This window comes from Suncus etruscus, chromosome 4 (assembly GCF_024139225.1).
Source record: "Suncus etruscus isolate mSunEtr1 chromosome 4, mSunEtr1.pri.cur, whole genome shotgun sequence".
Lineage (NCBI taxonomy): Eukaryota > Metazoa > Chordata > Mammalia > Eulipotyphla > Soricidae > Suncus > Suncus etruscus.
The window spans coordinates 30,674,169-30,791,271 of record NC_064851.1 but is presented as its reverse complement, the minus strand read 5'-3'; the positions used below and the strand labels follow the sequence as shown (position 1 = coordinate 30,791,271).

The window sequence follows — 117,103 nt, the reverse complement described above, 5'->3', positions numbered from 1 at the left end:
AACCCCTGAGCGTCACCGGGTGTGGCCCAAAAACCAAAAAAAAAAAAAAAAGACTCACTACTATTTGTCCCAGCTCCCAGCAGCGCTTCAAAAGCATACCAGATGTGGCCTTTGTGAACCCTAGTAGGTATGTCTTCTAAAATTAAAAAGAAAAATAAAGAAGTAAATCCTCCTTGTAGATTTATTACAAAATAATTGAGTTTGTTTTTAAACTTGTTCCTATTGGCTGAATATATGAAATGACCTAATAAAAATCTGTCATTCTATAATTAATCACAGAAAGGAAGAAACATAAGAAAAAGTTATAGTTTATATAAAAACTTAGAAGGCTTGAAGAGACTTGATAAAAGGCACTTGCCTAGAATGGAGCGATAGTACAGCAGATAAGGTGATTGCTTTGCATGCAGCTGACCCAGATTCAATCCCTGGCATCCCATATGTTCACCCAAGTACTACCAGGATTAATTCCTGAGTGCAGAGTCAGGGGTAAGCACTGACACTGCCAAGTGTGGCCCCAAAACCAAAAAAAAAAAAAAAAAAAAAAGGAAAAAAAAAAGAAAAGGCACTTACCTTTCATGTGTCCAACCTGGTTTAAATTGCCATTCTCATGAGAATCCAGAGGTGACTCCCAGTGATTCTAGGCCCTTGTGATTAGTGATAAGGTTCTGCAGTGCTGGGGTCACGAGAGCCATATCTGATAGAATTCTTGGGGGTCATGTTGTATAAGGGTTCTGACCAAATATGCAGCCTGACCTCTTTACTCTCCCATCCTGACCCTGAACAAATTACCAAGCAACTTTTAGAAGTAAATCTTTTGATGCTGTTCAAGAGTGAAATAATCTCTGAAACCAGACATTCTGGCTCCCTAACCCTTAGAAACTGTAGAATATAAGGTTAGTTGCATTAAATGGCCACATTTGGGGATAATTTGTGATGGAGTCATTGAAAACAAATGCCTCTTTATTGTTTTAGTTTTAGGGTCACACCCTGCTATATGCAGGATTTAATACTGACTCTGCACTCCACGATTACTTCTGTCAGGTTTAAGAGACCACATAGAATGCTAGGGATTGAAGTTGACTAGTGCAAGTTAAATGCCTTACCCACTGTTCTATCATTCCAGTTCAAAATACACTAAGTAACTTACTTTTTAAAATTCTCTAAGATTGAGATCAAGAGACAGTTCAAAGGACTAGAGTACTGTTTCACATATAGGGAATCCTGGGTTCTATGATTCTCAGTCCCACATAAGAACTGGTACCACTGTAATATGATATAGTCCCCTAACCCCCCAACATATGCACACACCAAAGAAGCTCTTGGGCTCATTCTCTCAGAATATTATAAAGAATTATTAGAGTCTAGAGGGCAGAGCAATAATACAGCAGGTAGGGTGTTTGCCTTGCACATAGCCAACACTGATTAATTCCTGGCAGCCCATATGGTCCCCATAGCCTGCCAGGAGTAATTTCTGAGCACAGAGCCAGGAGTAACCCCCAAGAACCAACAAGTCTGTCCCCCACAAAAATTTAGTAAAGTTCTGGAAGTGATATATTTCAAGTTCTTTCAAATGTCTTTATATTCTATTATTATTTCAAATAGCCAATTATAAAAGTTCTACAATTTTTATTATAAATGTACCTTGTGAAATGTTTTTGTGACACATAGATGGGATGGTTAAAAGCAAAATACTGAGGTAGTATTTGATGTATCAGTTGCTTTGCTATGGCTTTTATGTAAAGAATAAAGAGTGCTACAGAGAAAGGTTTTTTTTTTTTTTTTTTTTTTCTGTACTGGAATCTAGTCCTCTGCCCAAAAGATGAAGTTACTTAAGAGCTTTCACTGTTTTGGTGGAAAAGTGAGGGAAAAAAGGGCCTTAGCAGACACATGAGCTGTGCTGCCCGATCAAAAATGTCAATAAAGTAAGGAGAGAAAGATTAAAGGAGAAGTGGCAGAATAAATAAAATATTACGGGGGCCGATGAGGTGGTGCTAGAGGTAAGGTGTCTGCCTTGCAAGTGCTAGCCAAGGAAGGACCATGGTTCAATCCCCCGGTGTCCCATATGTTTGTTTTTAGGCCACACATAAGCCAAAGGCAATTTCTGGGCACTTAGCCAGGAGTAACCCCTGAGCATTAAATGGTGTGGCCCAAAAAAAACCCCAAAAAATAAATGAATAAAATAAAATAAAATATTACGAAATAGAGAAGAAACACTGTATTAAAAAAAAAAAAAAGCCAAGTCAAAAGCAGTGTAAGAACAGTAAAAAAGATAGTGTACAAACTAAGTTAATTATAAAGATTTCCAGCAAAGGTCCACAAATGATTTAATAATATGACACAGATTGCAACTTTGAAACATACATAAAAATTCAGAGAGGTGTTTCAAGTGCCAACGACAAAGTTCAGAAAGGAGGATCAAAGACACTGGGCTATGGCAAATGCCAGAAAAGAAACTGAGATATGGATCCATCTTTCCAGTCCATCCCTAACCTCCATATTCCACCTAAAATTCAACCCATGAATGTTTACTATTAAGTGACATACTTCAGCTAACATTTAGTGAATTAAAAATAGACTGAAATTTTAATGACCTATAACTGTAAAAATAGCATGCTATATATTCATCTGTATTATACATATACATTATTCTAAAATAAGCTTTTTTTTTTTTTTTTTTTTTTTTTTTTTTTTGGTTTTTGGGTCATACCCAGCAGCACTCAGGGGTTCCTCCTGTCTCTATGCTCAGAAATCGCTCCTGGCAGGCTTGGGGGACCATATGGGATGCTGGTATTCGAACCACTGTCCTTCTGCATGCCAGGCAAACGCCTTACCTCCATGCTATCTATTCGGCCCCTAAAATAAACTTTTATGAGTTGGAAAGTTAGTATTGTGGGAAAGCCATTTGCCTTGAATATGACTCACCCAGGTTCATTCCCTGATACCACATATGGCCCACCCACCCCCACACCTGCTAAAAATGATCCCAGAGTGCAGAGCCAGGAGTAAGCACTAAGCATAGCTGGGTGTGGCTCAAACAGGAAAAATAACACACAACAAAAACAAAGAACAAAACAAACTTTTAATTTTAAATCCTAAATCAAGAATACTATTTTTATATCCTAGTAAATTCTTTACACTATCATTTTTCTATAGTGAAATCCGTATAGCAGCCTTTTTTCTTGACTAAATGTTACCTGAACTCTTAATTCAAGTTTTTGTTTGTTTGGGGGCCACACACAGCCACATTCAGGGTTATTCTTGACTCTGTACTCAGAAATTACTCCTGTCAGGTTCAGGGGTACCATATGGGATCTAACCCAGGAAAGCTGCATGCAAGGCAAACGCTCTACCTGCTGTGTTATCACTCTGGCCCTAAACTCTTATTCAGAAGTGGGGAGAAAGAAGGAAGCCTGCATCTTTATTGCTATGATAAATTTATATGGTATAATAATATTATCAATGAAAAAATTAATTATAAATAATACTAGCACATTGAGATGATCAGAAATGGTTGGATTTGGGTTTTTTATTTTTGGTTATTTTCTGTTTTGGTTTCTCTTTTGGGAGTCTTGTTCCACACCCAGTGTGGGTCAAGGCTTATTCCTGGATCTGTACTCAGGGATCAATCCTACTAGTGGTGTTCACGGAACTATATGCAGTGCCAGCAACTGAATCAGAAAAGACCATGTACAAGACAAGCACTATAACTTCTGTACTACCTCTCAGTCACTAATCATAGTTGTTTTTATTTTCTTTCTGGTCTTTTGTTTTATAATAATTCTAAAGTTGTTTGTGCTGACTATGTCCATATATGTGGCATTATAGAAATTAAAAATTCCATAGCTGGGGCCAGAGTACAGTGGGCAGAATGCTTGCTTTGCACATGGCCAACCAGAATTTGATCTTTCAGCATCCCATATAGTCCCAGCCAGAAGTAATTCCTGAGTGCAGAGCCAGGAGTAAGCCCTGAGCATCATTGAGTGTGGGCCAAAAACAATAGGAAGAAAGGGAGGGAGGGAGGGAGGAAGAGAGGGAGGGAGGAAAGAAGGGAGGGGAGGGAGAGAGGGAGTGAGGAAGGGGGAAAGAGAGGAGTGAAGAAGAAGGGAGGGAGGGAAGAAGGAAGGAAAGCAAGAAAGGAGGGAAGGAAGGAGGGAGGGAGGAAAGAAGGAAGGAAGAAAAGATGGGAGGAAAGGAAGAAAGGGAGGAAAGAAGGAATAAAGGAAGAAAGGATGGGAGAGAAGAAAGAAAGGATGGGAGGGAAGAAAGAAAGGAAAGGAGGAAGGAAGGAAGGAAGGAAGGAAGGAAGGAAGGAAGGAAGGAAGGAAGGAAGGAAGGAAGGAAGGACAGAAGGAAGGAAGAAAGAAAGGAAGGAAGGAAAGAAGGAAAGAAGGAAGGAAGGAAGGAAAGAAGGAAGGAAGGGAGGGAGGAAAGAAGGAAGGAAGGACAGAAGGAAGGAAGAAAGAAAGGAAGGAAGGAAATTCTATAGCTTAGGGTCTGATAAGACAAGTCTGACCTTGCAAATATTTTTAAACAGTTATAAGCACTATAAAACATTCACTGCAGCATCAGAGAGAACACAAAATGTAAAGAATATGACAATCACATGCAAGATCCTATATGACAAGCACATGTATGATGCCGAGAACATGACCCTCTGAGCCACTGGGTATTATTACTCTAGTAGCCCCTGAATACCACCAAGAATGCCCCCAGCATGTGGCAGAATCATATATTCTTCAAAACATAATTATAAAATATATTCCAAAAAGCATCAGCATGGTCCATCACATTTTTATTTGGCAGTACTAGAAATACATCCATGATACAGAGTTGATTTTGGCTAAAGTGCTTTTTTTTTTCTGCTACTTAGTGTTTTACTTTTACATTAAGTGCAATCCTTACATTGAGAAAATAGACACATTTACTGATATCAGCCGAGAAAAGCTAACACATGGTTGCTCTCAATATAAAACAATAACATAATCACCAAAAAGAAGAATGTTCTTATTTCTATTAATAAAGGGTCATATACACAAATCCTTAAGTCTCCATACAGAGCTATTTCTAAATTTGATTAATCTAAGCAAAAATCCAAATGATTTTCATTCTTATTTCTGTAATTGAAATGTATATCGCAAATAATTTCCTAATGCATGATCCCATTAAAATAAAATATTTATAATCATAATAAAAAATCCTGATTATGAAAGATCAAAGAGAAGTATATGCGACTATATGGCATCCCTATTTCTTAAGTTTAAAGGGATGATAAATAAATTATTTTGTAATAATCACTTGTTAGGTGATTCAGTTATGTAGAAATTGTTATAAGGCAATAAAAAGGTTTTAAATATTTTTTATAGATTCAGTTAAGTCAACAAATTAATAAAATCACAGTACATGGTTGCAAATAAGGAATGTTATTGTGGAGAGAAAACTTGGAGTAGAATCGAATATGAAATAATGTGGCTTCTTTTTAAAAAGATATTTTGATATTTAATAAACATTCCTAACTATAGAGAAAAAAATTAGTTTTAAGTTTAGAACAAAAAGGTGAAAAAACCAAAATAGAAAAAATAAAAGAAATATAAATTACCTGAACATATTATCTTGTTTTTTTCCTCCCCAAAACGAAGAAGAAAAAAGCCATTTTCTTCAGATTCAGATAAGGCCTTCTTATATATAGTTTCCATCAAGAAGGAATAAGAAGATGCATGTGGCAGTAGCAATTACCTAACAATATAACTATAAGTGTGAAACAGGGTTTCTTCATTAAAGACTCTGGAATAGTTTAATAATTTAATTTTTAGCAGATTAACCAAATTCAAGGCTAAGTGAAAGAGTACTATGTCAAGGACTCTTACAAGAGAATAAGCAGAATAAAGCATTATAGAATCCAGAGTATAAACAGAAATATCTTAATAAAAAAATACAGGTTTCTGTGGTCAGAAACATTTTGGGGATGCTTCATTTTAAGGTGGGGTTGTCTCTTCTCATATAATATAGAGGGGTTTTTTTCTATACTTATTGCCCTAAAATTCTATTTGGTTTTTTTATCTCTTTGTCAAAAGCCACAAAGAGCCTCTTGTTAAAGCAGAAGCTACTCAACTGATCAGAAAACTAATCATATTCAAGCACTAACTTGGTGAACAAATCCCCTAATTATAGGCAAGTATCTTTTATTTTTGTTTGTTTAGTTTTGTTTTTGGATCACACCCAGCAGTGCTCAGGGGTTACTCCTAGCTCTGTGCTCAGAAATCATTCCTGGCAGGCTCAGGGGACCATATGGGATGCCAGGAATCTAACCAGGGTTCGTCTGGGGTTGGCCATGTGCAAGGCAAATGCCCTACCACTGTGCTATTGTTCTGGCCCCACAAGTATCTTTTTCTAAAAGTGAAATATAAAAAAGAAATAAAAACTCTTTCTGGAAAGCCATTTATCTTACCTAATGAAATAAATGCACCAGAGTTTTAGTAGCAGCATTATTAAATAGTGCAATTCTTCATAAAGATTTCAAACAATATCTTCAAATGAAAAAGTAATGAGGTTTCCTTACAGCTTTATTTATATATATATAAAAAAAAACCTAGCTTAAAATAGAGTCTTCCAAAATGGTAGAGTGATAACTAACTTGCTTATGTGACCATGGGAATGTATGTGTGTGCATATGAGGCCCACGGCACCTCAACAAAATGCAAAATTGCAAAATACAAATGATAACTAAAACAACACACAATGGAATTATTAGCTTTGAGACTTTGGCATAGGGAGAGCCCCCACACATGGTAATGCTCAGGGATCACTTCTGGCTCTGCACTCAGGCATTACTAGTAACTGGTTCACAGGACCATATGAGGTGCTGGAGACTGAACTTGCCCAACTCGCTGTATCATTCCAGCCCCTAGCTTTGGTACTTTTGGGGAGGGGCACACTGGCCAATGTTCAGCGGTTACTCCTGGCTCTGCACTCAGGAATCACTCCTGGCACACTCAGGGGACCATACAGAATTCAGGAGGATTGAACCTGAGTTGGGTTAGTGGAGGGCAAGCACCCTACCCACTGTACTATCGCTCTGGCCCCAGCTTTGATATTAACAATATTCTTTTATCATCCTGAATTAAGAATAGCCAATTGTGGGCCCGGAGAGATAGCACAGTGGCGTTTGCCTTGCAAGCAGCTAATCCAGGACCAAAGGTGGTTGGTTCGAATCCCGGTGTCCCATATGGTCCCCAATGCCTGCCAGGAGCTATTTCTGAGCAGACAGCCAGGAGTAACCCCTGAGCACTGCCGGGTGTGACCCAAAAACCAAAAAAAAAAAAAGAATAGCCAAGACTATATGTAAGAGGGCTGGAGCAGTGGCACAGCGGTAGGGCATTTGCCTTGCATGTGGCTGACCTAGGATGGACTGCGGTTCAATACCCCCGGCTTCCCATATGGTCCCCCAAGCCAGGAGTGATTTATGAGTGCAGAGCCAGGAGTAACCCCTGAGCATCACTGGGTATAACCCTCCCCTCCCCCCAAAAAAAAGAAAGACTCTATATAAGACTGGAGAGATAGCTCAACAGGTAGCTTTCCAAGCTGGAGGTTTAGGTTCAATTTTCAACACCATATGATCCTTGAAACATAGCCAGGAGCAATCCCCCAAGCATTCAGCTGGAGTATCCCCAAGTCCACCCAGATGTGCCCCTAAAAAAAATAAACAGAACAATAAAAAACAAAACAAAAAAAAAAAGGCAACAAAAAAGAATTTATGTAGTAAAAAAATCAAGAAACTATATACTCAAAATATAGCAAAACTTTGTGTTATTACTATAATCTATACATTATAGAACAGAATATATACACAACACATTTCTCTTATATCACATTTATAATATTTCATAAGTATGGTACAAAAATTTAAACTACAAATAGTTAAAGATCCCCTCCCCACACTTTTCATTTTCCATTAATTAGAACCTAGGCACTTTAATCTACACTTACTTTCTTTTAAAATATATTTTAATCCTTCTGAGCAACTCCTAAAAAGAATACATTTCTTTAGGAGAAAACTATAAATTTAATATTGAGCTAGTCACCCCAAATAAGTAGTATATGATTTAGAAACAAAATTAATATAACTGTGAAAATATCTAACATACTCTGCAGAACCTTACCCATAGGAACTACTTGTCCATATATTTATCATAAAGAATATGAAACAGTTCTATACTGTTAAAAATATTTTGCCCTATTTTTGAGAGAAAAAATATTTCCTTAAACCATCATCACCAAGATTCAAAGTATGAATACTTTAAAAACATGGGCATAATGTAACAAATTTCTGTGTGATAATTTCTTTATGAGAATAACTTTAAGTTAGGTTTGCAAAAATAAGAAATTATTTTACTATAGCAAAACTAATGCTTTTAGAAGTTGAAAGTCTCAAAATGATACAAGAAAAATTCACTTGTCTGTCCTAGTTAATAAATGCTATTTTAAACTATCAATATTCATTCAATAGAAAATGCTCTATTAATTTCTTTTTTAATATTTGGGCCGCACCTGGCTGTACTCAGGACTTACACCTGGCTCTGCATTCTGCTAAGAATGCAGGCTCTGGGAACCTTTGGGGTGCTGAAGATTGAACCTGGGTCAGCCACATGCAAAACAAGCACTTTACCTGCTGTACTATCACTCCAGCTCCTGAGAAAAATGCTCTAATCTATCAAGAATATAAATTTCTTTAGACTATTACAAACTATAATCATAAGTAATGTATTTTAGAAACGATAACAAATCTAATGTAAATTCATTACTTGTAAACTCATTGTCAATTCATTTAAATGTTTCATAATGATACTCAGCCATTACAGTATCTTTGATTCAAATACTTAAATAAATGCACAACTGATAAAGTAAGCTGTACTAAACCCCACTACTGCCTAAACTTGATTAAACAAATGAGCCACTACACTAAAGTACATTTCAAGCAAGGTTATGTTTGTTGACATGAGGAATAGTATATTCTTGCATGTGTGGGCCATGAAGATCATGACTAAAGTGTACATTTTCAAGTTGCGAAGCCATTTTTATAACAGCTTTTGAGAACAATACTGGACATTTCGGACAGTTTCAAGACAACAACTCAATGAACTCAAGTTTTGAATTCAATGCAGGAAATATTTCTACAAAATACACTTGGATGACTTAAAATTATTTCTTAAAGATTGTAAAAAGCCACTTTGGATGCACTACACAGGAATCCATTGACAAGACTTCTGTGTAAATGCAGTACATTCACACTATTCTTTACTAGATATTTTTCCTTCCCTGAGTCCATATTCACGGATTCTGTTGATTTTGTAATATATGTACAAAATCAATAGTTCTCTTATAATACTCCAGAGAAGACCCAACTTCTATAAATCCAATACTACTTATTGTACTTTGGCTTCCACCAGGCTGCTGGACATGACATGACCTTGACTACTTATACAACTACTTGTATGCCGCAGTGAATCAGCTCCAAAATAGGCCACTAAAAGCTCTGTGCGACGATTGAGTAACTGTAGGAGGTCCTCAGCCAAAGTCTCTATACTGGAATAGCGTACCTTCTCGAAGTCAAAAATGTCTTTGAGGAAGAAAACAACTTGATTCTAGAAAGTAAACACAAGAAAAATGGGCATTTAGTAGACCAACATTATAGTTAAGTCTAAAGAGTTATTATGCATCAAAAGCACTGAATTAAGAGTGAGGAAGACAGAGTTTCAAATTTTGTTGCAAAGCAACTCTAAAAAAGAATTATGCCTTTTATGTGTCTCATTTTCTTTCTTCTGTAAAATAATGAATAATACTCTTGAACTATAAGGCCAATTGATGATGAAACATTAATAACGATGAACATTGGGAAATGCCTGTAAACCCCAAAGCAATGCTGAAGTGTAAGGGACTATTACTAGTCCTATCCTAGTAACATTTTTTTATATTATTTCTAAGTATTGGCATTAGTTTAAGACAGAAGAATAAGCTCCTTATAATAACAGTGACTTAAGAGTGTTAAATGTGGATCCAGAGCAATAGTATGACAGATAGGGCCTTTGCTTTGCACACAGCTGACCTGGGTTTGATCTCTAGTCTCTTGTATGGTGCCCCAAGTCTGCCAGGAGTGATTCCTGAGCTCACAGCTAGGAGTAACTCTTGAGCACTGTTGGGTGTGTCCTCCAAACCAACAAAATAAATAAATATATACATCTATATTAGACACATGTGTGTTGCTAACCCACTTCTCATACTTGGCCCACATCTCCCTAACTGAGATTTTCTTCCTTTCCTACATTTATGCTAAGCCTGCTCTCTATTTTGAACACGTTACTTTCTCCCCTTCCTCAGAAAACCAAATAATTTTTATAATTTATAAATTATAATATATAAATTTATAATTTATAAAAAGTTTGGACATTTTTATAAATAAAATGAAAAAATACATGGGAATTAATATCGAGACAACAGAGATGAAAGTCAGAAGGACTGGTCCATGGTAGGAAGCTTGCCCCAAACAGCCAGGGAGTGCAGTTAAGGTAGAGAAGGGACCTCTATGACAACGATAGTTAGAAGTGATCACTCTGGACAAGAACTACGTGCTGAAAGGAGGTAAAGTGATATGTATGATACTCCTTTAGTAACATTTTTTCAAACCAGTGTCTAAAAGGGGGGATAAAGGGAAGAGAAAGATAAAGAAAGAGAAGAAAAATGTCTGACACAGAGGCAAGCAGAGGAGAAGGCAAGGGGGCAAGTGGGAGGGAGGTAAACTGGGGCCATTGATGGCAGAAAATGTGCTCTGTTGAAGAGTGTCATAATAACATGTATACAATACTGAGGTCACTGAAACAGTGAATGGCATATAATTTAATTCCCAAATAAAGCAGCAAATTCATATAAATCTGCTCCATAGGCATTTTAACACTTGATTCAGGTAACTTATAATTTCATCTTTAAGAAATATTCCTTTTTGTTTGTTTGTTTGTTTTTGGGTCGCACCCAGCAGCGCTCAAGGGTTACTCCTGGCTCTACGCTCAGAAATCGCTCCTGGCAGGCGTGGGTGACCATATGGGATCCTGAGATTCGAACCACTATCCTTCTGCATGCAAGGCAAACACCTTACCTCCATGCTATTTCTCCAGTCCCCAAGAAATATTCTTTTATCAAAAAAAATATTATTCACTTTTCACTTTAGAAAGCAAAGTTGGGGGGGGGGGCTGGGTGGTGGCGCTAGAGGTAAGGTGCCTGCCTTGCCTGCGCTAGCCTTGGACAGAATGCGATTCGATCCCCCGGCATCCCATATGTCCCCCAAGCCAGGAGCGACTTCTGGCGCATAGCCAGGAGTAACCCCTGAGCATCACTGGGTGTGGCCCAAAAACCAAAAAAAGAAAAGAAAGAAAGCAAAGTTGAATGATTTGACATACCTTAAAGAAGCAACATAAATCATAAAGAGAATTTCTTGGACCCAAAAAGCCCCAGGCCAGAATAGGGCTGATGTGCTCACAAATGGCATAAAAATGGGCAAAAAATCCATCTGGAATCTGTTTGGAAAGAAAGAAAAAAAGTTATTTTTATATTCTTGTTTAGCATCTGACATTACTATCCATCAAACAATCAGTTCTTTTTGAAGACAGACCAAAAGGGCCAATGATGAGCAGCCTAAAGAAAGTTCATAAACTTGGGGCCAGAGCAATGGTACAGCGGGTAGGGCATTGCCTTACAGTCAACCCAGGTTTGATAACCAGCATCCCATGTAGTTAGTCTTTATCAAGCACCACCAGGAGTGATCCCTGAGTACAGAGCCAGGTGTAACTCCTGAGTATGGCAAGTGTGGCATCCTCAATCCCCCTAAAATAAGTTCATAAACTTACAAGGAACTTGTAGACTCACAAAATTGACTTGTGTACATTTCATATCCTAGCCAATAGTCTGAAATGTGATGAGAAACTTCTGTTTCTTAAAGGCATTTCACCTCATTAAAAAAAGTTCCAGCAGTGTCGTAACCAAGAGTAGCAAGAATGTCATGGTACTCCTTAACAGTGTACTTTACAAAGAATCAAGGAGACTACCACTATTTTCGCTATTAAAAAGATTTATTCAATCACCTAATTATTAAAAGATTAAAATGGTTTTTAAATGACTGGAAACAAAAAGATGCTTACTAGAATTCTTTCAAAGAAACAATATTGATGAATCATTTTGTCTCTTATGAAATACCAGTATAGGGGCTGAAGAGATAATGCAGCAGGAAGAGATAACGCAGCACTTTCTTATCTTGAAAGTACCCAATCTGGGTTCAATTCCCAGGACCCCATATAGTCCACTGAGCCCTGCCAGGAGTGATCCGTAAGCACAGAGACACAAATAAAAACTGAGCATGGCCAGCTGTGGCCCAAACAAAACAAAACAGAAATGTTAATATAAGCAGGTATTACTTAGGAACTTTGCTCTTTAAATATGTTAACATTAGTAATGCTGCATTTTCCTTGTTAAATAATACTATGTCAGGGAGATAGCACAGATAATATAGGGGTTAGAGCACTGGCAAGATACTGGACCAAGGCACCACAAGGCCTGTTGAGCAGTGCCAGATATAGCCTGGGAGGTCCCTGAATGTCACTTAAAGCCCCAGAGACTTCAGCCTTTAATCCTAACACAACTGGGCTCAGAAACACTGTATCCTCATGCTCTACAAACCGTCCAACCAACCATTGCCAGAAGTGACCTCTGGGCATTCTCAACACTGCTTTGGAGATCTTTTAAAACAAAAAATAGAGACAAGATTTCTAATTTAGGGGCCGGAGAGATAGCATGGAGGTAAGGCGTTTGCCTTTCATGCAGGAGGTCATCGGTTCGAATCCCGGCGCCCCATATGGTCCCCTGTGCCTGCCAGGAGCAATTTCTGAGCCTGGAGCCAGGAATAACCCCTGAGCACTGCCAGGTGTGACCCAAAAACCAAAAAAAAAAAAAAAAAAAAAAAAAAAAGATTTCTAATTTAGCATTAATGGCAGACAGGTAAGCTCCTAAACTAGAAAGGAAAGGATTATTTTCTATTTTTTTTTTTTTTTTTTGGTTTTTGGGCCACACCCGGTAATGCTCAGGGGTTACTCCTGGCTATGTGCTCAGAAGTTGCTCCTGGCTTGGGGGACCATATGGGACACCGGGGGATCGAACCGCGGTCCATCCAAGGCTAGCACAGGCAAGGCAGGCACCTTACCTTTAGCGCCACCGCCCGGCCCCGATTATTTTCTATTTTATAGACCTAAGATGTCTTCTAAATCTCAACTTAAAAAATACAGGATATGGGGCCAGAGAGAGCACATCAGGTAGGGCATTTGAATGCAGTTGACCTGGATATGATCCCTGGCACCCCATTAGGTTCCGTGAGCCCACTAGGAGTGATCCCTGAGCAGAGATCCAGGAGTAAGCTCTGAGCACAGCTGGGTATGACTCAAAACCTAAGTAAGTAAATAAATGAAACAACAATAGGTATTTAGAATCAATTTAAACAAGAATTATTTTTTTAATTATAAAAATATATAATCTTCAAAATTATTTTTAACAAGCACTAGCTAAGAAACTGAAGATCTAAGGCAGTGGAAGAACATTCCATGCTCATGGATTGAAAGAATCAATATTAGCAAAATGGCCATCTTACCTCCCAAACTACTGTATAGATTCAATGAAATCCCTATCCAAATTCAGACAACATTCTTTTTTTTCCCCCAAATATTTACAGATTTTGTAGGGGGATTCCAACCTGGAATTCCACCCTCTTAAATAAAAAAGTGGATAGAAAAGAAGGGATTTAGAAACCTTTGTACAGTATCTACATCTTGGGCCCCCAGAGTAGGTAGAGGGCGATTGCTGCCACCAGAATGCCCACATTCACCATGAACACAGTGGGGATGAGATGTTCTGGGAGGAACTAGGAAGCCCCCAGGTCAGGGGTAAGATGGCAGCAGGGATTCTGGGTGTTATTCTGTTGGGAAGCCAAAGCTTCAGTTCAGGAAGCGCCGACAGTGCTTGGCACCATAGTCACAGGGCAGCTTGCTGCTGGCATCTTCGATGGGGAATTTGTAGTAATAAGTGAGCTCTTCACCATGCAGGATAAGACGCAGGGCGAAGATGACAATGTGCTTCTGGCCCTCCACATGGATGATGTGTGAAAAGCAGTTGGGCTCACATAAGTGGCTGATAAAGCAGGCAGCATTGCCCTGCATTGTAGCATCCACCACATCAAAGTCAGACAACATTCTTTAAGGATTTAGATTAGAACAATCAATTATAAAGTTTTGTGGAACCACAAAAGACTGAGGGTAGCCAAATCCATAATGAAAAACAAGAAACTGGGAGGCATCTTATTACCTAACTTGAAGCTCTACTACAAAATCATATTGATTGAAACACCATGGTCTTAGAACAAAGACAGACTTCAGATCAGTGGGTCAGAAAATAATTTATCCAGTGACAAATCCCCATGTATATGGTCAATCAATCTTTGACAAATGAGCCAAGAACTTGAAATGAAATAAATACAGTCTCTTCAACAAATGGTGCTGGAACAACAGCTATCCTCCATATGTAAGAAATTAAAGATTGATCCATATCTCACTTGATGTTAGCCAAAAGGCCAAGAAACGATAAGATTAATCCATATCTCTGGGGCCGGAGAGATAGCATGGAGGTAAGGCGTTTGCCTTTCATGCAGGAGGTCATCGGTTCGAATCCCGGCGCCCCATATGGTCCCCTGTGCCTGCCAGGAGCAATTTCTGAGCCTGGAGCCAGGAATAACCCCTGAGCACTGCCAGGTGTGACCCAAAAAACCAAAAAAAAAAAAAAAAAAAAAAAAAAGATTAATCCATATCTCACACTTACACAAAGTAAATTCAAAGTGGATAAAAACCTTGAGATTAGACCGGGACCCATAAAGTTCACTGAGAAAAACAGACAGAACACTCCAAGATTTAGACCTCAAAAAAGTCTTCAATAATACAATGCCAATATCAAATCTGAATAAATGGGACTACATCAAACTAAAAGGTTTCTGTATGACAAAAGAAACACAGGCTAAAATTAGAAGATAGTTAACTGAATGGGAGAAAACTTTTGCACTCAAAACATTAGATAAAGGTTTAATAATAATTTAGGACAGTGGTCGGCAACCTTTTTTTCAACTGAGCCAAATCTCACCAAAATCACAATTGAAATTTATTTTGAGAGCCACATTTTTAAAACCAAAAATACATAGGATGGTACACTGTTTTTAGTTTCAATAAGTTTTTATTGAAAATATTCTGCATGCAAGTTTCCACACAAATCCACGGGTTGCCGACCACTGATCTAGGATATACAAAGTACTCACAAAGGTTAACTTCACAAAACATAAAAACCCCATCAAAAAATGGGCAGAAGAAATGAACCTACACTTCTCTGAGGATGACTAACAGATGGCCAACAGGCAAATGAAAAATGCTCAACATCACTTTTCATTAGGTTTTGTCCTACATTACTGTATTACCTCAGCAGCAGCCCAGCACTAGCCATAAAAGGGGTCCTGCTCTTTAAGACCTTAATCAACTGTCATTGGCTGGCTGAAGCTATAAACCCTGGCCCCCATTAAGACTGGGTTGGGGGGCTGTGAGTTGGCACTTTGAAGAGGCAATTGGAGTAGTGAACTGTTTCTGCTACTGGCTACAGCTTTTCTCCCTGATTTCAACAGACTATTGGCTGTATCTTTTTGAACTGCTTATCCTTTACTTTGTGTACCTATTCCTTTTACCTAGCCTTCAATGTGACCTTGCCCTGGTCTCATACACAGCTCTCTCTCCTTCTCCTGGCCTAGGGGTTAGTCATAAAGCCCCTGAGTTCTCTATTTAAAACATGCTTGAAGTATCTTGCCAGAGTCCTGCCTGGTTTTCCTCTGACAAACCGAATGCGCCTATAAACTCTGACAATTAGGGAAATCCAAATCAAGATAACAATGAGATATCATCTTACACCAGTGAGAATGGCACATATCAAAAATACTGGGAACAATCTCTGTTGGTGGGGATGTGGTAAGAAAGGAACGCTCCTCCACTCCTGGTGGGAATGCTGCCTGGTCCAATTCCTATGGAAAACAGTATGGAGGGTTCTCAGTAAACTAAAATTGAGCTACTATATGACCCAATAATCCCTCTTTTGGTTATCTATCCCCAAGACAGAAAAAGATTCATCCAAAAAGAGAATGCGCATTGCTATTCATTGTAGCACTCCGTATAATAGCTAAGAGATAGAACCAACCTAGATGTCCAACAATGGAAGAGTGGATCATGAAGATATGGTACATATATTCAATGAAATACTACATAGCTGTAAGAAATGATGCAGTCATGCAATTAGCTGCAACATAGATGGAACTTGAAGATATATTAAATAAAGTAAGCCAAAGAAGAATAAATATAGAATGATATCACATATATGGTATTTAGAATAACTGCATAAAAGAAGTGCAATGTTCTAAATGGGAGCTGTCTCAAATACCCTTGGCCTCAGAGTATCAAAGAGAAGAAAGAAACTGAGTAAAGGAGAAGAAACGCAAATATGAACAGATGGGGGCCAAGGGCCAAGCAGTCTCAGATGGAGATCAAAAAGGACAGAACTAAATATCCAAGCCAAAGTCAACAACTATGGAATCAAGATATCCAAAATGGAATTATCTAAACTTTAAATTTTCCTGTTATACTGGCAGGCTGAGGGGGCAAAGGGTGGTGGTTGGGATACATTCTGGGGACATGGTGGTGGGAGGTCAACACTGATGGTGGGATTTGGCACTGATTTACTGTCTAAAACCCAACTATGAAGGACTTTGTTAATCACAGTGGTTTCAATAAAGCAGAAAATTAAAAATAAAAAGCACTGAGCCCGGAGAGATGGCACAGCAGCATTTGCCTTGCAAGCAGCTGATCCAGGACCAAAGGTGGTTGGTTCGAATCCCGGTGTCCCATATGGTCCCCCGTGCCTGCCAGGAGCTATTTCTGAGCAGACAGCCAGGTGTAACCCCTGAGCACCACCGGATGTGACCCAAAAAACCAAAAAAATAAATAAATAAATAAATAAATAAAAATAAAAATAAAATAAAAAGCACTTTCTAAAGAAGCTTCAAGGACTATGCTGGCAGGAACTGAGCAGCAGTAAAGTGGGTAGAGTGCTTGCCTTGCATGAGGTTGACCTGGGTCTGATCTCCAGCATCCCATAAAGTCTCAAGACCTTTAAGAATAATTCCTGAGTACAGAGCCAGGAATAATCTCCAAGCCCCATTGGGTGTGGCTCCCAATCCCTTCACTTCACCCTAAAAAGGAGTTTGCTCTGGAAACACTGTACTTGGCAATACTATCTCAAACTTATGACTCAAATTGTAAAATAAGTAAATTCTAAAATATAATCTGTAGGTCATTAGGAAAATAATATAATATAAAATATAAGCAACATTTGCATCAGACAGAGTGCCAAACACTACATTTAATTCCCAAAAAAAAAAAAAACCCAGGAGGGTTTTTTTCAGAAATGAAGCAATTAAGGCAGAATGCATAAAGCAACTTGCTGAAATACTGGCTAGTCACTGACTTTGAAACCAGGCCAGTGGATGAGATGTTCTAGAGGCATGGAGCATGGAAAGAGACTTTAAAGGCCAAGAGACTTTTGGGGGTGGGGAAATTGGTTGAATAAAGTGGTTATAGAATCAAATCATTTCTCAATTAGAATATAGTAGAATCTATGTATGAAACACTTTCCCACTTAACAGAAATCCCATATATACCTCAATACTTGCAATATAGAACTAATAAAAATGTTAAAGAGAAAGGAGGAACTTGTTTTTTAAAAAAAGAAACCAACCCAGTTCCAGTAAGTCATTCTCCAAGTTGGAGGACAGTTCCTAACAGCTGCCATATCTACCCAACTCCCTCCGACTTGAGAACTGACTCAGATGCTTCTTTCACAGACACTTCAAATTACTTCACAAAATTCATGTCACAATGAACTTTACCTTCATCTGCTGCTTTTTCTGTTTCAGCACTGACCAACAACTTGAAGCCACAGCCTAAATATATGCAAAGGAGACAGAGCAAAATTTAAATTTATAACTACATAATACTTTTCTATTTAGGCTACAGATACATTTTCAGAAACTCAAAGTGCACATGCCTAAAATATTCAAAACAGTTACTAATAACTAGGCAACGTACTTGATTTTTATAAGCTTTAAAATGAAAACAAACTCACACAAAAAAGTTTAACTCTGATATCAAGAAACTTGGTACTTGTACTCAAGATTTCTCAAATTCTGTTCATATAAGAAAAGTAAAACTGTGTATATATGGGCTCGGAGAGATAGCACAGTGGCATTTGCCTTGCAAGCAGCCGATCCAGGACCAAAGGTGGTTGGTTCAAATCCCGGTGTCCCATATGGTCCCCCGTGCCTGCCAGGAGCTATTTCTGAGCAGACAGCCAGGAGTAACCCCTGAGCACCGCCGGGTGTGACCCAAAAAAAACCAAAAAACAAACAAACAAACAAAAAAAAAACAAAAAAACTGTGTATATACATAACACGTAGAATATTATTGTGTAATAATGTAGAAACAGTAATTCATATTTTTCTTTAAGACCAGTACTGCTGGGAACAGTTATAGGAAGAGCTAAGAGATTTTGAAATTATTGTTTCTCAGTACTTAGGGTCAAATCCTCAGCCTCAGACATGGAAGAAAACTGTTCTATAGCTGAGCTACATCCCGTTAGAAAAAATACTTTTATTTAAGTAAAAAAATAAGAAATACATAACAAAAGGGATTAAAAACATGTTAATGGATCAGAATGAAATCTGCCTTTACTCTGGTACTATTCAACTCTGATCAAGGTCTCTACCACATCACCTACAGAAATAGATAACATGTATCTCTTTAGGTTAAAACATATTTAAAGGGAAAAGCAAATTTATTAAAAATGCTTTAAAATTTAGAATTTCAAATAAAATTATGAAATAGTTAAGTGGAACATTTTTTAAAAAGATGTTCAAACTTCTTCATCATCAATATCTATCCCACCATATACTTGATTAAAATAGACAGAAAGGGCCAGAACCATAGCACAGTAGTAGGGTATTTGCCTTGCACATAGCTGGCCCTGCACTGACCTGTTCGATACCCGGCATCCCATATGGTCCCCCAAGCCTGCCAGGAGAAATTTCTGAGCACAGCGCTAGGAGTAACCACTGAGCACCACCGGATGTGGTTCAAGACCCCCCCCCCCAAAAATGGAACAGAAGACATCAAGTCAAGATTTAAAAACGAGGGCCCGGAGAGATAGCACAGCGGCGTTTGCCTTGCAAGCAGCCGATTCAGGACCAAAGGTGGTTGGTTCGAATCCCGGTGTCCCATATGGTCCCCCGTGCCTGCCAGGAGCTATTTCTGAGCAGACAGCCAGGAGTAACCCCTGAGCACCGCCGGGTGTGGCACAAAAAAAACCAAAAACAAAAACAAAAACAAAAAAAAAACAAAAAAAAACAAAAAAAAAGATTTAAAAACGAAATACAGAAACAACGCAAAACACAGAATATACGAACCTGTTATTATCACAGGCCTAATTTGGGGTTATATTTGGGAATATAAATCTCCAATTTTTTCTCTTTAAAAAAAGTTCCATTTTTAGTGCAACTATTATGTCTTTTTAGTGTAATCTACTATGATTTGTTCATAAAACCAAGTCAATTCAGACTGTTTTTTATTTAGATCGAACTAGTCAGAAATTAGAGTTGTTCCTGAAATCTGAAGAAATTCTGAGTCTTTTTTTTTTTTTTTTTTGGTTTTTGGGCCACACCCGGCGGTGCTCAGGGGTTACTCCTGGCTGTCTGCTCAGAAATAGCTCCTGGCAGGCACGGGGGACCATATGGGACACCAGGATTCGAACCAGCCACCTTTGGTCCTGAATCGGCTGCTTGCAAGGCAAACACCGCTGTGCCATCTCTCCGGGCCCAGAAATTCTGAGTCTTTCAGGTGAGGCAGTATTGACTATGAAAAAAAAAAAATTCTAAAGGGGACTTTGAACTGTTTCACATTTGATGCTGTTTCACAGGCCTCTGATTCCAATGACAATAAACGCAGTTTCCACATTAGTTATTTTATATGTAAATCTTTATCATTTTTCCAGGTCCAACCATTTTTTCATCTATTTTAAGCTAAACTACTACTTACAGTTTCTTTGAAAGAGGAGTTTAGCCAGCGGTTATTTACAATGTTTTGTATAGATGAGGGTGGGTTTTCTAAATCTTCAAAGGAATCCATTAATATAAAATCCAGAACAACATCATAAAAGTTTAGATTTTTCACCTGAATAATGAGTTAAAAACACATTATTATTATTACACAGAGATTAAATGAAGCATGAGTTAGAGTCTCATACTTTTATTTTTGGGGTTTTGGTTTTTGGGTACTCCAGCAAGGTACTGGTAAAGAGGTCAATTCCTGAGGTGCCCTGGGGAAACATGGAGTCTCAAGGACTGAGTCAAGGACTTTTACATGCAAACCAAGGGTTTTTTGTGGTTTTTGGGTCACACCCAGTAGCACTCAGGGGTTACTCCTGGCTCCATGCTCAGAAATCGCTCCTGGCAGGCTCAGAGGACCATATGGGATGCCGGGGTTTGAACCACCGACCTTCTGCATGCAAGGCAAATGCCTTACCTCCATACTATCTCTCCGGCCCCACAAGCCAAGTGTTTTAAACCTCAAAGCTATCTCTGGCCTCCTCCCCAACTTACACTTTAAAAGCCTTCTGACAATATGTTTTGCTTATTCTTTTATTTAGTCACCATGAAATTAAAAAGTTATTTATGACTGTGTTTCTTTTTTTTTTTTTTTTTTTTGTGGTTTTTGGGTCACACCCGGCAGTGCTCAGGGGTTACTCCTGGCTCCATGCTCAGAAATTGCTCCTGGCAGGCACAGGGGACCATATGGGGCGCTGGGATTCGAACCGATGACCTCTTGCATGAAAGGCAAACGCTTTACCTCCATGCTATCTCTCCAGCCCCTATGACTGTGTTTCAAGCATATATATCTGAACATTGATCCCTCCACCAGTGTCCACTTCTGTCCACCAATGCAACCCCAAACCCATCTGCTTCCCACCCACTAGTCTGCTTTTAGGAGTGCACTTTAAAAAAAAAATGTTTGGGGCTGGAACAATAGCACAGCAAGTAGGCCATTTGCCTTGTACATGGCTGATCCAGGTTCGATTCTCTGCATCCCAAATGGTCCCAAGCCTGCCAGGAGCGGTTTCTGATTAACTCTGAGCACTGCTGGGTATGGCTCCCCACTCTCCAAAAAAAAAAAAAAAGATTTTGCACTACTGTTAATAGTACTGTTGTTGATAGGATTTCATATATATAACACTTTACTACCTTTCAGCACCATCTCCTTTTCTAGGTTGAACCCTTCCCTTCACCACAGACATTGCCCCTCAGATATCAGGGTGTTGTTTGCTTCATAGACTCTTTGGGAGTGTTCTGTATCTTTAGTTTTCTGGAAAAACCTGAAAATGATTGGCAGTAGGTTTTTTTTTAAGGTCTGAATAAAAAATTTGTTTGATCGAACTTACTAGGGAAGCCATCTGGGCCTAGGCTTTTGATTTAGGGGAGACTTTTAACTACCATTTCAATTTCTTTGAAAGTGCTAAGTCTATTCAGGTGTTCCATATCTTCTTGGTTCAGCCTTGGGAGGTTATAGGAATCCAAAAATGTATCTATTTCTTTTAGGTTCTCTCGTTTTGTATTGTATTGTAAAAGAAGTAAGAGATTCTAAAAGTAGTCTCTGATGATCCTTTGAATTTCTGTCGCATCTGTTGTGATGTCCCCACTTTCATTTCTGATTCATTTTATTAGGTTTCTCTCTCTCTGAGTATTGCTAGTGGCTTGTTGATCTTTTTTTTTTCCCCCAAAGAATCAACTCTTGCTTCCAATGATCTTTTGGATTCTTTTTTTGGATTCCAGTTCATTAATTTTTTTTTTCTTTTAAAATTAATCACACCCGGTGGTGCTCAGGAGCTACTCCTGGCTCTGTACTCAAAAATCGCTCCCAGCAGGTTTGGTGGACCATAAGGGATGCCAGGGATTGGGTCTGTCCCAGGTCGGCTGCATGCAAGGCAAACACCCCGCCATCACGCCATCACTCCAGCCTCCAGTTCATTAATTTCTGCTGTTTTATTATATGTCCTTTTTCCACCTGCTTAGGGATCTTTTTGTTGGTAATTTTCTAGTTTTTTTAAGTTGTGCAATCAAGTTATTTATGTGGGCCATTTCTTACTTCCTGGTGAGTGCTTGCAAAATATGAACTTTCCTTTTCTTTTTTTCTTTCTTTCTTTTTTTTTTTTGGTTTTTGGGTCACACCCGGCAGCACTCAGGGGTTACTCCTGGCTCTACGCTCAGAAATCGCTCCCAGCAGGCTCGGGGAACCATATGGGATGCCAAGATTCGAACCACCGTCCTTCTGCATGCAAGGCAAATGCCCTACCTCCATGCTATCTCTCTGACCCTGAACTCTCCTTTTTAAAACTGATTTTGCTGTGTTCTACAGGTTCATAGAGATGATTCCCTCTTATTTGTTTCCAAGAATCTTTTTTTTTTTTTTTTGGTTTTTGGGCCACACCCGGTAACGCTCAGGGGTTACTCCTGGCTATGCGCTCAGAAGTCGCTCCTGGCTTGGGGGACCATATGGGACACCGGGGGATCGAACCGCGGTCTGTTCAAGGCTAGCGCAGGCAAGGCAGGCACCTTACCTTTAGCGCCACCGCCCGGCCCCTTCCAAGAATCTTTTAATTTCCTCTTTGATTTCCACTTTGACCCACTGGTTGTTCAGTAACAAGCTATTTAATTTCAGATGTTTGAACTATTTCTCTATTTTTGTTTGTGATTAATTTTTATTTTCAGTTATCATGATCTGAGAAGATAGTTGGTATGATTTCTATCCTCTTGACTTTACAAAAGTATTTTATCCATTTTTATAATTTATTTGGTTTTGTTTTGGGGCCACACCTTGTAATAAACAGGAGTTACTCCTGGTTCTGTGCTCAGGAATCACTCCTGACAGGGTTTGGGGACCATATGGGATGCCAGGGATTGAATCCTGGTATGCAAGGTAAGCATCTTTATTTTTTGTACTCTCCAGACCGGCAACAAAGTATTTTAGATTCATCATATATTTTCTAGTTTAATGCTCAAGTCAACCATTTTCCCCAAAAGTTCTAGTGCTTTTTACTAGAAACCAAGTAATTTGAGTGCAAGAGAATTTCTTGTAAGGTGTTGCTATTCCCAGGCCCTTACAATGAACAGAGCTAGGAAGAATATGTATGTTTCCATATATGCAAATTTTAGGGGGATTTCTAGTCTCCTCAATTCAGGAGCCCTGGGGATCCCACTAGTACTTCTCAACGAACCACACCTATGGCTCATGCAAGAGCCCCATAGATATGAAACTACTCAGGCCTGGAAGTGCTGAGGAATACTCAGGCCATGCCTGTAGAGTTGGGGATTCCAGCACTGCACTCAGAGATGCTTTGAGGATCATATCTTCTATGGAATCAAAACCAAACTGGGCTCATGGTAGGCATACACTCTAGCTGCTATACCATCTTCAGGTAACCTTTAACCTATTTTTCTGTATCTGTAATATATACTATAAACTGTGAAATCACAATGACAGCAACAATTCTGATCCAAGTTTTTTTTTTAGTACAATATCAATACATTTAATTAATTTGATTCTGTGTATATAACTTAGTTAATATGCTTATCTTACTGAGCTACCCACTTTCCCTCTGGAACAAACTGTCCTTACGCAGGCCACCTCTACCTCCTTGCCAAAGTCTGTTCACTGACTTTCAGAAAGAAGTAAATTAGGAAAGAAGGAAATAATGGAAGAACTTTTTAAAAAATTACTTTTGGGACTGGAGCAATAGCACAATGGTAGGGTACATGCTTTGCTTGCAGCTGACCTGGGACAACCCAGGTTCAATCCTGGGCATCCCAAGCCAGCCAAGAGCGATTTCTGAGCACAGAGCTAGAGCTAGGAGTAACCCCTGAGCATCACAGGGTGTGGCCCAAAAACAAACAAAAAAAAAACCAACCCCACTTATATCTATTCCCCAATGTATAAACATGACAATTGCTATTGTTTATGGCACTAGGTAACACAACTGGTTTTACTGTCATTTAACAAGAATCAGGAAAAAGTGATCGCAAATGATATAAACATTATATGTAACTAAAGAAGGGGAATACATTATTTAAAAATGAACTTACTTTAAAACGGACAGAACTAAATATCCAAGCCAGAGTCAATAAGAATGAAATCATAAAACCTAAACTTTTGGCAACCAAACTTTAAAAGGTGCCTGTTATGATGGCAGGATGGGGCGGGTGGTGGTGGGATAGAATGGACTCTGGAAACAATGGTGGGGGAAGATTGACACTAGAGGTGGGATTGGTCCTGAAACATTGTATGTCTAAAACCCAACTATGAATGACCTTTGAAACCACAATAGTTTAAACCAGAAATGAAAAAAAAGAACTTACTCCTCTAGCAGCAAGTTCCATTTCAGTATTATCCCAGTGATCAGTTTGCTCTAAAAAATAGATCATCTCATCAAAAACATCTTCAAACTTCTTTGGATTCTGCAGAAGAAAACACACTTACTTCTATTCTCAATTTTAAAACAAAGAAAGGACTTTTCAACGAAGTCCTCAGATCATTATTCTATTATGTAACTACATGGAAACAGATATTTGAGGTATGTTGCATTCATCTGGGTTACTATTTTGTTCTTTCCCCATGCACTGAGTGCAATTTTGATGCATTGCAAATAAAGTGCCCCAAGTGAGCCTCAACACCCAAGTGGGAGAGTCCTAAAATCAAAATGCATATGAGCACCACAACAGAGAACAACTCCCAAGAAGCATATGGAGAAGCACTTCAACTGACTATGTGAGCCCCAGTGAGCACTATCATCAGCATTTGCAACCTCTGATCATGGCAATAATAACAACAATAAAAAGGAGTGCTGAGAAAGAGGTGGGGAGGGAGAAATGTAAATTAGGGACCAGGATGTGGTTGAGATAATAAGGCTTGTGACTTGCCTTCCATACCCTTCCCCCTATAATAATAGGAATAACAGTAAATGCTAAGAAATATCAAAAGCAAACGGCTTATTACTCAAATATGTATAATTATTTAGATCAACTCTTAAAGTGAATACAAATATTATGTAATACTTTTCTTTTTTTATGTAATTGCTTTACTTAAGCATGGTGGTTACAGAAATGTTCATAGTTGGGTTTCCATCATAGATTGTACACTACCCTTCACCACTGTAACTTTCTTACCACCAATGTCCCCCATTTCCCTCTCACCCCCCACCGATGCCTATCTCTGGGGCAGGCATTTTGCCTCTCTGTCTCTCTCTGTCTCTCTGCCTCTCTCTGTCTCTCTGTCACTGTCTCTCTCTGTCTCTGTCTCTGTCTCTCTCTCTCTCTCTCCTTTCTAACACTGTGGTTCAAACGATTATTAATGAGGGGGACTCATGCATATCACCTTATCCCATTTTTTTTTTTTTTTGGTTTTTGGGCCACACCCGGTAACGCTCAGGGGTTACTCCTGGCTATGTGCTCAGAAGTTGCTCCTGGCTTGAGGGACCATATGGGACATCGGGGGATCGAACCACGGTCCGTCCAAGGCTAGCGCAGGCAAAGCAGGCACCTTACCTTTAGCACCACCACCCGGCCCCACCTTATCCCATTTTAGCACCCAATTCTTGTCCAACGTGATCAGTTCCAACTATCATTGTAATAATAGACCTTCTCTTCTCTAATTGCACTAACCACTCTTGTGGCAAGCTTCCTATCATAGATTGCAGCTCCTGATATTCATCTCTATTGTCTCTGTATATTATTGCCATACTGCCTTTAATTTTCTTATATCCTCAGATGTGTGAGACTATTCTGTCTCTCCCTTTCCCTCTGACTCATTTCACTCACTATAATACTCTTCATATCTATACACATGTAAGCAAACTTCATGACTTCATTTTTTTCTAATAGTTGCATAGTATTCCATTGTGTAGATGTACCACAGTTTCTTTAGCCACTCATCTGTTGTTGAGCACCTATATTGTTTTCAGATTCTGGCTATTGTAAATAGTATTGTGATGAACACAGGAGTGCAGAAGGTATTTTGCATTATGTTTTATGTTCGTAGATTATATCCCTAGGACTGGTTTTGCTGGATCATATAGGAGCTGAATTTCTAGTTTTAATATATCCATGATATGTATCAAAGAAGTGGGTCAAATATTCCCAAATTCATTTGGAACAATAAATACCCACAAATAGCTAAAGCAATCCTTAGTAAAGAGAAGATGAGGGCATCACTTTCCCCAACTTTAAACTGTACTATAAAGCTATAGTCATTAAAACAGCATACTATTGGAATAAAGACAGACCCTAATATAAATGGAATAGACTTGAGTATTCAGAGACTGAACCCTAGACATACTATCAATTAACTTTGAAAAAAGGGGCAAGAAATACAAAGTGGATCAAGAAAAGAGTCTTCAACAAGTGGTGTTGTGATAATTGGTCAACTACGTGCAAAAAAGTGAACTCAGACTTCTTTTAACATCACGAACTAAGGTCAAATCAATGGATTAAAAACTTTGATAACAGAACTAAAACCATAAGGTACACAGAAGAAAATATAGGCAAAATACTCCATGACATTAAAACTAAAGGCTTCTTCAATGAGGAACCACTGGAAGCAAGTGGAAGCAGGTATCCACCACTGTCCAAGCAAGTGGAACAAATGGGACTAAATTAAATTAAGAAGCTTCTGCACTTCAAAGGAAACAGTGTCTAGGGTACAAACTGTCCATGGAATGGGAGAAACTATTTACCCAATACCCATCAGATAAGGGATTAATATCTAAGATATACAAGGCATTGATAGAACTCAGCAAGAAAACAAATCTAATCCCATCCAAAAATGGGGAGAAGAAATAAACAGACATTTCCTCAAAGAAGAAATACAGATGGCCAAAAGGCAAATGATAAAATGTTCCACATCACTAATCGTCAGTGAGATGCAAGTCAAAAAACAATGAAGTATCATTTCATACCATAGAGTCTGCCACACATCACAAAGAACAAGAATAATCAATGCTAGCATGGATGTGAGAAGAAAGAAACTCTCATTCACTGATAGTGGAAATGTGTCTGCTCCAGCCTTTCCAGAAAACAATATGAATATTCCCCCATAAAACTGGAAAATGAGCTCCCATTCAAGCAGTTTTAGCAACTGTAGTTCAAATCACTGAGCTTACGGGCTAGAGAGATAGTATGCAGGCAGGGTGCCTGCTTTGCACACAGCCAATTTGGGTTTGAGCCCTAGCATCCTTGAGCCTTGAGAACAAGGTGTGCTGCAGCGATAGTACAGCAGAGAGGGTGCTTTTTTTTTTTTTTTTTTTTTTTTTTTGCATGCAGCTGACCCAGGTTCAATCCCTGGCACTATGATATGTATAAAACATATATATGTTCTTCAAGCCTGCCAGGAGTAATTCCTGAGCACAGAGCTAGGAATAATCCTTGAGAACCAGTATACCCCCACCCTTCCCCCAATTATAACATTTGGAGTAGGGGCTAGAGAGAAAGTATAAGCAGGTAGGGTTCTTGTCCTGAACATATGGTTGACCTGGGATCAATCCTTACACATAAATGTAAGTCTTGCCAGGAGTAATCCCTGAGTTGAATCAAAAGTAAGCCCTGAGCACTGCCAAGGATAGCTTAAGACTTACAACCAAATTTATTTTAAAAATTTACATAGGAGGGGCCGGGCGGTGGCGCTGGAGGTAAGGTGCCTGCCTTGCCTGCGCTAGCCTAGGACGGACCGCGGTTCGATCCCCCGGCGTCCCATATGGTCCCCCAAGAAGCCAGGAGCAACTTCTGAGCGCATAGCCAGGAGTAACCCCTGAGCGTCACAGGGTGTGGCCCAAAAACCAAAAAAAAAAAAAAATTTACATAGGAAATGGAAGTATTTGACTGGGGAAGCAACCCTGGGCTCTTTGGATCACATTTGGCAGTGTTCAGGGCCTACTATTGGTTGTGTGTTCGAGGATCACTTTTGGAGGTGCTCAGGGTGCCAAGGATTAAACCCTGGTCAGCTGTACGAACACAATTGCTATATTATTGTCACTCTGGCCCAATCAAATAGTTAATATTACATTTAACTTGCACTTAAAATTTTTGTTTCATGTATTTTTTGTGGGGAGAGGGCCACACCTGGCAGTACTCAGGAGTTACTCCTGGCTCTGTGCTCAGAAGTCGCTCCTGGCAGGCTCAGGGGACCATATGGGATGCTAGGATTTGAACTGGGGTCCGTTCTGTGTTGGCCGTGTGCAAAGCAAATGCCTTACCACTGTGCCATATTGCTCCCACCCCTTTTTGTTTGATGTTTATCATTTATTTAACCATAAAATGCCCTAAAATTTATTATCATTTACTTAATTAAAGAGTCCCCTGAAATAAGGTGCGGTCAATATAATTCTATCCTGCAAGTGAGGAAACTGAAATTGCTACAAAAAGATAAAAAAAAAAAAAAAGAAAGAAATTGCACGGGATTTGGTGCAAAAACCAGAAACTTAAGTGACTCAAGGAAGGCTTATTGCTTCTGCCTTATCCAATCCCATAAAGATAGGAGACAGTCAACTTATTTTCAGATTTCTGAGTTCTGCACTATTTCCTAGAACCTTTTTAATGAACAGGATTGAGGGAAGTAAGAAATACCATCTGAGCAAAAGAACTGGTCTTCAATTGGAAGCTTGCTACTGGGGCAGGGGTGTTGGGATAAGTTAGGGAAGAAAACACTAGTTCAATGGTGGAGGGAAAAGTGCTTGCCACAAAGGCAGGGGTGGGGGGAGAGGGAAACTGGGGACATTATTGGAAGAAAGTAGGGATAAAGGAATTGGTGTTGGAAAATTATATACCTGAAGCCCAATCATAAATATCATTGCAACTTTGTAATGGTAATTCAATTTAAAAAAATTAAAAAAGTCGGGCTGGAGCAATAGCAATTGAAGATCAGATCTCTTGCTTATGGCAGAGCGATAGCACAGTGGTCATGCAGCCGAACCAAGTTCAATCCCTGGCACTCCATCTGAGACATATTAATAGTAGTGGTTTTAGTGGCTTTAATAATGATTCTCACATTAACAGCCACAACTTTTCTTTTTTTAATTTTATTTACTTATTTTGGTTTTGGGGTACATCTAATGATGTGCTGGGCTAATGCCTGGCTCTACATTCTGGGATCACTCCTAGAGAGGTTCAGGAGACCATTTGAGGCACCAGGGATTAAATCAGCAGTGTGAAAAGCAAGGACGTTACTTACTGCACTATAACTCAGGTCCTAAAATCACAATCTTTATTGGAAGTTTATGAATAATTATAATGTGGGGCCAAAGCAATAGCACAGCAGTAGGGCGTTTACCTTGCACGCAGCTGACCCAGGACGGACCCTGGTTCGATCCCCGCCTTCCCATATGGTCCCCCAAGCCAGGACTGATTTCTGAGTGCATAGCCAGAAGTAACCCCTGAGAGTCACCAGATGTACTCCCCCAAAAAAGAATAATTATATAAAAAAATTTGATCAAAATATCGTGTAGAACTTATACATAAAAATAAATCAACTATTGGGTCTGGAACAGTATTACAGCAGGTAGGGCATTTATTTGCCTTGCATGTGACTGAACCAGGTTCAATACCTGGCATCCCACATGAACCCGCAAACACTGTCAAGAGCATTTCCTTAGTTCAAAGCCAGGAGTAACCCCTGAGCATTGCTAGGTGCAGCCCAAAAATTAAATTAAAAAAAAAATCAAACCAAATAGAATCAAGGCAGTTGAGTTGTTTTTTAACTTGTGAAACTTAGCAATGAAGTAGAAAAATTTGGTTAGTTTTGCACATCAGGCTATGCTCAGGGATAACTCCTGGGTGTGTTCAGAGACTACATGAAGTTCAGGGAATCAAATTGGGGTTGATGACGTGCAAGGCAAGAATTTTAACCCCAGTATTTTCTCTCTAGCCTCATACAAAGACATTTTCTTGAACTAAAAATTCAACACATTTTAATCTTACTTTAGCTTATTTGAAACAAAACAACAAAATTTACCAACAATGCCTGCTTACCTTTCGTGCTTTCACAATTAATGCTGATAAAATTTTCCTTCCACTCTCAGCAAGGAACAGCCTGTTAGCTGTTTCTGAAAGAATTACCTGAGAAAGGAACCCAGACCCAAACAAACAAACAAAAAGGTAAAATCCTGTGCATAATTTGATTAGACACTGGATCATAAAGCATTGTGTACATAAATAACTTTGAATGAGGTCATGCAGTACATGCAAGCCAGTTCAGCAAGCTGGCATCAAAGCTCTAATTTATTAAAACAATAAGAGTTCTTAAAACCTATAATAGAAAAAGATAAACCAGAATTTAAATTCTGCTCTAATCGCTATTAGAAAGCCACCCCCCGGGGGCCGGGCGGTGGCGCTAAAGGTAAGGTGCCTGCCTTGCCTGCGCTAACCTTGGACGGACCGCGGTTCGATCCCCCGGTGTCCCATATGGTCCCCCAAGCCAGGAGCAACTTCTGAGCACATAGCCAGGAGTAACCCCTGAGCGTCAAATGGGTGTGGCCCAAAAACCAAAAAAAAAAAAAAAAAAAAAAAAAGCCACCCCCCTTGGGGCTAGAGTGATAGCACAGTGGTAGGGCATTTGCCTTGAACATGGCTGACCCAGGACGGACTGGGTTCAATCCCCAGCACTCCATATGGTCCCCAGAGACTGCCAGGAGTGATTTTTTTTTTTTTTTTTTTTTGGTTTTTGGTTTTTGGGTCACAACTGGCAGTGCTCAGGGGTTACTCCTGGCTGTCTGCTCAGAAATAGCTCCTGGCAGGCACAGGGGACCATATGGGACACCAGGATTCAAACCAACCACCTTTGATTCTGGATCGGCTGCTTGCAAGGCAAACGCTGTGCTATCTCTCTGACTGCAGAGTTAGGAGTAACCCCTGAACGCCACTGGGTTTGGCCCAAAAACAAAAACAAAAATAAAAAGCCACCTCCTGAAACTTATAGAATCCACAAGACAGAGGTAATTTTGTTGCTAGATGACCTCATTTTTAAGAAAGCCAATAATTTTATGATTTAAGTTAGATCACATGCTAACTGATAATTAAAAAACATCTTTTAATTTTATGGTTTTTTGTTTTGTTTTGCTTTGTTTTGGGGCCACACCTGGTGACACTCAGGTTACTCCTGACTGTGTGCTCAGAAATCGCTCCTGACTTGGGGGACCATATGGGATGCCAAGGGATCAAACTGTGGTCCGTCCTAGGCTAGCACAGGCAAGGCAGACCCCCTATTGTTTGCACCACCAATCTGGCTCCATTTTATGTTACTTTTAAATAAACAAGGTATTTATTTAAAATGACTCGGGGTACCATATGGGATACTGGAGATCAAACCCAGGTTGGCTGCATGCGTATGTGGCAAACATCCTACCTGCAGTACTATCACTCCACCCCCAAGTTTTCATTTTAAACAGACATTTGTACATATTTGCAGCATCAAATATCATGTCCCTCACTTGCTCTTTAATCTGTGTTCTCCTTGGACACGCATCTTACTTGTCTCTATGTATCTGTGCTTCATTTTTTTCACTCTGGAGAAGCCTGTGTTCTCTCTTGAACATGTGTTTATTCTCTTTTTCTCTCCTCACATATTTTTTCCCTGGTTTTTGGTCACATCCAACAGTGCGCAAGGGCTACTTCTGGTTCTGCGCTCAGAAATCACTCCTGGCAGGCATGGGGGACCCTATGGGATGCCGAGATTCAAACCACCATCTGTCCTGGATTGGCTGCATGCAAGGCAAATGCCCTACTGCTGTGTTATCTCTCTGGCTCCTCTCCTCACATATTTCTAAATAAATCTTACTCAATAAAAACTATTTGATTCACTAAAAGAAAAAAAAATCCTGTCCCTACAAAATGTGGCAGTGGTGGGAAGCCATGAGGTGAGAACAGTGACAAATCAAGAGACAGAAACAGAAAAATAAACTTAATAGACTTTCTAATTGCCATTAGGCTCCTAATAAAGACAAAAACCGAGCAAAGAGCTGTCCTATTTGTATGCATCTGAACTCTACAGAATAAGAAAGGCAATGAGGGGCAGAGCAATCGCACAACAGATAGGGTGTTTGCCTTGCATGTGGCCAATCTGGGCAATCCCATTTGGTCCCCTGAGCACAGCCAGGAATGATCCCTGAGTACAGAGCCAGCTTAACCCCTGAGCACTGCCAAGTGTCACCCAGAAAAAAAGTGGCAGTGGGGCTGGAGAGATAGCATGGAGGTAAAAGCGTTTGCCTTGCATGCAGAAGGTTGGTGGTTCTAATCCCAGCATCCCATATGGACCCCTGAGCCTACCAGGAGAGATTTCTGAGCATAGAGCCAGGAGTAACCCCTGAGCACACCAGGTGTGACCCGAAAACAAAAAAAAAGAAAAGAAAGAAAAAGAGTGTCAGTGAGTAGTTTGGAGAAATCACTTAATGTTAAGACATTACCTGAAAAGCCTGTCGAATGCAGTGGAGTTTGGCAAGAAAGTCACTGTCTCCTAAGCACTCCAACATTTCAGTCCTAGATCATAAACAAGGGAGACAATTACTATGCTGCAATCACTATGAGCCCACTATAAATCTGGATGCATAGAAGGCTTCACTTCACTTCAGAACCTTAATATACAGAACACATCCGTTTACTCAACATTAAGAAATATACAAAATTTTTCTGAACTTAAAGTATAATATTCTCATGTCTCATAAATATACACAAAGACCATCCGAACACAGCAAGAACACATTCATGTTTTTCAATAAACAAGCAAAACTGAAGTGCTACCTGAGCACCCTTGAGTAAATTTTTCCTTCTTCAACTAAATGCATGGCTTCTTCATAAAAAGGGCAGTGGCAAAGAGACTCCAGACTGTATGTATGCCGCACTTCTCTGTGTTCTGAAAGCTAAAACACAAGGTATTAGAACAGACTGTCCTGACATAAGGGCTATAAATGATAGAAAGTATTTTTTAACTAAAAACTAAAAAAAAAAAAAAAAAAAAAAAAAAAAAGAAAACCCTATTAAAAACACCTTAACAGGGGCCGGAGTGGTGGCACAGTGGTAAGGCATTTGCCTTGCGCATGTCTGACCTAGAATGGATGGGGTTCCATCCTCCAGCGTCCCATATGGCCCCCAAGCAAGGAGCGATTTCTGAGCACATGCAGGAGTAACCCCTGAGTGTCACTGGGTGTGGCCCAAAATTAAAAAAAAATAAAAACAAAAAACACACCCTAACAGCCCAGGATTTTAGTCAAAGAATGCTTCTAATCAAAAGCATTAAAATTCATCATTGTAATTAAAGAAAAAGTTGTTACAAAAAACAATGAAGTAATCTGTTTTACAAAACCTAAGAATCTGTTTTAAATTTAGATTTATTTTGTTGAGGCACTCTATAGTTATTAATGACTGAATTTCAAGCATACAATGTTCTAACACCAATCCCTTCACCAATGCTCATTCGTTCCACCTGTTTTCCTCTGTGGTTTACAAGTTTACAATACTGTCTCTCCTTCCTTCCTTCCTTCCTTCCTTCCTTCCTTCCTTCCTTCCTTCCTTCCTTCCTTCCTTCCTTCCTTCCTTCTTCCTTCCTCCTCCCTCCCTCCCTCCCTCCCTCCCTCCCCCCTCTTCCTTCCTTTTCTCTGGGCCATATCAAACGGTGCTCAGGGTTATTCTTGGCTTTGTACTCCCTCCTTTCCTTCCTTCCTTCCTTCCTTCCTTCCTCCCTCCCTCCCTCCCTCCCTCCCTCCCTCCCTTCCTTCCTTCCTTCCTTCCTTCCTCCCTCCCTTCCTTCCTTCCTTCCTTCCTTCCTTTCCTTGCTTCCTTCCTTCCTTCTTTCCTTGCTTCCTTCCTTCTTTCCTTCTTTTCCTCCCTCCCTACACTCCCAACATCTCTTCCTCTTCTCACAACCTTTTCTCTCTAGCTCTCTTTCTTTCCACATTAGGCAATGATTGGGGGTTACTACTCCTGGCTCTGCACTCAGGAATCAGTCTTGGCAGTCCTTCGGGGACCATAGGATGTCAGGAATTGAACCTGGGTTGGTCACATGCAAAGAAAGTGCCCTACCCACTACCTCTCTATCTCTAGCCCTGATGTGGTTTCATGTATACCTTTTTACCACCTTCTGACAACCCCCTTCTGCTCTAAAGTGACCACTTTCCTTCACCACTGTCACAGTGCTCCTCTCCCAATTCTATTCACCTGCTCCCAATACAATGCTTTCTACTGAAGACCAGTTCTCATGTTCTTTGGTTTTATTGTTTTGGGGCATGTTATTTCCTACTATGCTTCTTACTACAAAAATTATAATCATCCCATCTATATTAAGCTTTACATACATTCTTCCTTAACATACTTTTTGTTTAACATATGTTCCCATGTCATGAAAACAACTAAGTACCAGGAAGATAACTCATAGGGGTGGAACACATTCCTTGAATGCATAAGAACCCATGTTAGATACCTCGCACTGCATGGATTCCAAAACCACTGGATGTGGCCCAAACAGTTGGGCCAAGAATTTCCAAATTCCTGAGTATATTTTGGGGCACATTCCTGCATACCACTATTAAATTGCCACAGTGATGGAGCCCCAGAGAGATAGTACAGTGGGTAAGGTGCTTGCTTTGCATGCCATCAACCTGGATTGATGCCCACATTCCATATGGTTCCCTGAGCCTGCCATGAGTGATCCCTGAATACAGGGCTTGGACTAAACCCTGAGCATACCAGCAAAACAAACAAACTGGGGCCAGAGAGATAGCATGGAGGTAAGGCATTTGCCTTGCATGCAGAAGGTTGGTGGTTCAAATCCAGCATCCCATATGGTGCCCCGAGCCTGCCAGGAGCGTAGAGAATAGAGTTAGGAGTAACCCCTGAGTGCTGCCAGTTGTGACCCAAAAAACAAAACAAAAGAAAAACAAAAAAAAAAACCTGATTATTTAAATATATTGGAAACAATATTTATGTTATGTTCATCTCTATATCCCAGAATTGACCATACAATAAATCCAACATAAAAGGCTGATTAGCACAATAACAATTGTCTTCTGCATCTGAAAATGTTGAGAAATCATTAATAGAATCATGAATGTCCTACCTCTGCTGCTGAAGCAAAGGAATCAGTTGATGCAATGCTCAAGGTGTCCCGCACGCCAAAGTCATCCAAATTCCCCTTCATGGTGATATCTGTATCTTATCTTAAAAGTAAAGGATGAAGAGTTTAGAAACAGATATTCCTTATTTATTTATTAAATAGAATATTTAATATTAATCTATTATTAAATATTCCATTTTTTTTTGTTTTTACTTTGTGGGGAAAAATCACTACTGGAAGGCTTAGGAGACAATATGGATGCCGGGATTGAACCCAGGTTAGCCCATGTAACAAGGCAAACGCTCTATACACCGTGCTAGTTACTTTTTTTTTTTTATTATTTTTGATCATAGTGGCTTACATATCTTTCACATTAGTAATTTTAGGTACATATTAACATTGAATCAGGGAATACCCACCACCAAATTTGTCCTCCCCCCTTCCCTGTTCCCTTTCTGCAACCCATATCCCCCATAGTTATTTTCTTAATGTTGTCTTGGGCCAGTGGACAGGGCACATGTCTGCAAATGGCCAACCTGGATTTAATCTCCAATATTCCATATGGTCCCCACAAGCACCACTAGGAATAATCCCTAATTGCACAGCCAGGTGTAAACCCTGAGTATCTCTGGTGTGCTCCCCTAAAAAGGGGGGGGCACTAAACTTAATTTCACATTAAAAACAGCTTTGATGAACCAGACAGATAGTAAGTGTTTAGTTTAAGTATAGCTAGTAAGCAAGCATGCAGCCAAACCAGTTTTGATCCCTAAAAGGGTGATCCCTGAGTACAAAGATAGGAGTTAACCCTGAGCACTACTGACTGTAGCCCCAAAACAAAAACAAAATAAAAAATTATGAAATTTAGAAATATTTTGATATTTACTCAGCTAACTTAAATGGTCAAATATAACTGTTTCCTGTTTACAAAGAGCTAAAAAAATGTGTTACCCTTGGCTGTGTTTTTACAGAAATGCATGTGTATATGCATAAGAATGTTTACAGTACTGATTATGATATCTTAAAAAAGAACCACTGTCCATTAACTATTTTATAGCACTGTAAGAATATTCCTGCCTCATCTATCAGCTTAAGACCTTACTATTTTTGAGGGTTAAGATTGAGCTCTCAAAAAAAAAAAAAAAAGATTGAGCTCTCAGGCCAGGAAGGTGGCGCTAAGAGGAAGGTGTCTGCCTTGCAAGCGCTAGCGTAGGACGGACAGCGGTTCAATCCCCCGGCGTCCCATATGGTCCCCCCAAGCCAGGGCGATTTCTGAGCACATAGCCAGGAGTAACCCCTGAGCATCAAACGGGTGTGGCCCAACCCCCCCAAATGAGTTCTCACTGTAAAAAAACAACAACAAAACAAAACAAAACAAAAAAAACTGTTAAAAAAAAAAAAAAGACCAGGGCCGGAGAGATAGCACAGTTGTAGGGCATTTGCCTTGCATGCAGTAGGATGGTGGTTCGAATCCCTGCATCCCATATGGTTCCCGAGCCTGCCAGGGGCGATTTCTGAGCATAGAGCCACAAGGAGTAGCCCCTGAGCACTGCCGGTGTGACCCAAAAACCAAAAACCAAAAAATAAAAAAAAAAAAGACTGAGCTCATATTTTCTTTTTCTTTCTTTCTTTCTTTTCTTTCTTTCTTCTTTTCTTTTTTCTTTTTCTTTCTTTCTTTCTTTCTTTCTTTCTTTCTTTTTTCTTTCTTTCTTTTTTCTTCTCTTTTCTTTCTTTCTCTTTCTTTCTTTCTTTCTTTCTTCTTTCTTCTTTTTTCTTTCTCTTCTTCTCTTTCTCTTCTCTCTCTCTCTTTCTCTCTCCTCTCTCTCTCTCTCTCTCTCTCTCTCATCTCTCTTTCTTTCTTATCTTTCTTTCTTCTTTTTTTTTTTTGGATTTTTGGGCCACACCCAGTGACGCTTAGGGGTTACTCCTGGCTATGTGCTCAGAAATCACCTGGCACGGGGGACCACAGGGTAAGCAGAATATCAAACCGCTGCTGTCCATCCTAGGTAAGCTCACGCAAGGCAAATGCCCTACCGCTTGCGCCATGATTCCAGCTCTGAGCTCACATTTTCTGAGTGACAACTATGTGTCCGATAATTCTCCTAAGAGTTATCAACAGGGGTGGAGAGATAGCATGGAGGTAGGGCATTTGCCTTGCATGCAGAAGGACGGTGGTTCAGATCCCAGCACCCCGTATGATCTCCGAGCCTGCTAGGACCGATTTTTGAGCATAGAGCCAAGAGGAATCCCTGAGTGCTGCTGGGTGTGGCCCCGCAAAATTAATTACAAAGGAAAAAATATTTTCTGATAGTAATCTTCAAAGAAAAGGCCAGGGAAATAGTAACATGGTTAAGACATTGCATTGCACATGTTGATCTGGGTTTAATCCCCAGCACCACAAGTCCCACCAACATTGATTCACCTGAATGCAGAGCCAAGAGCATTAAGCACCGCTAAATGTGACCCCTCAGAAACAACAAAAAAAACCTTCAATGAGCCCCGGTCTGGTTCCAAAGTTGTTTTTTCATTTGTTCCTTAGTTTTTGCTTTTGGGTCACACCCAGTATTGCCAGGGTTATCCCGACTCTGTACTCTGAAATTACTCCTGGCAGGCTCGGACAATATAGAATGCAGGGGGATCGAAACTGAGTTGGCCACATGTGAGGCAAACACCCTACTCACTGTGTTAGTGCTCCAGCCCCAGTGGCTTCAAAGTTTTCCATAATCTGTCCACCCTATACTTTGACTCTTGTTTTCCACCATTTAATTAAAGGTCCTTCCCCACAGTTTTGGTTGAGTACATTCCCCAACTCCCGTTCACCATATTATGATAAAGCAGCGGGATGAAGGTTTAGGATTTGAAGCTAGCCAGCCAGCATTTGGATCCCAATCCTAATTTCTAATCCTAACGTTTTTGGGGGGCCCACACCTAGTGATGGTGCTCAGGGTTTACATCTGTGCACAGGATCACTCCTGGTGGAGTTGGGAACCAAATGTGCTGAGGTTCAAACCCTGGTCAGCTGAGCAAAAGTCAAGCATCCTACCTGCTGTACTATTGCTCCAATCGTTAATTTTGTTTTGTTTTGTTTTTGTTTGTTTTGGGGCCACACCCGGTGACGCTCAAGGGTTACTCCTGGCTATGCGCTCAGAAGTCGCTCCTGGCTTGGGGGACCATATGGGACTCCGGGGGATCGAACCGTGGTCTGTCCTAGGCCGGCCCCTCCAATTGTAACTTTCTTACTCATAATTTAAGTAAAACTTGCCATAAACAGTACTGATCTCATAAAGTTCCTTTAAGTGAAGGATTTCTGAAGATACATTAGATATGCATGGTATACATTTTTCACTATGGGTCATCTTGTCTGATATACGACTACGACTAACTTATTTTCAGAGTTTTCTTAAATTTCTATTTTTTAAACACTTTTTTAAAAATATTTTTTAATTTAAAATTTTTAAAAAATTTTCATTTCCATAAAGTTGTTCATGATTAAGTTACAGTCATACAATGTACAACAACCTTCACCAGTGCACCAATGTCCCCACTGGAGCATATATCTCTCCTCTCTCCTCTCTCTCTCTCCTCTCTCTCTCTCTCTCCTCTCTTCTCTCTCTCTCTCTCTCTTCCTTTATTTTTCCTTTTAGACACTTTGGTTTCAGTACAGTCACATTTCCCACCACCAATGTCCCTAGTTTCCCTCCCACATACCCCCCCCTCCCCCAGGCATTTTACCTTCCCTTTTCTCCTCTCTCTCTCTCTCTCTCTCTCTTCTCTTCTCTCTCTCTCTCTCTCATCTCTCTCTCTCTCTCTCTCTCTCTCTCTCTCTCTCTCTCTCTCCTTGTGGACACTGTGGTTTGCACTATTGATAATGGAGGGGTACCATTAATGTCACTTTATCCCCTCACAGCACCCAATTCTACTTTAACTGCACTCTCCTCTCCTTGTGGCAAGCTTCCTACCATGGACTGGTCCTCCTGATCCTCATCTCTATTGTCTCTGGATATTATTACCATATTGCCTTTTATTAAAATTCTATTTATAATAATTAGCCCCTAAATTAAAGTTATAAAACTACCTCATAAATTTGAAATATGCAGCATAGCATAAGCTTATTTTAACAGCTCATCATTAATTCATTAGAAGCATCTAAAAGAAAGCTTTACACATAATTGAGTGATTAAATATTTTTTAAAGTGCTATGTGTTGCCATTTTGATGCTCAGCAGAGTAAATTCTTTATTTAACCAAGATTTTAAAAAAATATATGTTGTCAAAAAATTTAAACTCTTCTTTACCTATCTCAATCACCCAGAACATTTATGCCTAGACATAAACTACGTCCTTCTCTGGACGAACACCAAAGACATGTTTACTTTGAACAAAAAAAAGTCATATATTTCAGGCCAAAAATCTGACTGGATTCCAGCCTTCCTCCTTCTTTCACAATGTCATAATTCACATACTAATTTTTTTTCTGAAGCAGAATTTTCTTGGAAGTTTAAAAAAAAGAAAAACTAAAAGATACTCCAGGCCTGGAACAGGAAACATCAGGCATGAATCCAGTAGTTTTAAACCAATCCAAGTGAGTTTTCTGCATGTCTCACTGTGCCATTCCCAGGCAATTCTATTTTCTGTCACTTCGAAGGCATCACATCTATTTTAACCTCAGCAGATTCTAGCTGAGATTCCAAAGATGCCACTCTTCTTTTAAAATCTGGGCTGTCCACTGTGGAGTTTCTAACACCAGCAAGAGGAAAGTTGCCAGATGTCTGTGTCATCTGACTCCTATGTAAGCAGTTATTCTCCAGATGCTTTTTGGCAGCTTACATGATTTGGAACCTTGTCCTTTCTATGGTTTTATTGAAAATAAAGCAGTTCCTGCTGCAGATAAACTATCTTCCAGTATCTGCTATAATCTAATGAAAGAATTAACTCTGGTTTGTTCTAAAATGCTACCATCTGGTTTAAGAGAAGAAAAAAAAATTAAACACAAAATTCAAAGACTGTATTTCATATTTCAGAAAGTGAAAGAAACAGGCTAAGGTCTATTTTTTTTTATTTCCTCCTCAAATAGTAACTTGCTAATGAAAAGAGTAACAAAGAAATCCACTGACACAAGAAAAAGGAACGCTAATTGATAGATTTTGACTTACTCAGTTTTGCCTATGTGAAATGATAGTACATATATAAAAACAGCCCCATACTCTGGCCCTATGGGAAAAAAAGATTTCTGCAACAGTAGCCTCAGGGTTTCCTTCTTTATCAAACCTTATTTGCTATACTCAGCCAATGTAGCAACTGTGATTTTGAACTAGGAAATATTGCTGAGTAAAAGCAATTAAGGTTAAGTCAATAGTTCTAGAGACTTTAATAGGATCACTAGGATCAGCTGGTCACAGTGTATCTTACTCAAAGATCTAACAAGAAGAGGCAGAAATCCAGGCCAAACCACAGTCTGATCATCCTGGAGAAAAGTGAACCTGTAATCTAAAAGTATTGTTCCCAAGGCACCCCAAGGATCTTGCCCTAAATCATACAAAGGCCTTGTATGGACTAGTGAAGGTCCTGGGCTTAAGAAATCTAGCTGATAAGATGTAACTTGAATACAAAACACTCGGAAGTTGTAATTCATGTCATTCCCTAAAAATAAACCCTGGGGGAGTTAATCCTCCAACCACAATGATACTGCAAAAAAAGACAAGGTCAACTCTGGGATGTGTCACATCTGACTCAAAGGAGAGGTAGAGGGATTTTCTTGGCCTCTTACTGGGGGTTAAGGAAAGGAAAAAAGAGAGAGAGAAGCAAAGGAATGGAAAGGGGAAGGGGAAGGGGAAGAAAAGGAAGAAGAAAACAACTCTTTAGTGGACAGGAGACTGCACTTTACCACTCTTCCTATTCTCTTTCGGACTATTTCTGCAGTCAGTATTAAACTGGAAACATTTCCGAATTTTCCTTAAGGATATCTCTTTGACTCAATTACTAGCCAAAAGAAGCAAAGTGGGTAAATACTTAAAATGGACCAATTATCTCCCACCCCCACCCACCCCTGCACACAATCTCTAAAAAATACATTGATTTTATTATGATTCTTATTTTCAGTGGCTTCCTTTTGCCTCCAGGTCCAAACATGGGTCTTCATAATGTTCTATCACCTGCCCAGCTTTCTAGATTTTTGTTTGTTTATTTTACTTTTGAGGCCACACCCGGCAGTACTCGGGTTACTCCTGGCTCTGCACTCAGGAATTATTCCTGGCCAGGTCAGGGACCATATTCGATACCGGGAATTGAACCTGGCAAGCACCCTGTGTGCTATTGCTCCATCCTCCAAACTTTCTAGATTTACTTCCCACCAAGCCTTGTATATATTTTGTGGCCCCAACATATATCAAATGGCCTATAGATTCCTAAACTAGATTCATTGTACACTTTGCTCCATGCTGTTCTTTGCTAGAAATGCCAATTTCTCAGTCACTGGCCCTGTATAGTCTCTTTCATCAAGGTTGGGCCAGGAAGCCTTCTCTGAGCCTTCCCTGACCCACAAAATAATCAGGCTTTGTTTTCAGTGTTTCAAGAACATTTTCTAAACACATTATTACAGAACTTACTCCACTATACTACATAATTTTTAATGACTAGTTCCCAAACTAGATTCTGTACTGCCAAAAAGCAAAGATGAAATCCTCATCTCAGTATTGTCTTAAAGCATGCTCAATACATATTAGGAAATCAAATGTTTGCCAGTAAATATTCCAGACCTAAAATTCTAGGAGTGTATTTTGTTCAAAAAATAGTTATAAAGAGGTCTAAGCACATATCAAAAATATACAGAGCAATGCCGTAAAGCTACAAAAATTCCTGGTCTGTTTTCAAGGGCTAAATTTGTTCCTACACATCAGAATAAAAGAATCTCAAAGTCCTTAGCTTTAGCCAAAACAGAAAAAAAAAAAGCCATTATTCAAAATTATGGCTTTAGAGTTGCCTGCTAATAACATAGTTGCAAACACATGATACTCTTTATAGAAAATGAAGTAATAAAGCTCACAAACTTTAGAAGAAATCTAATAAAAGCAAAAATAACTAGGTCATAGCAATAGCACAGTGGCTATGGCATTTTGCCTTATATGCAATGGACCCAGATTTAATCCCCAGCACCCCATATGGTCCCCTGAGCAATATCTTGACTGATCCCTGAGATCAGAGCCAGGGCATTACCACATGTACCCCCCAAAAAAAGCCCCAACAATGTTTAAATAACCTGAAATAACCTAAAAATCATATGCATAAATCACATCAACTAAATAATGATGCAAAAGACAGTAAGGGTATGTTTCATTCGTTTTGAATCAGGCTTATCTTAAAACAGGTATTATATTAAGCCATTCTGTCTTGCCAAAGCTTAGTGAAAGTAAGGAATAATCTTAATTCCCATATATATTTATTACTGAAATAAACTACCAACCCATACAATAATAAATATCTTACATGAAATAAAATAGCCATCAAAAGTATAAATCATGTGTTGGTCTTAGCTTTTAACTATTGAGACCACCTAAAGTCAAAATTCTATTTTATTTTTGGGTTTTGGGGGGCCACACCAACTGGTGCTTAGGGGTTACACCTGGCTCTGCTCTCAGAAATTGCTCCTGGCAGGCTCAGGGGACCATAGGGGATGCCAGGAATCAAACCTGGGACTGTCTTGGGTTGGCCATATGCAAGGCAAACACCCTACCACAGTACTTTCACTTCAGCCCCTAAAGTCAAAATTTTAACCAAAATAATTTAGATAGCAACTTTGGTTAACATGAAAAACATAAAATATATAGACAAGGATTCAAATTTATTGAACAATGTTTGATATTCCAAAACTAATATAGTAAATATGTAGTACAGATGTGTGTTTTGAAATTAAAACATTCTGTAATCAACCACCTATTTATAGGTATTTCTCAACCTTTATTGAATTATTTATTCTATAGAGAAGGAAATAATAGCAATAATCATGCAAAAAAAAAAACGTAATAGTCATGTCTTCTTTCTGATACTTAAGGTATGTGGGTCTACAAATGAATTTCATGACTTTCAGCTATTTCTAAAAAAAAAAAAAAAAAAAAAAACCATAAGCAGCAGATAACCAAAGATAACCACCTTTCCAGAAGTAGATCTCTGTTTACTTTCAAGTTCTTATCTTAGGCTCTTAAATAGGCTGAGTACGTCAGCTGGGAGATATAGGAAAGAATAGAGGTGAGAAAGAAAAGTTAAAGGATTTATCTTCTGTTTTGTGATGGGAGCTTAAGCTCTGTATGTTATAAAATTAGCTCAGTACAAAGATACTAATTTATAATGTTCTCTAATTGCTTCCTAAGAGTTAAGTCTAACCAGAGAAATAGCTCTGTGGTGTGGGATATAGGAACAGAGGGTGAACCCCAGGAAACATAGTACCACAAGTCCAGCTGGATATGGCCCTACTAAGATCCCAAGCATCACTAGGGTTGCCCTAGTGGTCCTTACTACCACGATACACAAGCAACTCCATGGAATTAGTCCCTAGAAATGAGCAGTTTGTTAGGCTGGCTATGTGTATCAATGACAGTGGATTCCAGGCTCCTGAGCACTGCTGGAAGGGACCCCCACCACAAAACAAAGATTAAGTCTTAACTGATCACTGAAACCACTGGCAACCTAAACAGGTATTTCAGTCTTTACTTCAAATGACATATAGTAAATAGATTAACAACACACTTTTTTTTGTTTTTGTTTTTGTTTTGTTTTTGTTATTGTTGTTGGTTTTTGGGTCACATCCAGTGGCGCTCAGGGTTTACTCCTGGCTCTGTGCTCAGAAATCGCCCCTGGCAGGCTTGGGGGACCATATGGGATACCGGGATTCAAACTGGGGTCTGTCCTGTGTTGGTTGCGTGCATGACAAACACCTTACCGCTGTGTTATAGATCTGGCTCCAATAACACACTTTTTTTTTTATGGTTTTTGGATCACACCGGCATCGCTCAGGGGTTACTCCTGGCTCTATGCTCAGAAATCACCCCTGCAGGCACAGGGGACCATATGGGATGCCAGGATTCGAACCACCGTCCTTCTGCATGCAAGGCAAACACATTACCTCAATGCTATCTCTCCAGCCCAATAACACCCTTTTTTTTTTTGGTTTTTGGGCCACACCTGGCGGTGCTCAGTGATTACTCCTGGCTGTCTGCTCAGAAATAGCTCCTGGCAGGCACAAGGGACCATATGGGACACCAGGATTCGAACCAACCACCTTTGGTCCTGGATCGGCTGTGCTATCTCTCCGGGCCCCCAATAACACACTTTTTAAAGAAATATACCTTAGCTGTCTTCACGAGTCTCTGCCACAAACCCTGTACTTTAACGGGAGGGTGAAGGCTAAAGAAATATGGTACAGTTTTAATGTTGTGCAGCAAGTCAACAAACAGATGGTATCCATTTCTTTATTTAAAAAATTGTTTTTTAATTTTTGGACCACACCTGTAATGCACAGAATTGCACTTATTCCTGGATCTGCACTCAAGAATTACTCCTAGCAGTACTTGGGGAACCATGCAGATTAAAACCAGATCAGATGCATGCAAGGCAAATGCCCTACCCACTGCATTATTGCTTTCCCCAATCCCACCATTTCTTTATGGCTTTCTCAAGGGGTGGAATGACTATTAAGAATCTACCTACGGGGACAGAGAGATAGCACAGTGGCTGTTGCCTTGCAAACAGCCTATCCAGGACCTAAGGTGGTTGGTTCAAATCCCGGTGTCCCATCTGGTCCCTTGTGCCTGCCAGGAGCTATTTCTGAGAAATAGTCAGGAGTAATCCCTGAGCACCATCGGGTGTGGCCCAAAAACCAAAATAAATAAATAAATAAATAAATAAATAAATAAATAAGAATCTACCTAGAGGGGCTGGAGAGATAGCATGAATGTAGGGTGTTTGCCTTGCATGCAGGACTGCGGTTGAGTCCCAGCACCCCATATCGTCCCCCAAGCCTGCCAGGAGCAATTTCTGAGCATAGAGCCAGGAGAAACTTCTGTGCACTGTCAGGTGTGACCCAAAAACCAAAAAAAAAAAATGTTTTTTTTTAAATATATCACATATAGGGGCCAAAAAGATAGTACATTGGGTATGGTACTTGCCTTGCAAGCACATAACTTGGCAAGGTTTGGGTTCCGTCCCTGGCATTCTACATTATACCCCAAGCACTGCCAGGAATGATTCCTGAGTGCAGAGCTAGGAGTAACTTTTAGGTATCACTGAGTCACCTCACCCACCAAAAAAGAAAAATTATATATTCTATATATATCATACTTAATGCCAACAAAACTATAAGAAAACTAGAAATACATATGAGGCAAAGAAATAGTACATGGGGCTGACCAGGATTTAATGCCTGGCATCCCATATTGTTCCCTAAGCACCACCAGGAGTAATTCCTGAGTACCTCTGGGTATGCAAAATAATAATAATAATAATAGGGGCCGGAGAGATAGCATGGAGATAAGGCATTTGCCTTTCATGCAGTAGGACGGTGGTGGTTCGAATCCTGGCATCCCATATGGTCCCCTGTGCCTGCCAGGGGTGATTTCTGAGCATAGAGCCAAGAGTAACCCCTGAGCGCTGCTGGGTGTGACCCAAAAACCAATAATAATAATAATAATAATAATAATAATAATAATAATAATAATAAAGACCTTCTTTGAAGATAATTATAAAATATAAGCATTTAAATGAAGAACCATGTCATGTTCAAAAATGAGACTATCAATACTTTGAAAATGTAAATTCTCTGACAAATTGATCCACAAAGGTTGTAAAGATACTTCAAGGACTATATGGGATGCCTTGTACTCTACCAACTCCAGTTTGGATTCCTGGTACCATATTTGTTTCCCCGGCACAGCACTGTCCAGGAGTTACTCTTAAAATACATGGCCAGCGGGGCCAGAGAGATAGCATGGAGGTAAGGCGTTTGCCTTTCATGCAGAAGGTCATTGGTTCGAATCCCCGAGCCTGTCAGGAGCGATTTCTGAGCGTGGAGCCAGGAATAACCCCTGTGTGCTGCTGGTTGTGACCAAAAAAAGAAAAAATACAAGGCCAGGAATGCTTTGTGCCACCCCAAAATAAAGTGACCAACAAAACACAATATAATATGTCCTCTTACAACAAAAACAGTTGAGAATCACTTCCTGAACTATCAACCCAAATATATTCACAATCCTGATCCCAAAACTTCAAATTTCAATAGATTTAAAGGAGGCCTAAGAATTGATTGTTAAAAAGCAAAAAAATGATTCTTGGTAATTGAATACTGATAATTCAAATATTGTTCATTATGCTAACATTTAAATATTTAATTTCTTGATACAACCAAAGGAGTTTTTAAATATAAGGAAAGGTAAATAAATTCTCATTCATTCTTGGTAGCATTTCAAATTATATCAAATACTCTAGAGCAGGGGTCCTCAAACTTTTTAAACAGGGGGCCAGTTCACTGTCCCTCACACCATTGGAGGGTCTGACTATAGTAAAAACAAAACTTATGAACGAATTCTTATGCACACTGCATATATCTTATTTTGCAATGAAGAAACAAAAGATACAAATACAATATGTGGCCCGCGGGCCATAGTTTGAGGACCACTGCTCTAGAGTAATTTAATGTTATCTACTAAAGTTTAAAGCCAACGTAATAGATAATTCTTCCATTATCCAACTAAATAGCAGTTGCCATTCTTGTGTGAAAGAAATTTTGAAACCCAGTAGACAAATATACATAAATATTTGTATATATATGTATATGTACAAGACAGTCCATTATATATCTTTCATGTATTTCTTGAAAGCCCTCTTAACATAAATATACTTACAAAATTACTTCCTGAACTTCAGTAGATTTGAAAAAGGCCTAGAAATCCATGTTATTGAAAATCTAAAAACTGATTTCATTAAACACAATGGTAAGTTAAAAAAATCACAGTGAAGCAAGTGTATAAAACTCCTGATCATTGCAATACCAGAGAAAGGAAGTACAAAAAGTTAAAAATAGGGGGCCAGGGGCCAGACATATAGAACAGAGGTAGAGCGTTTGCCTTGCCTGCAGCCGACCCAGGACAGATGGTGGTTCGAATCCCAGCATCCCATATGGTCCCTTGATCCTGCCAGGAGCAATTTCTGAGCACAGAGCCAGGAGTAACCCCTGAGCACTGCCGGATGTGACCCAAAAACAAAAATAGGGGACTAGAGCAGTAGCAATAACAATAGCTATAGTGGGTAAGGTGTTTGCCTTGCATATGGCCAACCCAGGTTCAATCCCCAGCAGCCTATACGGTCTCAAGAGCCTGCCAGGAATGACTTCTGAGTGCAGAGCCAGGAGTAACCCCTTAGCCATTAAGTGTGGCCCCAAAACCAAAAAAATAAATAAGTAACATTAATTTTTGGGTTTTTTTTTTTTGGTTTTTTGGGCCACACCCGGTGACGCTCAGGGGTTACTCCTGGCTATGCACTCAGAAGTCACTCCTGGCTTGGGGGACCATATGGGACACCGGGGATCGAACCGCGGTCCATCCTAGGCTAGCACAGGCAAGGCAGGCACCTTACCTCTAGCGCCACCGCCCGGCCCCGTAACATTAATTTTTAATGTCCATAAGATATATAAGATTTTACTATGTACCTAAGTAATTATATAATCAAAATTTACTAAACCATTGAAGACACTATTCAAACCTCCCCAACTTCATATATCATGGACTTCCAGTCCATTCTCAGGGACCAACTCTACTGGTCTAACAAGGTAAGTTGGTCCCTTTAGAGTCAGGCAGATGGATTACATGCTTGACATGCACAGGTTCCAGGTTTAATCCCCAATATTCCAGGACTCACCCTAAGAAAAAACAGGGCTACCCAGTGTAGCCCTGTTAGTCCCCAACACCTCTGGACGTACCTCCAAAACCAAAACAAAACAAAAAGTTGCTTTGGTCACCACTTAATTTGATCCTCCTTTTGGGAAAAGTAACTTAGCTAATGATAGTAACCCCAGCACCATGATGCAGATAGAAGAAATTGAGGGTTAAGGTGACTATATAGTTCTTTTCATGTACTAGTACTGGCTCACTTACCCAATCTTGGAGAGAAAGATAAAGATCAACATATCACTGCAACAGATCATGTTTTTATTTTGGTTTTTGGGCCACACCTGGCAGCACTCAAGGGTTACTCTTGGCCTGCACTCAGAAATCACTCCTGGCAGGCTTGGGGGACCATATGGGATGCCAGGAATCAAACCCCGATCTGTCCCCGGTTGGCCGCATGCAAGGCAAATGCCCTACTACTATACTATCACTCTGGCCCCCTGCAACACATCACTTTTTCGGGTTTTTTTTTTTTGATTGTTTGTTTTTGGTTTTTGGGCCACACCTGGTGACACTCAGGGTTTACTCCTGGCTATGTGCTCAGAAATCACTCCTGGTGGGTTGGAGATAGCATGGAGGTAAGGCATTTGCCTTGCATGCAGAAGGTCATTGGTTCAAATCCCAGCATCCCATATGGTCCCCTGAGCCTGCCAGGAGCGATTTCTGAGTGTAGAGCCAGGACTAACCCCTGAGCGCTGCTGAGTGTGACCCCAAAACCAAAAACAAAATAAAAAAAAAATCACTCCTGGCTTAGGGGATATATGAGACGCTGGGGGATCGAACCACGGTCCATCCTGGATCAGCTGTGTGAAAGATAAATGCCCTACCACTGCGCTATTGCTCCAGCTCCAATACATCACTTTTGTACTGGCTCTCTCTCCTGAGTAGAAGAGAGTAGTTGTTAGGGAACATAAAACAGACAAGAAATCCCTCTGCAGTTGGACCTATTAGCGTGCTAGGAATTTGTGCTGCATTCCCAGTTCTTCTCCAGAGTATTTTTTTGAAGGAAAGGGAGAAAGGTGTAGGAAACCTTAAGTTCAATCCAGACATTCATGAAGAGTTCAAATTTAAGTTAATAATATTTCATAGGCAACATGTGGCTCTGTTTTAAATTTAATCAGAATCCAGAGAAATAAGATGAGCTTTTAAATGGTACCCTTAAGTCCAATAAATGTTTTTATTAAGGAACAGAGAAAGTAGCAGGGGTTTCTTCTGGGTAGAAAACAGAGTACCGGGCCCGGAGAGATAGCACAGTGGCGTTTGCCTTGCAAGCAGCCGATCCAGGACCAAAGGTGGTTGGTTCGAATCCCAGTGTCCCATATGGTCCCCCATGCCTGCCAGGAGCTATTTCTGAGCAGATAGCCAGGAGTAACCCCTGAGCACCGCCGGGTGTGACCAAAAAAAAAAAAAAAAAAAAAACAGAATACCATAAACAGAAGCAGCAGCTTTGAACAGAGCTGCAGTCTATATGCAGAAAGAAAAAAAAAATATTCACACCACGCTCAAGAAAGAAGCAGCATCAAGAAAAAAGTAATAGGAAAAGAAAAACAAGTCTTATTTTAAACCTGGAGTCAACTGCACAACTCAGTGTGTGTGTATGTGTGTGTGTCTGTGTGTGTGTCTATGTGTTTGAGCCACACCCAGTAGTGCTCAGGAGTTACTCCTGGCTCTGCATATAGAAATTACTCTTGGCGTCGGGAGACCATATGGGATGCCGGGGATAAAACCCACGTCAGCTGTGTGCAAAACAAACCGTGCTATTGCAGAGCTATCACTCTAGCCCCACAGCTAAATTTTAGAGATATTTTTAGCTCTGGAAGAGACCATGAAGTTTGTCTGGAATTCTGGAAACCAGTATAACAAATAGGACAGAAAAAAATGGCCCCAAAACATAAGAATAACAAGAAGAGAGCAAAAAGATAACTCAGAGACTAGGCTAAATATTTCTTGGAGAAAGAATGGAGGGGCCAAAGTGGTAGATAATACAGCATTTGTCTCTCTTGCAGACAACCAGGATTCAACCTCTGGCACCCCATATTGTTCCCTGAATCCACCAGGAATGACTCTGGGACACAGAGCCAGGATAAGCCCTGAGCATAATCAGGTGTGGTCAAAAATCCAAAATCAAAACCAAAACAAAACAACAAGAATGGAGGTAAGAACCCAATTAGGATATACTAAAATCAAAAGAATTATAATGACAGTATAAAGAGGGGTTAATGATTGCCATTTTGGAAGCAAAAATGACTAAATTTGGTGAATTTAGTTTAGAGTACAGCCATTCTTACATTTAATTTTCCTTCTATTTAGCAATGTCAGGGATCAAGGAAAGCCTGAATTTTTAGCTACTTCTAAAATAAAAATACTTTCCTAAGTATATCTTTCAAATAAGTTTCCTAACAAAGACAAAAAGGAGGCATATAAAGCAGATACGTTCTCATTTTCCCAAATAGCTTTAAACATTGCACAAACACCTTGTTTTATGGAATGCAAATTTATGCTACTTCTTTTTTTCGGGGGGGGGGTTGGGTCACACCCAGCAGCTCTCAGGGGTTACTGCTAGCAGGCTCTGGGGACCATATGGGATGCTGGGAATCAAATGCAGGTACGTTCTGGGTCAGCCGCATGCAAGGCAAAAGCCCTACCACTGTGCTATATCACTTAGCCCCAATTTAGGCTACTTCTGTAGTTCAAGCAAAATAAAATTACTTCCCAGGAAAAATGAATTTTATCAGAAAATGATTGAATAAAAGAATACTGTATAACCAGTTCTCAATATGCAGATCAATCTACTTTATAACTATAAATTTTTGTGTTGTTTTGTTTTGAGTCACACAGGCAATGCTCAGGGGTTACTCCTTGCTCTATGCCATACCCAGTGGTGCTCAGATGTTACTCTTGGCTCTGTGCTCTGAAATCACTCCTGGCAGGCTCGGGGGACCATATGGGATGCCGGGGATTAAAACCAGGTTGACTGTGTGCAAGGCAAACGCCCTACTGCTGTGCTATCGCTCAAGAAAAATTAAGGCTTGCTTGGATTTCATGAGATTATGAAGAGACAAAATCTGAACCCAAACTTGTTTCAATCCTAAATCCATGGTTCTTAACCAATAAACTATCTATAACTGAAATCAGATCAATTCATTTTTTGGTTGATACTTCAAAAATTACAGTAATAAAATATATGATTTCACAACTCTGAATTACAGGAATAACAAACAAACATAATACAACCAAGGGCCAGAGAAGTAGCACAGGATTAACATACTTCCCTTGTATGTAACCACCCCAGTTCCATTCCTCGCTAGAAGAACCTGCACACTAATGAAAATTATACTAATGTTATTTTAAATCTGTGTATAACCTCTATAGTCTGTCTTGCTCTGAGTGACAGCAGCAGGTGTACATACCGTGTGCCAGAAATAGAGCAATGACCTAAATTTAACTCCCAGAGCTTCAAGCAGCAGAGCATGGCATTTATGAGTCACAGGCATCCAATCTCAAGATAAAATGTGATGCCCTCTAGTGATTTCAACACCTCACACGTAACACAAATCAGTGATAAGAAACATTTCTACAAAAATTATTTGCACTAATTTAGAAAAACAAAGCATTAGCTCGTGCAAGGCTAGTAGTCTATCACCGAGCCACATCCCTAACCTGTCTTGAATTATGTTTTGAGGCATGAATTCCTTGCTTAACATGAAAAATCATCCCATACTCTGTAGTTTCTCTTTTGCCATATTCTAGCCTGGGTTTTTCATAAACATTCCTCAATTATGAATGGCTATTAGACATGTGTGTCTTTGCACACCAAAAGTTGTATTCTTATAAAACCTAAATGAGGGCTGGACCACTGGTAATGGCCCCAAATCCCCCACCCCACCCCTCTTTTTATTTAATCCCTGTCATTTTTGAGCTAGAGAGATAGTACAGTGGGGGAAGCACTTGCTTTTTAAGCAATCAACCTGTGTTTGACCTCCAGCACCATATATGGTTCCCCTACCCTGCCAGGAACAAGCCCTGGAGCACAAGCTGAATGTGCTACAAATCCCAAAAGAAAAAGAAAAGATTATCACCTCCTTACCAGTATAAAAATATCTCCAGAGGCTGAGAATATAGCTCAGGAGTGGAATGCCTTAATTTGAATACATGAGGCCTTGAGTTTGATTACTATCTTCACAAACAAAATAGTTTCCTTTTTCCTTTTCTTTTTCCTTTTGGTTTTTTTGTTTGTTTGTTTGTTTGTTTGTTTGTTTTTGGGTCACATCCAGCAGTGCCCAGGAGTTATTCCTGGCTCTTACGGTCAGAAATCGCTCCTAGCAGGCTCGGGGGACCATATGGGATCCCGGGATTTGAATCACCGACCTTCTGCATGCAAGGCAAACAAACACTTTACTCCATGCTATCTCTCTGGCCCGTCCTTTTTTCTTTTACTGTGTGTGTGGGCGGGGGATGAGTCTGGGCCACAGTCAGCACTGATCAGGGCTTTCTCCTAGCTCTGCACTCAGCAATCACTCTTAGCAGTGATTGTGGTACCATATGAGGATTGATCCCTGGGTCAGCTGCCTACAAGGTAAGTACTTACCTTAACTCTGTCCTTTCTCTCCACCCCCTCATATTTAACCACCACTTGGTAACAACAAAGACATAATATAAAAAGTGATTCTAAGGGGGCCAGAGAGATAGCACAGTAGGTAGGGTGTTTGCTTTGCATGCAGCCAACCTCAGTTTGATCCCCAGCATCCCATATGTTTTCTCAAATCTGCCAGGAGTAATTTCTTGAGCCCAGAGCCAGGAGCTCTGCTGGGTGGGGAGGCCCCCTCCCCCCAAAAAAATATTCTAAGGGTTATGAATGGAAGGAAAATCCTTGCATTCAACTGGTGAGATAGAAATGATATAGTCAATATAAAAAAATAATATGAAAATCCTCAAAAATTTTAAATGAGGGGCCGGAGAGATAGCATGGAGGTAGAGTGGCCTTGGCATGCAGAAGGACAGTGGTTCAAAATCCCATGCATCCCATATGGTCCCCTGAGCATGCCAGGAGTGATTTCTGAGCATAGAGCCAGGAGTAACCCCTGAGCACTGCCAGGTGTGACCAAAAAACCAAAAAAAAAAAAAAAATTTTTTTTTTAAATGAACCAGAGAGATAGTTAAAGGTTCAAGGTGATTGCCTTGTATGTAGTTAACAACAGTTCAATCCCCAGCACCACAAAGCCTCTCAAGCACCACAGAAGACAACACCTTAGAGCACAGTGCCAGAAATAGCCCTGAGCAGTGCCTGGTATGGCCCAACTCTCTTCCCCAAATCTCCCCCCCCACAAAAAAAAAGCATGCTCAAGGGCTTATTGCATGCTTTGCATTCAGGAGGTATGGGGGTCATTCCACCACACCATTAGTCCTCTAACAGCACTGGGAGTGACCCTTCAGCACAAAGCCAAGAATAGCGCCTGAGCACTGTTGAGTGTGCCCCAAAACAACAACCAAAGAATTAAAAATAGAAATTCCATACAACCTAGTCATCCCACTTCTGGGTACATGCTTTTAGACTATAAAAACACTAATGGGGGGGGGGGCAAAATGAAAGCACAGACGTAGAGCAGCCTTGCACGCTGCCAACCTGGGATAGACCAGGGTTCAATCTCCATGCATCTTATATGGTTTCCCTGAGCCTCCTGCAGGAGCAATTTCTGAGCACAGAGCCAGGATTAACCCTGGACACTGCTAGGTGTGGCCCTAAAACAAAACAAAACCAAGAAGCAAAAAATCCCCACTAATCCAGGTGCACTAAGTAACTCCCATGCTCATTACATTATCAATGATAATAGTCAGGTGTGAGAAACAAAGTAAGGGCCACACATGGATGACTGATAGAGATGTGCTCACATATATAATACAATATTTCTCAGCTAAAAAGAAAGATGAACTCCTACTATGTGTAACAACATGAATCTTAGTGAAATAACTCAAAAGGAGAAAGAGAAATATTGGGCCCGAAGAGTTAGCACAGTGGCGTTTGCCTTGCAAGCAGCCTATCCAGCACCAAAGGTGGTTGGTTCGAATCCCGGTGTCCCATATGGTCCCCCGTGCCTGCCAGGAGCTATTTCTGAGCAGACAGCCAGGAGTAACCCTGAGCACCGCCGGTGTGGCCCAAAAACAAAACAAAAAACAAACAAACAAACAAAAAAATTACTTTCCTTTAAAAAAAAAAAGAAAGAGAAATATTTTCAGATATCACTCCTATGTGCTATGTAAACAAGTCAAATGACAAAGTAAAACAAAAATAGAATCTTTGAGACTGGAGAGATAGCAGGGAGGTAAGGTGTTTGCCATGCATGCAGAAGGATGGTGGTTCAAATCCCAGCATCCCATATGGTCCCCTGTGCCTGCCAGGGGTGATTTCTAAGCGTAGAGCCAGGAGTAACCCTGAGAGCTGCTGGATGTGACCCCCCCCCAAAAAAAAAAAAAAAAACAGACTCTTAAGAATGTTAAGAGTGGGGCCAGAGAGATACCACAGCGGCGTTTGCCTTGCAAGCAGCCGACCCAGGACCTAAGGTGGCTGGTTTGAATCCCAGAGTCCCATATGGTCCCCTGTGCCTCCCAGGAGCTATTTCTGAGCAGATAGCCAGGAGTAACCCCTGAGCACCTCCGGGTGTGGCCCAAAAACAAAACAAAACAAAACAAAACAAAAAAAAAAAAAAAAGAAAGAAAGAAAGAAAGAATGTTAAGAGTAAATTAATGGTTAACAGAATGTATTGGACAAATTGGGTTCTAGGATTATTTGTGTTGAGAAGGATAGAATGGGTAAACTAGAGCGTATAAATAGACAGATGCTGATATCAAGTGATAGCCAGCTGCAATGTGTTAAAAACAGTATATTTCAGGAAAAAAAAATTTAGGGGCTGGAAAGATAGCACAGAGGGTAAGGCATTTGCCTTACATGCATCCAACCAGGTTCTATCCCCCCTATGGTCCCAAAAGGTCCCATATGGTGTCTCAAGCCTTCCAGGAGTGATTTTTGAGCACAGAGCCAGGAGTAATCCATGAGGGCCACCAGGTATGGCCCGAAAACCACACACACACACACACAAAATTTTTTTTTAAATTAGGAAGTGTTCTAAATTTAACAATAAGGTAAAAATAACAATAAATTATCACCAAAATTATTTGCAGAAAATCTCTCAGTGAAACAAAAAGTTTGGTCCAATGGATAGTAAAAGAAAACAAACAAACCAAAAATAAACCAAGGATTTAAGTACTTTGGATTTCTAGGTGAAATGGCACCACCTACAGTAAAATCAGTATATAATCCACCAGGTCCATGAGCTTTGAAACAAGTGATTCTTATTAGATTTTTTTAGTGCCTAGTATGTGGGGTGCTGGTGATATAGCTAAGTGGTAATGTACTTGCTTGGCATGTGTGCTGAGTATGGGCCCCCACACCACAAATTAAAAATAAAAGAGAAATGACTTGCAATTACTTAAATTTTAATGCAAAGGATTATTTTGTACTATTTCAAATTCACAAATATTCACTTAAAATTAGCTTAACAGCAACCATACTGACTTTTAAACCACTTTACTATGGAAACTCATATATCACTAAGTTCTCCTTTTTATGGACTGGAGCAATAATATAATGGATAGGGGATTGCCTAGCATGCAGTCAAAATGGGGTTGGTCCTCGGCATCACTTACAGGACAAGATGAGTGGAGAGCCAGAGGTAAGCCCTTAAAATACTGCCAGGTCTGACCCAAAAGTGAAACAAAACAAAACAAAAAAAAAAGAAAAAATAGAAAAAAATTCTCTTCTTTTTTTGTTTTTTGTTTTGTTTTATTTTGGGGTCACACCCAGCAGCACCCAGAGTTGAGGAATATAGACACCGAGATCCAAAAGGCCCAAAGAGGTTTAATTGACATATACATGTACATAAGTCATAAGCTCAATATTAGCAATACTAAAAAAGCTAATGTAGTTCTTAGGTTCTGCTATTATAATGCAGGATTTCTAGGTCAAAGTAGAAAGAATATAAAACATCCCAATGGCCCATTTAACAAAAAGGAAGAAGGAAAAAAAACCACTTCAATACAGAAATATGGGGGCCAGAGAAAGAGTATTGTACATCATCAATCCAAAAAAATCAGAAAATAAAGAGAAAAAAAAGAGAAGAAAATGGATTGAAGAATTATTTTTAATTTCTTTTCTTATAATAGTGTCTTTGTTTAAGCATCGTGATTATAACATGTTGAAAATCAGAAAATAAAAAACATAATAGTATCTTACCGATATCATTAGCAAGGGAATTTGGGTCAGAAGTCCCCCAGGGTAGCTTTCAAACTCTCCTGGAGACGATAGGCTCTTTGCAGCAGTGCCTCCAGTTTATGGATAAACTCCAGAAACTAATAATATCCTACAAGGAGAGAAAAAGTACACACACAGCAAACATTACATTGCAACAGTGAAATTCCAAACATTTTTTACTTCTAAATAAAAATCAGACAAAGTCAAAAAAAAAAAAAAAAAAAAGTACTGCAGAGTGGTGAAAAGTTGCTAAGACACAAGTCAGGAGGGAGCCTGAGAGGGAATCCAGCAGGCACTGCACACGGCCAACCCAGGTTATTTGGTAATCTGCGTTTTAAAAAACTCTCCAGACAGTACAGGGGACTAAGGTGTTTGCATTGCAGGTGGCCAAAACCCAATTCAATCCTCAGCACTAATCTAAGCTCTACTCCCACCTCAAAAAGATTTCAGTTAGAAACCATGAAAATCGTTCCAAGTAGTAAACCATCTGCCTGGCAGGAACAGAGTCCTAGCATCTCAAGACCCACCCAGAAATAAACCTAGTGTTCCCTCCAAGCACACCACTAGGTAAAGCCTTTATTATTAAAAATATTAAAAATGGAGACAAAACAATAATACAGCAGTAGGGTATTTGCCTTGCACATGACTGACCCAGCTTCAATCCCTGTCATCCCATAGGGCTCCCCAAGCACCACCGAGAATGATTACTAAATAACCCCTGAACATTGCTAGATGTGGCCCCACCCAAAATTAAAAATATATTTCGGGGGTTTTTTGTTTTGTTTTGGATTTTGGGCTACACCCAGTGATGCTCAGGGGTTACTCTTGGCTATGTGCTCAAAAATAGCTCCTGGCTTGGGAGACCATATGGAATGCCAGGGGATCAAATCACGGCCCGTCCTATGTTAGCCACATGCAAGACAGATGCCCTACCACTTGTGCCATTCCTCTGGCCCCTAAAATTTTATTTAAAATAATCCTTTAGGGGCCCGAGAGATAGCATGGAGGTAGGACATTTGCCTTGCATGCAGAAGGATGGTGGTTCGAATCCGGACATCCCATATGGTCCCCTGAGACTGCCAGGAACAATTTCTGAGCATATTCAGGAGTAATCCCTGAGCGCTGCCAGGTGTGACCCAAAAATAAACAAAAAATAATCCTTTAGAAACCGTATGTGGCTAATCTCAATTTCTTAGAAAAATCAGAAAATTTGATGATGAGCTAGCTGTACATCTGGAATTTAACAACTAACCTGAACAGAAAAACTCAATTTTTAAATAATACCAAATGGAGAAAAAAATAGTTCTCTTAACTGCAACAAACAGTGAGTATACTAAATCAATATTTAAAGCAGTTTGCTTTTTTCCCCAATATTATGAAGACAACTCTCAAATAAATCACCCTTACATCAACACTCTCTTCAGCAATGGCATCTCCTGCACCCAGTTTAATGGAACCACAGGCCTCGTCTTCAGCCTGTCTATGTCGAAAGGTGAGAGCTTGTTCCCATCGACGCAGAGCCTCTTCAAACAATTCCATACCTAGAAGGAAAATTAGAACGTTAGAAATAAGCAAAGCCAATATCCAAATACAATCATTTGGAATCTGAAATGCTTCACATATAGTTATCATCAATAAAATTATATGATTTGAGGATTAAAGAATCATTTTATAGAGGATCAGAGAGATAGTAAAGCGGCTAAGGTGCTTGCCTCAAAAGCTGCTGACTGGGATTCAATGTCCAGCACCACATATGGTCCAACATCCCCACCAAGTAGTGATGCCTGAGTGCAGAGCCAGGAGTAACCCCAGAGCACTGCTGGGTGGCCCAAAAAGCTAAATAAATAAATAAATGGATAAAAGAATAATTTTATCATATCTTGGAGCATTTCTTAGTAGAATCTTAATGTTGTCCCAAAGGAATTTGAACTTGACAATTCTAGTCAACCAAGAGGTTTTTTGAAAATGCACCTCAACTATTCAAATTTAACTATAAAAGCATCATAAATTCGGGGCCGGAGAGATAGCACCGCGGTGTTTGCCTTGCAAGCAGCCGACCCAGAACCTAAGGTGGTTGGTTTGAATCCTGGCGTCCCGCATGGTCCCTCATGCCTGCCAGGAGCTATTTCTGAGCAGAAAGCCAGGAGTAACCCCTGAACACTGCCGAGTGTGGCCCCAAAACAAAACAAAACAAACAAAAAAAAAGCATTATAAATTCATCAAAAGTCAAAGTTTTTTTTTTGTTTGTTTGTTTGTTTTTTTGGTTTTTAGGCCTAACCCGGCGGTGCTCAGGGGTTACTCCTGGCTATCTGCTCAGAAATAGCTCCTGGCAGGCACAGGGGACCATATGGGACACCGGGATTTGAACCAACCACCTTTGGTCCTTGATCGGCTGCTTGCAAGGCAAACACCGCTGTGCTATCTCTCCGGGCCCAAAAGTCAAAGATTTTAAATTTTTACAACCATATACTTAGGATTCCTAAATTAAAGAGAAAAGAAGTAGAAGAAATTAATTGGAGAGAAGCCCTGAGGACTGGAGCAGCAATACAGCAGATAAGTTGCTTGCATTGCTAGCAGACAATCTGGATAAAATTTCCAGCATTCTATATGGTGCCTAGAGCATTGCCAGGTGTAATTTCCTAGTACAGAGCCAGAAGTTAACCCCTGAGTACCCCCAGATATGGCCCCCCAAAAAAAGAAACTGAGGATTTTAAGTTCTCACTGTCAAGAGTAGACAGTACAACTAAGAGAAAAGATAATAGCAAATAGAAGTATTGGTCCATCTTTATTTCATCAAAAGATATCTTAAATTGCTGGATCAGAGTATTAGGATATTTTTAAAATCCTGTTAATAGAAATTTATGTGCTACATATGTGTCCAGATTTTGTTCCAGACTACAAAGTATATGTTTTTAAAATGATTCTGCATCGGGGCCGGAGAGATAGCATGGAGGTAAGGTGTTTGCCTTTCATGCAGGAGGTCATCAGTTCGAATCCCGGCATCCCATATGGTCCCCCGTGCCTGCCAGGAGCAATTTCTGAGCATGGAGCCAGGAATAACCCCTGAGCACTGCTGGGTGTGACCCAAAAACTACAAAAAAAAAAAAATGATTCTGCATCAAAAAAAGGCCAAAATATTCAAAATTTCAACATTTCTAGACATGCAAAAGATCTTTAAACATTGCTTTTGTGGGACTGGAGAGACAGTACAGTCCCGGTATCAATACCTCTCTGAGCACCATCAGGACTAATTCCTGAGTGTAGAGCCAGAAGTAACCCTTGGGCATCGCTGCATATGACTCAAAAATCAAAACAATAATAATAATAAACAATAATAACAACAATAACAATAAAATGGCATATAGATTCAAACAGAATAGATAAGAGCAGGGAAAAGCATTTGAAAAAAAAATGCAGGAATAGCTGTAGAGGCATATTGCTTTGCCATGGCTAAACCAGGTTTAATCCTAAGCATCCCATATGATCCCCCAAGCACCACCAGTTGTAATTCCTGAGTACAAAGCCAGGAGTAACCCTTAAGAATCACTGGGTGTGCCCGTCCCCCCAAAAATAGAAAGGAAAAAAATCAGGGGATCAAAGACATAGTTCTGCTGGTAGGGTGATTTAATATCCAGCACTCATTTTGGTCCCCTAAATTCTGCAAGGAATGATATCAGAAAGCAGAGCAGGAGTAAGCCCTGAACACTACTGGGTGTGACCTACTCACCCCCCCCCAAAAAAGATAAGTGGGGCATAGGGAGATAACTCAAAGGATAGAAGCAAAAGTATGCAGTTTTGGTTTAAACTTAGAAACTATATGGCCTCATGAAGAAGGGAGGGAGGGAGGGAGGAAGGAAGGAAGGAAGGAAGGAAGGAAGGAAGGAAGGAAGGAAGGAAGGAAGGAAGGAAGGAAGGAAGGAAGGAAGGAAGGAAGGAAGGAAGGAAGGAAGGGAGGGAGGGAGGGAGGGGAGGGAGGGGAGGGAGGGGAGGGGAGGGGGGAGGGAGGGGGGATGGGGGAGGGAGGGGAAGGATGGGGGGGAGGAGGGATGAATGGAGGAAGTGGAGGGAGGAATTGGAGGGAAGGGGAGGGGAGGAATGGAGGAAGGGAGGGAGGAGGGAGGGAGGAAGGGAGGGAGGAATGGAGGAAGGGAGGAAGGAATGGAGGAAGGGAGGGAGGAATGGAGGAAGGGAGGGAGGAATGGAGGAAGGGAGGGAGGAGGGAGGGAGGAAGAAGAGAGAGAGTGAGGGAGGGAGGGAGGGAGAGAGTGGAAAGGAGGAAAGTCTTTCTAGTGAGACTATCTAGTTAAATGAATACCAAGATGGGAACTTTTTTGCTATATTTTATATAGCAAATATTTACATTTGAATTTAAATATTTTCTGGAGAGGGAGGGGGTGGAGGGAGGGGAGGGAGGGGGGTGTGGGAGGGAGGGAGGAGGGGAGGGAGAGAGGAGATGTAGGGAGGGAGGGAGGGAGGGAGGAAGGGAGGGAGGAATGGGAGGAAGGGATGGGAGGAGGAGGGAGGGAGGAGGGTGGAGGAGGAGGGAGGGAGGGAGGGAGGAGAAGAGAGACGAGGGAGGGAGGGAGGAGAGAGTGAAAGAGGAAAGTCTTTCTAGTGAGACTATCTAGTTAAATGGAATACCAAGATGGGACACTTTTTTGCTATATTTTATATAGCAAATATTTACATTTGAATTTAAATATTTTCTGGATAAGGGCCAGAAAGATAGCACAGCTGATAGGGCTCTTGCCTTGCACACAGATGACCTGGGTTCAATCCCTGGCATCCCATATGGTCCCCTTGAGCACTGCCAAGAGTGGTGAGTACACAGCCAAGAGTAACTCCTGAGCAACAGTTATGGCCCAAAACAAAGTAAAAACAAAACAAAAACAAACAAAAATTTTCTGAATTAAAGAAGGCTATAAATGATAGCTACATAAAATAGACTAAATTGAGTAAGTATAGCAAATTGAATGAAGTCCTCCCAAACAATATCAGGCTCTAATATCTGGAAACTAAAAAAAGTTACCTATGAAGGTCTTTTGTAATTAAATTGAGGATTAACTAGTAAACTCTAAATCTAACTATGGTAGATTAAGATTTATAAGAAAAGTAGAAGACTATATATATATATGCATATATATATATATATATATATATGAATACGTAATTTGGAAAAGTAAAGATTGCATTCCTGTGGCTACAACCAATAAACACTAGCAGCCACCAGAAGCTGAGAAGGAAGAAAGAAATAATTCCCTAATGCTCTCTAGAAGGTGCGTGGCCCTCATGACACCTTGGTCTCAGTTCAGTGAGAAGGATTTCAGACTTGTTTTTCCTGGCCTCAAATTTCTGTTGCTTTAAACCACCAAGTTTATGATAATCTATTACATTACACTCAAGAAACTAATACAGTGAATTCTTGAAATAGACTAGTGAGACAGTTCAAGGGACTAGAGGACATGCGGGAGGCCAGGGGTTCAGTCTTTGACATCACTATGATCCCGGGAGCACTACCAGGAGTAACTCCTGGAACACTTTCAAGGGCTGTCCCAAAACACAAAATACGTAAATAAATTTATCTTTTCTTTCCTTACAAAATTTCATTGTTTAATTTCACATTAAACAAGAGCATAATATCTTAGAACTTTAGCATGTGATTCCTACCCATCAAGTATAAGTTCTCAGGAGTGGTCACAGGAATGTTAACAAGTTTAATATCATCTTCATCTGCTTTGTCCCAGGAATTGGAATTGCCGCAGGCACAGCTATGACAAGAATTGACACTCTGGACCTAAAATTAACATTGACAGAAGTCACTTCAAAGTCTCTTTTGTGACCTTTTATAACTATCAATTATTCAAACAAAACCTATTGCTGGTGAAACACTCCATGTAATTTCTGAAGTATTAATTGCATGAAGAACTAATTGTGGGGCATAGGACTTAGGAATAAAGCACTTGCCTTCCATGTGAAATGTCGCCCTCTGTTTAATTCTCAGCCCTGAAAACAATAATAAAATTGCTACAAGCCTATAAGTATCCTAAGCACTTGTTTACTCAAAAATATTTTTTGTTTGTTTTTTTTGGGCCACACCCAGCTGCACTCAGGGGTTACTCCTAACTATCTGTTCAGAAATAGCTCCTGGCAGGCACGGGGGACCATATAGGACACAGGGATTCAAACCAACCACCTTAGGTCCTGGGTCGGCTGCTTGCAAGGCAAACGCTGCTGTGCTATATCTCCGGCCCCAAAAATAGATTTTTTTAAATTCAAAATATATTTCAAATATAGATCAGGAGCCTGGAGAGACAGCACAGTGGTGTTTGCTTTGCAAGCTGCCGATCCAGTACCTAAGGTGGTTGGTTCGAATCCCGGTATCACATATGGTCCCCGTGCCTGCCAGGAGCTATTTCTGAGCAGACAGCCAGGAGTAACCCCTGAGCAATGCCACGTGTGTGGCACAAAAACCAAAATAAATAAATAAATAAATAAATAAATAAATAAATAAATAAATATAGATCAGTTCTTTCCATCAAAACTCAGATAAGTATCTCTATATCATTTGCTATTTATACTTTTACTTATAAATTTCATCTGTACCGTCTGTTATTAGGTATCTAGTTTATTTTTCTTTTAGAATGTGTTGCATTATGTTGTTGATCTGCTACATGATAAGTAAAATGAAGAAGCCTCTATATCATCTCCCCTTCCTAGAAAGATCTGGTGAGCTATGATGACTCACATCACCAACCCCAATTTGACACTCTAGGTGGAAAATAGATGCATAAATTCATCTACTCTTGGGAGATTCCACCTGATTATTCATTTGGTTATCTCAAAAAAAAGAAGCTCTTCATTTTCCCCACTACTCAAACAAGAACATCAGAAGTGGGCCCGGAGAGATAGCACAGTGGTGTTTGCCTTGCAAGCAGCCAATCCAAGACCAAAGGTAGTTGGTTCGAATCCCGGTGTCCCATATGGTCCCCCGTGCCTGCCAGGAGCGATTTCTTAGCAGACAGCCAGGAGTAACCCCTGAGCACCGCCGGGTGTGACCCAGAAACCAAAAAAAAAAGAACATCAGAAGTCATTTGTAACTTTTCTTCCAAAACCTCACACCCAGAACCAAGTGTTACAGACCTAACACCTCCTTTCCCATTCTATCTTATTCTAATCCTGTCATGGTCATGACCCTTACTGACAGATTCACTAAAAGGCACAAAATGCAGGGGCTAGGGATGGTGCTCAGCAGTAGAGCACATGCTCTTCATTAAAATCTCCTGCTCTCCTACCCCAAAAAGGAGCAAAAGGACAGAGCGGCAGTACAGCAGGGTGAGTGTTTGCCTTGCATGTGGCAGACTAGAGTTCCGTCCCTGTCCCCTGAGCCTGCCAGGAGTGATTTCTGAGAGTAGAGGTAAAAGTAACTCCTGAACACCAATAAGTGAGGCAAAAAAAAAAAAAAAAAAAAAAAAAGGTGTGGAGGGGGGAAACCTAATAGATCAAAAATGTGAATTCAGTCACTCCAGGCAGGCACGAGGGACCAATTGGGATGCCATTATTCAAACCACTATCTGTCCTAGATCGCTGTGTGCAAGGCAAATGCCCTTATGCTGCACTAACTCTCAGTCTCATTTAAGGATTGTTTTATTTTGTTTTGTTTTGTTTTTGGGCCACACCTGGTCACGCTCAGGGGTTGTTCCTGGCTCTGCACTCAGAAATCACTCCTGGCTCAGGGGACCATGTGGGACACCAGGGGATCAAACTGCGGTCCATTCTAGGTCAGACGTGTGCAAGGCAAACACTCTACCGCTGCACCACCACTCCGGACCCCCATCCCCCATTTAAGTGATTTTAAAGAGTTGGCAATCTATCATAAATTTCTTTTTTCTATCTGTTAAGAACAGCTTCCAAATCAGGGAGAAAAGCTCTGGGATCACAGGAAAAATTTACTGGCATCAAATGTACCCCCAATCCAAGGGGATTTTTAGGCACTTAAGAATGGAATAGGGGTTAGAGTGATAGTACAGTGGGTAGGTCATTTGTCTTGCATGAGGCTGAACCAGGTTCAATCCATGACATCCCATGTGGTTCTCTAAACCTGCCAGGAGTAATTCCTAAGTGCAGAGCCAAGATTAACCTCAGAGTACCATTAGATATGGCTCAAAAACTAAAAAAAGGAGAGAAATAAAAAGAATGGAACAGTTATATACCATTGAAATACAAAAATAACAGGGAGGGACAATACAATGGGTAAAGTGCTTGCCTTGCATGCAGCTAACCAAGGTTTGATCCCTGGTCATCCCATATGGTCCCTCAAGCACCTTCAGCAGTAATTCCTGAGTGCAGAGTTATGAGTAACCCCTGAGCATCATCAGGTGTGGCCCCAAAACCAAAACAAAATGAAAAAATATATATGGTAAAAATATATGGAAAACAAAATGAAAAAATATATATGGGAAAAATATATGATAAAAATATATGCTGGGGGATCAAACTGCAGTCCATCCTAGGTTAAAGCGTGCAAGGCAGATGCCCTACCACTTGTGCCACTGCTATGGCCCCACTTTCTACCTTTAAAAAAAAAGGGCTGGAGCTATAGCATAGTGGTAGGTGTTTGCCTTGCATGCCGCTGACTCAGGATGTATCTGGGTTTCTAGTATAACTGAGCACCAAATTAGGGTGTATCCAAGAATCCCTGCCTGGATGTCCCAGCATTGGGGCATCCACACCGTTCGCGGGTTCCTCAGGAAGAGAATGTACCTGGGTTTGATCCCCTGCAACCCATATGGTTCCCTGAGCCAGGAGCGATTTCTGAGCACATAGCTAGGAGTAACCCCTCACTGACACCAGGTGTGGCCCAAACTCCCCCCCCCCCCAAAAAAAAAAGGTATAAAGTGTATTTAAAGTGTAGAAAAGAAAAAAGGAACTCTTCACACGGGAGTTCGACGAGGACTAAGTATAGGAATTTGTATAGGACTTAGTGTTAAACCAAGTTCTCAAAAACACTTTCATTACACCTTTTTCTGCCTCTTTAATAGCATATACATCTTTAAAAATATACCAAATATAAATATCATAAAAATATATACCTTAATATACATATCTTAAAATATATTAAATATAAATATATTTAAATATACCAGAAAAAAATAAATATCTTAAAATATACCAAGTCTAAAAATATATTTTAAACAATCTCTTTGTTTTGTTTTGTTTTGTTTTGTTTTTTGTTTTTGGGTCACACCCGGCAGCACTCAGGGATTACTCCTGGCTCTATGCTCAGAAATCGCTCCAGACAGGCTCAGGGGACCATATGGGATGTCGGGATTCGAACCACGGATCTTCTGCATGCAAGGCAAATGCCTTACCTCCATGCTATCTCTCCGGCCCCTATTTTAAACAATCTTACATTAAATTTCATTCCTCACTTCAGTTAATACTATATTCAGGGCTGAAGAGATGATATAGAGTCTGCCTTCCATGTGGCCAATTTGAGTTTGATCCTTGTCATATTATATGGTCCCAAAGTGCCAGGAGTGATCCCTGAGCAAAGAGCCAGGAGTAAGCTCTCTGTTGGGTGTGGCCCAAAAAACAAATAAACAATCAAATATTATAGTAATGTTCCTATAGAGGTAAGGAACTCCCCCCCCTTTTTTTTTCGTTTATTTTTTGTCTTTTGGGCCACACCTGGTGACACTCAGAGATTACTCCTGGCTCTGCTCAGAAATCGTTTCTAGCCGGCTTGAGGGACCATATGAGATGCTGGGATTCGAACCACCATTGGTCCTAGGTCGGCCGCTTGAAGGCAAACGCCCTACTGCTGTGTTATCTCTCTGGCCCCAGGAACTCCCTTTTAAGCTTAAGTAGGCTCACCAAATGATTTTCTGGTAACTGGTAAAAAGTCACTACATATCCCAGGTTTTTATCTTTTTTAAGAAAGCCTTTTTTTTTTTTTAAATTAACCAGTAGTTCACTAAGTGGTGGTCAGAAATCCTGCAGTGCTATGGATCAAATTCAGGGTCTCACACATGCAATGTACAAGCTCTACCCTTAAAGCAACCCTTCTAAATTTATTTTTGCAGGACAGAGTATTTATATTTACATAAAACTTCCACATCAACATTATTCTCAATGAATCCCATAAGCCACATCTCATACTCGAAGAAACTAGAAGTGGTTAAAAATTTAACAAAAGAGGGGCCGAGAAGGTGGCGCTAGAGGTAAGGTGTCTGCCTTGCAAGCGCTAGCGTAGGAAGGACCACGGTTCAATCCCCCAGCGTCCCATATGGTCCCCCCAAGCCAGGGCCGATTTCTGAGTGCATAGCCAGGAGTAATCCCTGAGTGTCAAACGAGTGTAGCCCAAAAACCAAAACCAAAACCAAAACAAAACAAAACAAAAAATTAACAAAAGAGGGGCCAGAGCGATAGCACGTTAGGGCGTTTGCCTTGCACACGGCTAACCAGAATGGACCTGGGTTTGATCTCCAGCATCCCTCATGGTCCCCTGAGCCAGGAGCGATTTCTAAATGCATAGCCAGGAGTAACCCCTGAGCATCACTGGGTGTGGCCCAAAAACAAAACCAAAAAATTATATATATATATATATATATATATGTGTGTGTGTGTGTGTGTGTGTGTTGTGTGTGTGTATATATATATATATATATATATATATGTGTGTGTGTGTGTATATATATACATACACTAACAAAAGGATACTTTTACTTGGAAAAAATAATAAACAGACTTAATGGATGATTATTTCCATAATAAGAGTTAGCTGTAATGGCCTGATACTTAAACCAACATGTAAATATACATAAATTTAAGAAAATAAGGGCTGGAGAAATAGATCAAAGGAATGAGTACATGCTTTGCATAAAGAAGGATTAGAGTCTATCTTTAACACTAAGCACCTCTGAGAGTGATCCACAAGCAGAGCCAAGAGTACCTCTAGGTGTAGCCCAATCCCCCACCCTACAAAAAAAAAAAAAAAAGATCATTTAAAATTTTACTTACAGAAGCCAAACTCTGTGCAGAACCTGAGTATTTACTGAAAAGTCCTCCATTAGTATAAATACAAGACTGTGATCCTTTGTCTTTGGCAGAACTTAAAGATAATGTCAAATTCTGTCTACTACTGGAACAACTTGAACCTACCAAGCAAATAAATTATAAAAGGGTTAGTTAACTCCAATGATACATATTTCAAGTAAAATTCCAAAATCTGGGGGGACTGAAAAAGTGGCTCAGTGCTAGAGGGCCTGCCCTGCATGAGTGAAATCTCAGGTTCAATCTTTGTTATCACTCCACTTTGCCCAGTATGATGCCTGCATTGCAGGTGAGAATCTCAGCACCAGAACAAATGCAAGGTCTGTACACTGCAATAAATTATGTAACACCCCAGCACTTGGCAAACAAGTGTGTAAGCTCCACAAAATTAGTAGTCCTAACAACAATGAACGGAAGGGAATGGGAAGGAAGGGGAGGAGAGGGGAGGGGAGGAAAGAGGAGGGAAGGAAGAAGAGAAAAATTTTTTTTTCAAAATTTCATTAAATTCATGCTTTAAAGTATATTTTAAAACATACTGTCCATGGGCTCTGAGCAATAGCACAGTAGGTAGGGTGTTAGCCTTGCACGCAGCTGACCTGGGTTCCATCTCTGATAGTCCCCATCTATATGATCCCCAAAGCCTGCCAGGAGTCATTCCTGAGTGCAGAACCAGGAGTAACCCCTGAGCACCATCAAATGTGGCCCAAAAACAAAAAACAACAACCAAAAAACATATTGCCCTTGATGTCAAAATGTACTAAATGTACACAAATAAAATCTGCATCTCTAACATTAACATTGCTAATAACTGCTCTGAAAGGGAGAATGAAGCACTCATCTAATTATCCAGGGTGGTGTTATAATCACTTCTAATTATCAGGTGTAATAAGCAGCTATCTACTGTAATTATCAACAATGATTTTTTTTGTTTATTTTGGCCCTACACACAGTGCTATCAGTCTGGCCCCACAACTATGCACTTTTTTATTTGCTTGCTTTTGTTTGGGGGCCACATCAGGCAGTGCTCAGAGGTTACTCCTGGCTCAGCGCTCAGGAATCATTTCTGCTGGGCTCGGGGACCATATGGGATGCCAAGGACCAAACCCGGGTCTGCCACATTGCAAGGCAAATGTCCTACCAGTTGTACTATTGTTCCAGCCCCAACTATGAACTTTTAAACTACAAGATTTGATGAAATATAAGCATTTTTGTTCAATCACACTTAAAATCTAAACTATGTCAAATATCTGGTCATCTTTTTTTTACATTTTATATTTCAGCCTTCTTTAGCCATCATTTATTTATCCAGGGAAGTAGTGAAAGCAGTTATAGTTCAATTCAATTCCTAGCATCATTTTGTTAAATTAAGGGTTCAGGGACTGAAGCACAGTAGGTTTGCCTTGCACATGGCTGACCTGAGTTGGATTCTCAGCATCCAATATGGTGCCCCAAGCATGCCAGGAGTAATTTATATAAGTGCAGAGCCAAAAATAACCCCTGAGCATCGCCAGGGGTGACCCCAAACCAAACTGAAACAAAACAAAACAAAATAAAAAGGCTTACAAACTTATCTGATCTATTAACACCTTTTTAAATAAAAAGTTACTCTGGGAGCTGGAGCGATATCACAGTGGTAAGGTGTTTGCCTTGCACGTGGCCAACACAGGACGGACTCCAGTTTGAATCCTAACATTCCATATGGTCCCCAGAGCCTGCCAGGAGCAACTTCTGAGCGCAGAGCCAGGAGTAACCCCTGAGTGCCACCAGGTGTGACCCAAAAACCAAAACCAAATAAACAAAAAAAAAGTTACTTAGTACCAACCTCCAACCTCCTTTACTAGGCAAACAAACAGAAATCACCCCCCACTCGAACCTGAGACTATTGTGGCATCCAATCCTCAACTCCAATGGCCCCTGGTGAGGGCAGGGTACCGTCTCCCACTTTGGGAAACACAAATGAACTTGAACAAGCAACTTATTTTTCCATACCCCAAATTTATGTGCAAATGGGAATTAAAATGTAGCATTACATAATCCCAAGTCAGTACACAAGTTGCTACTAACAGTAAAATGAATATTAAACATTTAGCATTGTACCTGAAATCTAATAAAATCTCAGTGACAATCATCATTACTACCATAATATTCACTCAGCACAAAATTCATTAACTTCATGCAGTCTGAATCGTAAGAAGCATATAATATGCTAAATTTGATGGGACAGAGAGATAGCACAGTGGAAAGGTGTTTGCCTTGCACATAGCTGATCCAGGATGAATGGTGGTTTGAATCCTAGCATCCCATATGGCCCCCCATGCCTCCAGGAGCGATTTCTGAGCACAGAGCCAAAAGTAACCCCTGAGCATCGCTGGATGTGACCCCAAAACAAAAAACAAGCAAACAAATAATAAATTCGAGGAGCTGGGAACCATATGCATATAGATCCCCAGCATCCCAAGTTAGCACAAGCAAGGCAAACGCCCTCCCCACTGTGCTATAGCTCTAGGTCCAGGTGCCATAATTTAAAAAAAAAATTGTTTTTCTGCTTTGGTTGGTTGGTGCTAAACCCAATGGTGTTCAGGGGCATTCATATGGAGACTATTTGAGTAATATTTGAATAATGAAGAACATTAAGTATTTGGTTTTATTGTTTTGTTTTTGTTTTGGGGACATACTCAATAGTACTCAGGGGATATTTCTGGCTCTGTGCTCAGAAATCACTCCCAATGGGCTTAGGAATCACTCTGAGATTGAACCTAGGTTGGCCATGTACAAAGCAAGCACCTTACCCATTGTACTATCTCTTTAGCCCACAACACATGCACACATACTGAAATGACTATATACCAGTTCATCAGTCACATATAAAATCTCCTTGGCACACTTACTGCAGCCATTTCTCATACCTTTCTCTGAAGCTGCTCTTTTAGTACATTCAAGAATAAGGTGCTCTGGTTCCCATGGTAATTTTTTTCCTTTCTTCTTTCCACGTCTCCTTTTAAAGTGATGGGCCAGAAAAATTACAGATACAGCACTCACTGCAGTTACCACAATCAATTTTTTAGCTACTGGTGAAAATTTGATCTGAAAAAGATGCAGTTAGATTGGGGGGAAGAAGTTATTTTACTTGCTTACTTAAAGCTGTTCAAACAAAACTTACACTTTCTGGGTTTTTTTTTTTTATTATTATTATTTCATTTTTTTGGTTTTTGTGTCACACCCAGCAGTGCTCAGGGGTTACTCCTGGCTCTACGCTCAGAAATTGCTCCTGGCAGGCTCGGGGAACCATATGGGATGCCGAGATTCAAACCACTGTCCTTCTGCATGCCAGGCAAACGCCTTACTCCATGCTATCTCTCTGGCCTCTAACTTTGTTTTGTTTTGTTCACATCTGGTGGGGCTCAGGGGCTAATCCTGGGCAGATAGTGCTCAGAGGGCCTCAAATCCAAGCCTACTGCTGTAAAGCATGTGCCCCAACCCACTGAATGATCTCTCTGGCCCTTTTTTTTCCCTTTTTGGACCTCCAACGTTGTGCTTGAGTGTGGGAAGATAATTCAACAAACTGGGCACATGCTTTACATATAGGAGGCCCAGGATGGATTTCCAGAATTACATGGTCTTCTGACCACTGCCAGGTGTGGCTCCCAAATAAAACAATTAAAAAAAAAAAAACAAACAAATATGGGGCCAGAGCGATAGCACAGCGGTAGGGCATTTACCTTGCACGCAGCTAACTTAGGACTAACCACCGTTTGATCCCTGGCATCTCATATGGTCCCCTAAGCCAGCAGTGATTTTTGAGCGCATAGCCAGGAGTAACCCCCTGAGCATCACTGGGTGTGACCCACAAACCAAACAAGAAAAAACAAAACTAAACAAACAAACAAAAAAAGTAAAGTTCAGAGGATCCTGATGCAAACTCTGCTTTCAGCAGGTTTACTAGATGGTTGAACTTGTAGGCTTACAGTATCAGAAACCACTGGGGTCATATCCATGTGGGCAGGGGACTCCTCATGTACTAAATTGATGCAACTAAATCTTCTCTATCACAGCAACATTTTTAATTATCAAAAACGTTAGCTCAGATTCTTAAAAACATACCCATATTTTGGCTACCTGGAAACATAGGTAAATACAAATTAACTCAATTTCTAAATACTATTTAAATAAGTCCTTTTATTTGTGAATTATTTAGCTAATATGTACTTGACATCTTTACAATGTACCAAGATTACATTATAAAAATTAAAATCTGGGGCCCGGAGAGATAGCACAGTGGCGTTTGCCTTGCAAGCGGCCGATCCAGGACCTAAGGTGGTTGGTTCGAATCCCAGTGTCCCATATGGTCCCCCGAGCCTGCCAGGAGCTATTTCTGAGCATAGAGCCAGGAGTAACTCGTGAGCGCTGCCAGATGTGACCCAAAACCAAAAAAAAAAAAAAATTATAGTATATTAAATACAATAATGTAATTGTTACTAAATAGTAACATCAAAGCAAAGGACAAAGGGAGTTGGAGAGATAGTACACTGGATAGAGTGCTTACCTTGCACACAGCCTACCCAGGTTCAATCCCCAGGATACCATATGGTTCCCTGATGCCTGCCAGGAGTGATCCCTGCACACTTCTGGGTATAGCTCCCCAAAACAAAGGGGGACAAATAGTATTCATCACCCAAAAAATGCAAAAGAACTCTAAACTAAAGCTATATGTTTGACTCTTTAGAGAGCAATTGCTTCAGAAAATTACTTATTTCCCAAAACATATATATAGTTTAGATAAAATGCTCCCTTCTTAAACAAGAATAACAAAACATCTGGTACACATTAATGTATACCAAAAAAAGTACAATAAAAAGAAAGAGGATGGGGCTGGCGCGGTGGCGCTAGAGGTAAGGTGTCTGCCTTGCCAGCGCTAGCCTAGAACAGACTGCAGTTCGATCCCCCGGCGTCCCATATGGTCCCCCAAGCCAGGAGTGACTTCTGAGCACATAGCCAGGAGTAACCCCTGAGTGTCATCGAGTGTGGCCCAAACCCCCTCCCCCAAATTTCTGAGCGCTTAGCCAGGTGTAACCCAGAGCATCAAACGGGTGTGGCCCAAAAACAAAAACAAAAACAAAAAAAAAAAAGAAAGAAAGAAAGAGGCTGGAGCAATTGTAGAGGGGGGAGGGTGTTTGCCTTGCACTTGGCTGACATGGGTTTGTTTGATCCCCAGCATCTCATATGGTCCCTTGAGCCTACCAAGAGTATTTTTTGAGTTCAGAGCCCTGAGTACCACTGTGGACCAAAAACAAACAAACAAAAAAAAAAAAAGAAGAAAATAAATAAATTTAACATTCCTGGGCCTCTCATTACTAATTTTGCAACTTCCTGGCAATCTATTTTCTTAAAGTAAAGTTTAGGTAAGGCTAAAGCAATATTACAACAGTAAGACACTTGCCTAGCATATGTCCCAATCCTGGTTCAATCCCTAGCACTGCAGAGGGTCCCTAGAATTACCAGTAGTGATTCCTGAGCACAGAGCCTGGAATAAACCCTGAGACACTGTTGAATGTGGCCCCAAAACAATATACATATACACACATGGACAAAACTTTAAGCAGCATAAATAGACAAAGCCTAAAACAGAAATACAATGAATATATACAGATATCAAATATGGACGTGAAAATATTAAGAGAATTGCAAATTAGAGAAATGCAAATTAAAATCATAACAAAAATTGTATAAATATCTAGAAGATTTTGAAGACTAGTAATAATTTTCTGGAAAAAGATTTTACTTTAAAAATTAATTTCTAGGGGCCAGAGCAGTGGCACAAGCAGTAAGGTGTCTGCCTTGCCTGCGCTAGCCTAGGACCAACCACGGTTCGATTGCCCGGCATCCCATATGGTCTCCCAAGCCAGGAGCGATTTCTGAGCACATAGCCAGGAGTAACCCCTGCGCGTCACTGGGTGTAGCCAAAAAAAAAAATTAATTTCTAGGAGAAGAGTAATAGTCCCATATGGTACTCTGTGATTCCCTGCCCATCCAGGAATGATCCCTGAGTACAGAGCCAGGAGTAACCCAGGAGCACTGCCAGTTCTGGCCTAAATCAAGGAACAAAAAAACGTAGTTTCTTTTACTTTATTACTTAGTCACTCTATTCCTAGATATTACCCCAAAATAGCACATACAATACAAAAACTATTTTATTTATATCTCAAAGAAACAAACAAAAACACTAAATGTAGGCCAGAGAAATAGCATGGAGGTAGGGCATTTGCCTTGCATACAGGAGGATAATGATTTGAATCCTGGCATCCCATATGGTCCCCCGAGCCTGCCAGGAGTGATTTCTGAGCATAGAGCCCGGGAGTAACCCGAGTGCTGCCGGGTGTGACTCCCCCCCAAAAAAAATACAAACAAAATAGAAAACCACTAAATGCCCATCAACAAGGGAATAAATGTAAAATTGGACTGAAGAGCTAATGCAGGGGGACTAAGGTGCTCATCCAATCCTGTCTTAATTCCCTGTACTACCAGAAATGAGGTAGAAGCAGCCTCTGAAAAGTGCCAGGTGTAACCCCAAACCATGTTGGCAAAAAAATAAAACCTGTGATTTAGGCCTGCAGTGAAATAATAATAATAATTAAAGAATACTAACTGTTTTGTTTTGTTTTGGGGGGGGGGGGGATCACACCGGGCAATGCTCAGAGGTTACTCCTAGCTCTATGCTCAGAAATCACCCCTGGCAGGCACGGGGGACCATATGGAATGCCGGGATTCGAACCACCGTCTTTCTGCATGAAAGGCAAATGCCTTACCTCTATGCTATCTCTCCAGCCCGAGTGCTAACTGTTGAAACCTGTAAAAACATGTTTGTATTTTGTTTTGTTTTGTTTTAAATATATATATATATATATATTGATTGTGTTTAGGTTTCAGTCATGTAAAGAACACCACCCATCACCAGTACAACATTCCCATCTCCAATGTCCCATATCTCCCTCCTCCCCACCCTACCCCCACCTGTACTCTAGACAGGCTTTCTATTTCCCTCATACATTCTCATTGTTAGGATAATTCACAATGTAGTTATTTCTCTAACTAAACTCATCCCTGTTTGTGGTGAGCTTCATGAGGTGAGCTGTAACTTTCAGCCCTCCTCTCTTTTGTGTCTGAAAATTATTATTGCAAGAATATCTTTCATTTTTCTTAAAACCCATAGTTGAGGGCCCGGAGAGATAGCACAGCGGTGTTTGCCTTGCAAGCAGCCCATCCAGGACCAAAGGTAGTTGGTTCGAATCCCGGTGTCCCATATGGTCCCCCGTGCCTGCCAGGAGCTATTTCTGAGCAGACAGCCAGGAGTAACTCCTGAGCACAGCCGGGTGTGACCCAAAAACAAAAAAAAAAAAAACAAAAAAAAAAACATAGTTGAGTGAGACCATACTGCATCTTTCACTCTCTCTGACTTATTTCCCTCAGCATAATAGATTCCAAGCACATCCATGTATAGAAAAATTTCATGACTTCATCTCTCCTGACAGCTGCATAATACTCAATTGTGTATATGTACCACAGTTTCTTTAGCCATTCCTCTGTTGAAGGGCATCTTGTTTGTTTCCAGAATCTTGCTATGGTAAATAGTGCTGCAATGAATATAGGTGTAAGGAAGGGATTTTTGTATTGTATTTTTGTGTTCCTAGGGTATATTCCTAGGAGTGGTATAGCTGGATTGTATGGAAGCTTGAATTCCAGTTTTTGGAGGAATCTCCATATCGCTTTCCATAAAGGTTGAACTAGACGGCATTCCCACCAGCAGTAGATAAGAGTTCCTTTCTCTCCACATCCCTGCCAACACTGCTTGTTCTCATTCTTTGTGATGTGTGCCAATCTCTGTGGTGTGAGGTGGTACCTCATTGTTGTTTTTTTTTTTTTTTTTTTTTTTTTTTTTTTTTTTTTTTTTTTTTTTTTTTTTTTGGTTTTTGGGCCACACCCTGTGACGCTCAGGGGTTACTCCTGGCTATGCGCTCAGAAGTTGCTCCTGGCTTCTTGGGGGACCATATGGGACGCCGGGGGATCGAACCGCGGTCCGTCCTAGGCTAGAGCAGGCAAGGCAGGCACCTTACCTCCAGCGCCACCGCCCGGCCCCTCATTGTTGTTTTGATTTGCATCTCCCTAATGATTAGTGATGTGGAGCATTTTTTCATGTGTCTTTTGGCCATTTGTATTTCTTCTTTGTCAAAGTGTCTGTCCATTTCTTCTCCCCATTTTTTGATGGGATTAGATGTTTCTTTCTTATAAAGTTCTGTCAGTGCCTTATATATTTTGGAGATTAGCCCTTTATCTGATGGGTATTGGGTGAATAGTTTCTCCCAATCAGTGGTTGGCTCTTGTATTCTGGGCGCTATTTCCTTTGAGGTATAGGAGCTTCTCAGCTTAATATATTCCCATCTGTTAATCTCTGCTTTCACTTGCTTGGAGAGTGCAGTTTCCTCTTTGAAGATGTCTGTAGTCTCAATGTCCTGCCTACGTGTTGTTCTAAATATCTTATGGTTTCAGGTCTGATATTGAGGTCTTTAATCCATTTGGATTTAACCTTCGTACATGATGTTAACTGGGGGTCTAAGTTCAATTTTTTGCAAGTGGCTAGATAGTTGTGCCAACACCACTTGTTGAAGAGGCTTTCTTTGCTCCATTTAGGGTTTCTTGCTCCTTTATCAAAAATTAGGTGATTGTATGTCTGGGGAACATTCTCTGAGTATTCAAGCCTATTCCACTGATCTGAGGTCCTGTCCTTATTCCAATACCATGCTGTTTTGATAACTATCGCTTTGTAGTAAAGTTTAAAGTTGGGGAAAGTAATTCCTCCCATATTCTTTTTCCCAATGATTGCTTTAGCTATTCTAGGGTGTTTATTGTTCCAAATGAATTTTGCAGGCTACCTTCGCTGACCACAAGGCCCTGAAACTATATGTGAACTACAGAGGAACACAGAAGAAAAACTTTAATACCTGGAAGTTAAACAGCCTAATACTGAATAACTAGTGGGTCTGAGATGAAATCAAAGAGGAAATCTAAACCTTCCTGGAAACAAATGACAATAGAGACACAAACTATCAGAATCTATGGGACACAGCAAAAGTGATACTGAGAGGAAAATTTATAGCTTTGCAAGCACAAATCAGGAAAGAAGAAGGGGCATACCTGAATAGCTTAATGACACAGCTCATAGACTTAGAAAGTACTCAACAAAAGGGCCCAAAAATAGGGAGACAGAAGGAAATACCAAAGCTGAGAGCAGAAATCAATGAAGTGAAAACCCAAAAAACAATCCGAAAGATCAACGAAAGCAGAAGTTGGTTCTTTGAAAAAATAAACAAGATTGATAGACCACTGGCAAAACTAACAAAGAGAGAGAGGGGGGGGGCCGGGCGGTGGCGCAAGAGGTAAGGTGCCTGCCTTGCCTGCGCTAGCCTTGGACGGACCACAGTTCGATCCCCCGGCGTCCCATATGGTCCCCCAAGCCGGGAGCAACTTCTGAGCGCATAGCCAGGAGTAACCCCTGAGCGTTACCGGGTGTGGCCCAAAAAACAAAAAAACAACAACAACAAAAAAAAAAACAAAGAGAGAGAGAGAAACTTGATAACTCATATTAGGAATGAAAAAGGAGAGATCACTACTGATAAGGCAGAGATTCAAAGAGTAATCAGCAACTATATAATCAGTAATCAGAAACTCTATGCCACTAAAAATGAGAACCTGGAAGAAATGGATAAATTCTTGGACTCTTATAATCTTCCATGGTTGAATGAAGAGGAAGTAGCATATCTAAACACCCCCATCACTATTGAGGAAATTAAGACAGTAATCAAATGTCTGCCCAAAAACAAAAGCCCAGGCCCAGATGGACTCACTAATGAATTCTTTCAAACCTTTCAAGAGGAACTACTACCAATCCTGGCAAGACTCTTTCATGAAATCGAAAAAACAGGAACACTTCCAAATAGCTTTTAGAAAGCCAACATCACCTTGATACCTAAACCAGACAGAGATGCTACAAAAAATGAAAATTACAGACCAATATCACTGATGAACACAGATGCAAAGATCCTCAACAAAATCCTGGCAAATAGGATTCAATGCCTCATTAAGAAAATCATCCGGGGCCAGGAAAGTGGCGCTAGAGGTAAGGTGTCTGCCTTAAAGCGCTAGCATAGGACAGACCGTGGTTCGATCCCCCAGCATCCCATATGGTCCCCCCAAGCCAGGGGCGATTTCTGAGTGCATAGCCAGGAGTAACTCCTGAGCGTCAAACGGGTGTGGCCCAAAAAAAAAAAAAAAACAAACAAAAAAGAAAATCATCCACTACGATCAAGTAGGTTTCATCCCAGGAATGCAAGGCTGGTTTAACATCCGTAAATCTATCAACATAATACACAACATCAACAACAAGAAAAATAGAAATCACATGATCATATCAATAGATGCAGAGAAAGCATTTGATAAGGTCTAACACCCATTCTTGATCAAAACTCTCAGCAAGATGGGAATGGAAGGGGCCGGGCGGTGGCGCTGGAGGTAAGGTGCCTGCCTTACCTGCGCTAGCCTAGGAGACGGACCGCGGTTCGATCCCCCGGCGTCCCATATGGTCCCCCAAGCCAGGAGCGACTTCTGAGCGCATAGCCAGGAGTAACCCCTGAGCGTTACCGGGTGTGGCCCAAAAACCAAAAAAAAAAAAAAAAAAAAAAAGATGGGAATGGAAGGAACCTTTCTCAATATAGTTAAGGCCACTACCACAAGCCAGTGGCAAATATTGTCCTCAATGGAGAAAAACTAAAAGCCTTTCCTCTAAATTCTGGCACAAGACAAGGCTGTCCTCTCTCACCACTCCTATTCAACATAGCACTGGAAGTACTTGCTATAGCGATTAGGCAAAAAAAAAGATATCAAGGGAATCCAGATAGGAAAGGAAGAAGTCAAGCTCTCGCTGTTTTCAGATGACATGATACTCTACCTAGAAAACCCTAAAGTCTCTACGAAAAAGCTTCTAGAAACAATAGACTCATATAGCAAGGTGGCAGGCTACAAAATTAACACACAAAAATCAATGGCCTTTCTATACACCAATAGTAATAAGAAAAAAATGGACATTAAGAAAACAACCCCCAAAGTAAAAAAAAAAAAAAGAAAAAAAGAAAACAACCCCATTCACAATAGTGCCACACAAACTCAAATATCTTGGAATCAACTTGACTAAAAATGTGAAGGACCTATACAAAGAAAACTATAAAACTCTGCTCCAAGAAATAAGAGAGGACATGCGGAAATGGAAGCACATACCCTGCTCATGGATTGGCAGGATTAACATCATTAAAATGGCAATACTCCCCAAAGCATTGTACAGATTTAATGCAATCCCTCTAAAGATACCCATGACATTCTTCAAAGAAATGGATCAGGCACTTTTGAAATTCACATGTTTGTATTTTGAAATAATTGGACATAGTGAAACATATGAAAACATACTAACATATACCATGTGATTCCATTCATAGAAGTCTAGAAAATGCCATGTACAGAGTTTCAAAAGCAGCTGAGTTGGTGTGTGGATAAAAATGAGGAAGGTGGGGGCCGGGCAGTGGCACTGGAGGTAAGGTACCTGCCTTGCCTGCGCTAGCCTAGGACGGACCGGACCGCGGTTCGATCCCCCGGCGTCCCATATGGTCCCCCAAGAAGCCAGGAGCAACTTCTGAGCGCATAGCCAGGAGTAACCCCTGAGCGTCACAGGGTATGGCCCAAAAACCCAAAAAAAATAAATAAATAAAATGAGGAAGGTGAACTGAACAGGGAAATGCTATGGGAGAGATTATAAAGGGGATAAGAAACTTCTGAAGATCAGTCACAAAAAGTCATATTCTATAAACCCACTCCTGAAGTATCTAGAATTACACAATTCATAAAAAAGTAGAATGATGGCTGGCAAGGGCTTCAGGGTGTGAGTATGGGGGCTATCTGTTTAATGGTTGTAGTTTCTTTTTTGCAAGATAAAGAGAGTTCTGGAGTTGACTGGAGAGTTCAGTGACACAGTAATGTCAATAATTTTTTGTTGTTGTTGCTTTTTGTTTTTTGGGGGACACACCTGGCAGTGCTTAGGGGTTAATCCTTGCTTTGCACTCAAAAGTTGCTCCTGGCAGGCTCGGGGGACCATATGAGATGCCGGGATTCGAACCATGGTCTGTCCTGGATCAGCTTGTGCAAGGCAAATGCCCCACCGCTGTGCTATTGCTCCGGGTCTGTTTTAATGCAATGAAACTAGACATTTAAAGTTACAAACTGGGCAAGGTTACAGAATGCATATCTCACTACAAGACTTAAAATTAAGGACCCCTAATGGTGAGGAAAAATGTATAAGAATAATATAATTCACTGAAAATGTTCTTACAAAAAAAAAAAAAGAAATGTTCTTACAAAGAACTATATAAATTCACCTTAGGAAGATTTTTACAATCTCCTTATAAAAGTTATGAATAGAATATTTAGGGGCCAGAGAATTAGCATGGAGGTAATGTGTTTGCCTTGCATACAGAAGGACAGTGGTTTGAGTCCCGGCATCCCATATTGTTCCCCAAGCCTGCCAGGAGCAATTTCTGAGCGTAGAGCCAGGAGTGACCCAAAAAACAAAACAAAACAAACAAAAAAAAAAGAAATAGGATATTTAGGCCAGGGAGATAGCTCATAGGAATGCATTGCATACTTTGCATGTGCAAGAACCTGAGTCAAGCCCCTCATACTACAATACATGTTCCCTATCCCACCACTCAGCACTTGGTATAACCATATTGCACTCTGAGCAATAGTGGAAAAATTATGGAAAAAGTATATACATGCATATTCACACATATACAGTCAGAAACTACACATATAAACTTTTTCTAATCCTCATAAATAAAAACCAAATTTTAAATTACTTTAAATGACCAAACCATTTAAAAATCTCAACTAAGGGGCCAGAGAGATAGAACAGTGGCACGGTGTGTGCCTTGCACGTAGCCAATTCAAGACGAACAGTGGTTGGAATCCTGGCATCTCATATGGTCCCCCGAGCCTGCCAGGAGTGAGCGCAGAGCCAGGAGTAACCCCTGAGTGCCATATATAGTAGCTCAAGTACCACCAGGAATAATCCCTGAACACAAAATCAGGAGTCAGACCTGGGAATTGCTAAGTACAACACAAACACTAAACAATAAAACCAAAAATTTTAATAAACCTCAAATGAAATTTAAATACTTCAAGTAAAATATGTTCTGAAAAATAAATGCATATTTGTTTTGTTTTGTTTCATTTTGTTTTTTACCTGGGAGAGGGAGTAGTACCATGACAGAGGAAGATCAAATACTCTGAGTGCTGCAATCTTCAAAGGAAACTGTGATTCCCTTGCTGTTTCTTCTGACATGACTCCTCTTCTAATCTTCAATAAATGAAACATTATTAAAAACTGATTAGCTACAGGGGCCAGAGAGATAGCATGGAGGTAAGGTGTCTGCTGTTCATTCCGAGGGATGGTGGTTCAAATCCCAGCATCCCATATGGTCCCCCGTGCCTGCCAGGGGAGATTTTCTGAGCATGGAGCCCAGAGTAACCCCTGAGCGCTGCCGGGTGTGACCCAAAATCCAAAAAAAAAAAAACAAAAACAAAAAAACTGATTAGCTACAAAGCTTTCTCTTTTTCTTAATTGATATCTTTATTTAGGTACCATAATTACAAACATGTTTGTAGTTGGGGCTGCAAAGTTTCTAATGACTCTACCAGTGGAAAGAAACTAATTCATAATTCAATTACTTGGGGTTATTTTTTCTTTTTTTGGTTTTTGGGTCACACCCTGCAGCACTCAGAGGTTACTCCTGGCTCTATGCTCAGAAATCGTTCCCGGCAGGCTCAGGGGACCATATGGGATGCTGGGATTCAAATCACCGTCCTTCTGCATGCAAGGCAAATGCCTTTCCTTCATGCTATCCATCCGGCCCCACTACTTCGGTTTTTTTTTTTTTTATTTATATCTTTACACTTATCTGAAGAAAGTAACCTTTTGGGCCAAACTGACTTGAGCCAAAAGTTTATTCTTTAACCACCAAATTAGAAAAAAGAAAAGAAAAGAAAAGAAAGGTTTGATTTAAACTGTGAGTTTCAGATAGTAAACCTTTCTTTAAAGAACTGAATGTATTAGATTCTCTTTTTGAATTAAATAAACATTTCAGCTTTTAGATAGCAACTTTAAAATCTACTTGTCCAGAATCTTTTCTTTAAATAAGAAAGGATTAAGGGCTTTGTGTTAGTACAGTGGGTTGGGTGCTGTGGTGCATGCTGCAGAGCTGGATTCAATTCCCTTCTCCACCAGCACCACCAGGAGTGATTCCTGCGCACAGAGCCGTTAACACCTCCATAGAGGCAAGTGGGGGTAGAGCAGGGAAATTGGGAGCACTGGTGATGAGAAATGTGCACTGCTGAAGGGATGAGTGTCAGAACACTGTATGACTGAAACTCAGTGATGAACACTTTGTAACTGTGTAACTCATAGTGAGTCATTTAAGAGCCAGAATGATAGCATAGCAGTAAGGAGCTTGCCTTGCATGCAGCAGAACCAGGTCCGATCCCCAGTATCCCACATGGTCCCCAGAGCCTGCCAGGAGCAATTTCTGAGTGCTGAGCCAGGAGCTACCAGGTGTAGCCCCAAAACCAAATAAAATAAAATTTTGTTTAAGGGAGCTGGAGGAATAGCACAGTGAGTAGGGTGCTTGCCAGAATTTGATTCCCTGGTATCCCATATGGTAGAATTCCACAAGCCCTGTGGTAGTATTTGAGCACAGAACCAAGAGTAGTCCCTGAGCACTGCTGGCTGTGACCCAAAAATCAAACAAGAAACAAAAAATAGACAAACAAACAAACCAGAATCACTACTGGCAAACTCAGGGGACCTTATGGAATGCCAAGAATAGAGCCCAGAGTCAGCCATGTACAATGCCCTACCACTATACTATCTCTTCAGTCCCGATATCTATTTCCTATTAAAACTAAAACGAAAAGTAGCAGTCTACAGAAAAGGCAGTATCATTCAGCAGGGCCCATAAAGAAAGCAAAACTTTGGAAAAAAAAAAAAAAAAACTATACTTCAGGATCTAGACTTTGTAGATCCAATGAAACTCAATTCTGTCAGTGTACCCAAATGGACACAGCCTTAAAGTCACCTGGTTCCAATGTATTAAGTATTAATTTACAATAAGGAAATAGACTTAACAATATAATACTGAAATACTATCAAAATATATCTTCTCCGAAAAAAAACAATTGCATGGAGGTAACTTAATCAGTAAAATCAAACTGTCTGATAAACATAAAATTAGTAGGCTCTCGCACACTGGAAAGAAGCTCAGTGGTAAAGAACTTGCCTTATACGTGTGAGGTCCTGGGTTTGATTCGCAGCACTGTCTAAAGCGGAAAAAATGGGGACAGAAGCTAGTTCAAAGGCGTGAGCATGTGTTTTGCATGCATGAGCCACAGGTTCAGGTCTTGGCATCACATTATCATTAACATTGCTGATAAAACACCCCCAGCTCTGAGCTGAGTGCAATCCCCCCGCAGATTCACCGAAACTCAAAATTGTTCATCTGTATTTATCTCTGCTTTATGTATATGGATCTATAAATAGTGAATATTCCTCTTGATACACAAGTATCAAAACTGGTTAAGTTGTAGTTTCTTAGGGCTGGAGCAATAATTGTACAGGGTGTAGGGCACTTGTGATATACACACACAGCAGGCCCTGGTTTGATCCCTGATATCCCATATGGTCCTGAGTCCATAAGTACAAACCCAGGAATAATACTCAGGCACTGCCAGTGTATGCCATAAATATAAAGAGAGCCATACATTTATTCTCACAATTACAACTTCTTTTCTAGAAACATAAATAGCAATTAGATTCTGTGTCATTAAGCCATCTATGCTACTACATTTATATATACATATAAATTAAATTATCTCTGTATTATGTAAACACACACTGATAAAGTGGGAAAGGGAGAGTAAGTCATCCAGTCCTAGTAAATGAATTTCTTCATAATACAAGGTTTCAATTTGTTTGTTTGTTTGTTTTTGTGTTTTGTTTTGTTTTGGTTTTTGTTTTTTGGGCCACACCCGGCAGTGCTCAGAGGTTACTCCTGGCTGTCTGCTCAGAAATAGCTCCTGGCAGGCACAGGGGACCATATGGGACACCGGGATTCGAACCAACCACCTTTGGTCCTGGATCGGCTGCTTGCAAGGCAAATGCCGCTGTGTTATCTCTCCGGGCCCTCAATTTGTTTTTGTTTGGGGGCCACATCTAGTCATGCTCAAGGCTTACCCTGGGCTCTCTCTACACTAAGGGATCACTTCTGGTGGATCTCCTGGGGATCATATGAGGTGCTGGAGATCAAACCCAGGACTGCTTCATGAAAGGCAAATGCCCACTGTACTATCTCTCCAGTCCCAAGGGTCCATATTTTTAATCAGAGGAGAAAAACAAATAAAGCAAACACTTTAATTTGCTACTTTGAGAATTGTGACGCTCTCAAACTACTTTTGCATTCTAATGTCCTCATCCATTCCTTTCATTTAAATTTTCTGAGAAAGTGACTCCAAACTTAATTACTGATAGTTGAAAACTTATTTTTTATTTTATTTTTGTTCTTTTCTAGGGGAGCCACATCCAGAAGTGCTGAGGAAAGGTACTCCCAACTCAGTGTTCACTCCTGTCAGTGATGGAGAACAAATCTAGATGTCCTGCATGCAAAGTAAGTGCTTCATCCTTTGAGTTATCTCTCTGGGCCCTATATAAATACTATTTTAAAATCAGTCATTTCAATTGCTTTTATAGGAGTTGATTAACATAAAGGCATCATCAAACTACAACAGCATGTAATAACACTTCTCTCCATTCTAACCCCTGGAAAGTTAGTAAGCGTCACAAATCGGGTACATTCTGACCACCCTACACTTCTATTGCACAATTTGGGGTTTTTTAATCCGATCAAGGATGGAAGTCTGAAATATCTCCCAAAACTGACATAAATCAAACGGATAACAACCTACATAACTCTTGGATTCTTCAAATACAGTGAAAATGCTTAGTTACAATCTCGTTGAAACAATAATGATAGCAGCTTAAGTTTGGGGCGTCCTAAACCAGAAAATAAATGCTGAACCATTGCATTTACAGATGGGCCTCTGTGCCACAATTCTTCAGATTTCTTCTCCTAAACACACCATCAAATAAAACATGTCCTGATCCAAAAACCACTCCCAGCTCAAAAGACAAGCAAGCATTTAAGCACACACTTGAACCATATCAAGCATCCCACGTCCAGATCCCTCCTTCTCCACAGCACAATCCTCTGCAAACCTCCTTTTTCTTTACCAAGAAGATCAGAAACGGGGGGGGGGGGGGTCCCTCTCGATTTGGCAGCCCATCCCCTCCCTTCGGATCTAAGCAGTCAATAGCCCAACCCAGAACCAACGCTGCCCCGGCCTCCCTCAGCTTTCATTCCACCGTCCAGCACTCAGAATTCACAGAGCCAAGGCAGAAATCTGCACCTGATACCCTCTAGTAGAAGCTTTCGCATCGCAGACACCCCCGATCCCAAGATATCCAACCATCACTTCCCGCACCCACGTACCTGGCACCCCAGCTCAGGTATCCCCAGCCTACGCCTGCTTCCCGGCTGTAGCCGGGTGCAGAGCTGCAGCCCAGTCTGCTGGGGAGGGCGGAGTCCTTCCGGGGTCAGGAGAGGGAAGGTGGAGAGAAAGTGGTGGGGGCCTCTGGCCTTTTAGCGTAAGGGGATGCGTGTGAAGCTACTCCTGCCATTTTTGTTTTGGGTACAGATTCCGAGCCAAGCCAGGTGGATGTAAAAGACTAGGAGAAATGCATCTTACTACAATGCTGCCAACTAGTGAGCCTTCAGTAACCATCTTGCTAAGATGATGAAAACGAGTCCTTGCCTCTAGGAAAAAAAAATTGCAATCTTCCTCCTATATGACTACAAAGGAAAAGCAAAACAAATTCAAGTCACCAGAACAAAATTCAGATCCAGATTAAGAATTTCTGTAGTCATGTTATTAGAATGTGTCAGAATTCTATTTCTTTTTTTGGGGGGAGCTAAAGAATTTGTTGTTTGTTTGTAATTATAGCTAATATATAACAGCATATTACTATCCCAGTCTAAGGAATAAGACTAAACAATCCTGTTAATTTTCAAAATTCTCATTTAGTCAAATAAAAAGACTGGGAGAATGATAATATTCTGTGCAGTATTACTTGATAAATTATAATTAAAATTGTTCACAGAATTCTATGTGAAAAACCTTGCATTTATAAGATAAATCTCTTGATACTTTGACACCAGATTTTTTAATGTTTACTTTAATTATTTTTATTTATTTTTGGTTTGGGGGCTAGACAGTGGTTTTCAGGGCTTTGTAATAGCTCTTTGATAAGAAATTATTCCTGGTGAGTTCAGGGGACAAGGCTGAACTCATGTCCATGTTATCCAAGACAAGCACCTTACCTCCTGCTGTATTCTCTCTGATTCTCCAAGAAACTGGAATTTGTTTTAGCTATTTATGTTTACTTCTTCTTTTTTTTTTTTTTTTTTTTTTTTGGTTTTTGGGCCACACCCTGTGCCGCTCAGGGGTTACTCTTGGCTATGCGCTCAGAAGTTGCTCCTGGCTTCTTGGGGGACCATATGGGACACCGGGGGATCGAACCGCGGTCTGTCCTAGGCTAGCGCAGGCAAGGCAGGCACCTTACCTCCAGCGCCACCGCCCGGCCCGACTTCTAATCTTTTTTTTTTCCTGGGGGGGGGACACCATACCTAGTGATGCTCAGGGGTTACTCCTGGCTATGCCCTCAGAAATCGATCCTGGCTTGGGGACCATATGGGACACCAGGGGATCAAACTGCAGTCATCCTAGGTCAGCACAGGCAAGGCAAACATCCTACCACTGTGCCACCGCTCAGGCCTCTGTTTATTTTTTATTTTTTTATTTATTTTTTTTGCTACCTCCTCTCTATTTCTCCTAACTTCCAAATATGTAGCCTAACAGGAAGAGCAATAAGAATGATGACATTTAGAACAACTTTCCCAACAATTATATTGTCTTTTATTCCACAATAAACATTAGTAGAGAAATATTAATACACATTGCTATGAACTTAAATATTTCCTCTTTTATTTAAATATTTAAGAGAACACTAGATGTACCATATCTATTTTTCTAAATCAATCTAATTTTCTCCAAGTATTCTTTTTCAGTTTGACAAATATTCCATCTTAATCATTTTTGAGCGTATAAGTAGGATGCCATCAGCTATAACAAAAGTAAACCAAACCAGGCCTAAGTGATAGCACAGTAAATAGAATGCTTGCCTTGCACATTGCTAACCTGGGTTTGATCCCTAGAACCACATGTTATACCCCAAGTCCCTCCAGGAATGATTTCTGAGTGCAGAACCCAGGAGTAAGTCCTGAGCATGACCTGGTGTGCCCCACACTCCAGCCCCCCCCCCCAAAGAAAGGTAAACCATACTGAATGAGCTGGGAGATAGCCCAAAGGGTTAAAGCACATCATTAACCTCCTGTGGGCAGCCCAGTCTCAAGCTCCTGACTGTTATTAGCAATCCCAAACAACAATGTGGGAGAAGTCCTTGAACAACACTAATTGAATCCCAACAGACCAACAGACAAACCTTAAGAAAAGTATATTCCACATGGATACAATAGCAGGTAGATATATTCTCATACATAGACTTGATATACTCTGTTATCCTGGATAGAGATAGAACTTTTCACAGTCCCACCAACAGTGAATGTGGGTTCCTTTCTTATTGCATCCCCACCAGCACTGGTTATTTCCAATTTTTCTGATATGGACCATTTTCACTATCATGAAGTGCTATCTCAATGGTATTTTGATTTGCTTTTCCCTGATAATAGAGATTATGAAGATTTTATTCATATTCTTATTACCAAAGTCTGCCTTCTTTGAGGACATGTTTGTTCAGTTCTTGTCCCCATTTGGGGAATGAGGTGAGGTTCTCCTATAATGTTCTGGGAGCCCAGTGGCCACCCCAGTAAGATTATGCTTGCCTGACAATGGAAATTTGGTGCTGCTTAGACACTGCAGTGTTGAGGGCTACTAATGTCATACATAAAGGTGCTTGGAGTCCATAAGAGCAACACCCAGTCATGCATTGCCAGAGATTAAACCTTAGACATTTCATGTGTAAGTCATGCACTCAAGCCTTCCAGGATCCAGCTATGTCTCTGGACCTTCACATATTCTTTTAGATGTCAATGCTTTATTTTTTAATGATATCTTTATTTAAGCACCATGCTTACAAACATGTTTGTAGTTCAGTGTCAGTCATAAAAAAAAAAAAAAAAAGAACATCCAGGGCCGGAGAGATAGCATGGAGGTAAGGCATTTGCCTTTCATGCAGAAGGTCATTGGTTCGAATCCCGGCACCCATATGGTCCCCCGAGCCTGCCAGGAGTGATTTCTGAGCATAGAGAGCCAGGAGTAACCCCTGAGTGCTGCTGGGTGTGACCTAAAAACAAAACAAAACAAAAACAAAAAAACAAACAAAAAAAAAGAAAATCCTCCTTCACCAGTGAAACTTTCCCACCACCAATGCCCCTCATCTTCCTCCTCTCCAACCCCTTTCCTGTATTCAAGACAGGCATTCTACTTCTCTTACTCACTACTATTGTCATGATAGCTATTAGTGTAGTTATTTCTCAAACTACACTTCACCAATCTTTGTGGTATGCTTCATATCATTGCCAGTCCTTCCAGCCCTCATTTCTATTGTCTCTGGGTGTTATTATCATGCTCTTTTATTTGTCTTAAATCCCATAGATTTAAGAAATATCCCATAGATGAGTGGGACTATTCTGTATCTAACTCTCTCCCTCTAACTATTTCACTCAGCATCATAGTTTCCATGTTCCTCCATGTATAGGAAAATTTTATGACTTTATTTTTCCTGGTGGCTGTATAGTATTTCATTGTGAATATGTACCACAGTCTCTTTAGCCACTCATCTGTTGTCAGCAACAGGATTGTTTCCAGATTCTGGCTATTGTAAATAGTGCTGCAATGAATATAAGTGTGCAGAAGGCATTTTTGTATTGTGTTTATGTGTTCCCAGGTTATATTCCTAGGAATGGTATAGATAGATCAGACGGGAGCTCAATTTTCAGTTTTGAGAGAAATCTCCATATTGTTCTCCATAAAAGCTGAACTAGACAGCATTCCCACCAGCAATAAATAAGTGTTCCTTCTCTCCACATTTCCACCAGCACTGTTTATTCTTGTTCTTTGTGATGTGTGCCAGTCTCTGATGCATGAGATGGTATCTCATTGTTGTTTTGATTTAAATGGAGTTGTTAGTTTTGTTTTGGTTTGGTTTGGTTTTTGGGCCACACCCGGCAGTGCTCAGGGGTTACTCCAGGCTATCTGCTCAGAAATAGCTCCTGGCAGGCACAGGGGACCATATGGGACACCAGGATTCGAACCAACCACTTTTGGTCCTGGATCGGCTGCTTGCAAAGCAAATGCCGCTGTGCTATCTCTCCAGGCCCGAGTTGTTAGTTTTTTTTGTTTTTTTTTTTTTTTTTTGGTTTTTGGGTCACACCAGGCAGTGCTCAGGGGTTATTCCTGGCTCCAGGCTCAGAAATTGCTCCTGGCAGGCACGGGGGACCATATGGGACGCTGGGATTCGAACCGATGACCTCCTGCATGAAAGGCAAACGCTTTACCTCCATGCTATCTCTCCGGCGCCGAGTTGTTAGTTTTTTAAATGTTAAATTTTGTGAATACTTTATATATCTAGGATATTAGGCCCTTTTCAGATGTCTGCTGTGAAAATATTTTTTAATTTGATAGGTTTGCTTTTAATTCTTATTCATAGTTCCTTTCAAAATATAATTTTCAGTTTGATAGAGTCCCATTTGTATTTCAGGTTTGTTTTTTTTGGTTTTTTTTTTTTTTTTTTTGTCTGTTTGTTTTGGAACCATACCTAGCTGTGCTCAGGGATCACTCATGATGGGGCTTGTTTGACCATATGGGATGTAGAAGATTAAACTCAGGTCAGCTACATGTAAGGAAGACACCCTTTCTCTATTACTCCAGCCCTGTCCATTTGTTTATTTTTGTTTTAGTTTTCTTTAACATAGTTGAATCATTGGGGACCCCATTCAAGTCAATATCATGGAGCATTCTGCTTATGTTCTCTTATTTGTGTTTTGTTTTGGGGGACCATATGGGACACCCAGAGAACAATCCTGGGTCAACTGCATACAAAGCAAGTGTTCTACCGGTTGTACTATCTCCCTAGCCTCTTATTCTCTGTATTTTATGGATTCAGTTACAATATCAAAGTAAGAAAAGGGTTGTTTTTTTTTTGTAAGAAAAGGTTTTAAATAACTTAGACATAGACCAGAGAATTTTATTGGAGTTAAGGTGTTTTTTGCTTGTGACCACCCCCAATTCAATCCAGGGCACCACATATGTTCACCTTAGTACCATCAGTTGTATTCCCTAAGATAGAGTCAGAAAACAATAACAAATTGTAGGAAGAATACATTGGGTAGGACACTTGCATTTCACATAGCCAACCTGTTTTTGATCCTTGACATTCTATATGATCTCTGAAGCACTGCCAGGAGTGATCTCTGAGTGCAGACCCAGGAGTATACTTTGAGCAATGCTGGGTGTGATTCAAAAAAATAAGGAAAAAAATCAGGAATAATCCACAAGCACTGCTGTATGTGAATCAGTCTTCACCTCACTTCCCAAATAAATTTAGACATGTAAAACTAATTATCAGACAATGGGAGGAAGAGGTATACTAGTTTAAATAGAAGGTACAGGACTAACAGGCACAGTGACTGTGATAAAGGATTTCAGGAAATGTGTTGGTGGTGAAGGTGCAGTAATGTTGTTCACAAGATCATTCAAACCAACACTATTACAATTATTTTACTTTAGGAGCCAAAGTAATAGCACAGCACGTTGGTTGGTTGCCTTGCATGTGGCTGATCCAGGTTCAATCCCAGCATCCCATGTGGTTGTCCAAGCAACACCAGGAGCAATTCCTGACTGTAATTAGGAGTAACCCCTCAGCATTGCTGGGTATGGCCCAAACCACTTTCCCTCAAAAATCCCACAAAAATAAAAAACAATTTTACTTTAATAATAACAACAACAACAACAACAACAACAACAACAAGGCTGAAGTTTTAGTACAGTGGGTAAAGTGCTTACCTCTTAGTGGTTGATCCTGGTTCAATCTTTGGCAACATATAGGATTCCTCAAAGTTGACCAAGAAACCCCTGAGCACAGAATCAGGAGTAAACCCTGAGCAATACTGGGCATGACACCAAAACAAACAAGCAAAAATAATAGAAATAATATAATAATAAAAATTGAGACAACTTGACCTCTCTATCCCATACTCTTTATCTTCTAGAAGAGTCTAACGGTAGTAGGCTATCCATAAAGGCTTTTGATAGTGTAATGAAGGAGAACAATTGTAGCGACTGTGGAATTCTACAGAAGGTAGTCAGGCTACTTAAAATGGTGTAGCATCACATTAGAGCATAAATGGAACCTCTAATAATTAACGACAGACTCACTTCCCCAATGTTAAGAAATTAAACACCAAGATGTCTCCAGCAGGGAAGTCAATAATTGAGGGACCCAAAGGAAAAAGTCAGGATTTAGATGACTTTTAGTCCAACCTGCAGAGAGTTCCAAGTCATATTGAACCACAGTGATTGGATATACCTGATGTTTTATTTAGTATATATAAGATCGCTTCAGTTGAGATACTATGCTGAATATAATTTATGAATTATTAATGCAAACAGTACTTTCAAGCAACAACATTAAGCCATTCAAAGTCTAGTCTTTTCAAGAGTTAAAAACAATTATATTATCTAGGTAGATAAACACTTAAGGTTATCCATATATACAATTGCCTGTTCCATTAACTGTCAAAACTTGGTAGAATCCCCAGAACTAATTCAGGATTACTTTTTAAGTCTATCAAAGCTAAGAAATGGACCTTCAGTAGCAGAGCTTCTGCTTTAGAGCAATAAAGACTTGAGCTCACCCCTAGTGCCATTCCACAAACTGAGTGTGATTATTTGTGATCCCCTCAGTGTCTCAACAGAGTAGCATCTCCTGTACTCTGTAACCAAGTGTGTATCTGAGGACCAAAACTACATTTGTAGGCTGCAGAGACAGAATAGAGGATTAAGATGCTTGTCTTCTAAGGCAGCTACCTAGGTTCAATTCTCAGCCCCACATATAATCTCCTGAGCACAGAAACAGAAGAAAATCCAAAACAGCAACAACAACACACCCATATGAAATTTGTGAAACCCTTAGTCATTAGAACAACACAGGAAAAATATAGAGAACATAACAAGTCAATAAAAAGATAAAATACCATACAGCATATAGTCACCATTGTATCTTTGTTTTTGCCACCCATCAGAGAGTATTGACAGAATTTATTTATAACTCTTCATGAATTTTTAACTTTTTTGTTGTGCTATGAATAGAACTCAGGGCCTCATATATGCAAGGCAAGTGCTCTACTGCTGAGTCTCATCTCCAGTCTTATAAATTTCAACTAAACTAAGTAAGTGTGATAGTAAAGTAGGTAGGGCATTTGTTTTGCATGTGGCTGACCTCCCTGTCACCTGATATGATCCCTTGATCTAGGAGTAATTCCTGAGAGCATGGCCAGAAGTAACTCCTGAGTACCACTGCGTATGGCCAAAAAAACTAACCAAGGACTCTAGAATTCAGATTATAATTCAAATTGCTAATTTAGAATAAATATTTCCTACTTCTCAATATTTTAGATTTAGTTCCTTAAAATGGTAAATAGAGGGGTGATAATGAGGAAGTTAGCTCAAAGTACCATAGTCAGTATCTGCAAGGCTCCATATTATTTCCTCAGGCTCTGCTGACTCAAGTAATACCATGAACTTTGATGGTCCCTGCATACGGGGCCCAAGTGGCATTGTATCACCAAGACCAACAATTGAATTGAGAGGCCCCTGTGCCTAAACTGAGTATCAGTAGTAGTAATCCCAGGTCACCTAAATATTGCTTGGGAAACCTCCCAAATGTTAAAATTTTCATACAATCCAGGACTTCCACTCCTAGCTAATGAAAAATAAAAAAAATTAGAAAATGGGCCCGGAGAGATAGCACAGCGGCGTTTGCCTTGCAAGTAACTGATCCAGGACCAAAGGTGGTTGGTTCGAATCCCGTTGTCCCATATGGTCCCCTGTGCCTGCCAGGAGCTATTTCTGAGCAGACAGCCAGGAGTAACCCCTGAGCACTGCCGGGTGTGACCCAAAAGCCAAAAAGAAAAAAAAAAAGAAAAGAAAAAAGAAAAAAAGAAAAAGAGAAAACACAAAATTTGTACATAAATGCATAGCACCATTCTTCATAACAATTAAAAAGTAAAAACTAAAAACACTGAAAAATAAAAAGTAAAAACTAGAGCCAAAGAGATAGTTCAGCAAACTTCTGTTCTGCAGTTCCCCAGGGCTTTCTTGGAGTGGCAGTACAATGGTCAGGGAGCTTGTCTTGCATAAGGTCAACCCAGCTTCAATTCCTGGAATCCCATATGGTCCCCTGAGTCCCCCAGGAGTGATTCCTGAGTGCAGAGCCAGGAATAATCCTGGAACACTGCTGGGTGTGGCTTAAAAAACAAATAAACAGACAAGCAAACAAACATTTTTTTTTTTTGAGCCACACCTGGCAGTGCACAGAAATTGCTCCTGGCAGGCTTGAGGGACCATATGGGATGCTGGGAATCAAACTCGGGCCTGTCTTGGGTAAGCCACATGTAAGGCAATTGTCCTACCCTGTGCTGTCTCTCCCGTAACTAAAATTTTTTTGTTTTGTTTTTTTTTGGGGGGCCACACCCGGCAGTGCTCCGGGGTTACTCCTGGTTATCTGCTCAGAAATAGCTCCTGGCAGGCACGGGGGACCATATGGGACGCAGGGATTCGAACCAAGCACCTTAGGTTCTGGATCGGCTGCTTGCAAGGCAAACACTGCTGTGCTATATCTCGGCCCCTGTAAAAAAAAAAATTTTTTTTGGTTTTTGGGCCACACCCGGCGATGCTCAGGGGTTACTCCTGGCTGTCTGCTCAGAAATAGTTCCTGGCAGGCACGGGGGACCATATGGGACACCAGGATTCGAACCAACCACCTTTGGTCCTGGATCTGCTGCTTGCAAGACAAACACCGCTGTGCTATCTCTCCGGGCCCAGTTACATATCAGTTATATAAAGAATACCCCCTTCACCAGTGCAACATTACCACCACCAATGTCCCCCACGTCCCTTCCCCACCCCTGTATTCGAGACAGGCTTTGCACTTCTCTCACTCATTGACATTGTTATGGTAGTTGTCAGTAGAAGTTATTTCTCTAACTTCACTCACCACTTTGGTGAGCTTCAGACTGTGAGTTGGTCTTTCTGGCCCTCATCTCTATTGTCTCTGGGCATTATTACAATAATGTCTTATTTTTTCTTAAAACCCACCTTAGGTCCTGGATCGGCTACTTGCAAGGCAAACGCCGCTGTGCTATATCTCAGGGCCCCTAAAATTATTATTATTATTTTTTTTATTTTTGGGCCACACCCATTAATGCTCAGGGGTTACTCCTGGCTATGTGCTCAGAAGTTGCTCCTGGCTTGGGGGACCATATGGGACACCGGGGGATCGAACCGCGGTCCGTCCAAGGCTAGCGCAGGCAAGGCAGGCACCTTATCTTTAGCGCCACTGCCCGGCCCCCCTAAAATTATTTTTAACTAACGTGTTTTACAGTTAATTACTTAAAAGAATCCATTTTTTTTTTTAATTTTTGGTTTTTGGATCACACCCCCCAGCGCTCAGGGGTTACTCCTGACTATGCTCAGAAACCACTCCTGGTAGCCTCAGGGGACCATATGGGATGCCGGGATTCGAACCACTGTCCTTCTGCATGCAAAGCAAACGCCTTACCTCCATGCTATCTCTCCGGCCCCCATTTTATTATTTTTTACTAAATTTTATCATTTATTTAACTAATAAGTTTAATTTTAATTTAAGGAGATCATATATGGTGCTAAGAAATGAACCTAGATCGTTTAATTTTTATGTATTTATTTATTTATTTTGGGTTTTGGGCCACATCCGGTGACGCTCAGAAATTGCTCCTGGCTTGGGGGACCATATGGGATGCCGGGGAATCGAACCATGGTCAGTCCTAGATTAGTGTGTGCAAGGCAAACGCCCTATTGCTTGCGCTACCACTCCGGCCCCATAGATCATTTAATTTTAGTTTAATTTTATTTTCCTTAATTTTTTTGGTGATAGCCAGAAGCTGCGCACACGCACACACATGCACGCACATACACACAAATACATATTTTGTGGGGCTCTGCACACATAGGTTTAGCTGTGGTACTCATCAGGGGTTGCACATAAAGCTGAGGCACTTGCACAATCAGCCTCAGTGCTCACTGCTTCAGTGTGGGTGCCTTTACAGATGCTTGCTGGCACTCACCTTCTTAGCTGAGGCCCAGGGTTATGGTTGTGGTTTGCACTCATTTATGTGCTCATCAGAGGTCATACTCCCAGACTGTGGTATTCACACATATATTTAATGGTGATGCTCCCTTTGGAGTAAACACACACACACACACACACACACACACACACACCTTGATTTGGCACATCAGAAAATTGCTTTGATACTGGGAAACACACACAGTAATCCTGAAAGACTCAAATAGCAGAGCTGCCAGGATCACACTTTGTAAATAAAGGACTTATGCCATGTGAGGATTTAAAGTTGCAATCCTTTACGTATTTGCAAGGCAAGTACTGTAAGCCAGTCAGTATTTTTCAAATGATTTATAACAATAAGCACTTGTCCTGTGTAGGATTTACAACCTGGCAGCTATTATATTTTGTTTTATTTTGATTTTTTTGGCTATACTGGGCAGTTCTCTGGAACTACCCCTGGCTCTCTGCTCAAGGGTCACACCTTGCGATGTTTGAGGAACCATATATGGTACTGGGGATTTCTTTTTTTTTTTTTTTTTGGTTTTTGGGCCACACCCGGTAAAGCTCAGGGGTTACTCCCGGCTATGCACTCAGAAGTCGCTCCTGGCTTGGGGGACCATATGGGACACCAGGGGATCGAACCGCGGTCCGTCCAAGGCTAGCGCAGGCAAGGCAGGCACCTTACCTCTAGCGCCACCGCCCGGCCCCAGTGCTGGGGATTTCAGTGGGGGGTCAGCTGCATTCAAGGCAAGTAATTCCTTTACTATCTCTCAGGCCCCTGGATCAGCAGTTGTAACCCAGTTAAAAGCAGTGGCTTTTAACTTCTGTTGTCTAGCACTGGTTCATGGACAGTTATTGAAGCCACTGTGCTGTTCCACTGAAACGGAATTTTTTTTTAATTTGGCAATCATTTGTTTCATTAATTTTTAATATGTATTATACATTAAACATATGTGCTATATGTAAAATATAGTATTTTATATCTGTATATATAAAACATGTTTTCTTTCATATTTCAAATGTCTACTATTTGTTGACTTTACAATTTTGTGTGTTTTTTTTTTCTTTTGGGGGATCATGTGGCACTGGAAATGGAACCTAGGCCTTCTCCATGAAAAACATGTGCTCAGCCCATTGAACTATCTCTCCAGTCTGACTTTTCATCTCTTAAATGTATATTTTGATTAGAGGAGGGTTTTTTTTTGGGAGGGGGGGACACGGTGATGCTTAGGGGTTGCTCCTGGCTATGTGCTCAGAAATTTCTCCTGGCTTGGGGGACGATATGGGATGCTAGGGATTGAACTGCGTTCCGTCCTAGGTTAGCGTATGCAAGACAAATGCCCTACTGTTTGCGCCACCATTCCGGCCCCAATAGAGGAGTTTTTAATATGTAGTATTATAGAGGATAAAATTTTTGGCAGAAAAATTAGCTGGGTTTTGTTTTGTTTTGTTTTTGCTACACCAGTGGTTCTCAGGGGCTCTGCAGGCTTCAGGGCCTGGGGAACCAAGTAGTTCTAGAGACTGAAACTGGGACTCTGGCATGCGAAGCATGCAGTCTAGTCTTGAGCATCTCTGGCCCAAAAACATTGCTTAACAGATTTCATGATCGTTATCTTATCACTTTACAAAAGTGCATAAATATTTAAAAGATTTAGTTATTTGTTTTTTAAAATAATAATGTTGCTTGCATCATTGAATACAAAATGAAATATTTCAAAATCTGTTGAAAATGATCTAAGAAGTGGTAGCTCTATAGGCATTATCTAAATTGTGAAACTTCTGTATTGTTTGCTAATCTTAGGAAATTGTCCACTTATGGTGCATACTGAAGACTTATGTCAACTCCTATAAATCTATAAATAATGTTGTCAAAGGTGTATTTTCTTGTTTGTTTATTTTTGTTTTGGGGTCACACCCAGCAGCGCTCAGGGGTTACTCCTGGTTCTACACTCAGAAATAGCTCTGGGCAGCCCCGGGGGGTGGGGGGGAACCATATGGGATGCTGGGATTCGAAACACCGTCTGTCCTGGATCAACTACATGCAAGGCAAACACCCTACTTCTGTGCTATCTCTTCAGTCCAAAGGTTTATCTCTTTAATTTTTCCATTTGTTTGTGTTTGGGCCACACTTAGTAATGCTCATGAGTTACTTATGGTTCTGCATTCAGGAATCAATCCTGCTGGTACTCTGGAATAAATAAATAAGATGCCAGGGATCAAACCTAGGATGACCATATACAAGGCAAGTACATGTTTTACTATCATCAGGCCTCTCATTTCTTTTTTTTTTTTCTTTCTTTTTTTGGTTGTTGGGTCACACCTGCAAGTGCTCAGGGGTAACTCCTGGCTCTATGCTCAGAAATCGCTCCTGGCAGGCTCTGGAGACTATATGGGATGCTGGGATCGGAACCACCGATCTTCTGCATACAAGGCAAATATGCCTTACCTCCATGCTATCTCTCTAGCCCCAGGTCTCTCATTTCTTTATCCTGGGCCTGAGATAACTCAGTAGTAGGGCATTTGCCTTGCATGCAGCTAACTCGGGAGGGACCAGGTTTGATTCTCTGCATCCCATATTATCCCCCAGCTTGCCAAGGATGATTTCTGAGTGCAGAGCCAGGAGTAACCACTGAGCACAGCTGGGTGTGGCCCAGAAACCAATCAATCAATCAATAAAATAAAGTTTAAAAAAATATACACCCGGGCCCGGAGAGATAGCACAGCGGCATTTGCCTTGTAAGCAGCGGATTCAGGACCAAAGGTGGTTGGTTCGAATCCTGGTGTCCCATATGGTCCCCCGTGCCTGCCAGGAGCTATTTCTGAGCAGACAGCCAGGAGTAACCCCTGAGCACCGCCGGGTGTGGCCCATAAACCAAAACCAAAACCAAAAAAAAAAAAAAAAACAAACAAACACCCACCTCCCAAATTTGTACTCTTTTTAACTTGTTCCTGATGAGGTGAAAATATTTGGAGAACAAGTGAGTACATATGGCCATTTTGGAAACTAAAACGTTAGAGGGTTTCAAAATAAAACTAGCAATTTTAACTATTAGTATGAATTTAACTATTTATTTTTATGCCAAATCAATAAATTTTAAGTTGTGAAGGCGGTTTCTTTCAGTGCTGTGGCACTGAGCATATATTAAGGTTTCAATATATTTTTTTAATTTGGCCATTTTGATTTTTGGCCTAGGGTAAAAAATGGGAGAGAGGACTTTCTATTTTGCAGAGATGAAAAAGGAAGCACAATTACTTGATAAAGTAGCTCCAAGACGACTAAAGAGGTAGTATAGAAGATAAGGCACTCACCTTGTTTATGTCTGACTCAGGTTCAATCTCTGGTATCCCATAAGGTCCTCCAAGCACCCTGAGCTTCTCTGGGTGTGACTCAAAACCAAACAAAATCCTGGGCTACTTACAAGGTTGTGTCTTCTCCACAATACTACCTTTCTGGTCCAGGGAGTCTACCATTGGGGCTGGAGTGGTGGCGAAAGCGATAAGGCGTGTGCTAGCTTGCCTGTGCTAGCCTAGGATGGACCTTGGTTGGATCCCCTGGCGTCTCTTATGGTCCCCCAATCCAAGAGCGATTTCTGAGCGCATAGCCAGGAGTAACCCCTGAGCGTCACCGAGTGTGACCTAAAAACAGAAAACAGAAAACAAACAAAAAAAAGTAGCTCCAAGACGCTGGGAGAATAAAAGAGAAGCTGAAGAAATGCAGTTTTGAATCAAAGTTCCTAATATCTAGGCTTTTTTTGTTGTTGTTGTTGTTGTAGTTGTTGTTGTTGTTGTTTTTGGGTCACACCCAGCAGTGCTCAGGGGCTACTCCTGGCTCTATGCTCAGAAATCGCTCCTGGCAGGGTTGGGGGACCATATGAGATTCCAGAATTTGAACCACCATCCTCCTGCGCCTAAGGCAAACGCCTTATCGCTGTGCTATTTCTCCGGCAGCATATCTAGGCTTTTTATTTTGTTTTGTTTTGTTTTTGGTTACTCCTGGCTCACGGGTTACTCCTGGCTCTGAGCTCAGAAATATCTCCTGGCAGGCTTGGGAAACCATATGGGATGCTGGGATTCAAATCAACATTGGTCCTGGGTTGGCTGCTTGCAAGGTAAATGCCCTACCTCTGTGCTATCGCTCTGTCCCCTAATATCTAGTTTTGTTTTGTTTTCTTTTTTTGGTTTTTGGGTCACACACGGCAGTGCTCAGGGGTCATTCCTGGGTCTACGCTCAGAAATCCCTCCTGGCAGGCTCGGGGGACCATATGGGATGTTGGAATTCGAACCACCGACCTTCTGCATGCAAGGCAAATGCCTCACCTTTATGCTATCTTTCCGGCCCCAATATCTAGTTTATTTTTTATTTATTTATTTATTTATTGGGCCACACCCAGCGTTGCTCAGGAGTTACTCCTGGCTGTCTGCTCAGAAATAGCTCCTGGCAGGCACGGGGGACCACATGGGATTCGAAACAACCACCTTTGGTCCTGGATCGGCTGCTTGCAAGGCAAACGCCGCTGTGCTATCTCTCCGGGCCCAATATCTAGTTTCTTTTAAAGTTGTGAAACTCAACCACTTACGGGGTCTGAACGTAGAGACATGTAAAAAATTGGCAACAGTAAAAAGGCTTCTGGATGGGCAACAGGCACGTTAAAAAAAAAGCCAACTGTGTAATGAACCACAGATGTTTCTTTTTTTCTTCTTCTTCTTCTTCTTCTTCTTCTTCTTCTTCTTCTTCTTCTTCTTCTTCTTCTTCTTCTTCTTCTTCTTCTTCTTCCTTCTTCTTCTTCTTCTTCTTCTTCTTCTTTCTTCTTCTTCTTTCTTCTTCTTTCTTCCTCCTTCTTTCTTCTTCTTTCTTCTTTCTTCCTCCTTCTTCCTCCTTCTTCCTCCTCCTTCTTCCTTCCTTCTTCTTTCTTCTTCTTCTTCTTCTTCTTCTTCTTCTTCTTCTTCTTCTTCTTCTTCTTCTTCTTCTTCTTCTTCTTCTTCTTCTTCTTCTTCTTCTTCTTATTTCTTCTTCTTCTTCTTCTTCTTCTTCTTCTTCTTCTTCTTCTTCTTTTAAACCACAGATGTTTCTGCTATCTCTAAACCAAGCTGAAGTTTTCTAACCCAAGTGAAAAGGGTTTCCCGAGTGAAGTTTAAGAAGCCCTGGGACAAGCTGAAAACCAGGTGTCCCCAAGCAGCTAGGTTTAATGCAGACACACATGTTAATGGTTGTAATGTGATTATGGGAGTGTGTGTGTGTGTGTGTGTGTGTGTGTTGGCAGACACACATGCTAATGGTTGTAATGTGATTATGGTGTGTGTGTGTGTGTTGTCCCCAAGCAGCTAGGTTTAATGCAGACACAACTTGCTAATGGTTGTAATGTGAGCATGGTGTGTGTGTGTGTGTGTGTGTGTGTGTGTGTGTGCGCGCGCGCGCGCGTGTGCAAATCCTAGAAATGCTTTTGCACACACCAGCCAGGCAGCCAGCCGCCTCTCTCCGCCTTTCCAGCCAGCCCCAGCAGCAGGCAGGGCCAGGGCCGGGCCACCGCCGAGGCCACACCCGGGGGCCGGTCCAGGCGCTCGAGGCCGCCCCTTCCCTCCTCTCTCCTCCCTCCCGCGGCGACCAGCCAGCGCGAGCGGGCTGGAAACCCGGGGCGGCCCGGGAGCCACCGGAAGGAGCCGGGGCGGCTGCGGGAAGTGGCCGGGCGGGAGGCGGGGACCTTGCGGGCGGCGCTGCGGCGGGGCTCGGCTGGCGGGGCTGGGCGGGCGTTGCGTTCGGATGGCGACGTCGCGGACTGGGGCGGCCTGGGCCCGGGGCCGGCGCGGCGAGTCGCGGGGACGTGCAGCGGCCGCGAGGCGCCGCTGACCTGGCCGCGCGCGGAGATCGGAGGCCTAGGAGGTGAGCGCGGGCCCGGGCCTGCTTGCCTCCCGGAGGCCGCGCGCGGTGCGGCGCTTTGCGGAGACCGACGGTGGCCGTGGCCGGAGGACGGGGGGTCGGCCGTGGGTGGGAAAAAGGGGTCTCCTGAGGTCGCTCCCCTGAACCCCAATTGCTTTCGCCGGGGCGCTTGCACCCGGGAACCCCGCTGCGCGCCGCCTCCTTGGGGTTCTGCTTTCGCTTTGCGGCGCCTTTCGGGCGATCCGTGTCTCGGAGCCCCGTTAATTGTTTGCTGTCCAGGACTCGATCGTGTCTCTTGGCATCCCAGGCCTGGGCGTGCTTTTTAGGGTGCTTTTGTGCATGCAGCCCCCCTTTCTATGGGAAGGGTCTCTGCTGCTCTCTACATCAGTTCTTTTTAAACCCCCACTTAGTTTCCTTATTTACTTATATATTTATTTATTGATTTTGGTTTTTGGGTCACACCCGGCAGTGCTTAGAGGTTCCGCCTGGCTCTGCGCTCAGACATTGACCCTAGCAGGCACTGGGGAGACCCTATGGGATGCTGGGATTCGAACCATCGTCCATCCTAGGTCCTAGGGCTGGCTGCATGCATGCATGCAAGGCAAACGTCCTACTGCTGTGCTCTCTCTCCTTCTCAGGCCCCTAATTTCCATGATAAATTATAATTTAATTTATAATTCTTATAAATTATAGATTCATTTATAATTAAGTTTTCATGTGATGTCTCAGATATTTGCTCTGAGCTTTCCCGTCCCACCACCCATCGTTGCCCTTCGTTGGCTAATTTGGCAGGTTTGCAAGTTGATCTGTTGGCATGAACCTTCTAGGTTTCATGACACTCGAGTTTGAGGATTTTTCGCTCTTCCCCCATTCACAATTCAAGTCGTGGCAGATTCAGCTTGGCAGGGAGCTTTGATAGATTTTGATCCAAGGATATGCATCTTATTTAGGAGATCTCTAGACTTTTTGGCTTAAAGTATAGAATGGAAGACTTTTAAAATTTAATCCGATTATTTTTTTTTCCCCTTGGAGGAAAAACCTGTTTGCAAACACCACCGAGATTGTCCCAGTTCTGTTTTTTTTGTTTCGAGACTCGTGATCATCTGCCAAGATTAAATCAGATCAAAGAGTGATCGCCACCTAATATAAACATATTGCGAGTGAATTTTTGCAGTTTATGAAAATAAGGGGAAAAGTTAGGGATCTGACTGAAAGACTGGACTAATTTTAAAGATAGTCACACTGTGTTGGGAGCTAAATTTTTTTTCCCATTAATTTTGACATGATTGAAAATCAAAGGGCACCACAGAATGTTTGACCTGCCAGATGCAGGAGAAATGATCTGTTAAAGATGTTTTATTATCTTGTCTATAGCCAATTTTCACTTTTTTGTTTGTGTTTGTGCCTTGTCTAACATAATCAATAAGCGAATAACACTGCATTGAATGTTATTTGGTTCTAGTAAATACATCAAATATTAGAAATTAGGGGTTGCAGTAATTCTCATATGTATGTTTTTGTGAGAGCTTTATTCAGTGACCTTTCACACATCTGATCTTATTAGAGTCTGATGCCAGATCTTGAGTTAGGAGTGCTAAGAAATAAAGTCTTTCCCCATGACAGAAGCATTTCAAGATTGTGTAAGGACCAGAATTTCTTTAAAGCCTGACATAATCTTGCTGAAGTAACCTTTGACATAATGGAATTCAAATATATCGGAACACGATTATATAAACATAATGGCAGGCTGAATTATCAGCAAGAAAAAGATGTTGAAAGATTTTTTTTTTGGGTGTCAAATATGAAACTTCTTTATCTCTTAAAAAGGTTTTTTCCCTTGGTTACACCATCCCTGCAGCTTTGTCTGTTCTTAAGTAAGAATAACAACTGCAGGCTGCTTGCGGTACTTCGGACCTAACTACTGGCTTTGTGCTCAGGGATAACTTCTGACTCAGTGTTATAGGTTGAATCCATATTGACTAAGTAAGTCAAGCTCCCAACCTGCTGCACTGTTGCTGTGACCCCCTCCCTTTTTTTTTGGTCCTTTGATCGCCACCTATGCTGTATACTGAAAAAAAGATTATATAGCCTTTTCTATTTTTTTTTTTTTTTTTGCGGCAGGGTGTGGGGGTGGGGGAGAAGATGGCAAAACCTGTGATGCTCAGGGGTTATTCCTGGCTCTGCATTCAAGAATTATTCCTGGTGGGCCTGAATATGAGATGCTGTGTGTCGAATGGATTGGTGATGTGCAAGACAAGTACTCTACCCGCTGTACCATCTCTTCAGCCTCAGATAGCATCTTTTTTTAGTGTAATTTTAAAACTTTTAAAAAGAATGTATACATGTGATTGCAGAGGCAATCACATTTGATAGAGGACAGCATTGATAAAATCTCAAAGATGAGAACAATTAGTTCAATTATCTTAGGAAAAAAAGCAATGATCTTACAGAATGTAGCACGGGGATTTTTTGTTTTGTTTTGTTCATTTTGATGCCACAACCAGTGGTGCTCAGGACTTAATCCTGCTTCTGCATTCAGGAATCACTTTTTTTTTAGTTTTTGGGTCACACCAGGTGACACCCAGGGGTTACTCCTGGCTATGCGCTCGGAAATTGCTCCTGGCTTGGGTGGGACCATATGGGGCGCCGGGGAATCAAACCATGGTCGGTCCTATGTTAGTGCATGCAAGTCAGATGCTTTACCACTTGCATCACAGCTCCTGCCCTTCAGGAATCACTTCTGGAGATGCTCAGGGGACTGTGTGAGTGCCAGGGATAGACTCTGGGTCAGAGCCTTAGGAAAGGCAAGCATCCTATGCCTGTACTATCATTCTGGCCCTGGAGTTGATATTTAAAGAAGAATATATATTTGAAAGGAAATAGCCTTCAAAAGTGACTTTAGAAGATGAGTCACTATCTGTGAGACTATCCTGGAAAGCCCTTTGGAAGAATGAAAAGAAGGAAACATTTTTTAATACAGTTTGTATCGGAGTGATAATATCACTTGTAGGGCATTTGCCTTGCACATGACTGACCAAGGGGTTTGATCCCCAAGCATTCCAGATGGTCCCCTGAGCCTGCCAGCAATGATCCCTGCCTGCAGAGGCAGGAATAAGCCATAAGCACTGCTGGTTATGATCCCCAAAACAAAAACAAAACAGAATTTAGTCTAATTTGTAATGAAATCAGGAAGGTTTTTTTCTTTTTGGGCGTTGTTGGTGCCCAGGGGTTACATCTGGCTCAGAAAATCGCTCCTGGCAGGCTTGAAGGACCACATAGGATGCTGGGAATAGAACCTAGGTCTGTCCTGAATTGGCCTTATTGCAAGGCAAATTCCCTACAGCTGTGCCATCTCTTCAGCCCTGGAGGTTTTTTTCTTAACACCCACACATAATTAAGTACTATTGAATATTAGCAGGAATTTAGGTATGGGAAACATTACAGGATTTGGTCTAGGTCAGTAGTGGGCAACCTTTTTTTCAACTGAGCCAAATCTCGCCAAAACCATGATTGGAATTTATTTTGAGAGCCACACAGGGCGTGCACTGACAGAGGCTAGGAGCAGAGTCCTGACTCCTGGAGTGGCCATCCCGAACACAGAAGAGCCGCATTACAAAGTGTAAAGAGCCACATGTGGCTCAGGAGCTACAGCTTGCCGACCACTGTTCTAGGTTGATATGGTGTTTTATCTTCTGTGGGGTTGGGATTGGCCCACACCCGGCAGCCCTTTTGGGTTACTTTTGGCTCTGAGTTCAGAAATCACCCTTGGCAGGCTTGGGGACCATATGGGATGCCAGAAATCAAACCCTGGTCTGCCCTGCATCGGCTGTGTGCAAGGCAAAAGCCCTACCACTGTGCTATCTCTCCAGTCCTTGTAGATAGGGTATTTGAGATGAGTGAGGTTTTCCATGGCAAATACTGCAGGCCATTTTTAAAATGAATCAATTATTGGGTTCTTAGAAAGGTCTACGTTACCTTTGAGAAAGGATCCAGTAGAGCCATTTAGTTGATAGTTGTGATTTGATAGTAACATGAGATGAAGAAGGCAAATTCTTCAATTGGAGATCAGAAAAGTTGCCTGGTCCAACTAACTGCAGGGTGATTTATTTGGTAGGGGTGGGAGTGGGATGTGAGATTCAGAAACTATTTGGGTGGTTTTGAAATAATGTTAGTTGTCGACAGCATCTCTTTTGTGATATTGTAGTTTTTCTGAGATTAGGAAAGGACACCTTGAGCTAAGAGCATGGGAATAGGTAAGCTACCAGGAAGTACATGGGATGGAGTCATAAAGAATTAGGGAAGAGAAAAAATCCAGTAGTGAAAAGGCAGTTTTGAGGACTTAATCCTGGATTAAGATCTAGGGTTTTTTTGAGAATTGCCTCAGAAGTGTCCTCTCAGATTGAAGGCTAGTCGGAGGGGTTTTTCTACCTACTTCCAGTCAGTCCTAATTGATTAAGATTGTTTTTTAAATCAACTCAGGCAGTTCCAAGTTTCCTTGGCTGGGGTTAAGCTAGCTCCTGAGGTACTTGGAGAATTTAAGGCAGAGAAGCAGTTGAAGGGAAAACTGAATGTTCTTTTTTTTTTTTTTTTTTTTGGTTTTGGGCCACACCCGGTAACGCTCAGGGGTTACTCCTGGCTATGTGCTCAGAAGTTGCTCCTGGCTTGGGGGACCATATGGGACGCCGGGGGATCGAACCGCGGTCCGGTCCGTCCAAGGCTAGCGCAGGCAAGGCAGGCACCTTACCTTCAGCGCCACCGCCCGGCCCCAAAACTGAATGTTCTTGGAAACATTTCATTACTAGCTACGAACAGACTAAGATAAGAACTGTCTCAGCTTATGGGTATTTTCATTAATCACCTAAATTATTTAAGAATTCATACTGTTAAATATGAATTTAATTTAAAAAGAAATAGGGTAAAAGAAAAAGCCTAATTTAGGCAAGGGCTGAGAAAGATTGTGCCTTGAAGAAAAGTAGTGAAAATGGAAGCATGCAGTAGAACTTGGTCACTGATAGGATATAGGTGATGAATAGGGAACGGTCTAAGATGTGCTAATCTAAGGTTTTTGAAGTCAGAAAATTTGTGAGTGAGATAAGCAGAAACTTAGGGACTCTTGATTAGTTTTGTCAGGAGAATAAAGGAATTGCAGGGTATTAGAGTATGGATGAAGTAGAATGTCATTCATTTGGTAAATTTGAGATTGCAACAATGCTGCTACCCTATTCAATTTATAATTTGTCTGTATTTAATTGCAAGTCTTTAATTAGTTTTTGTATATCCACATCCTCACACAATCCTCAGATATAGTAATGAACTTAAATATGGTACTGGATGCTGCATAAAATGAGGCCCTTACTACCTTCCCTCTGCCCTCAACTCTTCCCCTTCCTTCCCTTCCCTTTCCTTTTTCATTTTTCCACTTTCTTCCCTTCTCTCCTTCTCTCATTTCTTTTTTTCTTTCTTTTTGTTTCTTGGCCACACCCGTTGACGCTGAGGGGTTACTCTTGGCTTGGGTTACTCTTGGCTATGCACTCAGAATTCGCTTCTGGCTTGGGGGATATGGAATGTTGGGGATCGAACCGCAGTCCGTCCTAGGTTAGCGCAAGCAAGGCAAATTCCCTACCACTTGCGCCACCACTCCAGCCCCTTCTCTCATTTCTTTTTTTGTTTTTTGTTTTTTTTTTGGTCACACCTGGCAGTGCTCAGGGGTTATTCCTGGCTCTCTGCTCAGAAATTGCTCTGGCAGGCGCCAGGGGACCATTTGGGATGCCAGGATTTGAGCCACCGTCCTTTTGCATGCAAGGCAAATGCCCTACCTCCATGCTATCTCTCCGGCCCCTGTTCCTTCTCTCCTTTCTTTCTTTCTTCCTTCCTCCCTTCTTTCCCCCTCTCTCCCTCCTTCTGAATCATATCCTTGACCTCCTAAATTTCTTTTTCTATGTTATGGTTTTAGTGAAAAAAAAAAACAACGTTTTTGTTTGTTTTTAGCTCACACCTGGTGGTGTTTGTTACTACTGCTTGAGCTCAAGAGTCACTCCTGGCGGGGCATGAGGGACCATGTGGGATTCTGGGGATCGAATGTGGTTGTTCATAGTTGTTTGTGGCTACCTGCTTGCTGTATTATCACTCTGGCCCATTATTAAGGTTATTTCTAATTAAATAAATTAGGGGCCAATCACAAAAAAACCCTACTATTTATTTATGAAGTTCCTGGAATGGTCCTGTTTTAGACAGAAATACTATGGTGATTGCCAGAGATTGGTGGAAGGAGGGAGGAATGAAGAGTTTAGTTCTCTTTCTTTTTTATTTTGTTTTATTTTAAGTTTTTTTAAATTTTTTTATTTTTATCTTTAAGTTTCTCTTTAATGGTTATGGAAAGAAGAATTTTGTAAATTGTTTATGCAATAGTATAAATAGTAGCAATAGTAGTAATACTTCATATTACTAAATTGTACATTTGGGGCTGGGGCTATAGCACAAAGGTAGGGTGTTTGCCAAGTACATGACTGAACTGGGTTCGATCCCCAGCATTCCGTATGGTCCCCCAGCCTGCCAGGAGTGATTTCTGAGCACAGAGCCAGTAGTAATCCCTGAACGCTGCTAGGTATGGCCTCCCCCAGTAACTAAATAACTAACTAAATAAAATAAACTGTACACTTAACATGGTTTTGATAATAAAATTTTTAGGTGTATTTTAACTCAATTAAAAACAAGTTTGGGGCTAGAGAGGTACAGAGATTAAGGCACTTGCCTTGCATGTAGTCATTGTTAATTTTATCCCTATATACCTTATGTATTGCTAGGAGTGATCCTTGATCCTTGAGCCAGAAGTAAGCTCTGAATACAGTTGGGTTTGCCCCTACACCCACCCTCCAAAAAACAAAATTAAAACAAGGGCCAGAGCAATAGTAATAGTGGACCTGGCAGCTCTGGTAGCTGAACCCAGGTTTGATCTTCAGCACCACATATAGTTCTCTGAACCTGCCATCAGAGATTCCTGAGCACAGAGCTATGTGTGGCCGCAAAACAAAACAAAAATTAAAAAATTTTGGATCTCTTTCTGGGAGAAATGGCACATTTGATGATGCTTGTGGGCTCTTCCTTATGCCTTGCTGGGGGCCACTCCTGCTAGTACTGGGGTTGGAAACCTGGGATCCTGAATGTAAAGCACGGTTTGAACTGTCTTCCTAGAAGAAATTCTAGGTCTTTCTTTTTTTCTTTCTTTTTTATTTTATTTTATTTTGGGCCACACCTAACGATGTTTAGGGTTTACTGTGGCTTTGCTCAGGGATCACTCCTGGTAGGCTAAGGGTATCATGGTAGAAAAGTATTGAACACTGGTTGGTTACATGTAAGACAAGTACTCTTCTGCTGTACTATGTCTATGGCCATTAATTTCTTTATGTATCTTTTATACTATTGGATTTCAACATTGTAGTGTTTTTTTTTCCCCGCCACACCCGTTTGATGCTCAGGGGTTATTCCTGGCTAAGCGCTCAGAAATTGCCCCTGGCTTCGGAGGACCATATGGGACGCTGGGGGATCGAACCTCGGTCCTTCCTTGGCTAGCGCTTGCAAGGCAGACACCTTACCTCTAGTGCCACCTCACCGGCCCCATGGGTTTTTTTTTTAAAAACCATGTTAGGTACTCGGTATTTTTCCATTCATTTAAATGCCCTTCAGCAGTGTTTTGTGGGACACAAGAAATTTCATGAGAACAGTTTGACCCTGTATTTGAGGTTTTTTTGTTTGTTTGTCTTTGGTTTTTGGGCCACACATGGTGATACTACTCTGGGGTAACTCTTGGTTCTGTGCTCCAGAGTTACTTCTGGAGGTGCTGGAAGGAGTGTGATGCCAGGGATTGAATCCTGGTGCTTCCCATGCAAGGCAAGTCCTTACCCATTATACTATCTCTCCAGCCAGATAGTACTCTGCTGACTAGTCTGTTCTCGCTGTATTTGGGGAAACCTTATAATGCTTATCCACCTAGCTGGCAGTGCTGGGGCCTGAGCAGTGGAGCTGCTTGGATTCTGTATGTAATCTTGGGGTTCTGGGGTCCACTAGGGCCACTATTGGTGGTACTAGAGATGGTGCCTCTAGCCACTGTGATATATTTTCTTTTTTTTTTTTTTTTTTTTTTTTTGGTTTTTGGGCCACACCCATTTGACGCTCAGGGGTTACTCCTGGCTATGTGCTCAGAAATCGCCCCTGGCTTGGGGGGACCATATGGGACGCCGGGGGATCGAACCGCGGTCCTTCCTTGGCTAGCGCTTGCAAGGCAGACACCTTACCTCCAGCGCCACCTACCCGGCCCCACTGTGATATATTTTCACCCTTTCCTTGATATTTTGAAGTTTTTATCTTTCTCTTAACCCGATGAAACACAAGAAGATCTAAGTCTGCTTTGACATTTTTAATTACAGTTGAATAATGTTTTGTTAATCATAATTTTATTGTTAGATCTAGGAGGAATAGGAAATCTCAGCTCACTTTGAATGAAAAGTTATTGGGTGACCTACTTTTTTTTTTTTTTCATGAAAGCTGCAGATTTCAAAAAAAAAATCTGTCAGCCTCTTAAAATGAAGCTGAATTTCTAACAGTTAATTCTTCTGCTTAGAGGGTGATTTAATCAGAGTTCTTTTGCTCCCTACTCAGTTCTCTTTCTCTGTTGTTCTGCCCTGTCGATTCTAGCCTGAATTCTAGCCAGCTGGGCCTCCCTGACTCTTTAAGGAGACTGCTGGACTTTGGGAGAGAGGTATGAAATTTTTTTTAAATATATCTTTATTTAAACATCTTGATTACAAATATGATTGTGATTAGATTTCAGTTATGTAAAGAACACCCCCCTTCATTAGTGGAGGTATGAAATCTTACTGTTTATACTGAAAACAAAAACAAGTTATGAAGGGGTGCTTCATATAATAACATTTTAATATGTGTGCATGTCATACTGTGTATGCACACATACATTCTCAATAATACTACCTCATTTAATCCTTATAAACCCCAAAATCATGTGTGTCATTCTCCTTATACTGGTAATCTTATATCTGTTCAATTTCAGAGGATTTGCTCTTACCTATAAGATATGTATATATATATATATATCTGATATATATCTGATATATATATATATATATATATATATGGGGCGGAGAGTTAACATGGAGGTGTAGGGCGTTTGCCTTGCATGCAGAAGGTTGGTTGCTCAAATCCCGGTATCCCATATGGTCCCCTGAGCCTGTCAGGAGTAATTTCTGAGCATAGAAGTAGGAGTAACCCCTGAGCGCTGCTGGGTATGACCCAAAAACCAATATATATATATATATATATATTTAGGTGTGGGGACTAGAGAGATACTACAAGGGTGTAGACCCCTTGCCTTACATCCTGCTACCCTTGTTTTTATTCGTGTCACTGCATATGGTCCCCAGAAACTGCCAAGAGTCACTTCTGAGCACAGAGTCAGAAGTAGTTAGCCACTAAGCACTTCTAGATGTAATTCTTCCTTCCCTACCAAAAAATATTAGGACATTGGATCTTGATTCTTCAAAAATACTAGCATTGTGAATTCAAGTTCATTTTGTCTTTAGTCTACCATGCAAATGAAAATACTGATACCTACCTCATAATTATTGACAGGATGATAATAATAATGTGTTTCTCAACTTAGAACATTTTCTTTATTTTTTTTTTTTTGGTTTTTGGGCCACACCCTGTGACGCTCAGGGGTTACTCCTAGCTATGCGCTCAGAAGTTGCTCCTGGCTTCTTGGGGGACCATATGGGACGCCGGGGGATCGAACCACGGTCCGTCCTAGGCTAGCGCAGGCAAGGCAGGCACCTTACCTCCAGCGCCACCGCCCGGCCCCAACTTAGAACATTTTGTATCCTCAATCATATTTTTATTCTCTAGTAATGCTGGTTGTCAGAACTAAGAGTGGTGGCGAGGGAGGTGTTCTCGTATCGATAATGGGTAGAAATAGTACTATGCTGTTTGAAAATAGACTGTATTGTGGGGCAAACTTAGAGCACAATTGTTTATTATTTTGTTATTTTTAGTATATTAGAAACTAACTTTTGTCAATTTTCTTATAGGTATCACCTCATTTGGAAAGCTTTGGGAAACAGAAGAAAAGTTTTGAACAAAATGTCAACTTTTCGAAGTCACTGTCCACATTTGGATTCAGTTGGTGAAATAACAAAAGATGATTTAATACAAAAATCTCATGTAAGATTTAGAAATTTTTCTTTCCTTAAAAAATAATATTTGGGGGGCCCGGAGAGATAGCACAGTGGCATTTGCCTTGCAAGCAGCCGATCCAGGACCAAAGGTGGTTGGTTCGAATCCCGGTGTCCCATATGGTCCCTCGTGCCTGCTAGGAGCTATTTCTGAGCAGACAGCCAGGAGTAACCCCTGAGCACTGCTGGGTGTGGCCCAAAAACCAAAAAAAAAAAAAAAAAAAAAAAATTTGGGGCCCGGAGAGATAGCACAGTGGCATTTGCCTTGCAAGCAGCCGATCCAGGACCAAAGGTGGTTGGTTCGAATCCTGGTGTCCCATATGGTCCCCCGTGCCTTCCAGGAGCTATTTCTGAGCAGACAGCCAGGAGTAATCCCTGAGTACCGCCGGGTGTGACCCAAAAACCAAAAAAAAAAAAAAAATAATATTTGAAAAAAAAAATATTTGAGGGGCCGGAGAGATAGCATGGAGGTGGGGCATTTGCATTGCTTGCAGAAGGACGGTGATCGAATCCCGGCATCCCATATTGTCCCCCAAGCCTGCCAGGAGCGATTTCTGAGTATAGAGCCAGGAGTAACTCCTGAGCGCTGTCAGGTGTGACCCAAAAACCAAAACCAAAAAAAAAAAAAAAAAAAATAAGAAAAATAGGGGGCTGGAGTGGTAGCGCAGGTCTTAGGTATCTGCCTTGCATGCCCTAGCCCTGGTTCAATCCCCCGGTGTCCCATATGGTCCCCCAAGCCAGGAGCGATTTCTGAGCACCTAGCCAGGAGTGGCCCTGGAGCATCACCAGATGTGGCCAAAAAAACAAACAAACAAAAAAAATTTGGGCAGAGTGATAGTACAGAAGGCAGGGCACTTGCTTGCACACAGTAAACCTGGCTTTGATCTCTGACATCACATATGGTCTCCCAAACAATGTTGGGGTTATCTCTGTTTTGTTTTTTGTTTGCTTTTTTTTTAATGTTTTGTTTTGGGGCCATACCTGGTGTTGCTCAGGGTACTCCTGGCTCTGCAATTAGAAATCACTCCTGGCAGGCTCATGGGACCATATGGGATGCCGGGGATTGAACCGGGGTCATCCTGGGTCGGCCGTGTGCAAGCCAAGAGTGCTCTTTGGACTCAGAGTTAAGCCCTGAGCACTGCCAATGTGGCCCCCCGAACAAAAAGTAAATTAAAAAATCATATTTGGGGGGCTGGAGCAGTGGCGCAAGCGGTAAGGCATTTGCCTTGCCTGCACTAGCTTAGGATGGACCATGGTTTGATCCCCAGCATCCCATATGGTTCCCCAAGCCAGGAGCGATTTCTGAGTGCATAGCCAGGAGTAGCCCCTGAGCATCACTGGGTGTGGCCAAAAATCCCCTCCAAAAATCATATTTGGGAAGCCAGAGAGAAAGCATAGCGAGTAGGGCCAGTCAGCCCTATGCAAAACATATGCTTGATGCCTGTACTATCTCATCAGTTCCTCAAATATTTTTATATTATAAATTTTATAAGCTGTTCAATAAGACCTTTATTTATGATTCTATTAGTGAATTATGCTATTTGATTGTGTCACTGTAATTATAATCATTGTCTATGATTTTCTTTTTATAGGGCACATGTCAGGATTGTAAAGTCAGAGGACCAAATCTTTGGGCATGCCTGGAGGTATGTATATGTATATGTTTCTTCTAACAAATATACTATTGGGACTGGTGCAATAGCATAGCCGTAGGGCATTTGCCTTCCCTTGCATGTGGCTGACCCAGGTATGGCCTGCTACCTGTCCCAGCGTCCCTTATAGTATCACAAGCCTGGAGTGATTTCAGAGCTCAGAGCCAGGAGTAACCCCTGAGTATCACTTCATGTGGTCCAAAAGCAAAAAAAAAAGACAAAAAAAATACTATGAAAATTAGATCTGGAGAATGGTAAGGTTAAAAATTTAATTATGTAAATATACTTACTTTATTTATTTATTTATTTATTTATTTATTTATTTATTTATTTATTTATTTATTTATTTTTTGGTTTTTGGGCCACACCCGGCGGTGCTCAGGGGTTACTCCTGGCTGTCTGCTCAGAAATAGCTCCTGGCAGGCACGGGGGACCATATGGGACACCGGGATTCGAACCAACCACCTTTGGTCCTGGATCGGCTGCTTGCAAGGCAAACGCCGCTGTGCTATCTCTCCGGGCCCTAAATATACTTTATTAAGATCTTTTTAATTGGGGCCAGAGTGGTGGCACAGGACATAAGGTGATTTCTGAGCACATAGCCAGGAGTAACCCCTGAGTGTCACCGGGTGTGGCCCAAAAACCAAAAAAATAATAAAAGATCTTTTTTTTTTTTTTTTTTGGGTTTTTGGGCCACACCGGGTAACGCTCAGGGGTTACTCCTGGCTATGTGCTCAGAAGTTGCTCCTGGCTTGGGGGACCATATGGGACACCGGGGGATCGAACCGCGGTCCGTCCAAGGCTAGCGCAGGCAAGGCAGGCACCTTACCTTCAGCGCCACCGCCCGGCCCCAATAAAAGATCTTTTTAATTATTTATTTTGGGGGGTGGTTTGGGGCCGCATTCAGTGGTGTTCAGGGATTATTCCTGGCTCTGCACTCAGGAATCACTCTTGGTGATCTTGGGGGACTATATGGGATGCCAGGAATTGAACCTAGGTTGGTGTGTGCAAGACAGATGCTCTACCTACTGTGCTCCAGTAAGGATAAATTTTTTTTTTTTTTTTTTTGGTTTTTGGGCCACACCCGGCGTTGCTCAGGGGTTACTCCTGGCTGTCTGCTCAGAAATAGCTCCTGGCAGGCACGGGGGACCATATGGGACACCAGGATTCGAACCAATCACCTTTGGTCCTGGATCGGCTGCTTGCAAGGCAAACGCCTCTGTGCTATCTCTCCGGGCCCCTCCAATAATTTTTATATAATTTTTATAACAAAGATTAAACTTTTGTAGAGTTTTAGTAAATTATTTTATGAAAAATGAGATAGCGGGGCTGGAGCAGTGGCGCTAGAGGTAAAGCATTTGCCTTACAAGCGCTAGCCTAGGACGGAACGCGGTTCGATCCCCCAGCATCCCATATGGTCCCCCCAAGCCAGGAACGATTTCTGAACACATAGCCAGGAGTAACCCCTGAACATAACTGGGTGTGGCACAAAAACAAAAAACAAAAAAAATAAAAGTGAGATAGCTTTTATAGTTTAGGGATTTTGGTTTTATACTTTTATGCCTAGAACATTTGACTAAAATTAAGAGGGGTGTTATAATGAAACTACAGTGACCCTTCAAAAAAGTCAATTAACTATTCTGTTAAAACATTTGATCAAAACTTAATTGTAAGGAGTGGAGAGCTTGGACTGGGTTTAAGGTACTTGCTTTATATACGGCTGACATGGTTTGATCCTCAGCCCCACATATGTGCCTCAAACATTGCAGGTGTTATCTCTGAGCATAGAGCCCTAAGTAAAGCTTAGCTTGTGACCCAAAATCTAAAAACAAAACAAAACAAAACAGGCCTGGAGTGTTATTAGTACAGCGGGTAAGACACTTGCACGGGCTTGGGCATGGGACCAATTCATGTTCAATCTCTGGCATCCCATATTGCCCTCTGAGCACTGCCAGGAGTGATTCCTGAGGACAGACCCAGGACTAACCCCTGAACATTGCTGGATATGGCCCAAAAATAAAAAAAAATTTTTTTTAAACTTTATTTTTATTTATGATTGATTCATTGATTGGTTGTTGGGTCACACCCAACGGTGCTCAGGGGTTACTCCTGGTTCTGCACTCAGAAATCGCCCCTGGCAGGCTAGGGGACCATATGGGATGCTGGGAATTGAACTGGGTTCGTCCTGGGTCAGCTGCATGCCAGGCAAATGCCCTACCGCTGTGCTATCTCTCCCCACCCCCTTTTTTATTTGTAGAGGAAAGGATTAGCTCAATGAAAGTTTTTTTGAGTTCAATCCCTGGCACACCAAAAATATTATTTAACTGGTGATATGGTCTGAAGTAAAGCCCTATGTTTGATCCCTGCTGCTGAATGGTTCCCTGAGCTCTGCTGGGTGCTATCTTTGTCGCCTTCAACGCCAATGGCCCTTGAATACTGAATCATCCCTTTAGTACATAGACCATCAGTGGGTGTGGCCCTTGTTAAAAAAACTTTTTTTTTTAAATTCAGAATTATTACGTACTCCTTAGTGGATTCCAACTTCTGTGGCCACTGTCCTGCTAAAAACTTTATTTTAAATATAAATATAATGCTGTCACAGAAATTCATAAAATTTGACTTCTTTTCCTTTTATGTAATTATAGGATAGATGTCCTTATGTTGGCTGTGGTGAATCCCAAGTAGATCATAGCACCATACATTCTCAGGTATGTATGTAGAAGATGTTCATGAAAGATGTTTTTTGAAAGAGCCTCAGGAAGAATTAGTGGAGGAAAAAAAAGAAGAGTAAAAAAATACCAAAAAAAAAAAAGAAAAGAAAAGAAAAGAAAGAAAAGTAAAGGAAGTCTGAAAGAATTGGGAAGTAAATGATATTATCTGTTCAGTTTGGATATAATTTTAAAATTTTCTCTTTAGATGAGTTAAACCTTAACTTGTATTAGAGGTGGGAGAGGGAATTTCTAAGTTCAATATTAGAATGAGGTTGTCCTTAAGAGTATAGTGATTGGGAGTAGAGTTGTGGCTCAAGTGGTAGGAGCACATGCCAGACATATGTGTTTGGTAGGCCCTAGGTCTGATCCTAAGCACAGCTTGCCCTTCTTCCATTAGCACTGCCAGAACAATAAGAAAATTAAAGAGTGTAATGGTTTCAAAAGTAGCAATCTTCGATAGCTGATGCTACCTAGAGTCTTAGGAGGGTATGAATGGTTAATCAAGAGTAGGTGTCTTGGGGTGGAGAGATAGCATGGAGGTAAGGCGTTTGCTTTTCATGCAGAAGGTCATTGGTTCAAATCCCGGCATCCCCTATGGTCCCCTGAGCCTGCCAGGAGCGATTTCTTAGCCTGGAGCCAGGAGTAACCCTTGAGTGTTGCCGGGGGTGACCCAAAAACCAAAAAAAAAAGAGTAGGTGTCTCAAAATTAGAACAGATGTCTGGGTTTATGACTAGGCTAACTTCAAGTCTCAACACATATTACCTTATTCTGCTCAGCCTCTCCTTTTTTTTTTTTTTTTGTGCTTGTATGTAATTCTGACAGGCCTTCTGCATAGAGCATATAAATTCTAAATGTCTTGAGAAATAGTCTCTTTCACATTTACCATCCTAACCAACCATTGTTAGTCAGAATTCTCAAAAAAAAAAAATCACTCCAGAATAGCCCAAGATTCTCAGGTATTACTATACATATTTTCTTCTGTGTCTCTATAATGGTAATTCTTTGTTCCCTTTTTGGGGAGAACTGAAAATAGCCCCTCAAATAGTCTTAACATGTAATTCTCGGGGAGAACTCCAGTGGAGAAGGCTAAACTTTTATATATCATATCATCATTATTGTTTGAGATGTTCTCTTTATTATTTTGCCATTCTTACATAGTGCTGTGCTATTTTCATGTATTATTTGCTAACTGCAAAGCAGTTTCTTTTATATATATATGTTAACTTTTAATGAATAATGTTGAAAAATGATATAGAATAATTTCAAGAGTGGGCTTAGGTAATTTTACTAATCATTAGACTTAGTAATTTATCCAAAAAGATTTTTTGATAC

General features: G+C 40.9%; 2 protein-coding genes across 4 annotated transcripts in view; one reads left to right on the top strand and one right to left on the bottom strand.

The window, feature by feature from the left end:
• Positions 1 to 8,675: 8,675 nt before the first annotated feature.
• Positions 8,676 to 85,388, bottom strand: MIGA1 (mitoguardin 1). The gene is given in 19 exon segments (XM_049771482.1): positions 8,676 to 9,638; positions 11,445 to 11,561; positions 18,050 to 18,103; positions 20,250 to 20,384; positions 24,620 to 24,718; positions 30,278 to 30,364; positions 32,707 to 32,779; positions 33,041 to 33,159; positions 35,352 to 35,446; positions 48,647 to 48,652; positions 56,561 to 56,597; positions 56,599 to 56,673; positions 56,676 to 56,687; positions 57,986 to 58,119; positions 62,246 to 62,372; positions 67,598 to 67,734; positions 70,537 to 70,714; positions 80,967 to 81,080; positions 85,321 to 85,388. Coding segments are annotated over 18 exon segments (1,803 nt in total). The 5' UTR covers positions 81,066 to 81,080; positions 85,321 to 85,388; the 3' UTR covers positions 8,676 to 9,419.
• Positions 85,389 to 100,942: 15,554 nt separating this feature from the next.
• The window catches only part of USP33 (ubiquitin specific peptidase 33), a 60,773-nt gene continuing 44,612 nt past the window's right edge, over positions 100,943 to 117,103 (top strand). For 2 of the 3 annotated variants that reach the window (XM_049771468.1, XM_049771467.1), the window contains exons 1-5: positions 100,943 to 101,169; positions 109,858 to 109,921; positions 111,264 to 111,396; positions 113,000 to 113,053; positions 115,705 to 115,767. In XM_049771468.1, coding sequence (XP_049627425.1) covers positions 111,316 to 111,396; positions 113,000 to 113,053; positions 115,705 to 115,767 — 198 coding nt within the window. In that variant the 5' untranslated portion in view covers positions 100,943 to 101,169; positions 109,858 to 109,921; positions 111,264 to 111,315. Of the gene's footprint in view, positions 101,170 to 109,857; positions 109,922 to 111,263; positions 111,397 to 112,999; positions 113,054 to 115,704; positions 115,768 to 117,103 lie in introns of those variants that run through there. The other variant, XM_049771469.1, reaches the window with a different exon arrangement.